The sequence below is a fragment of the Eleutherodactylus coqui genome, chromosome 5, assembly GCF_035609145.1.
Source record: "Eleutherodactylus coqui strain aEleCoq1 chromosome 5, aEleCoq1.hap1, whole genome shotgun sequence".
Taxonomy (NCBI): domain Eukaryota; kingdom Metazoa; phylum Chordata; class Amphibia; order Anura; family Eleutherodactylidae; genus Eleutherodactylus; species Eleutherodactylus coqui.
The window spans coordinates 269,741,482-269,883,801 of record NC_089841.1 but is presented as its reverse complement, the minus strand read 5'-3'; the positions used below and the strand labels follow the sequence as shown (position 1 = coordinate 269,883,801).

General features: G+C 49.5%; 1 protein-coding gene and 1 non-coding gene across 3 annotated transcripts; one reads left to right on the top strand and one right to left on the bottom strand.

The window, feature by feature from the left end:
• Positions 1-92,757: 92,757 nt before the first annotated feature.
• LOC136630961 (U6 spliceosomal RNA) lies at positions 92,758-92,864 on the bottom strand. The gene has a single exon (XR_010792965.1). It is a non-coding gene; the product is annotated as a U6 spliceosomal RNA (small nuclear RNA).
• A 267-nt stretch (positions 92,865-93,131) lies between these two features.
• TMEM259 (transmembrane protein 259) lies at positions 93,132-126,940 on the top strand. 2 transcript variants are annotated; one of them, XM_066604659.1, is made up of 12 exons: positions 93,132-93,286; positions 93,380-93,588; positions 105,036-105,305; positions 107,108-107,219; positions 108,469-108,579; positions 112,916-113,038; positions 113,141-113,241; positions 114,490-114,547; positions 114,634-114,717; positions 114,794-114,926; positions 115,672-115,771; positions 121,123-126,940. In XM_066604659.1, the coding sequence occupies exons 2-12, from the start codon at positions 93,391-93,393 to the stop codon at positions 121,717-121,719; spliced, it is 1,887 nt and encodes a 628-aa protein (XP_066460756.1). In that variant the 5' UTR covers positions 93,132-93,286; positions 93,380-93,390; the 3' UTR covers positions 121,720-126,940. The 2 variants fall into 2 exon arrangements, with proteins under 2 accessions (XP_066460756.1, XP_066460757.1); XM_066604660.1 differs by lacking the exons at positions 115,672-115,771; positions 121,123-126,940 and having other exon boundaries at positions 114,794-114,930.
• The last annotated feature ends 15,380 nt before the right edge of the window (positions 126,941-142,320 follow it).

Here is a 142,320-nt window from a genome sequence, read left to right as displayed (position 1 = left end):
TCCCTCCACATCGTTGCCGTGGGCATGCTTCGCTGCACCTTTCTCACTGGTAAGGCCCCTTGCATACTTAACCACATTATGTCATTTTGTCTGTTCGTCCCGTCCTCCCCATAAAGGTTTCCCCAGACTTTTTCTGCTTCTACATTTGTTAACAAATCAATGTCTTCTGCCTGTTCCCCTCTCTTACATATTTGTAGCACCTTCTTTTTATTTCTTAGCTCATTCTTGTTCAAGTTAAGTCATTCTGTTTCACAAACTTTTCCATCCACACATACCAAGATGGACAAGTGAACGCCACCGGCTGTGTCAGCCTCCTCTCACACCATTGTAATCTGCAGAGTAGCCGTCCCCCAATGTATTTGGTCATGAACACCACTTTAGTATCCCCTTGGATGAGTCCGAGTACTGTGATCATGAAATTCATCGCCAAATACAGATGGACATCTGGGCAACCTAAACCAACATTTGGTCTAGACTTTACCACTGTTCTTTTAACTCTCTCCATTTTGACCCCCCCATAGAAATACGAACAGGACTCTATTTATTCTCCTGAGTTCCATGTAACTTGGTGAGAATATGTTCCCTATATAAAGCAGCATTGGTAAGATGACACATTTAATGATCAGTGTTTTTCCCGTGAAAGTTAATTCTCTCAGTTTCCAGAAGTCTAATTTTCTGTTTATTTTGTCCCTTACTTCTTCCCAATCCTCATGGCCATCCAAGCGTTCTTCAAACGTAATGCCTAATACTTTTATACTGTTGACCACTTTTACTCCCACATCTGCCGCTTCACACTCCCCCCCCAAAGCACTTCATCTCACATTTGTTCCAATTCACATGGAAGACCGATGCTCCGCAGAAGATATTTGTATGCAACTTAGCTCTGGCCAACTCTGCTTTATGCTCAGTCACAATACAGACGTCATCCATGTAACCAAGAGCCTTCACAGCCTTCCCTCCAATGCCCGCTACCATCACTCCTCTCATAAATTTATCTCTCCATAACAAACAGAACAAGGACTCCATAGCGCAGATAAACACTAAAGGGGATAATGGGAATAGAGATGAGCGAGCACCAAAATGCTCGGGTGCTCGTTGCTCGAGTCGAGCTTTCCACGATGCTTGAGAGTTCGTATCGAGTAACAAACCCCATAGAAGTCAGTGGACTACTCGAGCATTTTTGTATATTGCCGATGCTCGCTAAGGTTTTCATTTGTGCAAATCTTCAAAACCTACGAAAGTGATGGAAATGACACAGATACGGATAGGGCAGGTGAGGGGCAACATGCAGGGCTGCATCTCAGGTTCCCAGGTCTCACTATTAAGCCACAAGAGCAGCAAGAGTGCCCCCCCCTAACAATTTTTACTTCGGACAAACCCTCATTAGCAAGGCACACCTTAGCTCAGTACCACACTACCTCCAACCAAGCACAAGCACTGCCTGCAGGACACACTGCTGCCTCTTCTCCTGGGTTACATGCTGCCCAACCCCCCCCTGCACGACCCTGCATCCGCAGCACGCACAAAAGTGTCCCTGCGCAGCCTTCAGTTGTCCTCATGCCACACGCTGGCTGCATAGCCACACCACCCTCATGTCTATTTATAAGTGCATCTGCCATGAGGAGGAACCGGAGGCGCACACTGCAGAGGGGTTGCAGGGCCAGGTAGCGACCATCTTTAAAAGGGGTGGGGCGATAGCCCACAATGTTGTAGAGAATCCATGAGAAATTGACGTTTGATCTTCATTCCAATCCTGTGCCACCTCTGTCAGGAGCTGCAAACGTGGGCATGAGTTAAATAGCTATGGGGAATCCCTGTGCCCACACAGTATTCATTCTGTTTAGGTGTCGCATAGCTCAATCGACACTGCAAGGGGAAAGCCATCTGCACTCTTTCCACTACCCAAGTCAGTCAATGTCTTTGTGCCAGACAGGTCAAACACTGCGATGGGAAGTCTGTGTGCACCACACAGCATAGGTGGGTCCTAGGCAACCCAAGACATGAACAATAAATAAATCAGAGCGGCCAAACATGGCAGACTGGCACCGCGTTGACGACATAGGCCTCGGCCCACAGCTTCAGCAATCGTAGGCATGAAGCGGACTTCGATGCTAGTTCATCTGCGACGGGCTCATTAAATCAGTTAGCTTTCCTTTCACCGCTCCAATGACTGGATTAGCAGGAAAAAGCTCCACAGCCCCAACCTGGCATACTTGCACTTCCCTCAGGACATAGGCCTCAGCCCACACCCTCAGCAAACGCGGGCATAAAGCGGACTTCAATGCTAGTTCATCTGTGACGGGCTCAGAAAATCAGTTACCTTTCCTTTCACCGCTCCAATGACTGGATTAGCCAGGAAAAAGTTGCACAGCCCGAACCTGGCGCAGTTACAGTTCCCCCGGGACATAGGCCTCGGCCAACAGCTTCAGCAATCGTAGGCAGGAAGCGGACTTTCACTGCACCCAGGACATAGGCCTCTGCACAAACCCTCAGCAATCGCGGGCCTAGAGCGGACTTCAATGCTAGCGTAGCTGTAAACGTCTCATTAGCGCTGTATCGCTCCTCTTGTTTGTCCCAATGCAGTGCCCCAGATAGCTGAGCTAACATGAGATAAAGTACAGGTTGTCTTCGGCCCACACTCCATGCCCTAGTCAGTCTGGCCTCTTTTTATAGTCACAGGCAGGTACAACTCCGCTCTGGGAAGTCTGTGTGGACCTACAGCATGGGTGGGTCCCAGGAAGCCACCGACGGTACATTAATAAATTCCATTGCAGTCCCCCGGATAGCTGAGCTAACGTGAGATAAAGTACAGGTGGGCTTCGGCCAACACTGCATGCCCTAGTCAGACTGGGTTTTTTTTAAATTAATAATCACAGGCAGGTACAACTCTGCTCTGGGAAGTCTGTGTGGATCTACAGCATGGGTGGCTCCCTGGAATCAACTGACAGTACATTAATAAATCCCATTGCAGTGCCCCGGACAGCTGAGCTAACGTCAGAAAAAATACAGGTGGGCTTCGGCCCACACTGCATGCCAGAGTCAGTCTGGCCTTTTTTCATAGTCACAGGCAGGTACAACTCTGCTATGGGAAGTCTGTGTGCACCCACAACATAGGTGGCTCCCTGGAACCCACCAACAGTACATTAATAAATCCCATTGCAGTGCCCCGGACAGCTGAGCAAACGTGAGATAAGTATAGGCAGAGCCCAGTAACATTTCAGTAGTAACAGTATAGACCGACCCCAGTAACATTTCAGTTGCAGCAGTATAGGCAGAGCCCAGTAACATTTCAGTAGTAACAGTATAGACAGTCCCCAGTAACATTTCCGTAGCAGCAGTATAGGCATAGCCCTGTATTAGTAACATTTCAGTAGTAACAGTATAGACAGACCCCAGTAACATTTCAGTAGCAGCAGTATAGGCAGACCCCAGTAACATTTCAGTAGTAAAAGTATAGACAGACCCCAGTAACATTTCAGTTGCAGCAGTATAGGCAGAGCCCAGTAACATTTCAGTAGTAACAGTATAGACAGTCCCCAGTAACATTTCCGTAGCAGCAGTATAGGCATAGCCCTGTATTAGTAACATTTCAGTAGTAACAGTATAGACAGACCCCAGTAACATTTCAGTAGCAGCAGTATAGACAGACCCCAGTAACATTTCAGTTGCAGCAGTATAGGCAGAGCCCAGTATTAGTAACATTTCAGTAGTAACAGTATAGACCGACCCCAGTAACATTTCCGTAGCAGCAGTATAGGCAGAGCCCAGTAACATTTTAGTAGCAGCAGTAAAGGCAGAGCCCTGTATTAGTAACATTTCAGTAGTAACAGTATAGACAGACCCCAGTAACATTTCTCTAGCAGCAGTATAGGCAGAGCCCAGTAAGATTTCAGTTTTAACAGTATAGACAGACCCCAGTAACATTTCCATAGCAGCAGTATAGGCAGAGCCCAGTATTAGTAACATTTCAGTAGTAACAGTATAGACAGACTCCAGTAACATTTCCGTAGCAGCAGTATAGCCAGAGCCCAGTAACATTTTAGTAGCAGCAGTATAGACATAGCCCAGTATTATTAACATTTCAGTAGTAACAGTATAGACAGACCACAGTAACATTTCAGGAGCAGACGTATAGGCAGACCGAAGTAACATTTCTGTTGCAGAAGTATAGGCAGATCCCTGTAGCATTACTGTGGTAGAAGTATAGGCAGGCAGACCCGAGTTACATTTCTGTAGCAAGAATGTAGGCCAACCCCTGACACATTGGAAAAATTACTTAGATTACAGTGTAGGCGAGGGCCCAAAAAATTAGTGTACCAACAGTACAAATGTACCTCAGAAAAATTGCTCAACCGAGAGGGCAGGTGAAACCCATTAATCTTTTAGCTTACGTTTGCTTAATTTGTAACAGAGCCTGGAGGTAGCACTGTTAAAAAAATGGTTCATGTTGAAGTTTCAATGCTTTAGTTAGAAAAGTAGAAATATTGTTTGAAAAAAGTTATATGAGCCTTTTGGGCCGCAGAAAAATTGGCAATTCAGCGTGATGACATGATGTTTCGGGAGGAGGAGGACTAATATCATACACAGATTGACAAAGGTAAATGTCCCTTTTTTACGGTGATAGAAAACAATACTTACATCCGCGGTTGCAGCGAAAAGAATCTTTAGGTTCCACTGCTCTCCGCTGGTGGAGAAGAGAAGTCTGTGGAAATCCAGGCTTTGTTCATCTTTATGAGTGTTAGCATGTCGGCACTGTCAGTTGACAGGCGGGTACGTTTATCCGTGATGATTCCCCCAGCTGCACTAAACACCCTCTCTGACAAGACGCTAGCGGCAGGGCAAGCAAGCACGTCCAGGGCATACAGTGCGAGTTTGTGCCACGTGTCCAGCTTTGACACCCAGTAGTTGTACAGAGCAGAGGTGTCACAGAGGACCTTGGTACGATCGGCTACGTACTCCCTCACCATCTTTTTACAGTGCTCCCTCCGACTCAGCCTTGACCGGGGAGTGGTGACACAGTCTTGCTTGGGAGCCATAAAGCTGGCAAAGGCCTTGGAGAGTGTTCCCCTGCCTGCGCTGAACATGCTGCCTAATCTCGGCACCTCTCCTGCTACTTGGCCCTCGGAACTGCACCTTCTGCCATTAGCGCTGTCAGATGGCAAGTTTACCATCAGTTTGTCCACCAGGGCCCTGTGGTATAGCATCACTCAAACCCCTTTCCTCTTCGGGAATGAGAGTCGAAAGGTTCTCCTTATACCGCTGGTCGAGCAGTGTGTACACCCAGTAATCCGTAGTGGCCAGAATGCGTCTAACGCGAGGGTCACGAGAAAGACATCCTAACATGAAGTCAGCCATGTGTGCCAGGGTACCTGTACGCAAGACATCGCTGTCCTCACTAGGAAGATTACTTTAAGGATCCTCCTCCACAGGCTATACACGCTGAACAGATGACAGGCAAGCAGCATGGGTACCCTCTGCAGTGGGCCCAGCTGTCTCTTCCCCCTCCTCCTCCTCAGGCTCCTCCCCCTCCTCCTCCGAAACACGCTGAGATATAGACAGGAGGGTGCCCTGACTATCCATACTGTCTTCCCCCGTCTCCTGTTCTGACCGCAAAGTGTCAGCCTTTATGCTTTGCAGGGAACTTCTCAACAGGCATAGCAGAGGAATGGTGACGCTAATGATTGCAGCATCGCCGCTCACCATCTGGGTAGACGCCTCAAAGTTTCCAAGGACCTGGCAGATATCTGCCATCCATGCCCACTCCTCTGTAAAGAATTGAGGAGGCTGACTCCCACTGCACCGCCAATGTTGGAGTTGGTATTCCACTATAGCTCTACGCTGCTCATACAGCCTGGCCAACATGTGCAGCATAGAGTTCCACCATGTGGGCACGTCGCAAAGCAGTCGGTGCACTGGCAGATTAAACCGATGTTGCAGGGTGGCAGCGTCTGTGTTGGACTTGCGGAAATGTGCGCTGACCCGGCGTACCTTGCCGAGGAGGTCTGACAAGTGTGGGTAGTTTTTCAGAAACCTCTGAACCACGAAATTAAAGACAGGGGCCAGGCATGGCACATGCGTGAGGCTGCCGAGCTGCAGAGCCGCCACCAGGTTATGGCCGTTGTCACACACGACCATGCCCGGTTGGAGGCTCAGCGGCGAAAGCCAGTGGTCGGTCTGCTCTGTCAGACCATGCAACAGTTCGTGGGCCATGTGCCTCTTCTCTCCTAAGCTGATTAGTTTCAGCACAGCCTACTGACGCTTGCCCACCGCTGTGCTGCCGCGATGCACGACACCGACTGCTGGCGACGTGCTGCTGACACATCTTAATTGCGAGGTAGAGGTTGCGTATGAGGAGGAGGAGGGGGAAGGTTTAGTGGAGGTGGCATACACCGCCGCAGATACCAGCACCGATCTGGGGCCCGCTATTCTGGGGGTGGGTAGGACGTGAGTGGTCCCAGGCTCTGACTCGGTCCCAGCCTCCACTAAATTCAACCAATGTGCCGTCAGGGAGATATAGTGGCCCTGCCCGCCTGTGCTTGTCCACGTGTCCGTTGTTAAGTGGAACTTCCCAGTAACCGCGTTGGTGAGGGTGCGTACAGGGCTGGGACGGCACACCGTGAAAAATAGTGGCGACTGGGGACTGAGTAGCGCGGGGCCGCCGCTGCCATCATGTTTTTGAAAGCCTCCATTTCCACAAGCCTGTATGGCAGCATCTCCAGGCTGATCAATTTGGCAATGTGCACGTTTAAAGTTTGAGCGTGCGGGTGCGTGGCGGCGTATTTGCGCTTTCGCTCCAACGCTTGTGCTAGCGACAGCTGGACGCTGCGCTGAGAGACATTGCTGGATGGGGCCGAGGACAGCGGAGGTGAGGGTGTGGGTGCAGGCCGGGAGACGCTCGTGCCTCTGTCCTGAGAGGGGGGTTAGATCTCAGTGGCAGGTTGGGGCACAGGGGGAGAGGCAGTGGTGCAACCGGGAGGCGGTGAACGGCCTTCGTCCCACCTTGTGGGGTGCTTGGCCATCATATGCCTGCGCATGCTGGTGGTGGTGAGGCTGGTAGTGGTGGCTCCCCGGCTGATTTTGGCGCGACAAAGGTTGCACACCACTATTCGTCGGTCGTCCGCGCTCTCAGTGAAAAACTGCCACACCTTTGAGCACCTTGGCCTCTGCACAGTGGCTTGGCGCGAGGGGGTGCTTTGGGAAACAGTTGGGGGATTATTCACTCTGGCCCTGCCTCTACCCCTGGCCACCCCACTGCCTCTTCCAACCTGTCCAGTTGGCTTATCAAACCAGGTGAGGTCAGTCACCTCATCATCCAGTGGCTCTTCCTCCGAATCCTCTGTGCGCTCCTCCCTCAGACTGACTGCCCTTACTACTGCCTCACTGATAGACAACTGTGTCTCATCATCATCATCTACCTCCTCTTCCACTGAAAGCTCTTGAGACAGTTGCCGGAAGTCCACAGCCTCATCACCCGGACCCCGGAACTTTCCAAAGGTTGGGCATCGGTCATGACAAACTCAGGTGGGAGAGGAACCATTTTTTCCCAATCAGCGCAGAGGGCCGAAAACAATTCCTGGGAGTCTGCCTGCTTATCGGAATGTGTCATTTTCATGGAGTGAGGAGGCTGGGAGGAAGAAGGAGCAGCAGCGAGAGGATTCAGAGTTGCAGCAGTAGACGGCGTAGAAGACAGGTTGCTGGAGACATTGCTGGATGCACTTTCTGTCATCCACGACAGGACCTGCTCACACTGCTCATTTTGTAATAAAAGTCTACCACGTGGACCCAAAAATTGTGATATGAAGCTGGGGACCCCAGAAACTTTCCTCTCTCCTAATCCCGCAGCAGCCGGCTGCGATTCATGTGGACCAGGAACTCGGCCTATGCCCACACCCTCACTTGGAACTCTGCGTCCTCGCCCGCGTCCACGTCCTCTAGCCCTACCCCTACCCCTCAGCATGGTGGATTACGAATAGAGCAGACAAAGAGCAGTGTAAAAAATTTTAGAATTATTGGCGTGTAGTTGGAGGGAGACAGCACTTATGTTACGCAAAGTGCAGCCAGAAAAAAAATTATACACAAGCCTGCAAGCAGGCCTAGCTTTGCAATATGCAATACTGATACACCTGACCTCACAGCAGCCACGCAGTGAAATGCAGACGGTCACAGCTAGCCGTAAGAAGGATTTAAAAAAAAAAATTCTTTTGGAATGCAATGCATGCTATATAGCGTGTATCTGACTTCCCTCCCCTATCAGGGGCTGTCGCCGTACGCTGTGCGTGCAGTTGAGGGCAGATACACAGCGGTGTAAAATTTTTTAGAATTATTGGCGTGCAGTTGGAGGGAGACAGCACTTATGTTACGCAAAGTGCAGCCAGAAAAAAAATTATACACAAGCCTGCAAGCAGGCCTAGCTGTGCAATATACAATAGTGAGGTACTACAACTCCCACCAGCCATGGAGTTAAATGCACACGGTCACAGCTAGCCCTAAGAAGGACCGTTGGGCTTTTTGTAGACAGGATTCCACACTACCCACTGTCCCTGCCTCACCAATACTGCCCCTATACTATGTAGTACAGACTGCAGCCTGAGAACGCTATAGCTGTAAATGGGGCTGCACGCCCGATATACAAAAACAAAATTAATGTGCAAAACTGCTCCCAGCAGCCACAACAGTAATGCACACGGTCAGATGTGGCCCTAAGAAGGACCGTTGGTGTTCTTGAAGACGCTAACAGCCTAACACTCTCCCTATTGCAGGAACAGCACCTTCCCTAATCTCTGCCAGCGTGTGTCTAAGGCGAGCAGCGGGTGGGGCTGCCTTATATATTCGGCGGTCACTTGATCTCACCAGCCACTCACTGCACGGGGGTGGGATAGGGCTGGCACGTCACAGGAGGAAGTTGTAATGCCTTCCCTGCATGTCTATTGGCCAGAAAATGGTGCTAAACTTTCAGGGAAGGAAATGAAATTGACTCGAGTAACGCGTGGTGCTCGTCTCGAGTAACGAGCATGTCGAACACCCTAATACTCGAACGAGCATCAAGCTCGGACGAGTACGCTCGCTCATCTCTAAATGGGAAGCCTTGTCTGACTCCCGAACAGACTGTAATGCTATTATTTACAAAGCCGTGGAGTAAAATGTGGCTTCCAATGCCCTCATACAGGCTTCTGATAGCTCTTAAGAACATATACGGGAAACCCATCTTATCTAACACATTAAAAAGAAAGGTATGAGAGAGAGCCAATCAAAGACTCTCTCAAAATATAGCGAGAGTACCTTAACACTCCTGTCTCTCTGTATACCATCCCATAGAGCATCTCTACGCAGACATAAAGTACCTGCAATAGAGCGCTCAGGAACACCACATACCTGTTCTTACTGAATTACCTGGGCTATCACCCTACTCGTACGACAGGCAAGCAACTTGGCGCATCCCTTGTAGACCACATTAAGTAGGGTGATAGGTTTCCAATTACATAAGTCCATTGCCAACAACAGGCCAGAAGAACAAATAAAATTCCACCAGTACACCATCCATCCCTGGAGTTTTATTCCGTGTCATGCTCTCAAATACCTTGTGATAGACATGATGATTAGTCAGCGTAAAATGTCTATTGATTTGTAATGAACTGGAAGTATTACGCAGTTGTAGTGATTTGACTCTATAGAGGCTAATGACTGCATAATTTCATTATGGTAGTTGCTGGACAATGGCATGGTGAAAGATGTGTGTTTTGTGACTTCAGCCAAATGTGGAGTTCTGCTGCATAAGGAAAGAGTTAAATCACAGTGCTATATGTATTGCTTGTGTTCATCTTGTATGTTTCCCCAGCCCTGCCCCCACACAGAAACTTCTTAAATAACAGAAACTTCTTAAACTATGACAGCCACGCACACTGAAATTACTTCAGCTTGACCGCATGCTGAGGGGACAAAGTCCACTCTACACTGGACTTGAGGGAGGTGTGGGATTCTATATGACCCAGCGAATAAGAATATGTATATGTTACTGATGTAATCTGTTGAACGCCCATAAAGGGCAGGTATCATGTGTTTCAATAAAATTAGGGCTCTGAAGATCATAACTCAGAGCTGCTGGTTGAGATTCAAGGCTGATGACTTGTGTCTGACCGGTTTCTTTATGTGTGCACACTATACAATTTGGAAGCTACAGAATACCCTGAAACCTGCTGGAGGAAAATATGATCCAGTTCACTTTCTCACCTCATCCTCTGTTATATCCCTCACTACTGGTGGTAGATCCTCCTCTGCGATCCTGTCCGTAAGGGATCCAATTACCTCCTTCTCTAGACTTGCATCTCTCATCTTTTCACTGTACAAGTTTCTATAGAAATCCTCAATTGCCTCTGTTACCTCCTCTCCCTTCAGCTCCTTCCCATCCATGTCCCTCACCACACTCACATCCATTTTACTTTTAACTAACTTTTTAAAGAAAAACCGCAAACAACATTCATCCTTCTCCATTGTGTCCAACTTGGCCTTGAATATGATTTGTTAACCTCTCTCATGCAAACACTCATTCACCGTCTTCCTCGCCTCACAAGCTCCTCATCCACATTCACACCGGCCTCCCTTAGTTTATGCAGAACATTCAGTTTAGCATTCACTCTCGCATACATCTCTCTCTTCCTCGCAGCCATCCTGTAGCCTCTTTTCCTAAAGAAAAATCCAATCTTTCCTTTCACCCACCCCACCAGGCCATGACACTCCCAAAGTCATTCTTCATTTGCTGCCGGTCCTCATACACCTTCCTAAAATCCTCATACACTCTCATCCTCCAGCAGGCTCACATTCATTTTCCATACACCTCTCCCATACCGCAAGACATCCTCCAACTCACACACACACTTCAGGCACTCATGATCTGAGAAACTAACCCTCTCCTGGCTGTAATTTTTAACATTAACCGTTTTGGAAACAAAGATATAGTCTAAATGAGCGTGAACCCCGCCCCTGTCCGCATGATATGTGTCAGGTACAGGCTTCACCTTTCTTATTACTACAACATCTAATAACTGAAGGTCAGATGTCATCTGGTTGAGCTGTTTGGCCGTCATGTCCATTTTGTTTCCTTGGAGGTGACAGTTCAAATCTCCTACCACAAAAACTGGCAATCTGCCTGGTAGGAACAACTTTAATTTCTCAAACAGCTCCTTGCATTCGTTTTTGTCTAGAGGAGAATACACATTTATAACCCTAAAATGCACATTTTGAAATTTGACATATGCCAGAAGACATCTGCCCTCCTCTATGACCACATATTTTTTTTAAACTCGTTTTATTGAACAGCATGTATTTTACATTACATGAATAAGCAGTTTCTCAAACAGTGTGCATTTACATACACTAACAAGTAATTAAACTTTACATACAGCAGAAAATTCTTTGGTAACAGTGTTCAGTACTCAAGTGTGTTACATTTCTTCTACAATTACTCAGCCTTTCTCAGTATATACATCTGCAATATTCATAGCTTTATTGCTCATTTTACCTGCCAAGTCTGGGTGTATTCTGTCTTAATAAATTTTGGAACATTTCTTGCGTGAAGTTTGTGTTTGTTGTCCCGCACCAAATCCCCCACACCTTGTCGAACTTTTCAGGGTGTTTCCTGTTTTTGTAGACTATTTTCTTGTATGGTAGGATGGTATTGATAATACTCTGCCATTTTGTAGCTGTCGGAGGGCGCCTGTCCATCCATCTCAGCGCTATGACTTTGCGGGCATAAAATAATGCTTTAGTGAGGAATATTTTATCATAATGTTGCCATTGCTCCTCATCTATGATCCCTAGCAGACACATTGCTGGATCCAGCGGTACTGGTATTCCCATCAGTTGGGTCAGGAGCTCTGTGACCTCTTCCCAATACGTGTATACCCTTGGACATCCCCATATTAGGTGGTTGAAGTTTGCGCTTGTAGCGCTGCATCGGTGGCACTGACTGGACACTGATCTGTTCATTTTATGGAGTCTAGTTGGTGTTAGATAACATTGATGTAAGATATATAGCTGGGTCAGTTTATTGTTCGCGGCTGGCGAGACCCTGGTGTAGGTGGCCATTGCGGTCTCCCAGTCCTCATCAGTCAGTGTTGGGATAAGTTCCCTCCATTTCTCCATTACCACCATTTGTGTACCAGGGATCTTAGAGTATAACAAGTGTGTATATAACTTTGAGATTAAGCCCCTAGGGCCCTGTGTGCGCAGTATGCCTATTAATGGATATGTGGAGAAGGGTCTTCTGGGTTCTGGGAATTGCGCAGTCAATGCATGTCTGAGTTGCAGATATCTAAAAAATCCTGTTCTAGGTACCTGGTATATCTGCTGCAATTGCTCAAAGGAGACTAGTGTTCCGTCAATGTATAGGTGTTCCAGTGTGGTGATTCCCAGATTTAGCCAAAATTGTCTGTCTGGGAGGTTCAACAAATGCGGCAGCGCTCTATTGTTCCATAAGGGGGTTTCCAGGGGGTGTCCTCTTGCCCCGTCAGTTTCCTACATGCCCTCCAAACACTTACCGCGAGCCTGTGAATGGGTAGCATTGGTTTCGTCAACAGCCCTGGTTTTTCCAAAATGATCCAAAGGGATGCCTCCGAGAGGAAGTACATCAAGTGGTGCTCGGAGTTCGGGAGAGGGGCGCCCGACAGCCAGTGACGTATATATCGGATCTGCCCTGCCAGGTAGTATATTTTGAAGTCCGGCAGCGCCATCCCCGCTAGCTCTTTAGGCCTCTGTAGAGTTTCCATACGGAGCTTGGCTCTAGCCTTTCCCCACACGAACGATGTTATTAATGAGTTGGTGGTTTTAAAGAATTTTTGTGGTACAGTTATTTCTGCATGTTCTAGCCGGTATAGGTATTTGGGGAGAATTATCATTTTAATAAGATTTATTCTCCCTGCCACAGATAGTGGCAGGGAGCTCCAAGCTTTTAATTTTAGTTGCAGGGTTGTTATTAGGGGTGCAATGTTTAGATTAAAACTTTGAGTGTGGTCCCTGGTAATGTAGACTCCCAGGTATTTAAATTGGGGGACAATTTGCAGGTTATGGTATACCTCTCCCACCCCTCAGTCCTCCTCTCTCAGCGGCATAAGGGTAGACTTCTGCCAGTTGATACGTAGGCCTGAGAAATTCCCGAATTCGTCTATCTGGGAGACGGCCAGGGGCAGGGTGTTTTGGGGTTCCGACATGTAGAGTATTATATCGTCCGCATACAATCCTATCTTGTCTTCTCTGGGGCCGATCTGAATCCCCCTGTATAGTGCGTGTTGTCGAATTTTAAGTGCTAGGGGTTCTATAGTGATCGCGAATAGGAGGGGGGAAAGTGGGCTACCCTGTCGGGTTCCCCTGTGAAGTGGGAAGGAGGTGGAGACCAAGCCGTTTGCCACTACTCTCGCCGTCGGTGCAGTATATAAGATGGAGACCCACCTGATGAATGGCTCCCCGAACCCAAATTTCCGCAGAACTTCCATCAAATATGGCCACTCCACTGAGTCAAATGCCTTGGCGGCATCCAATGAGGCCAGGGCCCATCCTTTTCTCCACCTCCGTCCCACCTGCGTAATTACCTGCGTTCTTCTGATATTATCGGACGTAGACATTCCCGGAATAAATCCGGATTGGTCCGGGTGTACTATATCCTTAATTGCTTCGTTCAGCCTGAGAGCCAATACCTTGGCGAGGATTTTATAGTCTGTATTTAAGAGGGAGATAGGTCTGTACGACCCACACTCCTCCGGGTTCTTTTCAGGTTTTAGTATGAGGACTATATTAGCCTCTAACATCGACTCTGGAAGACGTCCTTTCTCAAATATATCCTCATATAGTGAGAATAGTTGTGGTGTTACTTCCTCTCTGTACTGAAGATAAACTTCCACTGGTATGCCATCTGTACCCGGGGTCTTATTTTTTGCCATGCCCTCCATTGCCTCCTGTATATCTTCCATTGTAATAGGGCCATCTAGTAGGGATCTATGTGCTTCTTGTATTATTGGAAATGCTATGCTGGTTAGGTAGTTCTCTAGCTCTGCTGGGGTATAGTTAATCTGGGACTGGTATAGGTCTTGGTAGAATTGTTGAAACCTTTCTAGTATATCTTGGGGGTCTGTGAGTACTGTGTCCTCGGTTGATTTGACCCTTAGTATAGCCGGGGAAGTAGTCTCTTGTCGAGCCATATATGCTAGCAGTTTGCTGGACTGATTACCTAGCTCGAAAAAGGACTGGCGGGTGAAAAACAGCCTCCTCTGAGCCTTCTCTTTTAGATGCATCAGATACTCTCTACCTACCTGTAGCCATTTATCTCTTTTATCATTTGAGGGACGGGCTATGAATTCTTTTTCTAGTTGTTGGCATTGTTGCGCTAACTGTTCCTCCTCTTTAGCTGCGGTTCTTTTAATGAAAGTGATTGAGGACTTAAAGCATCCTCTAAGGTATGGCTTAAAGGCTTCCCATACCAGCGTCCTATCCCGGCTCTCCTCGTGCGCCTCGTAGTATATCTGAATTTGGTCTATTATTCGGTCATTTGGGCCAAGCAGTGAAAGCCAGAACGGGTGTATCCGCTGATTCCTAATTGCAGGGGGGCCTGGTTTTTTGAGGACCATGCAGAGCGGTGAGTGGTCTGAGACCCCTCTTGGTAGAAATTCTATGGACTCTATTTTTGTAAACAACAAGGGGGATCCAAATATATAATCTATGCGGCTCAGTGCATGATTATGGGCTGCATGGCAAGAAAACTCCTGCTGGTGGGGGTGAAATATTCGCCATAAATCCAGCCATCCCGCCACCGAGATCACAGAGGCCAGTCGGGTCGGGCCCCCGTCTCCCGCCCCCCGAGCACTCCCTCCAAATCTGTCCAGGTGTGGGTCCATGACCATATTCATATCCCCCATACATATAGTCGTTACATCCGGTGTGAATGAGGCAAATTGTATGCCTTCTGCCAGCTGGGCTGTTGACGTTGTTGGTGGGTTATAGTAACATAGGAGTACATATGGTTCATTGTTTATTTTGGCTCTTACAAAGATGTACCTACCCTCTGAGTCTCTTTTTAACTGTTCTACCTCCCATCTGATGGATCTCTCTATCAATAAGAGAAAAGAAGGAGGGAAAAAAAAAAAAAAGGGAGGGGGGGGGGAGGCGAACATGGGGCAGCTATTGCCAGGGGCACTCTGGGGGGAGGGGGTGCTTCCCCCCCAGGCCAACAGCCCGCAGCACAATTAGGCGGCCCTGTTGGGCCCTTTGTATGTGGTATGAAAGTCCCGTCATCTAGAGGAGGGCAAAAATAATGGTTAGGGTTTGATATACATTACAGTCTCTCTGGCCGTCGTCTGGTGGTCAACCATTCTTCTGCTTCGGATGGTGAAGAGAAGAATCGGGTGCGGTCTCCGTCAATCACTCGCAGCCGCGCTGGGTACATCATAGAATACGGAAGCTGCAGATCTCTAAGTTGCCTTTTAATATTGAAGAACGAGGCCCTTTGCTTCTGGAGGTCCGCCGAGAAGTCCGGAAAGATGGAGATTGTGGCATTATCATGGCGTAGGGGCCCTCCCTTTCTGGCAGCTTGCAGGATGTTATCCCTGTCACGGGAGTTGAGTAGCTTTGCCAGCAGCGGTCTGGGTGGGGCACCGGGTATGGGTGGCTTCATTGGCACGCGGTGCGCCCGTTCGATGACAAAGACCTGCGATAGTTCTGCGTTAGGGAGAAGTTCGCGGAGCCATTTCTCTAGGAATTCTTCCGGTCTCTGTCCTTCAGTTCTTTCTGGCAGGCCGACTATGCGCAAATTATTGCGTCATGAACGATTTTCGAGGTCGTCCGCTTTCTGTCTCCAATAGTCGGCCTTCTGCATAAGATCTCTTATTGCGGCTGACATTGGGGGCACAGTGTCGTCCAGCGTAGATATTCTATCTTCCGTAGCTGTGACTCTTTCTCTTAAGTTTTGAAGGTCTTGCCTGAGGAGACTGACATCCATCTTAACTTCATCAATTTTACTGGTGAGAGTAGTCGTGGATGTCTGGATTGCTGTCAGCAGCTGGTCGGACAGTTGTTGTAGGGTTTGGACTGTCCCTTCTGTTGGGTTTGGGTTAGTGTTCTTTGTCGGAGGAGGTGAGCTCCCCGGGGCCGACTGCGCGGAGTCGGAGCCTGCATCTCTGCGATTTTCGTTTCTGGCAAATGCCTTTAATTTATCAGCTGTAGCGTTCTGCCTGCTAGGCCCCATGCTGCTCTGTCAGAGGTATTTAGCGGCGTATTCGGTTGCTGCCTGTATTTTATAGTGCTGGATTCACCCGTATACTCGGTGCAGAGCTTACGCACGTGACGTCTGCTTTATTCTCTGTTATCAGCAATAGTGGTCTCTTGCAGGCCTTACGCCCTTGGTTTGGGGGGTGCTCTGGGGCTGTTTCTTTGGTCTTTTCTCTGGGTATTATGGGGGAGGGGGGGTCCCACTCTCTAGGGGCTTGTTTATATAAGGTACAATAACTGCTGCTCCTTTTCTCCCCTTCTCCCCTAGCACACTTATCTGGTTATTGCTGCTGGCGTTGCTTGTCTCCTTCAGGTAGGGGACCTCTGTGTGGTCTTTTCTCCTGGCCCCTCGCCGCCAGGTTCGCCTGCCCAGTCCACCAGGTACTGGTTTTGTCAGCCGCGGTAGTGTAGAGCTGTTTGTGCTGTTGTAGCTGCCGGCACTCCGGCTGTTTCGCCCGGCGCCCGCTCCCCTCTTTATATCAGTAGAGGCTCGTCGGGCCCGGGTTATTGCTGGTTGAGCCTGCCCCGCAAAATGGTGGCGGTAGCTGCGGCACCTCGTGGTCTCCCTCCGGATCTCTGCTGCCGGGGGACACTTTATAAATGCCTCAATGCCCCGTGGCGCCGCCGGTCGCCCCTCCCCTCGCCTTCCGCTATGCGGCCTCCCTATGCGGCCTTCCGCTGTTAGGCCCGTCTGCCCCGTCCTCAGGATGGCGGCCGTGTCAGCCGCGGCACTGCGAGTCCGCCGCCGGCGTCGCTATGGCTGCCGGCGCCACAGACACCTCACCCAGCGCTCGACTTTTCTCCTCTCTGTATCGGCAGGGGGGGCGACAGGCTCGAGGAGTCGCTCGCCGATCAGGAATCCTCCCCGCAAGATGGCGGCCGCAGCTTCCCGCGCTCACCCTCAGGATCTTCTGACTGCGGTGTCGGGTAGGTGCCACAGCGCTTCGCAGTCCCGCCGGTGGTCCAGGCACTCCGCTCCTCACCCTCCGCCGTGTGCAGCGCCTGGTCCAGAGCCCGCCGGTCGGCTGGTGACACACGCTCCGCAACGGCGGCGCTCCCCGCTCCACAGGCTCGCCTCTAGCTCTGGTTCCGCTGCTCCTCGCTCGCCAGGGGTAAGTGCCTCGGGGTCCAGTCTCTTCTCCCTCTCCTCCGGTGATGTTCTGTCGGGGTTGGGAGTCCTCAGGATTATTCTAGGATTAATATTGGTCAGTTTAGGCAGGAGCCCCTCTTACATGCGGCCGGTCAGGTCGGCTGCTTGGCCACGCCCCTCTATGACCACATATTTATCTACAACATAACTATTGTTTGTAAACAGAATCCCCACTCCATCATTCTTGTTTTTTGTAGATGTTGACCACAGCGACTGGCCATGCGGCCATTCCAAAGCTTTAGTCCGCCTGCACACGGGCGGAAATCCCGCGACGGGATTTCCCGAGGAATTTCCGCCACTGAAAGTCTGCATAGGAGTGCATTACAATACACACTCCTATGCAGACGGCCGCGGTTTGGCCGCGCGAAATGTCGCGCGGCAAACAAACCGCGGCATGTCCTATTTCTGTGCGGGGCTCGCAGAGCCTCGCACAGAAACGTCACTCACCCGGCTGCCGGCTCCGGTCTGCGCATGCGCCGGCTGCCTGGCAGCCGGCACATGAAAGAGCCGGGCGCGGGTGAGTACGCGCTTCTCACTGCAGGCGCTCGGGTCGGGTCCCGCGGCGAGAATTCTCGCCGCCGGATCCGACCCGCCCGTCTGCAGGCGGCCTTAGGTATAGAGGCCAAACCACACTCCTGCAGGCAGAGGATATCCCCAGACCTGGTAGCCAGGTGTTCCAAAATAGCCGCACGTCTAGCTCTGCTACAGAAAGCCCTTACATTTCGGGATAAAACTGATAAAACGAATGGTTATGGGGATAAAACTAAAACAAGAAAAAAAAGAAAAAAAATAAAAAAACCAGTACAAAACTTTCAGATTTTCGGCATTTGAAGGGCAGCAGTAAACTGCTCAACCGCGTCTGTATCCAAAAAAGGGGAGGATGCCCCACTGCTGGAGCTCAGCACGTCCTCGTTCAGATCTGCAAGCACTTCAAAAGCATTATAAAAAAAAAACACAAGAATCAGCGCCTTACTCGCACAAAACGATTTAAAAGGATGTGAGATACTTTTATGTACTCACCTGGTGCACGGCCAAAGCTCCTGTTAAGGAAATTGACCGGCACCTTATATCCGAGTTTGCTTGTAGCGTCCCTGGAGTCCCGAATCCAGATCACCGGAGAGCGTCTTTGGGGTTAACAGCCGTGACCGGCTGTTTGTGCAACAACTTGTATTTAAATAGAAAAATCTCCCCCGCGCTCATGGGTTCCAGCAGAGATGAAGGACACAATGTCCATAAATAACTTTAAATAATTTATTGGTTCCTTTGCTACGGGTTTCTGCGGGCTTACAAAAAAAAAAAAAAACAGTACAAAACTTTCAGATTTTCGGCATTTGAAGGGCAGCAGTAAACTGCTCAACCGCGTCTGTATCCAAAAAAGGGGAGGATGCCCCACTGCTCGAGCTCAGCACGTCCTCGTTCAGATCTGCAAGCACTTCAAAAGCATTGGCGTTTGTAATGACGGTACTGACTGGTCTTTGTGCAGAGGGTAAAGAAGCCCCACTGGAATCAATGGGGGTATGTGCAACCCTCTGTCGATTGGGCTTATCTCTATGCACCAACTTCCAAAGATCGTCCTCCTCATCCTTTTACCTCTTGGGGAAGAAACCTGGTATGATGCCAACTACAGAGGACTGCGCAGTCCCGGGAATCACAGTGCCAGAGGAAGATGGTGTAGTCAGATCCATACTCACACACTCGCTGATGGCAGTGCCATTCTTTGAGTCAATCTGTATTGGTAACAGAAAAACGTCCTTCCGTTCTGGGAACTTAGCCGACACTTGCAACTTTGTGACTGGAGCAGGTGGAGTGTTCACTGTCGCATCTCCGGGGTCAGCATCCAAAGGGGTCATCGGAGTCGCAGGCACAGAGTGGTCAGCCTCAGATGGTGGAATCTGTGATTCAGAAACTGGTGCTGGAACTACTGGCTCGACTGCCGGGGCATGAGCCTGATTTAGCTCTTTTGCAGGAAACAGTGGAGGCAAGCGGCAGAGTGCCTCCACCATTGGCATCTCTTTTGCAGTTTCAGGTTTTAGTTTGTCTAATACAGTCTGGAAAAAAATAGTCCCTCTTCCGGGCCGAGCAGCGTCAGCATAGCTGTGGCTGGTCATCAGACCCTTAGGACAGTCCCTTGCCAGGTAACCAGTAGATCCACACAGGTCACAGGTGTGAGGCTTCGTGCAGTGACCGGCATCATGCCTGGATTGCCCACAGGTTCTGCAGCAGCAGCCATTAGGACATGCATCCTGTGAGTGGCCAAACTTCAGGCAAAGCCTACAGTACCGCGGCTGCCCCGGGTAGGTCAGGTAACCTCTGTTTCCCTTGATGGAGAAGGAGGCAGGTGGGTGTCTCACACCTCCAATGCCATCAGCATCTGGACAAAATCGCACCCAGAAACGAAGCTTGCTGTTCAGGATACCGAAAGCTTTCTTTAGCTCAATTCCTCCACGAATGCTGCTATAATACCTGTGGGGGGTCTTCAATGGAGAACATTGCTGATGTTGCCTGAGTCCAAATTCAAAGGAAAACTATAGCACGTGCTCAAGGAGAACCATGAGAAGCCACCATACACACAGTGTAGTGAATCAAATGAGTTCTGCTTTATTTGGAGAAACACATAGCTTATATAGACCGTCGCCTGCGCAGGATGCGACGTTGAAGAATTACTTAATCAAGTGACTAGTTTGGAAAACATAATATTAGCACATTTCATTCTTGCGAAAACAATGTATCTTAGAAAGGAAACACATTTGCTGCAGTTCGGGTGCATCCGACCACAAACTGTCAGTAACGAAACTTATCCACTTTAGTTCGTTATCTGGTGCAAGGTCCGGACTAAAATAAGGAACTTCTAAATTTCTCTTCTCATATTAGGTTACTCAGAAACAAGATTAACCCTTAACAATCCCCCATTTGGACATCAGAGCCACCATTATTTCCTGGTTCTGTCACCCATTGGATCCGGCTCCAGCCGGATCCCCAGGTAGGAATGGTGTACTCTATGTCCATGTAGGGTATCAAGACATTTAAATGGGTGCAGAAAATCAGCTTTCAGTACATTTAGCTACGCAAGAAAACTAAAATTGATCAAATCGCCGGGCCCAGATGGATTACACCCAAGGATACTAAGGGAACTAAGTGACGGGATAGCTAGGCCGCTATACCTAATATTTCTAGACACTATCAAGACTGGTGTAGTACCATTGGATTGGCGCATTGCCAACGTGGTTCCAATTTACAAAAAAGGGAGCAAAAGTGAGCCTGGTAACTACAGGCCAGTAAGTTTCACTTCAGTAATGGGAAAAAATTTTGAGGGGATTCTGAGAGACGCCATCGATGAGTACCTCAAGGAGAATAAGGGAATAACTTCTCACCAGCATGGATTCATGAAGGGTCGATCATGTCAGACAAATCTGATCAGTTTCTACGATGAAGTAAGCTCTAAGCTGGACCAGGGAGAATCTATTGATCTCGTATATCTGGACTGCTCTAAAGCCTTTGACACCGTGCCACATAATAGGCTAATATACAAAATGAGGCAGCTCGGACTGGGTGAAAACATGTGTAAGTGGGTAAAAAATTGGCTCAATGACAGAAAGCAGAGGGTGGTAATAAATGGTTCGTACTCTGATTGGACCACAGTCACTAGCGGGGTGCCACAGGGTTCAGTATTAGGCCCCACTCTGTTCAACATATTTATCAATGACCTGATAGAGGGGCTGCACAGCAAAATATCAATATTTGCAGATGACACAAAATTATACAATATAATTAATTCAACGGAGGACAATGTGCGGCTACAAACGGACCTAGATAAGCTGGGGGCTTGGGCAGGAAAATGGCAAATGAAGTTCAATGTTGAAAAATGTAAGACTATGCACATGGGCAGGAGAAACGGATGTCACCAATATTCACTTAATGGGGTACCACTAGGGAAAAGTGATATGGAAAAGGATCTGGGGGTATTAGTGGATAATAGACTAAACTGGAGTAACCAATGCCAGTCAGCTGCTGCAAAGGCAAATAAAGTCTTGGGGTGCATTAAAAGAGGTATAGGGGCGAAGGATGAGAACATTATCCTTCCATTATATAAGGCACTTGTCAGGCCTCACATGGAATACTGCGTACAATTCTGGTCACCGGTGCTCAGGAAAGATGTCACAGTGCTTGAGGAGATTCAAAGAAGGGCAACTAAACTAATACATGGAATGACGGGACTGGAATACCCTGAGAGGCTGTCCAAATTGGGACTATTTACTCTAGAAAAAAGAAGGTTAAGAGGCGACCAAATAACCATGTATAAGTACATGAGGGGACAATATAAGGATCTCTCCCAAGATCTGTTTACACCCAGGACCACGACGGTAACAAGAGGACATCCGCTACGATTAGAGGAAAGTAGGTTTCATCACCAACATAGAAGGGGATTCTTTACTGTAAGAGCAGTTAGACTGTGGAACTCTCTGCCTGAGGAAGTGGTGATGGCAAAATCCATAGAGGACTTTAAAAGGGGACTTGATGTCTTTCTGGAGAAGAAGGACATTATAGGATATAAATCTTAGGTCAATTGTCAATCCGGGTATATAGGCAGGTAGGATCTATTAGGGGTTGATCCAGGGAGCAGTCTGATTTCCATTAGGGAGTCGGGAAGGATTTTTTTTCCCCAAAAGGGCTAATTGGCTTCTGGCCTTGGTTTTTTTTCCCTTCCTCTGGATCAACAAAGGAGGATAGACAGGCTGGACTAGATGGACATTGTCTTCATTCAGCCTTACATACTATGTTACTATGAAATTATTCCTTTATTGCACACATATAAACACACAAGATTATCATTACCACTTGTAATATACTTTGTAGGATTCCCATGAACCAACCTCCTAACCCCGAGAACCAATTGGCAGGGTTACGAAAGCGAAACCATCCCTGATCTTCATCTTGTTTTATGCTGGCAGCTATTTTCAATATACCTTTTGACATATGATTCTATATCCAAGTTCTATTAGCAGCTTCCGAATGTTTTCCATATTTTTCATTTCCATAATACATAACATTATACAACCAAATAACTAATGTCACATTTATTACACTGTTCCCTATATTTTCATTTGCTATCAACATAAAACCAACCTTGTCAAATCTGGGCTTGAAAAACAAAAAATTCAAAAAAAAAAAGTTAGATGTTGAATACAAATGTCTCTTCCTGTAAAATAGTTTCTTCTTCTCTTGATCTTCTTTAGATCCTAAACCTATAGGATCTCCGTTGCAGGGAAGCAAGGGGGATTATTATGCCCTCACTGCTTTCCCTGGTTAGCCAAAGAACAGACCCTAAGTAGGAATCTGTCCCTGTCCATTTAATTGGTATCAAACAATCTTCTCCATTCTCCATATCCAGAAGTATCTGCAGCTGACTATAGAGCCCCTTTATTCCAATGTTGCAGATGCCCTCTCTACACCACTTTGTTGCCCAAGGTCTTCAGGGAGAAGCTGTGAGGCTTAGCCCCCCTTTGACGTCATCAGCTGGCGGTCAGCATTCTGCAAAACATCTGAGGTTCACTCCGATGACAGTGTAGCAGTAGTCAGGCACACTTGTCAGTTCTTTAGGCTCAGTTGAATAGTCTTAGCGTATGGACAGATGCAGCATGCACTTAGAGAAGATGATATTTCAAATCACAATTGCAAAAGTCCAAATGTCCTGGTGGAAATGACTCAGTTCATAAATTTACTCAGTCCCAAATAAACGTGATGCAGAATAAATCAGTCCATGGCAAATCAAAGAAAAACAAAATCACAATCTGGGGTCTTGTGTGCTTTTCTTCACCCCTTCATAAAAATAGATGAAACAAAAATCTGTAGGTCAAATTTATCAATAAAACAATCTCTGCCCAGAGGGACCGGAGTAATTTTCTGTTGTAGCAAATGAATATTTCTAATATTCCTAATCTTTCTACATTTCAGCACAAATCCCTTCTACAAACAGTAGACATATAACTCAAGAATTTTTACTATGTAAACAAACAATATGGTATCAAACATTGCAAATCAATCAAGTTTACAATACAATAATCTTAGATTGATCAATATCATCATCAGTACAGTTACTTATTTTTCACGTTATCGAACACTGCGAACCAAGTTAAGCAAATTTTATAACACAATATTCCTAGATTTGTCATGATCCTCTTCATTAGTAGTTATGTATTTACCACATCCCATTCCTAGATTTGTAATAACACGTTTCTGTAATTAAGATTGTCATGCAATATACATTAACATAATTTTTCCACAAAACAAAACCCAAATAGATATTCTATTAGTCCAACTCATGTAAATGAATTTGTACATAGTAATATCCCAGCACACAGTCATCAATTATGTGTATCTCACACTCACACTTATTAGGGTCCCAATCAACTTCCTCCTTGGCCACTACAATATGAACCTTTTTCTTATTTACTCTATCATCTCCCTTGCTCTCCAGTGACTGCCCCTGCGTGTGTGCTTTAACCTTTATTATGGCCACCTGTTCTGGCAACATGATGGCCTGCATTAATCTACTTACTGATACACCATTATTAATGGGCTTGCCTTGTGCCGTGAGAAAGCTCCTGGACCGCCAGATGGGTCCATAATCGTGTGCAATACCAAAGGCGTACCTGGAGTCAGTGTAGATGTTAGCAGTGGTACCTTCTGCAATCGTACAGGCCTCAGTTAGAGCACGGAGCTCAGCCTCCTGCGCTGACGTGTGACGTCAGTGGTTTTTGTACAAGTATCTCATTCAGTGTGACTACTGCAAAACCTGTTACAAACCTTCCTTCGTCATTCAGGTATCTAGATCCATCCACAAACATTTCAAGGTGGGGGTTTAGGAGAGGTTTGTCAGTGACATGTGCGAACCCAGCTGTCTCCTGCTCCATGAGCGCTGCACAATCATGCTGGTGTTCTGCGTCAAAGGCCTCCTCTTCATCAGTCAGAGAATTTGCAAAAAGCTGGTCCCCTGTACTTACTCCCCCATTTGAATCAGTGTCACCTAATGGTAATAAGGTAGCCGGATTCAAAGTGGTGCAACGTTGAAATGAGACATTGGATGAAGAGTGTACTGCAAGTTCCATTTTTATCTGTTTAGCAAGGGACAGATGTCTACGGCTTACCTGTGTCAGAATTCCATGTACGTCATGTGGGGTGTAGATCACCATGGTGTGATCTAAGACAACGTCAGAACTTTTGTCCAGTAGTGCCTGAACTGCTAGAACCGCTCAGACGCATGATGGAGACCCTCTAGCCACCGCGTGAAGATAGGCACTGTAGTATGCTACAGGTCGCTTTTTGTCACCATGCATTTGTGTCTGTACAGCGGTGGCGTGTCCCGCCATCTCAGTGACGTACCCTGCCATCTCAGTGACGTACCCTGCCATCTCAGTGACGTACATTTGGGAAGGTTTGTCATAGTGTGGCAGCCCCAGTGCGGGTGCACTGGTTATCTGTACTTTCAGCTGATGGAGGGCTGACTCAGCCTGCGGGGTCAGAGCAAATGGCCGTGAACCCAAACAGTCGTACAGAGGCTGCATGGTCATTGCGTATCCATGGCCGACAGTATGAAACCAGTCCCAAGAAGGTACGCAACTGGGCATGGGAGGTGGGAAGTTGCATGTCACTTACCACCTTCGTGCGCTCCGGCGTCAGGTGTTTAGTGTCTGGACCTAGGCAGTGGCCCAGGAACACTACATGAGACTTGTAGAACTGAAGTTTGTCTTTGCTGGCTTTGCAGCCATTCTACTCTGATGGAGGAAACACAAAAGGCTTAGTGATGCATTGAGGCAACTATTTGGGTCAGGAGCACATAAAAGTAAATCATCAACATATTACAAGAGGGCGGTGCCCTCGGGAATTGGCCAGGCATCTAATTCCAGCTTCATGCATCTGGTGAACTGGTTTTGGGCTATTCTGAGCCCCTTATGGCAGCACTGTCCAACAGTACTGCTTTCCTCTGAAAGTAAATGCAAACAAATACTGACAGTCTGTCGGGGTCCGTCTGACTGGTAGCCCAAAGGCTCGAAGGAACGACACTAAGAGCTTGTTCCTCTGCGTGCGTAAGAGTGAGGACAGGGAGAGGTGTCGCTAGGTCTGCTGCCATCCGACAGAAGGTCGGGTGACTTTCAGACCCGGGGTGTATACAAGCCTCACCGGACGGGTGAAGTTCGATACAACATCCCAAGGGTCCCATCACATCGGTTCCCAATATGCTTTCAGGACCTTCTAGCACAAGGAAGCGCATGAGGCATCGCAACCCTTTAGCGTCTTTTATTTACTGGAAAAAGAGGGGTGTTTGTTGGAGAATGTATCTCACGCAAATCCCCCATCGGAACCAAGTCTCCCACTTGTTCCCCAATCAGCATTTTTCTTGTGGGAAACTAAAGGGATACTGTTTGACCCAGGGGTGTGTATCCTGGCTTCATATTTTCCATCATAGGGGGTATATTCAATTTCCCTATGTCTGTCATGCAGGTGGCTATTTGTCAGGACCTGCGGAAAGCTGAGTTTCTGCAGTAGCTGTCAAGACTAGAGATGAGCGAGCATACTCGTCCGAGCTTGATACTCGTTCGAGTATTAGGGTGTTCGAGATGCTCATTACTCGTAACGAGCACCACGCGGTGTTCGGGTTACTTTCATTTTCTTCCCTGAGAAATTTGCGCACTTTTCTGGCCAATAGAAAGACAGGGAAGGCATTACAACTTCCCCCTGCAACGTTCAAGCCCTATACCACCCCCCTGCAGTGAGTGGCTGGCGAGATTAGGTGTCACCCGAGTATTAAAATCTGCCCCTCCCGCGGCTCGCCACAGATGCATTCTGACATTAGTTCAGGGAAAGTGGTATCTTGTCGGAGCTGCTATAGGGAGAGTGTTAGGAGTGATTTTAGGTTTCAAGAACCCCAACGGTCCTTCTTAAGGCCATAAATCTTCTCTATATGCGCTCAATAGAGCTGGCGGCAGCAGCGCCGACCCCATTGAGAACATATAGAAGACAAATCCTTCTTCTCTGCCACAGCTGTAACAGCTGTGGCAGAGAAGAACGATGTTTTCTCATTGAATTCAATGGAGCCAGCAATACAGCAGGTTCCACTGAAAGCAATGGGCTGCCGGCGAGCGCGGGGATGAATTGTCGGGAAGGGCTTAAATATATAAGCCCTTCCCTGCAATTCATCCAGAAATGTGTTACAATAAAAATATATACCGGCGTATAAGGCGACGGGGCGTATAAGACGACCCCCCAACTGTCACCTTATACGCCGGCAATACAGTGGAGCAAAGAATAAAAATCATTACTTACTTCTTCTGACGTTCTGCGGCGCTGCTGCAGGCTGTCGCTCCCTCCTGGTTCCCGGCAGAGCATTGATTTCTCTACGAAGGGCTTTAAATCCCCACCTCCAGAAACACACGTGCCTTCAGCCAATCACAGCCAATGACAATGATGTCATTGAATGGCTGTGATTGGCTGTGTTTTTGGAGGCGGGGATTTCAAGCCCTGCGTCCAGAAAGCAATACTCTGCCATGGACCAGGAGGGAGCGACAGCCTGCAGGAGCGGCGCAGAACGTCAGAAGAAGTGAGTAATGATTTTTATTCTTTGCTCCACTGTATTGCCGGCCTATTAGGTGACAGTTGGGAGGTCGTCTTATACGCCCCGTCGCCTTATACGCCGGTATATATTTTTATTGTAACACATTTCTGGATGAATTGCAGGGAAGGGCTTATATATTTAACCCTTTCCCGACAATTCATCCTGCGATTGCCGGCAGCCCATTGCTTTCAGTGGAACCTGCTGTATTGCTGGCTCCATTGAATTCAATGGGCAAACATCGTTCTTCTCTGCCACAGCTGTTACAGCTATGGCAGAGGAGAACGATCTTTACGCTGACAGTGCGGGGGGGAGCCCACTCTTGCCGCTATTGTGGCTTAATAGTGGGACCTGTGAACTTGAGATACAGCCCAACATGTAGCCCCTCGCCTGCCCTATCCGTTGCTGTGTCGTTCCCATCACTTTCTTGAATTGCCCAGATTTTGACAAACGAAAACCTTAGCGAGCATCGGTGATATACAAAAATGCTCGGGTCGCCCATTGACTTCAATGGGGTTCGTTACTCGAAACGAACCCTCGAGCATTGCGAAAATTTTGTCCCGAGTAACGAGCACCCGAGCATTTTGGTGCTTGCTCATCTCTAGTCAAGACAAATACATGAGCCGGATCCACCAAGAGAGCAGTTAGTTTACAAACCTCTTCTGAACTGTCAACTGAGGTCTCAACCTGTACCGATCCATCTGGTGAGAATTTGATGGATGCAGATAAGGCTTGTAAGATATCAGTACAAATAATAGAGACATGAATTACAACAAGGCAGAATAATCCACAAACATCTATCCACATTGGAATATTATATTCTTTAAGCAAATTCATTATTAATCTGATCCTGCCTGCAATGTCTCATCAAATTTGAGAAGGAAAAAAAAACTTTTCCTAACTGCCCAAGCTCCTCACCCCTCCTTTCGGAGAAGAGGGGGATGAAATATTACGTACTTTTACATCATCTAGCTCCACCCCTTCGATACTGGCCGTTTGCGTGTTTCTCCTACAGAACATTCTCTCAGAGACAGTACAGTACTAACAGCATTTAGCAGTGATACAGACGTCCAACCAATCACAGAACTGACATTTACCCAGAAAGCAAAAACATATCTTAAAATTACTATATGTTTTCTTTTTTTAAGACCGTATAATTCACGTAATTCATTACAAGTTTCTTATTTGATCAGCGTCTGTCTTCCTTTCTATGACCCTGAATTTTATCTCTCTATGAAACAGAACAATAGCTAAAATATTAAAAAGCAGCCAGAACATTCAGACTTTAAACAGCATTAATCATTAGTAATTACAAGAGGTATATTTCTCTGAGGATACGAATAGTTAAACACATAGAAAAGACAACATGCTAAGCGCTTCTCTCGGGGGTTAGTCTGCTCAAACAGACTGGTCAGTGATGTTGTCCGTTTCCAAATTGACCTAGGTAGGAGCGCTCCTGGAGCCAAAGCATAGACCCATACACAGTATATGGTTGAAGCAATGAACTCTGTTTATTTTCTGTATGCCTTGGTTTTTATAGCCGGTCGCTCTCGCAGGATGCGACTTGTGGTTAAACAGGGAAAAACTTGTGACTCCACATATGACAAAAACTTATGACTTCACATATGACTTAGACAAGCACATTCTTTTTAGAAACTGCTAACTCTCTGTGGTTAAGCCATTTCTTGCTAAACTAAGGGACATCTGCTCTGGTGACCTTCCTGATTCCACTCAGGTCAGGTGTAGAACTCAAGACAGGAAACCACAGGCTTGTTCCTCAAAATAGTCATCAGCTCTTTTACACATAAAATATTGCAGTATATATCCATTTTTCTAAAATGGATTGCTAAGCAACATATATTAACCCTTTTAGCCCCTATCACTTCTAACAGCGCAACATTTTCTGCATTTTTAACCCTTGTATTCTTAAAAGCCCCCACAGATGTGAGTGGGGTATAACTTCCTTACACTTTCTTACACTTTGTTGTAGAAGACTAAGACGTACAACAAAGATTAGATTACATAACATTAAGACATACAAGACAAACAATAATGGTTATTTGTCACATAATTGTCCACAGATTCTGCATGAACTTGCTTTATGTCACAGAGGAACACAGACTACAAAAGGATTCCCTTTCTCTGATATCTTTCATGTGTTTTTCCCATCCCTTTTTAAGTCCTATCTGTCTATATATTTTATACGCTTGTCTGCAATCGTCTCCCCCTTCCCTCTCTTTAATTATCTATATAGGGGTCAGATAAGTCTTAGACTGTTCAGACCCCATTTTTATTTGTCCCACATACCTTATTTTTATTACTTATTTATTTTTTTATTTTTATTTCCTCAACCTTGAAGGTAATTTATTTCCCACTATTCATCACTAAGTATACAGGACCTTATTTCACACAGTATACTAAGGACCCCTGGTCCCTGGTCCTGGAATAGTTTTACGGACTCACTACAGCAGTCTCTTAGACTACTTAGGGGGGTTTAGGGGAGACCAGACCTTTCCTCTAAAGGAACTTCTGGTGATATTATAACAGATTCAGTAAAAGCAAATTATGGCTAAAATGACACAGACTATCAACGTACAGATTTCAACAATTACTACAGGCAACATGGCATGAAAATATCCCAGTAGTGAGTTCTTCCGTCTAGCACGGTTACTAAGAACACCGTAAAATTACAGGCAGAAGCACCGGTGTTTTGTAGATCTGGGGTCCCATGGCCTCTGGTCCGGCTGGTCGGCAGGTAGGGTCGTCAAGTATCGGTGGCAGATAAGGAGTTAGCTTCTGTCCCACGTTTGGCGCCAAGTAAACTGTCGGGGGGTCTTCAATGGAGACCAGTGCTGATGTTGCCTAAGTCCAAATTCAAAGGAAAACTATAGCACGTGCTCGAGGAGAACCATAAGAAGCCACCATACACACAGCGTAGTGAATCAAATGAGCAAATGAGCAAGCTCGGTGAATGGGTTGAAGAGGTGCAGGGTCACTGGCTTCTTGTCCATCAGGAACAGGGGGATCAGCATGAAGTCCCTGAGCTCAGGCGTCTCCTTCAGCTGCCTACAGCGCTTAAAAACATTCAGACAGGCTGTTTGTCTCAAAAGAGACATCAAACAAACCTTGCCCCGTGTTGTCTTGCAGGCAGAAGATGTCCTTAGCACTCAGGTGCAAAGCTCTGTAAAGAATATCCTACACAAAAGGTCCCAGATCAATCCTTCAGCGAAATTCTGGCTTATCCAGAAATCTGATAGTGTTCCTGATGCCCTGGGGCTCCTTTACACCACTCAGATGATTTTCTTCCTTAGTCAAAAGGCCGAGAAGCAATAACCCGAAACAGGTTTCGCCTGCAGCCCGGCCTTCCAACCCCGACTTCCAAGGCTTCAGGCTAGACATGAGCGAGCACACTTGTTTAAGGCGGATTCTCGAGCGAGCATCGATCTTTTTGAGTACAATTTAAAAGCATAAATGCCGGACTTGGTGGCCATGTTAGTCAGTCTCCACTGCAGCTCGGACACGGCAGATGGGTCCCCCCCTATCTTTTCCGAGAAGCCACAGAACTGGATCATTTTTATTTTTAAGGGAGTGCATTTTTAATGCAGCCCACAAGGGGGAGACAGCGGCATTGCCAGTTGGGGAATGCTTATAGGCAAGGCCTTATGCCTGGTGGTGCATGAAACATCAGACCAAGTTTTAGACATGCAGCAAGCAGCAGCGGCAGCATTTAGTCAGTCGCTCGCAAAAAAGTTCCATGCAAGTTTCCTTTAAACTGACACATTCCTTTATTCAATCCATAGCCATGACTACATTTCGAACGCCATCTGCGGTCTTTATCAAGCGGTTGAAAGGTTGCTGCGTCTATGCATTGAATAAACAAATACATCCTTTTATTGTTCAAATTATTTTTATTAAAGGGGTTGTCCCGCGGCAGCAAGTGGGTCTATACACTTCTGTATGGCCATATTAATGCACTTTGTAATGTACATTGTGCATTAATTATGAGCCATACAGAAGTTATAAGAAGTTTTTCACTTACCTGCTCTGTTGCTAGCGTCCTCGTTTCCATGGAGCCGACTAATTTTCGCCGTCTAATGGCCAAATTAGCCGCGCTTGCGCAGTCCGGGTCTTCTTCTTTTCTCAATGGGGCTCCGTATAGCTCCGTGTAGCTCCGCCCCGTCACGTGCCGATTCCAGCCAATCAGGAGGCTGGAATCGGCAATGGACCGCACAGAAGCCCTGCGGTCCACCGAGGGAGAGGATCCCGGCGGCCATCTTCAGCAGGTAAGTAAGAAGTCACCGGAGCGCGGGGATTCAGGTAAGCACTCTCCGGTGTTCTTTTTTAACCCCTGCATCGGGGTTGTCTCGCGCCGAGCGCGCGGGGGGGGGGGGGGGGTTGAAAAAAAAAAAAACCCGTTTCGGCGCGGGACAACCCCTTTAAGTTTTCAATAAATTTAGACAAAATTCAGCATCATTCCAGAGCTTATTTCGTTTATGGTCAAGAAGCCTGCACATATAGTGGAGGTTGCCGCCAGTGTCTCCTATCCCCTCTTGCCCGAAAACCCCGGGTATCCGCTACCGGGGCCAGGTGTTACTAAAGCGAGTTTACTGAGACAGGAGAGATGGCGGTGGTTTACCCCCCACTGAAGGCTAATTGATGCTTTTAAACTTAACCAACTGGGTGGGAGAAAGGAAGGGAAAAGGTAGGGTAGGGGAAGGAAAAGGGGAGGGTTGTCGCCAGCGGTCGGGCACTCATAACTATTCTTCAAGTGTTATGTAGAATAACTAAACCTGGGAAAGATAACTCCCATCTGGAGCCAAGCCGTCCAAATTGTATAATATTTTTGGGTTCTACCCTTGCCTGTTGCTGCCAGTTCCTCCATTTGGTTTATATTGTCAAGGGCTTCCAGCCACATGATCCTCGTGGGAGGGGAGGAGGACCTCCATAGTCTTGGTATAATCTGCCTCATGGCAATGAGAAAAAATGTAAGGGCAATTTTTTGATTTTCAAGAGAGGTCCCGGGATCATGGACAATATGGCCGCTTCTGGTGAGAGGACCATAGAGTCTTTGTAGATCAAGTTATGGAGATTGGTGATTTCCTGCTACAGGAGTAGGACAGAGGGCAGGACCACCAGATACGAACAAAATCTCCTCTTCCTCTGGAACATCTCCAGCAGGTGTCTGGGATCTGAGGGAACATTTTTGACAATTGTGAAGGAGTTCTGTACCATCGAGACAAGCTTTTGTAGTTTGTCTCTTGGAGTTACGATGAGATTGCAAGTGAGTGAGTCAGTGTGAAGGCCCTCTCCCACATCTCCCCCCAAAAGGTTCTCCCCAGCTCCCCCTCTCATCCCCCAATGAATCCCACCGCATCAGCCAGAGTTTCTAGTGTGAGTAGAAGACTGTATAATGTTGAAATAATCGTGACTCCCGATGTAGAGGAGACACACAGCCGTTCAAACTTGGAAAGGGGGGCAAGAAAAGAAGCCAGTGAGCCCTGGATTGGATGAAGTGTCTGATCTGCAGAGATTGGTACCATGGTCCGGTCCAGGGGCCCCTCACCCTCATAATCTCATTCATTGGGCGGACTCCCTGTGTAGATATAACATCTCTGACTGTAGGGGCAAGAGCGTCCCTCTCCATCAAGAGGGATGGGTGCTCCAAAAGTGTTGGGAATTCAGAATTACCAGCCAACGGAGTAAGGGGTCCAGGACGGGAAACCAGGCCCAGGCACGAGGCAAAGCCATTCCAGGCTTTAACCCTGGGTCTCCATGGTCTTGAATTTACAAACTCCATGGAGAGCTTACAGTGTCTGGTCAGAAATGATTTGGGGAGCTTTAGCAGAATGGTTTGGAAAAGATATAAGAATTTGGTTAAAGAGTCCATTTTTAATGCATTTATTCTCCCAAACCACAATATCATGAAGGGTTGCCATTTCTTAAGGTCCTTTCCAAAGCTATCCAACATTGGTCGGAGGTTCATGTCAAATAAATCCTTAGGGTCCCTGGTGATATTTACTCCCAAGTATTTAAGGAGGTCACTCCTCCACTTCATAGCAGAGAAGCTGCTGACCGCTGAGACTACCTCTGGCAGGATAGTTATGTTTAGAATTTCAGATTTGCTTATGTTGACTTTAAAAATTACTTACTCTGTCGAATCTCTCAAACTCCTCCAACGTAACTTGGAGCGCAAGCCAAAGATTTGTTATGTATATTAGCAGGTCATCTGCAAATAGGGCGAGTTTATGAACAGAGTTACCTATCTGAAGCCCCTTGATGTTCGAGTTGTTCCTAAGGGCATTGGCCAAGGACTTCATCCCCAGGACATATAAAAAGGGGACAACCCTGCCTTGTACTATTTATTTTAAGGGGAGCGGAGAGAGATCCGTTCACTCTAACCCGGGATGTTGGGTTGCGATAAAGGGCCATGATCCAGCTTGTGAACCTGGGGCCTAAACCGATCTTCTTTAGGGTTGACTCCAGGAATCCCCAATGCACTCTGTCAAAGGCTTTTTCAGCGTCTACCAACAGTAAACACAGGGGAGTTCCGGAAAGCCGAGCCCGAGATATCAGGGAAATTGTTCTAATAGTGTTATCCCTAGCCTCTCGGCCCGGGACAAACCCAGTCTGTTCTTGATTAATCAGGGCCAAAATGAAGGGTTTCAGATGGGAAGCCAGAATTTTCGAATACAATTTAGTGTCGATATTTAGAAGGGAAATGGGATGATTATTGGAGCAGATCCACATCTTTCCCTGGTTTTGGGATAACCGTGATTGTTGCCTGTAAGGTTTGAAGTGGAAAAGGGCATGTCGCAGATATAGAATTAAATGATTTTAATAAAAATGGGCTCAATAGGCCTCCATAAGTTTTATAAAATCAGGATGTGAAGCCGTCTGGCCCCGGACTCTTTTTTATTTTTAAATCTTTGATTATGTCCTTTATCTCTTGTTCAGAGATGTTGTTATCCAGGTTGTCGGCGACTCCCTAAGGGAGGCCCCCTGGAGCAAAGTGCTCCAGATATTTATCTGTTGCCTTTGTGTCCTGAGGTTGTCACCCCCCTTGATCATCCTGGAGGTTGTATAGGACCTAGTAGTATAGTCTGAAACACTCTAGAATATCGGAGTTGCAATGTACTATACCATTAGAGGGAGAGTTTAGGGATGTTATGTATGGGGTAGATGTTCTGGGATGGAGAGCCCTGGCCAGTCACAGCCCACATTTCTTAGCATACTCGTAGAAGCTACCACGCCACCTATCTCTAGCACAAAGGGAGTGCTGATCTAGGAGGGAGAGGGTCCTCTTCCGAGCATTAGAAATGTCCGCCTTAAGAGCCTCTGTTGGAGCCCTCTTAATAGAGGACTCAAGGTTACCCAGCTTTGTCAGCAAGTCTTTCAACCCTTGTGCGCGTTCCTTTTCCAGTCTATAGCCGTGAGAAATAAGTACCCCCCTGACCACGCACTTCAAAGTTTCCCACTGGATTGGTGGGGGAGTGGAATCATTCTTGTGGTCGGTTGTGAAATTGTATATAGTCTGTTTGACCGCCTCCCTGCATGATGGGTCGTTAAGGAGATTATCATTGAGGCGCCAAGAATGGCTCGCCCTCCTCTCAGCGAAACCCTGCAGAGCCCCAAAGACCGGAGCGTGGTCAGACCAGAGGAAAATTCCCATTGAGCTAGAAGGGGTTAAATCTAATAGGTCATGTGACACAAAAATGTAGTCTAGACAACTATAGCTATTGTGTGCTAATAAGTGGTAGCTAAAGTCCTTTGTTTGTGAGTGTAAGAGTCTCCAAAGGTCTACCAACCACAAGGAGATCAAAGCCTTTTTAAGTTTTCGTGTGAGAATGTGAGACCCCAGACCTACCCGCTGCAAAGTCCAGATCGGGATCGAGGCAGAGGTTAAAGTCTGCTCCCAGGATTATTCGTGATCCTGCGGCAAATCTTGCGACAGTGTCCATGGCCCAGAGACCAAAAGGGACCTATGCGTGGTTGGGGAAATAAACGCTAGCAACAGACGGCTTTAAGAATACGTATCTTCCCTCTGTGTCGATCTCAGAGGAGATGACGCAATGTGGGAATTGCCTCTGTAGTGCTATGGATACTCCACTAATTTCTCCGGGTGGGGGCTGTGAAACTACGTCGAGTAGTGTTTAGAGTTGCAGTTTGGTGTATTGTTGGAGGAGAAATGAGTCTCTTGAAAGAGCACAATCATAACCTTGTTTTTGTGGAGGTGTTTGAGTATCTGACCTCTTTTGGATGGCTTGTTGAAGCCCCTGACAGTAAAGGAACAAAATGACAGATTATCCATGGCCATATAGTCGGATAAGAAGCTTCCGCCGCTGGGCATCAGAAGGGGGTGGGAAGGGAAAGGGGGGGAAAGAACAATATGGTAAAAAAACTGTACAGCCGGATCCAGTCCGGAAATTTTGTAGGCTTGTCCCAGGTTAAAACCGGGAAATGGACCACACATTGTGTCATCCAGCCTAGTCGGAGAAGTGGGAAGTGACAAATAACACAATACCCCAAAAGGGGTTACAATTTAAGCAACCAAGAAACTTGAAAAATAATATTATAAGTTAGGACAGATAAACAGGCAAGAGAGACAGCTTGCCAGCAGTATCGTTAATATAAAACAAAATAAATCAAGACACATCGTTGAAGATACTATGTTAGGACAGAAAGCAATTTAGAATATGTAAATGGAAGAGGAGAAAGAAGGACAACAAAGATATAGCTAAAGCTATAAGTATAGGCTATAAGGCTGTTCCGAGCGCCAGAGCCCAATCAAGATAATAATTCCTCCGTCTAACCCATGGGTATCAATGGTGGATGGGTCATCATAAACTGATGTTCGGGTTTGTGGTGAACCGAACATTAAGATTAAGCTCCTCAGGTCGGTGGGTGTCTGGGTCTGGGATCATCCCTCCTTCGCTTCGGTTCCGCAGTGTGCCAGGTTGCTGTTGGGATATCGTCTGGAAGTGAGGACAAGGTCGGCCAATCTGGTAGGGAGATCCTAGGTGGCTCGTGAGTCCCCAGGAAATTCGGAAGATCTCCCAAAGTGTGAAAAGCAGCTAATTTGCCATTTGTCCAGGCTACTAATTGAAATGCGTAGTCCCATCGATAGGGGAAGAAACATTCCCTGAGAGCATCCAACAGGGGTTTCAGTGCCTTGCGGAGTTGTAAGGTTCTTCTGGCTAGGTCTGGCAGAAGCAAGAGAGATGTGTCGTGGTATGATAATGTCCCAGCATTCCTAGCACTTTTTAAGAGGTCTTCCTTGTCCTTAAAGAAGTGAATACGGCAAATTACGTCACATGGGCATTTTGGATCCAGGGCCTTGGGACCCAGCGCCCTGTGGATGCGATCTATTTCTATGGGTTTGCCTTGGGGCCTCTGGGTTAGGGATCCGAAGAAGTCCGGAGCCCACTGTTCTAATTGTGCGTTGGGAATTTCTTCTGGAAGACCTCTTATGTGGATACTATTAGAGATGAGCGAACACCAAAATGTTCGGGTGTTCGTTATTCGGAACGAACTTCCCGTGATGCTCGAGGGTTCGTTTCGAACAACGAACCCCATTGAAGTCAATGGGCGACCAGAACATTTTTGTATTTCGCCGGTGCTCGCTAAGGTTTTCATGTGTGAAAATCTGGGCAATTCAGGAAAGTGATGGGAATGACACAGTGACGGATAGGGCAGGCGAGGGGCTACGTGTTGGGCTGCATCTCAAGTTCACAGGTCCCACTATTAAGCCACAATACCGGCAAGAGTGCCCCCCCCCAACAACTTTTACTTCTGAAAAGCCCTCATTAGCATGGCATACCTTTGCTAAGCACCACACTACCTCCAACAAAGCACAATCACTGCCTGCATGACACTCCACTGACACTTCTCCTGGGTTACATGCTGCCCAACCGCCCCCCCTCCCCCCCCACAGCGCACACCAAAGTGTCCCTGGGCAGCCTTCAGCTGCCCTCATGCCACACCACGCTCATGTCTATTTAGAATTGCGTCTGCCATGACGAGGGACCGCAGGCACACACTGCAGAGGTTGGCACGGCTAGGCAGCGACCCTCTTTAAAAGTGGCGGAGCGATAGCCCACAATGCTGTACAGAAGCAATGAGAAATAGAATCCTGTGCCACCGCCATCAGGAGCTGCACACGTGGGCATAGCAATGGGGAACCTATGTGCCACACACTATTCATTCTGTCAAGGTGTCTGCATGCCCCAGTCAGACCGGGCTTTTTAATTCATAGACACAGGCAGGTACAACTCCCTATTGTGAAGTCCCTGTCGACCCACAGCATGGGTGGCTCCCTGGAACCCACCGGCGGTACACAGAAATATCCCATTGCATTGCCCAACACAGCTGAGGTAGTAATGTTGTGCTTAACCCTTTCCAATCCAATTTGTATATGGTTTTCCTAGGGGGCTTACTCTTTTTCTGCCGTTATACAACGGCGCTATATGCTGGCTAAAGCCAGTACTGCATGAGCTGACACGTAGGATAGGCTCCGACAGCAGAGAGGCTGGCAATATACAGTAAGAGAACCCCGACGGACGTCTACCAACAACGGAGCTGTACAGCCTTAAACCTTAATGTCTTCACAGGTCACACAGTGGACTGGAAAGGGTTAATGCAGGTGGGCTTCGGCCCACACTGCATGCCCCAGTCAGACTGGGGTTCTTTACAAGTGGACACATGTAGGTTAAACTCCCTGTGGACCCACTGCCTGGGTGGGTGCCAGGAAGCCACCGGCGGTACATAGAAATATCCCATTGCATTGCCCAACACAGCTGAGGTAGTAATGTCGTGCGTAATACAGGTGGGCTTCGGCCCACACTGCATGCCCCAGTCAGACGGGTTCTTTAGAAGTGTACAGATGTATTAAAAACTCAGTGTGCACCTACAGCATGGGTGGCTCCCTGGAACCCACCGGCGGTACACAAAAATATCCCATTGCATTGCCCAACACAGCTGAGGTAGTAATGTCGTGCTTAATGCAGGTGGGCTTCGGCCCACACTGCATGCCCCAGTCAGACTGGGGTTCTTTACAAGTGGACACATGTAGGTTAAACTCCCTGTGGACCCACTGCCTGGGTGGGTGCCAGGAAGCCACCGGCGGTACATAGAAATATCCCATTGCATTGCCCAACACAGCTGAGGTAGTAATGTCGTGCGTAATACAGGTGGGCTTCGGCCCACACTGCATGCCCCAGTCAGACGGGTTCTTTAGAAGTGTACAGATGTATTAAAAACTCAGTGTGCACCTACAGCATGGGTGGCTCCCTGGAACCCACCGGCGGTACACAGAAATATCCCATTGCATTGCCCAACACAGCTGAGGTAACGTCAGCTGTAATGCAGGTGGGCTAAAAATTAATTTGATTACACTGTAGGCGAGGGCCCACAAAAATTGCTGTATCAACAGTACTAATGTACATCCCAAAAATTGGCCATGGCCAGCCAAGAGGGCAGGTGAAACCCATTAGTCGCTTTGGTTAATGTGGCTTAAGTGGTAACTAGGCCTGGAGGCAGCCCAGTGTAACGAAAAATTGGTTCAAGTTAAAGTTCCAACGCTTTTAAGCGCATTGAAACTTATAAAAATTGTTCTGAAAAATTATTTGAGTGAGCCTTGTGGCCCTAAGAAAAATTGCCCGTTCAGCGTGATTACGTGAGGTTTCAGGAGGAGGAGCAGGAGGAGGAGGAGGAGGAATATTAGACACAGATTGATGAAGCAGAAATGTCCCCGTTTTGGATGGTGAGAGAGAATGTAGCTTCCATCCGCGGGTGCAGCCTACGTATTGCTTACGTATCGCTGCTGTCCGCTGGTGGAGAACAGAAGTCTGGGGAAATCCAGGCTTTGTTCATCTTGATGAGTGTTAGCCTGTCGGCACTGTCGGTTGACAAGCGGCTACGCTTATCTGTGATGATTCCCCCAGCCGCACTAAACACCCTCTCCGACAACACGCTAGCCGCAGGACAAGCAAGCACCTCCAGGGCATACAGCGCTAGTTCAGGCCACATGTCCAGCTTCGACACCCAGTAGTTGTAGGGGGCAGAGGCGTCACCAAGGATGGTCGTGCGATCCGCTACGTACTCCCTCACCATCCTTTTACAGTGCTCCCGCCGACTCAGCCGTGACTGGGGAGCGGTGACACAGTCTTGGTGGGGAGCCATAAAGCTGGCCAGGCCCTTAAAGACTGTTGCACTGCCTGGGATGTACATGCTGCTCGATCTACGCACATCCCCTGCTACCTTGCCCTCGGTACTGCGCCTTCTGCCACTAGCGCTGTCGGCTGGGAATTTTACCATCAGCTTGTCCGCAAGGGTCCTGTGGTATAGCAACACTCTCGAACCCCTTTCCTCTTCGGGAATCAGAGTGGGCAGGTTCTCCTTATACCGTGGATCGAGCAGTGTGTACACCCAGTAATCCGTAGTGGCCAGAATGCGTGCAACGCGAGGGTCACGAGAAAGGCATCCTAACATGAAGTCAGCCATGTGTGCCAGGGTACCTGTACGCAACACATGGCTGTCTTCACTAGGAAGATCACTTTCAGGATCCTCCTCCTCCTCCTCCTCAGGCCATACACGCTGAAAGGATGACAGGCAATCAGCCGGTGTACCGTCAGCAGCGGCCCAAGCTGTCTCTTCCCCCTCCTCCTCATCCTCCTCATGCTCCTCCTCCTCCTCCTGTACGCGCTGAGAAATAGACAGGAGGGTGCCCTGACTATCCAGCAGCATACTGTCTTCCCCCGCCCCCGTTTCCGAGCGCAAAGCAGCTGCCTTTATGGTTTGCAGGGAATTTCTCAAGATGCATAGCAGAGGAATGGTGACGCTAATGATTGTAGCATCGCCGCTCACCACCTGGGTAGACTCCTCAAAATTACCAAGGACATGGCAGATGTCTGCCAACCAGGCCCACTCTTCTGAAAGGAATTGAGGAGGCTGACTCCCACTGCGCCGCCCATGTTGGAGTTGGTATTCCACTATTGCTCTACGCTGCTCATAGAGCCTAGCCAACATGTGGAGCGTAGAGTTCCACCGTGTGGGCACGTCGCACAGCAGTCGGTGCACTGGCAGCTTAAAGTGATGTTGCAGGGTGCGCAGGGTGGCAGCGTCCGTGTGGGACTTGCGGAAATGTGCGCAGAGCCGGCGCGCCTTTACCAGCAGGTCTGACAAGCGTGGGTAGCTTTTCAGAAACCGCTGAACCACCAAATTAAAGACGTGGGCCAGGCATGGCACGTGCGTGAGGCTGCCAAGCTGCAGAGCCGCCACCAGGTTACGCCCGTTGTCACACACGACCATGCCCGGTTGGAGGCTCAGCGGCGCAAGCCAGCGGTCGGTCTGCTGTGTCAGACCCTGCAGCAGTTCGTGGGCCGTGTGCCTCTTATCGCCTAAGCTGAGTAGTTTCAGCACGGCCTGCTGACGCTTGCCCACCGCTGTGCTGCCACACCGCGCGACACCGACTGCTGGCGACATGCTGCTGCTAACACATCTTGATTGCGAGACAGAGGAGGAGGAGGAGGAGGAGGAGGGTGCTTAAGTGGAGGAAGCATACACCTCCGCAGATACCACCACCGAGCTGGGGCCCGCAATTCTGGGGGTGGGTAGGACGTGAGCGGTCCCAGGCTCTGACTCTGTCCCAGCCTCCACTAAATTCACCCAATGTGCCGTCAGGGAGATGTAGTGGCCCTGCCCGCCTGTGCTTGTCCACGTGTCCGTAGTTAAGTGGACCGTGGCAGTAACCGCGTTGGTGAGGGCGCGCACAATGTTGCGGGAGACGTGGTCGTGCAGGGCTGGGACGGCACATCGGGAAAAGTAGTGGCGACTGGGAACTGAGTAGCGCGGGGCCGCCGCCTCCATGATACTTTTGAAGGACTCAGTTTCCACAACCCTATACGGCAGCATCTCAAGGCTGATGAATTTTGCTATGCGGACGGTTAACGTTTGAGCGTGCGGGTGCGTGGCGGCGTACTTGCGCTTGCGCTCGAACACCTGCGCAAGCGACGGCTGAACGGTGCGCTGAACTACACTGCTGGATGGGGCCGAGGACAGCGGAGATGAGGGTGTGGGTGCAGGCCATGAGGCGGTAGTGCCTGTGTCCTGAGAGGGGGGTTGCATCTCAGTGGCAGGTTGGGGCACAGGGGGAGAGGCAGGGGTGCAAACCGGAGGCGGTGAACGGCCTTCGTCCCACCTTGTGGGGTGCTTGGCCATCATATGTCTGCGCATGGTGGTGGTGGTGAGGCTGTTGGTGTTGGCTCCCCGGCTGAGCTTTGCGCAACAAAGGTTGCACACCACTGTTCGTCGGTCGTCAGGCGTCTCTGTGAAAAACTGCCAGACCTTAGAGCACCTCGGCCTCTGCAGGGTGGCATGGCGCGAGGGGGCGCTTTGGGAAACACTTGGTGGATTATTCGGTCTGGCCCTGCCTCTACCCCTGGACACCGCACTGCCTCTTGCAACCTGCCCTGCTGATGCCCTTGACTCCCCCTCTGAAGACCTGTCCTCCTGAGTAAGCGTTGCACACCAGGTGGGGTCAGTCACCTCATCGTCCTGCTGCTCTTCCTCCGAATCCTCTGTGCGCTGCTCCCTTGGACTTACTGCCCTTACTACTACCTCACTGCAAGACAACTGTGTCTGATCGTCATCATCCTCCTCACCCACAGAAAGTTGTTGAGACAGTTGGCGGAAGTCCCCAGCCTCTTCCCTCGGACCACGGGAACTTTCGAATGGTTGGGCATCAGTGACGATAAACTCCTCTGGTGGGAGAGGAACCGCTGCTGCCCAATCTAAGCAGGGGCCCGAGAACAGTTCCTGGGAGTGTTCCCGCTCCTGAGCAGGTGTCATTGTAGTGGAGTGAGGAGGCTGGGAGGAAGGAGGAGCAGCAGACAGAGGATTCGGATTTCCAGCAGTGGACGGCGCAGAACTGCGTGTTGACGATAGGTTGCTCGAAGCACTTTCTGCCATCCAGGACAGGACCTGCTCACACTGCTCATTTTCTAATAACCGTCTCCCGCGTGGACCCATTAATTGGGCGATGAATGTGGGGACGCCAGAAACGTGCCTCTCTCCTAATCGCGCAGCAGTCGGCTGCGACACACCTGGATCAGGAGCTTGGCCTGTGCCCACACCCTGACTTGGCCCTCCGCGTCCTCGGCCGCGTCCACGTCCTCTAGGCCTACCCCTACCCCTCAGCATGCTGTATTACCAGTGATTTGATTTCACAGGCAGGAAATAAATTGGCGCAAGACTGCAGGCCAAATATAATTTTTGCCCTTTTGGGAAAACGAAAGGCCCCACTGCCTCTAGTGAATGAATAATCTAAGTTTAATAACTGTGCTGTGTCCCTGCTTATGTGTCACAGAACGTGAGGGTAGCAGAGTTATTATAACTCTGGCAGAGCAGGTATTTTTTTTCCCAATTAAGGAAAGCAAATGGCGAAGCCAGCAGTAAAGCGTAGCTGGCTGCGTATGATTTAGCAATGTTTTTCACGCAGCTCACACGTGTCCACAGGCGTTAGGACGGACAGAGGCTGGACAAATAGATTTGTTTTCAGTTTTTTCCCACCAAAAGGCAGCACTGCGTATATTCAATGAACATGAGAAGTGTAATAACTGTGCTGTGTCCCTGCTTATGTGTCACAGAACGTGAGGGTAGCAGAGTTATTATAACTCTGGCAGAGCAGGTATTTTTTTTCCCAATTAAGGAAAGCAAATGGCGAAGCCAGCAGTAAAGCGTAGCTGGCTGCGTATGATTTAGCAATGTTTTTCACGCAGCTCACACGTGTCCACAGGCGTTAGGACGGACAGAGGCTGGACAAATAGATTTGTTTTCAGTTTTTTCCCACCAAAAGGCAGCACTGCGTATATTCAATGAACATGAGAAGTGTAATAACTGTGCTGTGTCCCTGCTTATGTGTCACAGAACGTGAGGGTAGCAGAGTTATTATAACTCTGGCAGAGCAGGTATTTTTTTTCCCAATTAAGGAAAGCAAATGGCGAAGCCAGCAGTAAAGCGTAGCTGGGTGCGTATGATTTAGCAATGTTCTTCACGCAGCTCACACGTGTCCACCGCCCGTAAGGACGGACACAGGCTGGACAAATAGATTTGTTTTCACTTGTTTTTCCACCAAAAGGCAGCACTGCGTATATTCTATGAATAATAACTGTGTTGTGGCCCTGCCTATACAATTCTTTCCCTGCAGTATCAATGGAGGGTGGAATGCTCTGCAGAGGCGATTTTGAGAAGCCCAAAAAAAATGCAGCACAGCTAACAGCAGCCTGGACAGTACTGCACACGGATAAATATGGCCCTAGAAAGGACCGTTGAGGTTCTTGAAGGCTACACGCACTCCTAACACTCTCCCTGCCTATGCAGCACTTCTGTCCCCAATGCCAGGTGCAACGCTCTGCAGAGCCGATTTTGAGAAAAAAAAAAATTCCACTGCTAACAGCAGCCAACACACAGCTATCAGTGGCCCTAATAAGGACCTTTGGGGGGTCTTGAAGCCTACACTAACTACCAATTCTTTCCCTACAGCAGCTCCGGTATAAACAGCACTGTCCCTCATCTAACTCACACCGCATCTGAGGCGAGCCGCGGGAGGGGCCGACTTTTATATTAGGCGGACACCTGATCTCGCCAGCCACTCACAGCAGGGGGGTGGTATAGGGCTTAAACGTTGCAGGGGGAAGTTGTAATGCCTTCCCTGTCTTTCAATTGGCCAGAAAAGCGCGCTAACGTCTCAGGGAAGGAAGTGAAAGTAACCAGGACACCGCATGGTGTTCGTTACGAATAACAAACATCCCGAACACCCTAATATTCGCACGAATATCAAGCTCGGACGAACGCGTTCGCTCATCTCTAGATACTATTCCTCCTGTGTCTGTTTTTGATATCATCCATATTGGAAATCTGAGTGGAGTGATCCATTATGACTTGTCTATGTGAAGCAAGTATCGTGGTGGTTTGTTCTTGAGTTTCTTCAATAGCAAGCACTGTGTGACCCATCTGCTGAACCTCTTTCTGTATCTGCGTTGCCGCTTGTTTATGGGATTATTCAAGATGTGAGAAAGATGCATCAATTTCTGCATTAGTAGGGAGTCGCTCTCCACCGTGTGAGTGCTCAGGGAGGGAGAATATGGAGCCCATGTGCCCCTAGGGTTCTGGTGGGGGGATGAGCGTCATGAGGGAGAACTATTAGACCCCTCTCTCTGCAAGATGCTCTGTTGGAAGGCATATAGGGCTTCACATAAATTTGGGGGTTTTCCCCCTACTACGCACAGTACCTTTTGAGTGAAGTACAGGAGAGTGGTGTGGTGTGGGTTTCTCTCTATGGGCTCCATAGCTAATGCCACGTGGGTTGGAGTCCTGCTTCTCTGCCACCTTGCATTCTCCTTCAGAGGTGCCTAGTGCCACAGCCGCCAGGGGTACTGTCTCTCTGCCCCTCTCCTCTGCATCTCCCCACTGCTCCAGCAGCGCATCCCCCCGTTGTTCCGGGGACCCGCCGGCAGCGATTGCAGGAGCTGCTAGGTCTTTAAGGGGGGGCCATTGCCTCTGCAATGCAGCCGGTGTCATGTCCCCGGCGGGTGAAGCGCTCGCCTCCTCTATCCTGTCACCGGTGGTGCCGTTCTTTTCAAAGTGGTGTAAGCCCGAGACCTCTGCTCGTGAAGGTGAGGGAGCAGTTCCAGGAGCACGCACCACTTGATCCTCTGTCTCCCTGTCTGTGGATGCTGCTGGACCAAAGAAGCGGTTAATGCAGTCGGAATCTCTCTCTGGCGCCGCTGCAGAGAGAGGATGATTCCTCTTCTTCCCATGGTGTTTTGGGGGTCCTCCTGTAGAATAGGTAAGTCCCTGGTGGGGTTTGATCGGTGGTCGGAGCAGGAGCTGTGCCAAGAAGCGTCCTATCCCGCCATTAGCAAGCCACGCCCCTCAAAATATCTCCTTTTAAAGTAAACGTCCGTTGGAGTTTTTTGCTTCCCGAATGTTGCTCCATCTATAAGCGTTGGCCTGGATCTTCATGGATGAATACTGCACATCCTATGTGGAGCGTGTATCTCAGCCCAATGAGGTATTTCATGTTGCATAGCAAGCCTCAGGCCTGTGTAATTGGGGGTCAGCTGCTGTCTGCCTGCTTGCCTGTCTGCGCCTTTTCAACTAGCAGCAACTGTGGGTCACTCACACAGGCTGGTTGGAATGGCCTAGCATTATCCCAAACCAGAGGTGTAACTTGAAGTGCCGGGGCCCCAGAACGAAGTCTGGAACTGGGCCCCCAACTATAAAGCTTCATTGATAGCATTTGCTTGCAATATGGGGAAGAGAAACTTTATGGGCCCCCTAGGGCTCCTGGCCCCAGGTGCAACCGCAGCCCCTACACATACACCCATGACCCAAATACGTGGAGCACACAGACGCAGGCTCCCAGGATACGCTGTAACGGACGAGTGCTATGACGCTGTGCCTGACCAATATATCCAACTTGGATATTAGTGCAGCGGTACGAACTATAGAGTGTCGCTGGCATATTAACGGTGTGTAGTTTTGCTTCCAGTAGTACCTGTGCGCACACTCTGCCAGAAGCAGCTGGATACAATGTTGCGACCTGTGGAAAAGCCCTAGAATTATCCACGGCAGACAGGCTGAGTGTAAGCCTGGGTTCTCACACGCCGGATTCCCGGCGAAAATCGCGCGGTTTGGCCGTGCACTTAGCCGCGGGCTTTGAAGCGGCCCGGACGCTCGCTCTTCTGCCTCGGCCGGCGCTCCCATAGAGGAGAGCGCAGCCGCAGCGGAGGAAGAAAAAGAATCAGCATGCTGCGGCCGGATAATCCGTGCCGGCTTTGCCACGGCGGATTTGCCGTCGCGTGTGGACGAGATTTCTCAGAAATCTCTTCAACATGGCTGGCTAATGCCGGGATTAGCGAACGCAGGCGGATTTGCCGCGATGAAATTCCAGACGGAATTTCTGCGGCAAATCCGCCCCGTGTAAACCCAGCCTAAATAAAAGTGCTTCGTTAGCAGCCGCAGCTGCGCTGCAGCTCTTGCTTGTAGTTTCTGCTTCACCCCTCTCTCGGACATCTTTCACTCCTCAACAAGCCTCTCACACACTGAAACTCTCGCTCCGGTAACACACCATGTAAACTCTGCCATACAACCTCACTCTGCGTATTACTCATCCCGTCCATCCGTACCTTCTTCCACACTTTCTCCACATCCGCTCCCCGCACAAAATTAATGTAACACACCACATCCTTACTCTCAATCATTCTCTGAACCATCCGCTTATTCTTCAGCACACTCACCTCACACTCACTCAACTCAAACTTTACTACAAAACTCACAACCCATTCATACCACTTAGGACTCTCAACCGCCACTGGCTTACGGAGATCATACTCACACCACTTCATCCGTACACACAATCTCCCCACCAAATACCCCATCATTCACGCCCCTTTCGTATCTTACTGAATTAATGTCAACAAGAAAACTATAATGTTGCAACCAAATTAAACTTCCAGATTAGGGAAACTCACTCCCCCCTTTCTCCAACTCTTCACTACCACCTCTCTCCTCCACCGCTCCATTCTTGATCTCCAAAAAAAAGATGAAGAGGATCCTATTCAGTCCCCTAAGTATCATATAGTCTGGTGGAAATACTATTGCCACATATAAGAATATTGGCAGAATCACACTTTTTATCTACAGATTCTTACCTATGAAGGTAAGGCTTCGCAGCCTCCAAAAATTTAAGTGACTTTCCAATTTTTTCTTCGCCTCCTGCCAACTCTCCTTTCCATCTAGACTACTGTCAAAACTAATCCGTAAATTTTAATGGCCCCATCCACTCTATTTAAACCCACATCCACAGACACCAACAACTTCACCCTCCTCACTGTCACATATCATCCATGTACGCACTCACCTTCCATTCTCTTCCACTGCCGCCAAGGATATGAATCCCCCGCACTACTTTATCTCGCCTGATTATACATAACAATGGCTCCATGGTGCAAATAAACGCCACTGGCAACAGCGGACATCCCTGACGCACACCCGACCTCACATTTATTCTCATTCCAACATTCCCATTCACCAACATTCTACTATAGATACTTTCATACAAACTCCTCACTCTACACACCAACTCAGCCGGAAAACCCATTTGCAACAATACTCAAAACAAAAACCCATGCGACAACCTGTCATACGCCTTCTCAAAATCCACACTCACCACATACGCACTCTTCTTTCGCTTCTTACAGTCCCACAACACATCACTCATCAGACACAAACTCTTATTAACACGTCTACCAGGCACCGCACAATACTGGTCCTCACTCACAACACACTCCACCACGTCACGCATACGGTTAGCGGTTATCTTAATGTAGATCTTATAGTCAGTCACAGTTTAACAATGTGATAGGACGCCAGTTCTTTAAACGCCTCAGATCCCCCTTCTTCGGTATCAGCACAACCATACCCCCACGCATACTATCAGTCATCTCCACATTCACCGACATATACTTACACACCTCACATAAGTCCTTGCCCACCACATTCCACAACATCCGATAAAACTCCACAGGCAACCCATCGGCACCAGGCGTCTTATTTAAGGCCAAGCTCTGCATTACCTCAAACACCTCATTTGTGGACACCTCCCGCATAATAGATGCCTGCTCTGCATCCCCAAGCCTACCCTCTACCCCACTCAATACCTCATTCTCCAAACATTCATCCCTCCACTTATCCACATACACCTCATGCACACCCTCCCCCCTCACCTCACATTCATCCTCATTCACCACAGACTCAAAAGGTAGTTTTTTTCGCAAAAGTTTTTTTGAAGAAAAAACGCGTACATTTTTCATCATCCTCCATTCTTTTAACTTTGGCCCTATATAGGATACCTCTCCCTTTCTGTATCAGGAAATTGTTTATGTCTCTTTTGACCTGTATGATGTCCTGCTGGACCTCCATGCCATTCTCACGGAGCTTTAAAAGGAAACTTAATCACTAAGCCTTATATACGCTCTTCTTTTCTCACTTGCTCTTTTATAGCCCACAGACCTAACCCTTTCCAATCCATTTACTTTTTTCTCATCCATTCTCCCCAGCTCCAAATAAATTGGAGCTGGGGAGAATGGATGAAAAAAAAAAACATTTTCCCTACACCCTCCTGAACTGACAGAGTTCAGGAGGGTGCAAGTGCTCACTGCACCGTGGAGGGACCTGCTTACCTGTCTGGCGTCTTCCGCATTCTCCCTTCTGCCTCCCGGCTCAGCGATCATGTGACCGCTGGGGTCAGGTGGTCACATGATCCCCGGGCTGGGAGGCAGAAGGGAGAATGCGGAAGACGCCGCACAGGTAAGCAGGTCCCTCCACGGTGCAGGCTCCCAGCTCGGCGTTCATGTGACCGCTGGGTGTCAGGTAACACAGGCGGTCACATGATCGCCGGGCGGAATCTCCTGCATTACATAGCGCTAATTGAGCGCTATGTAATGTGTAAAAGAGAAGGCAGAAAGGGTTAAAAACCCTTTCTGCCTTCTCAGTGGTGCTTAATGAGGATCAGTGCAGAAGTGCATCGGAGCTGTGGAGGGAAATGATGATGTCGGGGCAGGCCCGACATTGGATTGGAAAGGGTTAAAGAAGGCTTTTGTTTTCTTTTTAACCCAATCCCACCATAACAAAATATTGGGAAACTCCCTCTTTCTTGCACTCCATTTTCTGTACTCACATTCATACTGCACTCTCACTTTCTCGCACCCCAGATGACTGACATTTAACTTCCACACCCCCTCCCACACACAGCGCTCTCCCTAATAACAAGCTCACATAACACACCTTCATGGTCAGAAAACAAAAACAGGTTTTTGCCTATAACTAATAGCATTAAAGTCATGTGACACAAAACAAAAGTCCAGGCGGGAGTGAACTCCACCCCTGTCCGCATGGTAGGTCGGCATAAATGGCGTCACCTTACATAAAGCTTGCATATCCTGCAAATGAAAATCAGAAAGAATTTCAACTAAAATTTTCCCGGGAAATGTCCAAGGAAGTCTTGCTTACATCGCAATTCATGTCGCCGACTAATATAACAGGCAACCTGCCCTGCATGAAGAACCTCATCTTCTCAAATAAGTTTTTTCTCTCACTTTTACATGTAGGTGCATAAACATTCACCACTCGGAACTTCACATTCCTGTACTGCAAGATGGCTGAGATATATCTCACCACCTCTATCACCTCGTAGCTCAGCAGCCGTATATCCCCGGAATTAATTAGGATTGCTACACCATCATTTTTATTGGATCCACTCCCAAACCATACAGCCCCTCTGTGGGGCCGCTCACCAGGGCCAACCTCACCACTGATGCCACACTCCTGCAGGCATATCACGGATGTACCTTCCTGCTTGAGCAGGTTTAATATGGCCGTTGTTCTCGCTTTATTCTATAAGACTCGTAAATTCTGGGAGTGGAAAACCAAAGACATAATATCCTATACATACACTTAATAACCTTATGAAATCAAGGCACATAAGTCCTTGTGTCAAAGCGCTTAGCATACGCCCACAGAGTCGCCAACGCCTTAAAGGAGTTACTCGTTTCCTTGTCCTCACTCTCACACTCCTCATTTCTTCTTTTTTTTGCAGCCTTTCTATTAGCCACCTTGGTAAAGTCCTCATCACTGTCACTGATTTGAAACCCACCACCCTCCCTGTGACTCAAAACAGTCTCTGGCGATGAAAAACTGTCTGTAACTCCTGATGGATGGATAGGACTTTCCACCTCCTCTAGTATTTCCTCAGGTATCGGAAGTCATCCGCCGCCGCACTCATATCCACAACAGCAGCAGCTTTCTGGCTTTCCACCTTCTTCTTGATAGTCTGTCCTTTCAGGCTAGCCACACTCTTTGCAGCAGCCGCAGCCGGCTCAGAAACACCAGCCGCACTCGCAGAAGATGGCTTAGGAGTAGCATCAGCACTTGCAGCAGCAGTATCCTATTTACTCGCAGCACGCTCTGCATAGGTTTTCCTCCAGTATTCTCTGGGGCGTGCCTTCCCCGGACAGTCTTTACACACATGGTCATCTGACCCACATAGGTCGCACCGCTTAGGTTTTGGGCAGTTACCAGCGTGGTGCCCCATGCCCTGACAATTGCAACAGACTTGCCCCTTAGTGCAAACATCTTTCAAATGTCCAAACTCACCACAGTTCCTGCAATACAGGGGCTGTCCAGGATATGTAAGGTATTCTCTGTTTCCCGCAATTGAGGAATTTGCCGGCGGGTGCATTACTCCTCCTAAACGGCTTGGGTCCATTCTAAATCTCACAAAAAAACTTATATTTGCAATTAAAGATATCCAGGATGTTCCTCTGCTTCTCGCTGCCGCCCACCTGCTCACAATACCGTCTGAGGAAACTTTCTATCAGCCCAGAATACGGATTGTACACATGAACCAGGACCGGCTTCTCCTGTATTCCAAACAGGGGGGTTATCTTCGCCCCACTAAGGAAATCATTGTCCTTATGACTCCGCAGCCATTCCAAGATGTTAAGTAGAGAGGAGCGAGCACCAAAATGCTCGGGTGCTCGTTACTCGGGACGAAATTATCGCGATGCTCAAGGGTTCGTTTCGAGTAACGAACCCCATTGAAGTCAATGGGCGACTCGAGCATTTTTGTATATCGACGATGCTCGCTAAGGTTTTCATTTGTGAAAATCTGGGCAATTCAAGAAAGTGATGGGAGCGACACAGCAACGGATAGGGCAGGCGAGGGGCTACATGTTGGGCTGCATCTCAAGTTCCCAGGTCCCACTATTAAGCCACAATACCGGCAAGAGTGCCCCCCCAACAACTTTCACTTCTGAAAAGCCCTCATTAGCAATGCATACCTTTGCTAGGCACCACACTACCTCCAACAAAGCACAATCACTGCCTGCATGACACTCCGCTGCCACTTCTCCTGGGTTACATGCTGCCCAACCCCCCCCTGCACGACCCAGTGTCCACAGCGCACACCAAAGTGTCCCTGCGCAGCCTTCAGCTGCCCTCATGCCACGCCACCCTCATGTCTATTTATAAGTGCGTCTGCCATGAGGAGGAACCGCAGGCACACACTGCAGAGGGTTGGCACGGCTAGGCAGCGACCCTCTTTAAAAGGGGCGGGGTGATAGCCCACAATGCCGTACAGAAGCAATGAGAAATATAATCCTGTGCCACCGCCATCAGGAGCTGCACACGTGGGCATAGCAATGGGGAACCTATGTGCCACACACTATTCATTCTGTCAAGGTGTCTGCATGCCCCAGTCAGACCGCAGTTTTTTATAAATAGTCACAGGCAGGTACAACTGGGAATCCCCAACTCCGCAATGGGAATTCCGTGTGCACCCACAGCATGGGTGGCTCCCTGGAACCCACCCGCTGTACATAAATGTATCCCATTGCAGTGCCCTGGACAGCAGAGCTAACGTCAGATTAAATGCAGGTGGGCTTCGGCCCAAACTGCATGCCCCAGTCAGACTGGGGTTCTTTAGAAGTGGACACATGCAGTTACAACTCCCTGTGGACCCACAGCATGGGTGGCTCCCTGGAACCCACCGGCGGTACATAAATATATTCCATTGCAGTGCCCAGCACAGCTGATGTAACGTCAGGTTTAATGCAGGTGGGCAAAAAATTAATTGGATTACACTGTAGGCGAGGGCCCAAAAAAAATTGGTGTACCAACAGTACTAATGTACCTCAGAAAAATTGCCCATGCCCAACCAAGAGGGCAGGTGAAACCCATTAATCGCTTTGGTTAATGTGGCTTAATTTGTAACTAGGCCTGGAGGCAGCCCAGCTAAAATAAAAATTGGTTCAGGTGAAAGTTTCAACGCTTTAATGAGCATTGAAACGTATAAAAATTGTTTACAAAAATTATATGACTGAGCCTTGTGGGCCTGTGTCAGAGTGTGTGTGTTCACTATTATGCTAAGGGCCGCTGTGGGATGTCACTATTACTGCTGTGGCCGCTGTGGAGGAGTCATTATTATCGCTGGGGGGGTGTCACTATTATCGCTGAGTCCACTCGGGGGGAGGAGGAGGAGGAGGAGGAGGAGGAGAAGGAGGGGGAGGGGGAGGGGGAGGGGGAGGGGGAGGAGGGGGGGTGTCACTTATCGTGGGGGTCGCTGGGGCCACTGGGAGGGGGTCACTATTACCACTGGGGTATGTTTACGTGTGGCAGAAATGGGCAGGGCTGCTTCAAAATAGATGCTCTCAAACAGCAGATTTTGACTGCTTTTTGATGCGGTAATGCTGCAGAAACATTCGCTGAGGACATTCTGCAGTAATTCCGCGTCCATTAAGCAGTTAAAATCTGCACAAAGTCTTTTTTGAAGCGACCCTGTCCTTTTAAGTATGATGGGGCTAAAATCATAAGTAGTGATAAACCCCGCCCAGTGACCTTTTGGCACTTTGCGATAAATAAGTGGGTTTTGGGTTGCAGTTTGGGCACTCGATCTCTAAAAGGTTCGCCATCACTGCTATATCAGATACATCTCTTCGCATAAACAGCATTACCATCTTACTACCACCAGGTGGAGACAGAGCACAGTTATCATACACTATATCAGATTCAGCCATCCTCATAAATAGCATTACCACCTTACTACCACCAGGTGGAGATAGATCACCCCTATCTTACACTATATCAGAATCAGCAGTCTTAATAAACAGCATTGAGACTTACTACCAACACATGGAGAAAAAGCACATTCATCTTACAGTATATCAGATTCAGCGATCCTCATAAACAGCATTGCCACCTGACTACCACCAGGTGGAGACAGAGCATAGGTATATTGCACTATATAAGATTCAGCTGTTCTCATAAACAGCATTGCCACCTTACCACCACCAGGTGGAGACAGAGCACAGTTATACACTATATCAGATTCAGGTGTACTCTTGAATAGCATTACCAACTTACAAGGTGCAGAAAGAGCACATTGATCTTATACTATATCAGATTGAGACACCCTCATAGACAGCATTGCCTACTTAATACCACCAGGTGAAGACCGGGCACAGTTATCCTACAGTATATCAGATTCAACCATCCTCATAAATAGCATTGCCAGCTGACTACCACCAGATGAAGACATAGCACAGTTATATTGCACTATATCAAATTCAGACTTCCTTATAAATAGCATTGCCACCTTAGTACCACCAGGTAGACACCGACCACCACTCTCTTACACTAGATCAGATTCAGCCGCCCTCATAATTAGCATTACCACCTCACCACCAGGTGGAGACAAAGCACAGTTATACAGGATATCAGATTCAGCTGTCCTCATTAACAGCATTACCAACGCAATACCACCAGGTGGAGACAGAGCACAGTTATCCTACAGTATATCAGATCCAGACTTCCTCATTAATAGCATTGCCACCTTCTTACCACCACACAGAGACAGAGCACATTCATCTTACACTATATCAGATTCAGCTGCCCTCATAAATAGCTCTGCCTACTTACTACCACTAAGTGGGGACAAAGCACAGTTATCATGGATAACCAACCAGTTATCCTACTTACTACCACTAGGTGGGGACAAAGCACAGTTATCTTGGATAACCACTATCTTACACTATATCAGATTTAGCTTCCCTCATAAATAGCATTACCAACTTACTACCAACACACGGAGACATAGCACATTCATCTTACAGTATATCAAATTCAGCCATCCTCATAAAATAGCATTGCCACCTAACTACCACCAGATAGAGACAGAGCACTACTATCTTACACTATATCAGATTCAGCCCTCCTCATAAATAGCATTAACACCACACTACCACCAGGTGGAGGCAGAGTACAGTTATATTGCACTATATCGGATTCAGACTTCCTCATAAACTGCATTACTACCTTACCACCACCAGGTGGAGACAGAGCACAGTTTTACACTGTATCAGATGTAGCTGTCCTCATGAACAGCGTTACCAACTTACCACAAGGTGGAGACAAAGTACATTGATCTTACACTGTATCAGTTTCAGACACCCTTATAGACAGCATTGCCTATTTACTACCACCAGGTGGAGACAGAGCACCACTATCTTACACTATATCAGATTCCGCTATCCTCCTAAATAGTATTGCCATGTTTCTACCACCAGGTGGAGACAGAGCACATTCATCTTACAGTTTATCAGATTCAGCCATCTTCATAAAATAGCACTGCCACCTAACTACCACCAGATGGAGACAGAGCACCACTATCTTACAGTGGTGGCGAACCTGTGGCACGTGTGCCGTCAGCTGCTCACTACGTTAGTGAATACCGGCAGGGGTCGCAGCTCCCCTGCCGGCATTCACTCAGCTGCCCTGGTAGCTATGCTGATCCTGGCGTACACTGACGTCAGTGTGCAGCCGGGATTCCCTCAGTTATTCTACAGTATATCCTACAGTATATCACATCCATACTTCCTCATAAATAGCATTGCCACCTTGTTACCACCACACGGAGACAGAGCACATTCATCTTACACTATATCAGATTCAGCAGCTCTCATAAATAGCTTTACCTACTTACTACCACTAGGTGGAGACAAAGCACAGTTATCTTACACTATATCAGATTCAGACTTCCTCATAAATAGCATTGCCAGCTTACTACCACCAGGTGAAGACTGACCACCACTATCTTACACTATATCAGGTTTAGCCACCCTCATAAATAGCATTACCACCTTAATACAAAGACACAAAGACATAGCACATTCATCTCACAGTATATCAAATTCAGCCATCCTCATAAAATAGCATTGCCACCTAACTACCACCGGATGATGAGACAGAGCACCACTATCTTACAGTGGTGGCGAACGTACGGCACGCGTGCCAGAGGCAGCGCGCAGAGCCCTCCCTGCTAGCACGCGTGCCGTTGGCCGCTCACCACATTAGTGAATACCGGCAGGGGCCACGGCTCCTCTGCCGGCATTCACTCAGCTGCGCTTCTAGCTGTGCTGATCCCAGCGCACACTGACCTCAGTGTGCAGCCAGGATCCTCCTCACCCTTCCCAGACGTCTCCTACTTGGTTCCGCGAGAGCAGGGGAGAAGGCGTCTGGCAGCACACGGACGTCAGTGTGCACCTGTAATCAGCACTGCTGGCAGCACGCTGGGCAGAGGAGCAGCGGTGCTTCCACAAGAAGGAGAGGATAACTATGTGGTTCTTGGGGGGTGGAATGGGGTCCGCTGTGGGATGTCACTATTACACGGGTGGGCCGCTGTGGGGTGTCACTATTACGCAGCAGGCCATTGTGGGGTCTCACTATTAGACAGGGGGCTGCGGTGGGATGTCACTATTACACTGGAGGACACTGTGGGATGTCACTATTACACTGGAGGACACTGTGGGGTGTCACTATTATACTGGGGCTGCCGTGCGTGTCACTATTGCACTGCGGGCTGCTGTGGGGTGTCACTATTACTACTGGGGACGGCTGTGGGGTGTCACTATTACTACTGGGGCCACTGTGGGGTGTAACTATTACTATTAGATGCTGCTGTGGGGTGTCAGCTTTACTACTGGGGGCCGCTGTGGGGTGTAATTATTACTATTAAAGGCCGCTGTGTTGTGTCACTATTACACTGCGGGCCGCTGTGGGATGTCACTATGATTCTGGGGTCCACTGTAGGGTGTCACTATTACTACTGGGGGCCGCTGTGGGGTGTAACTTACTATTAGAGGCTGCTGTGGGGTGTCACTGTTACTACTGGGGGCTGCTGTGGGGTGTAACTTACTATTAGAGGCTGCTGTGGGGTGTCACTGTTACTACTGGGGGCTGCTGTGGGGTGCAATTATTACTATTGAAGGCCTCTGTGGGATGTCACTATTATTCTGGGGTCCACTGTAGGGTGTCACTATAACTACTGCAGGCCACTGTGGGGTGTCACTATAACTACTGCGGGCCACTGTTGGGTGTCACTATTACTACTGGGGACCGCTGTGGGGTGTCACTATTACTACTGGAGGCCGCAGTGGCGTGTCACTATTACTACTGGAGGCCACTATGTGGTGTCACTATGATACTAGGGGCCGCTGTGTGTGTGTGTGTGTGTGTGTGTGTGTGTGTGGGGGGGGGTTCACTATCACCTCGGGGGGGGGGGGGGGGGGGGGCACTATAATGATGGGGGCCGCTGTGGAGGGGTCACTATTATCGCTGGGGCATGTTTACATGTGGCAGAAATGGGCAGGGCTGTTTCAAAATAGACAGGGTGCAGATCTTGACTGCTTTTTGGATGCGGAAATGCTGCAGAATTTTCCACAGAAAGCTCCGCGGAGGACATTTTGCATCCAAAAAGCAGTCAAAATCTGCACCCTGTCTATTTTTAAGTGGCCCTGTCCTTTTCAGAACGACAGGGGTAAAATCATATGATGTGATAAGCCCCGCCCCCTTACATGTTGGCACTTTGTGATAAATAAGTGGGTTTTGGCTTGCAGTTTGGGCATTCGGTCTCTAAAAGGTTCGCCATCATCGTTATATCAGATGCATCTCTTCACATAAACAGCATTACCATCTTACTACCACCAGGTGGAGACAGAGCACAGTTATCATACACTATATCAGATCCAGCTGCCCTCATAAATAGCATTACCACCTTACAACCACCAGGTGGAGATAGATCACCCCTATCTTACACTATATCAGAATCAGCAGTCTTCATAAACAGCTTTGAAACTTACTACCAACACATGGAGACAGAGCACATTCATCATACATATATCAGATTCAGCCATCCTCATTAATAGCAATGCCACCTAACTGCCACCAGATGGAGACCGAGCACAGTTATCGTACAATTTATCAGATTTAGCTGTCCTCATAAATAGCATTAACGGCACACTACCACCATATGGAGCCACAGCATAGTTATATTGCACTATATAAGATTCAGCTGTTATCATAAATAGCATTGCCACATTATCACCACCAGGTGGAGACAGAGCACATTCATCTTACATATATCAGATTCAGCCATCCTCATAAACCGCATTGCCACCTAACTGCCACCAGATGGAGACAGAGCACAGTTATATTGCACTATATCAGATTTAGCTGTTCTCATAAATAGCATTGCCACATTACCATCACAGGTGTAATGAAAACAAAGATCTGGTACCGTGTTAGCCAGTAGAGCAAAATGTGATTGTTCCTAGCAAGAGAACAATCAAGCCTGAAGAAGAACCCTGCGTTGGTTCGCAAGCTCACTATTATTACATCATGTAGTTTTGTTAGCCAGTAAAAGGTATCATATCTACAAGATTACGTGGTTTCTCTTGCTAGAAACAATCACACCACCAGGTGGAGACAGAGCACTGTTATACAGTATATCAGATTCAGGTGTACTCTTGAACAGCATTACCAACTTACTGCCACAAGGTGGAGACAGAGCACATTCAACTTACACTATATCAGATTCAGACACCCTCAGACAGCATTGCCTACTTACTACCACCAGGGGGGAGACAGAGCACAGTTATCCTACAGTATATCAGATTCAACTATCCTCATAAATAGCATTGCAACCTTACTACCACCAGGTGGAGACCGACCACCACTATCTTACACTAAATCAGATTTAGCCGCCCTCATAAATAGCATTACCACCTTACTACCAACACATGGAGACATAGCACATTCATCTTACACTATATCAAATTCAGCTGTCTTCATAAATAGCAATGCCACTTGACTACCACTAGATGGCGATAGAGCACAGTTATATTGCACTATATCAGATTCAGACTTCCTCATAAATAACATTGCCACATTACTACCACCAGGTAGACATCGACCACCACTATCTTACACTAGATCAGATTCAGCCGCCCTCATAATTAGCATTACCATCTCACCACCAGGTGGAGGCAAAGCATAGTTATCATACACTATATCAGATTTAGCCTTCCTCATAAATAGCATTAAGACCACACTACCACCACGTGGAGGCATAGCACAGTTATCTTGCACTACATCAGATTCAGTAGTTCTCATAAAAAGCATTACCACCTTACCACCACCAGGTGGAGACAGAGCACCGTCATTCACGATATCAGATTCAGCTGTCCTCATGAACAGCATTACCAACTCACTACCACCAGGGGGGAGACAGAGCACAGTTATCCTACAGTATATCAGATCCATACTTTCTCATAAATATCATGCCACCTTGTTACCTAACTACCACCGGATGATGAGACAGAGCACCACTATCTTACAGTGGTGGCGAACGTACGGCACGCGTACCAGAGGCAGCACGCAGAGCCCTCCCTGCTAGCACGTGTGCTGTCGGCCACTCACCACGTTAGTGAATACCGGCAGGGGCCATGGCTCCTCTGCCGGCATTCACTCAGCTGCGCTTCTAGTTACGCTGATCCGAGCGCACACTGACGTCAGTGTGCAGATGGGATCCTCCTTACCCTCCCCTGACGTCTCCCACTTGGTTCTGCGAGAGCAGGGGAGGAGGCGTCCGGCAGCACACGGACGTCAGTGTGCACCTGCAATCAGCACTGCTGGCAGCACCCTGGGCAGAGGAGCAGCGGTGCTTCCACGAGGAGGAGGGGATAAGTATGTGCTTCTTGGGGGGTAGAATGGGGTCCGCTGTGGGATGTCACTATTACACAAGGGGCCACTGTAGGGGGTCATTATTAGACAAGGGGCTGCGGTGGGATGTCACTATTGCACTGCGGGCTGCTGTGGTGTGTCACCATTACTACTGTGGACGGCTGTGGGCTGTCACTATTACTACTGGGGACGGCTGTGGAGTGTCACTATTACTACTGGGGACCACTGTGGGGTGTAGCTGTTATCGGACCACACCGGTACCGATCTGATGACCTCGTTGCCAGGTGCCAAATTGGTAGATATGGAAGCCCGTGATTAGGAGATTTTGCTAGCATTATCTATATCAATAGCATGAAATCACTCCATGTTATGTCAAGACACCTCCAGGGAGAATCAATGAATTCTACTTTATTATGAACATTGCCAACTCTTATACAGAAAGACGAGGGTGTAGACAAATGTTGCCTGGTACAAAGATTAGTGTTACGTAGCTTACTGTTACAAAGGTGAAAATACTTATTGATCACAAGACTTATTGTCATCTACCAAATAGTCTCAAAGCTCTTAAGGCCCGTCTCAGACACAGAATTACCTAAGTCAGGATATTGCTGCTGCATTAGACAATAGTTCTGCTATCGCTGTGTGTCTTCTCTGTTAACATAGCTTAGCCTTATTTAATTTGTCTGTTGACTTCTTATCTTACAATCCTAGTTCCTGACACTACAAAGCATAGGTTTTAGTCTTCTATTTAAGGGTCAATAGTCCAATACAGGGTAAGAAACATACACTTATTGCATTCTGAAACTTAACACTTTATATTCCATGACATTTCCCCCTTTTGTTTCTTATCTTGTCCCAGAACAACAGTAAACATTTGAAGTACTTCAGTCCATCCTAGTGATGTCTGCTAGCCTTTAATAACATTTCACTATTGTTCTGACCAATACAAGAATGATCATAGCCGTGTGAACATAAGAGCTGGGCATATATACCATTTTGTGCTATCATAGTGGGTATCACCTTTTTAGCAGATTTTGCTAATATGCGACACGCATCCTACCATCACCACAAATGCACCAGACATCCTGCAATGGAGGTAACATATGTTCAAATTGAACCTGTAATAGCTGAGGAAAGTATAGGCCTAGATGAGGGGCGAGACCAAACAGAATCTCATAAAGACTGAGACCTGTCTGTTTGGTGGGCGTGTGTCTTATTGACAAGAGAGACAAGGAAAGACACTCAGGCCAAGGTCTATTCAATTCGGTCATTGCTTTCACAATGTTTTTTATAGTCCCATTTAGCCTCTCTACTCCCCCACTGCTTTGAGGATGGTAGGGTGTGTGGAATGCCTGTTCTATGCCTAACATCCCTGCCATCTCACTAAAGGGAGCACCACGGTCACTCAATGGTTTCTGGGACATCAAACCTACAGACCACTTCAGAAAGAAGCTTTTTGGCTGTATTTTTGGCATTAGCTGCAGAAACGGGGTAAGTCTCCAGCCAGAGAAGAGAGCAATACGTACAAGGACATATTGAAACGGTCCAGACTTGAGGAAATTTTATGTAGTCGATCTGCAACCTCTGGAAGGGGTACAAGGGTCTAGGAGTGTGTTTAGAAGGGGTTTTCACAGTCCTACCTGGGTTGGACAGTACATAAGTCATACATCTCTGAGTATAAGAGACAGCAACTACCGAAAAACCGGGCGCATACCAATACCTGGAAACAAGATCACACATTGCAGTTTTAGAGGCATGCATGAGGTCATGTGTTATGGAGGCTAGCACTGGAAACGAGGCTCTTGGAAGACAAGGCTTCCCGTTAAGTGTCCACTGTTACGATCGTGTGGGCAACCTAAGAATGGGAGCCCACACGATTGTACCCTAAAAGGGTTTGTCAGACCCCCATCCTAACAGAGAAGATTGCCATTAAGGGCTGGGCTCAGAAGTAGCAGCGTCAATGAGTTCACATGGTTCTCGGATAAACTGCTATTCCTGCCGTTCCTGACAAAGTATAGAGGTATCCAACAGACCTGAGTCAGCCAGAGAACTACGGCTTCTGGTGTAACCGTACACGCAACTCATTGTATGTTTGGCGCCAAACTGTTAGAGACTGATAACAAGGCCTGGAGTTAGTTAGTTTAGTTAGGCATACTGTCTGTCACAGGCCGCACTACAGGGGACTGACCTGTCTGTCTAATAACCCTCAAACACAGAGAACTCTATGGAGCTGGAATTCCCAGAGTGAGAGAGAGCTTTCTACAAAGGTCTAAAAGTCACATGTTATATAACTTTACACGTCCTTGGCTTGTGAGCTATCTATATATATAAAGCTGAAAGCCCTCACCGACCGACCGACCGACCGACCGACCCGCCAAAAGTTCTCCAACTTCCTGATATCGTAGAAACATGAAATTTGGCAGAAGCCTAGATTATCTCCAAAATAGGAAAATAAATTGGGTCCAAACTCGATTATTCAATTCTATGCGCAAAAGAATTGGCGTCGAAATTTTACTTACATAATCTAAATCTGTCACTTCCCAATGCCTTAGAAACGTAAAATTTGGCACGGGCATTGGATATGTCATAAATAGGAAAAGCTAATGGGTCCCAACTCAATTATTCAATTCTATGCGCAAAAGAATTAGCGTCCAAATTTTACGTACGGAATCTAATTTTCTCACTTTCCGGTGTCATAGAAACAGGAAATTTGGCACGAGCATTGATTATGTCATAAATAGGAAAAGCTAATGGGTCCCAACTCGATTATTCAATTCTATGCGCAAAAGAATTAGCGTCCAAATTTTACGTACGGAATGTAATTCTTTCACTTTCCGGTGTCATAGAAACGTGAAATTTGGCACGAGCATTGATTATGTCATAAATAGGAAAAGTTCATGGGTCCCAACTCCATTATTCAATTCTAGCGCAAAAGAATTGGCGTCGAAATTTTACGTGCGGAATGTAATTTTCTCCCTTTCCGGTGTCATAGAAACATGAAATTTGGCACGATCATTGATTATGTCATAAATAGGAAAAGCTAATGGGTCCCAACTCGATTATTCAATTCTAGCGCAAAAGAATTGGCATCAAAATTTTACGTGCGGAATGTAATTTTTTCACTTTCCGGTGTCATAGAAACGGGAAATTTGGCACGAGCATTGATTATGTCATAAATAGGAAAAGCTAATGGGTCCCAACTCCATTATTCAATTCTATGCGCAAAAGAATTAGCGTCCAAATTTTACGCGCGGAATGTAATTTTCTCACTTTCCGGTGTCATAGAAACGTGAAATTTGGCACGAGCATTGATTATGTCATAAATAAGAAAAGGTAATGGGTCCCAACTCGATTATTCAATTCTAAGCGCAAAAGAATTAGTGTCCAAATTTTACGTACGTAATCTAATTCTCTCACTTCCTGATGTCATTTTATATGAAGGAAACATCGCATGGTTTCCTCCACGTGGTGTTTTCTGGGTAACGCAGAGAACTATGCAAAATGGTGAACATATGTTTTTTCCGGTATCTCTAAAGTAACCACGACTTCATAAGATTTTCCGTGTGAACACCAGATAAACACCAGGACCAAATTAACTCGGGCGAAGCCGGGTATATCAGCTAGTATACTATATAGCTATATTAGGAGGATAGGGGTATGTTGGTAAGATTGTAAGCTCTTGTGTTGTGCCGCCGGTACTTCCCTAGCATCCTCACTAATTGTTCCTGTTTCTAGGGTGATAGAAGGCAATAGTGGCTGGTTAGAGACAGTCCGCAGATAGGCAAAAGCTTGGAGCATATTCGAAGCACACATTTTAAAGCACCGCGCTGCATGGCATAAGGGTCTCGGCTGCCCAGCTGAGTGTATGGAAATATCTGGGGAGGTCTCTTTGGTAAAGGGTTTTACTAAACTAAGTAAAAGCTCATTTTTACTGAGTGGGTCAGAGTCGCCTCTTTTGTTCGAGACTTCGCTGTATCCTGGGGACTCTACCCCGGTACACGGCTTACATAAACATCAAAGTGTTTGAAATGCGTCTTGTTCAATTTTCCCTGCGTATGATCTTGTATGTGCGCATGCATGCTAAAAAACGCATGATGGAAAAAAACAGCCAAGAATAATGTTCTTCGGGGTTTTGTTTAAATTCATTACCATGTTTCCTAGAAACATATGTGAATAACGCATCTGCTACACCAGTACTTGCATATACATTGCAGATTATACGCACCCATACAGAACAATATGTGATAAATTAGAGCATCCATTTTGACCGGTCTCCCCTCCCCAGCATGATGCTCCACCCCAGGCTTCATTGTAGGGATGGTATTGGGCAGGTGATACGCGGCGCCTGGTTTTCCATTCCCCCCCTAACCGGTCTCCCCTCCCCAGCATGATGCTCCACCCCTAGGCTTCATTGTAGGGATGGTATTGGGCAGTTGATGAACAGCGCCTGGTTTCTATCACCCCTGACTGGTCTCCCCTCCCCTGGGATGATGCTCCACCTCTAGGCTTTATTGTAGGGATGGCATTGGGCAGGTGACGAGTGGTGCCTGGTTTCCTACGCCCTGACCGGTCTCCCATCCCCCCAGCATGATGCTGCATGACCAGGCTTCACTGTAGGGATAGTATTGGGCAGGTGACGAGCGGCACCTGGTTTCCATCCACCCTGACCGGTCTCCCCTCCCCTAGCATGACGCTCCATGACCAGGCTTCACTGTAGGGATGCTATAGGGCCGGTGATGAGCGGCATTGGTTTCCTCCAGACAGAACACTTAGAATTGAGGCCAAAAAGTTCTATCTTGGTTTCCTCCATGCAGAGAATCTTGTTTCTCATAGTCTGGGGGTCCCTTAGTTGCTTTTTAGTCTTGCTGAGGAGGCTTCTTTCTGGCCCCTCTGCCATGAAGCCCAGATTGGCGTCCTTAAGGGGTTAATTTGTACATGTACATGCCAGCCCTGTCATGCGAGTATGTTGTGCCCGCAGCTGGCAGCATGAGGCAGTGTTGAAGCTTGTACAATGCACTTTGTTATGTTGTGGCCTCCAGCCGGTTTTATATGGGTGACTAAAATCGTGCGACGCGAGAGCGCATGGAAATGCAGAATTATGAAACCCATGCTCTCCAATGGTTTCCTTCACGGGTTGCCATGTTTTCACTCATCCGATGTTGCGTGAAAAGAAATCACGGCTTCTCCGATCTTTCTGCGTTTTGCTCTTTTTTATTGCCCATGTTTTCCTATGGAGCCTTTGTTTTATCGCATCGTAACGCACGAACCTGAGATCTTCGTGTGACGCTTTTTGAACATTAGAAAGTTTTATTTTCTTTCTCATGAGAAAATTGTGCAAAAAAAGTGCAAGAAAATCACAAGCGGCAGCCATGTTTTTGCGAGACAAAGCAGCTCTGATACTCAAAAGTTGCATGAGCAAAGGTGTGATTTTGCAGCGATTTTCTTGCGGCAGTATCGCGATCGCCCATGTGAAACTACCCTCACCCTCCATGCCAGATCTGCGGTGTATTTCCACATGTGGTCTCCTTTTGTGCTTCGTCTGCACTGTCATGGCGCACTCAGCGCAACACCCTGCGGTCCCCCTCATGAACTACAGCGCTATAGTCCGCACTCGCCCTAAGGGGGCAGTCACGCGCAAACAACTCTGATGTTGGGTTTTACTGCAAATTGGTGTGGTTTTAAAACTTAGTGTTAACGCCACACGGTTCTGCGGGTAAATCTGCGGTTCACCACCGAAACCAAACACACATCAAAGTCAGTGTGAAAATTGCTGTTTTGTGATAAATCTGCATGTCGGAGCACTTTGTGGCTGCTATGTGCCATCTCACCTTTTACAGGCTAGGCCACCTCTGGATTCCTCGCCTATAGGGTTAATGGGGGCCACCAATTACCTTGCCACAGCATTCTCCATATACTTTAGTGGAGATGTAGTGGCCCAGTACATGCTTTCCTGGCCCCCTCCATAATGTCATACATGTAATGTTTTGTCTTGATGCACTATGCAAAATGTCTTGTCATTCTGTTAGGTGTATTGCACAGCTGCAGCATGTCGTGGGTTAATGTCTGTAAATGTATTAATTCCATCCTGTCATGTGGTATGAGGGAAAAGGGAAAGGAGTTCCATGTCTTCAGGAGTGTTAGGCTGCCTGTCCATGGGCGTTGCTCCGCCCGGGAGCAGGAGCGGGCATACGGATGTCCGCTATCAGCCTATTTGACAGATAGGCTGACTGCGGAGAATCGTGGCAATTCGCAGCATGCTGCAAATTGCCGCCTGCGAGCAGAGAATCGCAATCGGATTATCGATGCAGGGAACGCAATAAAAATACACCTGTGCACAGGCAGCCATAGTCGGGAGGTCCAGCTGCATGGGGGCACCTTCAGCCCGTATGTAGTGAAGCATGAAAGAGGAGGAGAGGTTTCCTGTCGTGGATGTATCTGTGAGGAGGAGAGGAGTGAGTCCCACCTGAGAGGAGTAAGAGCAAGAGCAGTTGTGAGCAAGTGCGCATCAAGGCCCAGTGCAGAGGTACCCAATAGTCTGTTTTACACACCTGTGCGTCCTGAAGTTTGGGACCGCCTAGTGGAGGTACTCTATAGTCATTGTTCACACTCCAGCATCCAGAAGTCTGAATCCCGCTGAGTGGAGGTACTCGACTTTAATTAATCATGCGCTGGTTGACCTGAAGTCTGGGTCACCGTGTGGAGGTACTATGGCAAGTTTATTGAATTGCCTGCACTGACTCTTCTTCAAAGTGTGCCTTGTATTGTTGAAGTTTTCCAGTAAAATTATTTTTAGGCCCTGACCCTTCCTGGGGTCTTAAGGAACTTAAACGGTCTGTGGCTCATTTATTTTCCCCGCCGATGGTCATGCCGGTGGGTACCACAACGGTGGTGTCACCCGTGACAAACCACTGTACACCTCTTGTCCTGTTTATTGGGCATTCCTATGCCGGGGGTGTCTGGAAGAGGCCTAGCGCCGCCCTAACCTTGGCCACGTGCGTCCCTTTGGGAGGGAGTGTGGTAAGTGCCGCTATGACAAGCCCCGTCCACAGCACATGCCATGTGTCCGGGGTCACCCTATGGGACGCTGCAGAGACACATGCGCGCACACACACACAAACACACACGTGCAGATATATGTACAAACGCGCGCGCGCGCGCGCGCACACACACACACACACACACACACACACACACACACACACACACGTAGACATGTAGACATGCACACACATATACATAGACACGCAAACGCATATACGTACACAAACATACGTACACTCACACATATATGTACACAAATTTGTAGACACGCATGCACATATACGTAGACACACATATATGTACACATATACGTACGCACAGGCACACACACACATATATGTACACATATACGTACACACACTGTAAGAAAGTCCTCCAAGGGGTGGGGGTGGCAGAGACACACTGGACCAGAAAGTGACTAAAACTTGCTTCAGTTTTATTTTAAGGTTAAGTCCAAGCAAAGAAAAATAGAGAAGTCCTCTCAAAACAGGTGCACCACGCAGGGTGCTCAGGTCCATGCAGTGAGGTGTTGCTCCCTCCTCAGCTTGACAGGCAACAAAACAGCAACGCAAAAGTCCATGCACTATAACAGGTGAAATGCTGCACCACGCAGGGTACTCAGAGGGTTTCCTCCTCAGGCTGTCAGGCCCTGACTCCTTGGGAGCTACAGCCTTTTATGCCCCAGTAACGGGGTCAGTGCCTACAGCTGAGTTTCCTGAGAACCAGGGTGAAATTGTGGACTGGACCGCCACCCTGTCCAGACTAAGAGCCTGGGAGGGAGATATATTCCATCCACCACTTCACCATTAACTGCCTACAATGAGCACACATATACACACACGCGCACACATATACGTTCACGCACATATATGTACACACGCGCACACATATACATACACGCATACACATATACATGTGCACACACACACAAACATATACATGCACGGACATATATGTACACTATGTAGGCAGTTAAAGGGTGAAGTTGTGAATAGAGTATATCTCCCTCCCAGGCTCTTAGTCTGGACAGGGTGGAGATCCAGTCCACAGCTTCACCCTGGTTCTCAGGAACCGCAGCTGCAGGCACTGACCCCGTTATGGGGGCATAAAAGGCTGCAGCTCCCAGGGATTCAGTGTCTAACAGCTTGAGGTGGGATTACCTCTTGCCTGGTGGACCTGAGCATCCTGGGTGGTGCAGATTTGAATGGACTATGTCATATGGATCTTTTGTGTGGCTGTACAGTCTGACAGCCTGAGGAGGAAGCCTCTGACCATCTTGTTTGGTGCAACTTGCATTTCAGATTCGCCGGAGCCGGAAAACTGAAAGTTGTAGGCGGGAGGCAGACATGACAGGGTTAACGGGGAGTGAAAGGGTTAAGAGAAGAAGAGAACTCTGGGTAGAGAAAGGGGGGGTTAGTGGGGGAGTAAAAAGAGCGGCAAGGAAGGTGGGGGGGGAGGAGTCAGTTTTCAAAGAAAATTAGCAGTTGGAGCACAGCCGTGGAAGTGTGAGGAGCGGGAAGACACGCAGCGACCAGACCAAGAGTGAAGACCAGGAAGAAAAGCGACCAGACCAAAAGTGAAATCCAGGAAGAAAAGCGACCAGATCAAGAGTGAAGTCCAGGAAGAAAAGCGACCAGATCAAGAGTGAAGTCCAGGAAGAAAAGCGACCAGATCAAGAGTGAAGTCCAGGAAGAAAAGCGACCAGATCAAGAGTGAAGTCCAGGAAGAAAAGCGACCAGATCAAGAGTGAAGTCCAGGAAGAAAAGCGACCAGATCAAGAGTGAAGACCAGGAAGAAAAGGCGTATAGCGAAGACCAGGAGTCGGTAAAAAAAGCAGGAAGCAAGAGAAGAGTGCAGAGAAGACAGAAGAGAAGAATCGGCGCGGAGAAGAGACAGGGCAGCGGGGCGAAGATCAGAATAGCCTGAAGACCACATTCCCGAAGTCCACTTACCGGGAGAGAAGATGGAGGCCATGCTGGGAAGAATCCGGGCGGCGGCGGAGGAGAGGGGCCTGACCTGGCTGGTAAGGATGATGGAAGTCCCCCCTGAAGACGCGGTTCCGGCCCCGGCTGCATTGGCGACGTCACCTGTGCCTGAGGAGGGAGGGAGAAGACCGCGGAGGGCACGAGCACCAGCAAGACTGAGCCCGGAGCAGGCTCCTGCCCGGCGGCGGCGCGTGCGGAGCCCCTCCCCCGCCCCACCACGCGCTGCTCCTCTGGCAACCCCTACTGGCAGGGGAAGGAGGCCGGGAGGGGCGCCCGCTCGGTGGCGCTACGGTGCGGGAGCCGAGGACCAGCTGCAGGAGAGTGCGGCTGGGAGGAGAACGGCGACGGTGACTGAGAGCAGGCAGGGAGCGGGGGGATGTGCACCCGGACATGTGCCGGTCGGGGAGCACCCCCGGAGCAGCAACAGGCCTGACAGAAGAGAGGCTGAAGATGGGGGCAGCAGGCAGCGCCCCAGCACCACAGAGGAGGCCAGGCACGTATCGGCGCCAAGAAGAGCGGCTGGGACCCAGGAGGAGCGGCTTCAGCCAAGAGGAGGACGAGCAGCAGAGAGGAGCGACGACGCAGAGGACAGCGAAAGGGATCGGCAGGACGTTGGAGCAGCGGCTGGCGGGTACACAGCCCCCTCGCAGCCAGGTGAAAGATCTATGTCGGTTTTGTCAAATGCATTTAGCCAGGTAGCGCGCGGGGGGGTTAGCACAGAGGCGCTGACAGGCGGTGGCGCAGCGATAGCGGGTGTGCCGGGCGGGGGCGATATGGGGGCGCTGCTTGGTGTGTTGTGCAGGTTGCTTATGCGTCAGGGGGGAGAGGGGACAGGGCAGGCTGCGCCGCCGGTGGTGGCGGATATTTTGCCGTTCAGAGCGTCATCCAGCATTGCGAGTGGCAGCTCGGCTGGGGGGACTCGGGTAGAACAGGCGGCGTGGGCAGCCATAGAGCAGCCCTCCCCTTCAGTGGTTTTAGCATGGAACACGGACGTAGGGTCGCAAGCGGGGGAAAGGAGGCAGGGCGTAGGCGGGGGTGCGGGTGCCACTCATGCAGTGACGGTAGCGGTGCAGACAGAGAAGGAGGGGGATGGGGTTAGATTGGACGATAGGGCGAGAGGGGAGGTGTACGTTTGCTTCGAGGGGCCCCTGGGGGCCCATCTGAAGAAAGAAGTCAGGGAAAAAATATGGAGGAATGAATATGTCGAAATATTCTCCCTCCTCCCCTTGGAGAAGTTTAATCTCGACAAGGGAAAGAGAACAGAGCTTAAGAAGGAGGAGGAGGAGAAACGGAGGTGGCGTCTGATTCCGCAGACGTTTACCAACTGGCTCCAGGCGTTTGCCATTCTGGCAAGCGTGATTGGGGAGAAAGCGCCGGAAAATTGTTCTGGCCTTTTTTGTTACTTAGACTCGATCGGCGAAGCCTATCGGGTCTATGGGGGACAGACCTGGCTGCGATATGACGAGCAGTTCAGGCAACGGAAGGCGGTTCGCCCCTCAATTCGGTGGGACCAAAAAGATATTGACCTGTGGCTGAGGGTTATGCCCCCTTCACGTTTTGGGCACCCCTTTCAGGGAGGCGCCGGGTCTTCAGGCTCGGCCTCCACTTCTGGAACGGGACAAGGGGGGCAGGCAGGAGGGAATAGACCCGGTTTCTGTTGGCAGTTCAATGAAGGCCAATGTAAATTCGGAGCGACATGCAAATTTAAACATGCATGTTCCCACTGTAGCACAGGATCGCATGGAGCAGCAAAATGCTTCAAAAAAGCTCGGGGTAGAGGAACAGGGGGTGTTCCAAAAAGGGATGACCCCAGTGAGGGTGGCAGAGATGGCGCCCTTTCTAAATAAATATCCGGATAGGGAAAAGGCGGAATTATTGTTAAAAGGTTTTAAAGAAGGTTTTGTTATCCCGCCTCTGGCCCACAGGGTCCCCTTTTCGGTTAGGAATTTACGTTCGGCGCGGGAGTACCCTTCAGTGGTGTCTGAAAAACTCAGGAAGGAAGTTAGTCTAGGACGTATGGCCGGCCCCTTCTCCGAACCACCGGTGCCGGATTTAGTGGTGTCACCACTCGGCGTGGTTCCGAAGAAAGAACCGAACAAATTTCGGTTAATTCATCACTTGTCCTATCCAAAGGGGGCGTCGGTAAATGATGGTATTGACCCTGACCTTTGTTCTGTAGTTTATACTTCATTCGACGCTGCCGTTCGGTGGGTTAAAAAATACGGAAAGGGGGCGTTGTTGGCAAAGGTCGATATCGAATCGGCTTTTTGCCTGTTGCCAGTGGCGCCTGAGAGCATCAGGTTACTTGGGTGTTTTTGGGAGGGAAAGTTTTTCGCTGATCGTTGTTTGCCTATGGGATGTTCCATCTCATGCGCATACTTCGAGGCCTTTAGTACATTTCTTGAATGGGTGCTGAGGGATACCGCTGCAGTACAGTCGGTCATCCATTATCTGGATGACTTCTTGTGCGTTGGTCCTGGGGGGTCGCCGCTTTGCGCGACCCTGTTGGGGACGGTGCAGTGGGTGACGGAGCTGTTTGGGGTGCTGCTGGCCCCCGAAAAAACTGAAGGGCCCACTAGTTGCCTTAGTTTTTTGGGCATCTCCATTGATACAGAGGCAATGGAGTGCCGACTGCCGGAAAACAAGTTACGGGATTTGCAGGAGGAGGTGGGGTTTGCGCGCACGGCCAAGAAAATCACACTGCGGCGTTTGCAGTCATTATTGGGCAAGCTGAACTTTGCTTGCAGGATAATGCCAATGGGCAGGGTTTTTTGCAGGCGAATGGCGGCAGCTATGGCAGGTGTGCGCGCTCCCCACCACTTTGTCAGGTTGGGAGTGGGACACAAGGCTGACCTGGCGGTGTGGGACGCTTTCCTAAAGCGTTACAACGGCAGGTCCGTGATGATGGCTGAGGTCAGCGAGAACGCGGACTGGGAGCTATTCACAGATGCGGCGGGGGGGCCGCAGGTTTTGGGGCCTATTTTCAGGGCAGGTGGTGCGTGGGTGAATGGCTGGAGCAGTGGAAGCGAGAGGGCCTGGTACGGAATTTGGTGCTATTGGAGCTCTTTCCAATAGTCGTAGCAGTTGCGCTTTGGGGTGCTCACTTTCGGGATCAAAAGGTGAGGTTTCACTGCGACAATTTGGGTGTCATGCAGGTCATCAATAACATGACGGCCTCGTCTCCCCCAGTTGTGAATTTGTTGCGGCATTTGGTACTTGAAGCGTTGGCCCTGAACATCTGGGTAATAGCCGTACACGTACCAGGAGTCCATAATTCAATTGCGGATGCTCTCTCTCGCTTTCAGTGGGAGCGGTTCCGGGCACTGGCGCCAAGAGCGGAGAAGACGGGGAGGAAGTGCCCTCAACAGCTCTGGAGTGTGGTAAGCGAGCAGTGGGGGAACTGATTGCGCAGTCACTGGCTCGGGGGACGAGAGCGGCGTATGGCGCTGCGTGGAAGGAGTGGGAGGATTGGGTGGACCAGTGTGGGGGGGCTAGCTCGACGGATGATAGGGTAGGGGTTTTGTTAAGTTGGTTAGGAAGGCGTTCCAGGGAAGGTTGGTCAGTTGGCCGGGTCAATAGGTTCATGGCCGGGGTAGCGTTTGGGTGTAAATTAAAAGGGGTAGCTGTCGTGACCAAAAATGTTCTCGTAAAGCAGGCATTAATGGGTTTTAGGAGAGGTAAGGGGCGGGCGGATACGAGAAGACCAGTGTCTTTTGGTATCTTAGAAAGGCTGGGGGGGGGGGGGTGATAGATATGGTTTGCAGGGATAATTTTGAACGTTTATTGTTTAAAGCGTCTTTTTCTCTGGCGTTTTTTTGGGCATTTAGGCTGGGAGAATTAGTCTCACCTAGCAGGACAGTGGGGGGAGGATTGCAGATGGAGGACATGAGGTTGGTGGAGGAGAGACTAGAAATGTTTGTGCGGCGGTCGAAGGCGGATCAGGAGGGGAGGGGTCAATTGGTTTGTTTGGGAAAGGTCTCCGGGGCCGTCATGTGCCCAGTTAGATCTTTTAGAAACTATAGTCAAGTTTCAGGGGAGGTGAGAGGCCCATTGTTGCAACATAGGAACGGGCAATGTTTGTCGCGTTTCCAGTTTACGGCGGTTTTTAAGAGAACGCTGGAGGCGGCGGGTTTTGATAGCTCGCAGTTTGGGTCCCATTTCTTCAGGGTGGGAGCGGCGACCGAGGCCACGGTTCAGGGTATGGATGAAGAGGCGGTGAGAAGGATAGGGCGTTGGGGTTCAGCACGTTTTAGGTCGTATGTGCGGCCACAACTGTTATAGACACATGCATGTAGGTATATGTAGGTTAACGTATATAGGTATATACATGTATATATCTTTGAATCGGTGTATGTGTATGGTTGTATATATTCATATATACATATATTTTATATAGATTAAAAAGAAATAAAAATTCTGTTCATTTATTTTGTCTGTTTTTCTTTCAGGTTGTCATCAGGCTTTAGTGTGGATTTTAGGCCATTCTTTTGTTTTTTGGGGGGCTGAGCGGGCAAGGGTTAGGCCTAGTGGGAGACAGTTGAGGTTTGCCAGAAGTGAGGCATTAGTTAGATGGATTGGGATTAGGGGTATGCTTTGGGGTAGGGTGATAGAGGAAGTTGAGAAAGGGATAGAATTGGACAGAGTGCCAGACATACTTGTCTTGCACGCTGGGGGTAGCGACTTGGGGCAGAGGCCGTTTAGAGATTTGTCGAGGGATATCCGGTATGACATCCTTAGGTTGATGTTGTCATACCCGGAATTAAAGATTGTGTGGTCGGAGATAGTCCCCAGGAAAGTGTGGAGAGGTGTGAGATCATTTAAAGGGCTGAATAAGGCAAGGATCAAGTTGAACAGGGAGGTTTCTCGTTTTGTAGGACAGCGTGGGGGTTTGGCCGTGCGGCATGTTGATTTGGAGGCGGGCACGGGAAATTATTGGAGGTCGGATGGGGTCCATCTTAATGAAATAGGGATAGATTTATGGATGGAAGGGATTGAGTGAGCGTTGTGGGTGTGGCGGGCTGCGCAGGCTTGAGGGGGTCAAGCCGTGCTGGCTGTGGAGGGGTCCCTTGGAGTCAGCTAAACGGGGTAGTAGGGGGGGGGTAGCAGGGAGCTGGATAGCTTCCCGTCCCTCTCCGTGAATTGTTTGGTTAGGACTGTCGCCTCGGGAGTCGCAGGGCGGTGCCTTGCAGTGCTTATGGGAGGGGTTAGCCAGGTTATGGCTAGCCGGCCTCGGGGTCAGGATGAGGCGACCTGAGGCGAGTGAGTGGCGGGCCCCCGAGTTTGTCGACTCGTGGCGGGGGCAGTTGGTAGGGAAATAGTGTTGCCCGAGTCCGAAATGCGACGGGTGACAGGCACAACTATTTCCCGTTTTTCTGGTGAGGCGACAGTCAGGTGGTAGAGCTCCATGGGATCCCTCCCAGGGTTATCTTTGGTTAAAATGGTTATTTATGTTTATGTTATCTATATATATAAAATTGAATGTATGTCTGTCTGTCTGTTTGTCTGTCTGTTTGTCCTTTATGCGCTACTACACCATTCATCCGATCGCCATGAAACTTTGGGAAGTTGTTGAGTACACTCCTGGGAAGATTATAGGCATAGTACAACTATCCTACGATAAATGGCGCGCGTGCGTGCGTCGTCAACAGTTACGACCCCCCCCACGTAGATCGTTTGATTTCCATCACTGCCACCAATTCTCTCACTTCGCGATGTCATAGAAACATGAAATTTGGCACGAGCATTGATTATATCATAAATAGGAAAAGCTAATGGGTCCCAACTCGATTATTCAATTCTAAGCGCCAAAGAATTAGCGTCCAAATTTTACGTACGGAATCTAATTTTCTCACATAGAAACATGAAATTTGGCACGGGCATTGAATATGTCATAAATAGAAAACGCTAATGGGTCCCAACTCGCTTATTCAATTCTATGCGCCAAAGAATTAGCGTCCAAATTTTACGTACGGAATCTAATTCTCCCGCTTCCTGATATATATAAATGAATGTATGTCTGTCTGTCTGTCCTTTATGCATTCCTACACCATACATCCAATCGCCATGAGACTTTGGGAAGTTGCTGAGTACACTCCTGGGAAGATTACTGGCATAGTACATCTATCCTACGATAGGTGGGGTGCGTGCGAGCATTATCGACAGTTATGCCCCCCAGACAAAGATCGTTTGATTTCCATCTCAAGCACAAAAGCAAAAGGCATTACGAGCAACGGGAGGCGTGTTCAACCAGAAAATGATGCATCCGCCGAACGTTTCGCAAGACAATTGCTGGATATTGAGAATGCTGAGGTAAAATGAAAGCTGTGCTGTGATTGGTTGTTATATATTATACCACTGAGGTAACATGAAAGCTGCGCTGTGATTGGTTGCTATATATAATACCGCAGAGGTAACATGAAAGCTGCTCTGTGATTGGTTGCTATTTTTTATATTGCTGAGGCAGAATAAAAGTTGCACTGTGATTGGTTGTTATATATTATACTGCTGAGGTAACATGAAAGCTAAGCTGTGATTGGTTGTTATATATTATACCACTGAGGTAACATGAAAGCTGCGCTGTGATTGGTTGTTATCTAGATATATAAAAACAAATGAATGTATGTCTGTCTGTCTTCGCAGCAACGCGTAAGCTAGTGTTTAAATAAATGTGGCTGCTGTGGCCATAATTTAATCCAACTTTTGGTGTTGCGTTGTTTTTTAAGGTATTGGGGAAAAGGAAAGGGGAGATATGTCACAGTAGGCAACGACTCCGTATACCGTAGTCATGTTTTGTATGGACTTGAGCACCCTGCGTGCTGCCCCTGCTACTTTGAAGGACTTTTTCTGTGCTGGAAAAATAAAACGGAAGCAAGTTTCATTCCACTTTCTCGTCCAGTGTGTCGCTGCCGCCCCTCCCCTGGAGGACACTATGTTACAATGCGGACGCACGCAGGTATACGTACACGTGCACACATATACATACACATGCACACATATATGTACACACACATATACGTACATGCACACCTCTTTTCATTGATGTGTATGGAGAATGTGCTGGCCAGGAATTTGCAATTGGGATCAGGTAATATTAGGATGTAGCTCTACAGTGGGCCCCCAGAATAAGTTTTTCTGATGGGCCCTCGGCACCCCAGTCGAACACTGGGCGAAACAACAACAGTTGTGCAACTGAAGCCTCCAAACAAATAAGATATGTTCACAACATGTTCGACAGATGTAGCAGAGATCTTTTTCATTTGTACAGCCATAGAGTCAATGTGGAGTTCCAGCCCAAAGTTGTGCCAAGCTGTTCCCAACGCCTCCCATAGTAGACCCCCTGGTGGTGTATATAGCGCCCCCTAGTATTCACTGCTGGAAGAAAGAATTTTACCATTTAGTTCTATGCTAAGTGACTGCGCCTCCTGAAGCTGCTGCTCCTGCATCCAGGGCCTACATGGACCTGAGAGCCACAGGGATCTAAGTCCCCTCACAAATCCCCCCTTGTGCACAGCGAAAACAACAAAGTTTACAATGAGATCAAAAGTGGACTTGTAATGTTGGGTGTGGAATCATTTGCTCTGCTGGCCCGGGGACTCCGTCAGACACGATGTCTGGGGAGCAGCTACTTCTGCTATGGCTGTAGTTATGGTTAGGACTAAGGCCCAATGTCCATGGCACGCACGGATTCCACTGCTAAATCCCGCCGCGGTATCCAGCTGTGCCTGCGGACAGGGGGAGAAAAAAAGGTTTTCTTATGTCTCTGGCTCTAACACAGATCTTCTCTGCGCTGGACGGATCTTCTTTTTTTTCAGCACAGTGGATGCTTCCGGACATGCCAGCAAAGTGGCGGACACATGCGCAGTGCTTTTTTTTAATGTCCTGCTTTCCTGTGGATCTGCGGCACAATGACAGCTTTGGTGTGCCATTGATATGACAGCTTCTATTGACTGAGCCGCAAACAAAAATGGAGCTGCGATTTCTTCCCGCACATGCAATCCGTACGCCCTGCAAAAATCACTTTCATATGCTTTAACCCTTTCCAGTCCAATTTGTATCCCAGTTTTCCCAGGGGGCTTACGCTTTTTCTGTTGTTATACAACGGCGCTATATGCTGGCTAAAGCCAGTACTGCATGAGGTGACACGCTGGATAGGCTCCGACAGCAGAGAGGCTGGCAATATACAGTAAGAGAACCCCGACGGATGTCTACCAACATCGGAGCTGTACAGCCTTAAATCATAATGTCTTCAGAGGTCAGACAGTGGATTGGAAAGGGTTAAGTTGAACTGCGGATGCTAATGCAGCCCTATGGGCGCAGATCTCCCGCACAGGAGATACGCGTGGACTTTATAATTAAAATCCGCATGTGGACATTGGCCCGACTGAATGCAGATATTTATTTTCACGATGATATTAAAAAGTCTTTTTCTGTGATTATTGTTAAATACACTTTTCTGCTAATGAGACAGAGATCCAATGTTATTATACAAGAAAACACAAAGGTGCATTCCAATCTCTTGGTAAGGAGATCCGTTCTGTCCGTATGTACCGGCTGGAATCCAGTCCCATTCTTGAACAGATCTCTGCTGTCAGTGTGAGCGTGGAGTAGATCCATGCTGTAAGTGTGCGCTTAGAGTAGATCCATGCTGTCAGTGTGAGCTTAGAGTAGATCTCTGCTGTCAGTGTGAGTGTGGCATAGATCCCTGCTGTCAGTGTGAGTGTGGCATAGATCCCTGCTGTCAGTGTGAGCGTGGAGTAGATCCCTGCTGTTGGTGTGAGCGTGGAGTAGATCCCTGCTGTCGGTGTGAGCGTGGAGTAGATCCCTGCTGTCAGTGTGAGCGTGGAGTAGATCCCTGCTGTCAGTGTGAGTTTGGAGTAGATCCCTGCTGTCAGTGTGAGCGGGGAGTAGATCCCTGCTGTCAGTGTGAGCGTGGAGTAGATCCCTGCTGTCAGTGTGAGTTTGGAGTAGATCCCTGCTGTCAGTGTGAGCGTGGAGTAGATCCCTGCTGTCAGTGTGAGCGGGTAGTAGATCCCTGCTGTCAGTGTGAGCGGGGAGTAGATCCCTGCTGTCGGTGTGAGTTTGGAGTAGATCCCTGCTGTCAGTGTGAGCGGGGAGTAGATCCCTGCTGTCAGTGTGAGTTTGGAGTAGATCCCTGCTGTCAGTGTGAGTTTGGAGTAGATCCCTGCTGTCAGTGTGAGTTTGGAGTAGATCCCTGCTGTCAGTGTGAGCGGGGAGTAGATCCCTGCTGTCAGTGTGAGCATGGAGTAGATCTTTGCTGTCAGTGTGAGTGTGGAGTAGATCCCTCGTGTCAGTGTGGGCGTGAAATAAATCTCTGCTGTCAGTGGGAGCATAAAGTAGATCCCTGCTGTCAGTGTGAGCGTGAAGTAGATTCCTGCTGTGAGTGGGAGCGTGGAATAGATCCCTGCGGTCAGTGGGAGCGTGGAGTAGATCCCTGCTGTCAGTGTGAGTTTGGAGTAGATCCCTGCTGTCAGTGTGAGTTTGGAGTAGATCCCTGCTGTCAGTGTGAGCGGGGAGTAGATCCCTGCTGTCAGTGTGAGCGGGGAGTAGATCCCTGCTGTCAGTGTGAGCATGGAGTAGATCTTTGCTGTCAGTGTGAGCGTGGAGTAGATCCCTCGTGTCAGTGTGGGCGTGAAATAAATCTCTGCTGTCAGTGGGAGCATAAAGTAGATCCCTGCTGTCAGTGTGAGCGTGAAGTAGATTCCTGCTGTGAGTGGGAGCGTGGAATAGATCCCTGCGGTCAGTGGGAGCGTGGAGTAGATCCCTGCTGTCAGTGTGAGTTTGGAGTAGATCCCTGCTGTCAGTGTGAGTTTGGAGTAGATCCCTGCTGTCAGTGTGAGCGGGTAGTAGATCCCTGCTGTCAGTGTGAGCGTGGAGTAGATCCCTCGTGTCAGTGTGGGCGTGAAATAAATCTCTGCTGTCAGTGGGAGCATAAAGTAGATCCCTGCTGTCAGTGTGAGCGTGAAGTAGATTCCTGCTGTGAGTGGGAGCGTGGAATAGATCCCTGCGGTCAGTAGGAGCGTGGAGTAGATCCCTGCTGTCAGTGTGAGCTTGGAGTAGATTCCTGCTGTCAGTGGGAGCGTGGAGTAGATCCCTGCTGTCAGTGGGAGCGTGGAATAGATCCCTGCTGTCAGTGTGAGCGTGGAATAGATCTCTGCTGTCAGTGTGAGCGTGGAATAGATCTCTGCTGTCAGTGTGAGCGAGGAGTAGATCTCTGCTGTCAGTGTGAGAGTGGAGTAGATCTCTGCTGTCAGTGTGAGCGTGGAGTAGATCTCTGCTGTCAGTGTGAGCGTGGAGTAGATCTCTGCTGTCAGTGTGAGCGTAGAGTAGATCTCTGCTGTCAGTGTGAGCGCAGAGTAGATCTCTGCTGTCAGTGTGAGCGTAGAGTAGATCTCTGCTGTCAGTGTGAGCGTAGAGTAGATCTCTGCTGTCAGTGTGAGCGTAGAGTAGATCTCTGCTGTCAGTGTGAGCGTAGAGTAGATCCCTGCTGTCAGTGTGAGCGTGGAGTAGATCTGTGCAGTCAGTGTGAGCGTGGAGTAGAAATCTGCTGTCAGTGTGAGCGTGCTGTCATTGTGAGCATGGAGCAGATCCTTGCCATCAGTGGGAGCGTGGAGTAGATCCCTGCTGTCAGTGTGAGCGTGGAATAGATCTCTGCTGTCAGTGTGAGCGTGGAGTAGATCCATGCTGTCAGTGTGAGCTTAGAGTAGATCCATGCTCTCAGTGTGAGCTTAGAGTAGATCCATGCTGTCAGTGTGAGCGTGGCATAGATCCCTGCTGTCAGTGTGAGCGTGGCATAGATCCCTGCTGTCAGTGTGAGCGTGGCATAGATCCCTGCTGTCAGTGTGAGCGTGGCATAGATCCCTGCTGTCAGTGTGAGCGTGGAGTAAAACCCTGGTGTCAGTGTGAGCGAGGAATAAATCTCTGCTGTCAGTGGGAGCATAGAGTAGATCCCTGCTGTCAGTGTGAGCGTGGAGTAGATCTCTGCTGTCAGTGTGAGCGTAGAGTAGATCTCTGCTGTCAGTGTGAGCGTAGAGTAAATCTCTGCTGTCAGTGTGAGCGTAGAGTAGATCTTTGCTGTCAGTGTGAGAGTAGAGTAGATCTCTGCTGTCAGTGTAAGCTTGGAGGAGATCTGTGCAGTCAGTGTGAGCATGGAGTACATATCTGCTGTCATTGTGAGCGTGCTGTCATTGTGAGCATGGAGTAGATCCCTGCTGTCAGTGGGAGCGTGGAGTAGATCCCTGCTGTCAGTGTGAGCGTGGAATAGATCTCTGCTGTCAGTGTGAGCGTGGAATAGATCTCTGCTGTCAGTGTGAGCGAGGAGTAGATCTCTGCTGTCAGTGTGAGAGTGGAGTAGATATCTGCTGTCAGTGTGAGCGAGGAGTAGATCTCTGCTGTCAGTGTGAGAGTGGAATAGATCTCTGCTCTCAGTGTGAGCGTGGAGTAGATCCCTGGTGTCAGTGTGAGCGTGAAATAAATCTCTGCTGTCAGTGGGAGCATAAAGTAGATCCCTGCTGTCAGTGTGAGCGTGGAGTAGATCCTTGCTGTCAGTGTGAGCGTAGAGTAGATCTCTGCTGTCAGTGTAAGTGTGGAGTAGATCCCTGCTGTCAGTGTGAGCATGGAATAAATCTCTGCTGTCAGTGTGAGCGTGGAATAAATCTCTGCTGTCAGTGTGAGCGTGGAGTAGATCCCTGCTGTCAGTGTGAGCTTGGAGTAGATCCCTGCTGTCAGTGTGAGCGTAGAGTAGATCTCTGCTGTCAGTGTAAGTGTGGAGTAGATCCCTGCTGTCAGTGTGAGCATGGAATAAATCTCTGCTGTCAGTGTGAGCGTGGAATAAATCTCTGCTGTCAGTGTGAGCGTAGAGTAGATCTCTGCTGTCACTGTGAGCGTAGAGTAGATCTCTGCTGTCAGTATAAGTGTGGAGTAGATCCCTGCTGTCAGTGTGAGCATGGAGTAGATCTCTGCTGTCAGTGTGAGGGTGGAGTGGATCTCTGCTGTCACTGTGAGCGTAGAGTAGATCTCTGCTGTCAGTATAAGTGTGGAGTAGATCCCTGCTGTCAGTGTGAGCATGGAGTAGATCTCTGCTGTAAGTGTGAGCATGGAGTAGAGCTCTGCTGTCAGTGAGAGCGTGGAGTAGATCCCTGGTGTCAGTGTGAGCATGTAATAAATCTCTGCTGTCAGTGGGAGCAAAGAGTAGATCCCTGCTGTCAGTGTGAGTGTAGAGTAGATCTTTGCTGTCAGTGTAAGCGTGGGGTAGATCCCTGCTGTCAGTGTGAGTGTGGAGTAGATATCTGCTGTCAGTGGGAGCGTGGAGTAGATCCCTGCTGTCAGTGTGAGCGTGGAATAGTTCTCTGCTGTCAGTGTGAGCGTGGAATAGATCTCTGCTGTCAGTGTGAGCGTGAAATAAATCTCTGCTGTCAGTGGGAGCATAAAGTAGATCCCTGCTGTCAGTGTGAGCGTGGAGTAGATCCCTGCTGTTAGTGTGAGCGTGGAGTAGATCCTTGCTGTCAGTGTGAGCGTGGAGTAGATCCTTGCTGTCAGTGTGAGCGTGGAGTAGATCCCTGCTGTCAGTGTGAGTGTAGAGTACATCTTTGCTGTCAGTGTAAGCGTGGAGTAGATCCCTGCTGTCAGTGGGAGCGTGGAATAAATCTCTGCTGTCAGTGTGAGCGAAGAGTAGATCTCTGCTGTCAGTGTGAGAGTGGAGTAGATCTCTGCTGTCAGTGTGAGCGTGGAATAGATCCCTGCTGTCAGTGTGAGCGTGGAATAGATCTCTGCTGTCAGTGTGAGCGAGGAGTAGATCTCTGCTGTCAGTGTGAGAGTGGAGTAGATCTCTGCTGTCAGTGTGAGCGAGGAGAAGATCTCTGCTGTCAGTGTGAGCGTGGAGTAGATCTCTGCTGTCAGTGTGAGCATGGAGTAGATCTCTGCTGTCAGTGTGAGCGTGGAGTAGATGCCTGGTGTCAGTGTGAGCGTGAAATAAGGCTCTGCTGTCAGTGTGAGCATAAAGTAGATCCCTGCTGTCAGTGTGAGCGTGAAGTAGATCCCTGCTGTCAGTGTGAGCGTGGAGTAGATCCTTGCTGTCAGTGTGAGCGTGGAATAAATCTCTGCTGTCAGTGTGAGTGTGGAGTAGATCTCTGCTGTCAGTCTGAGCGTAGAGTTGATCTCTGCTGTCAGTGTCAGCGTAGAGTTGATCTCTGCTGTAAGTGTGAGCCTAGAGTAGATCTCTGCTGTCAGTATAAGTGTGGAGTAGATCCCTGCTGTCAGTGTGAGCGTGGAGTAGATCTCTGCTGTCAGTGTGAGGGTGGAGTGGATCTCTGCTGTCACTGTGAGCGTGGAGTAGATCTCTGCTGTCAGTGTGAGCGTAGAGTAGATCTATGCTCTCAGTGTGAGCGTGGAGTAGATCCCTGCTGTCAGTGTGAGCGTGGAGTAGAGCTCTGCTGTCAGTGTGAGCGTGAAATAAATCTCTGCTGTCAGTGGGAGCATAGAATAGATCTCTGCTGTCAGTGTAAGTGTGGAGTAGATTCCTGCTGTCAGTGTGAGCGTGGAATAAATCTCTGCTGTCAGTGTGAGCGTGGAATAAATCTCTGCTGTCAGTGTGAGTGTGGAGTAGATCTTTGCTGTCAGTGTAAGCGTGGAGTAGATCCCTGCTGTCAGTGTGAACGTGGAGTAGATCCTTGCTGTCAGTGTGATCGTGGAGTAGATCCCTGCTGTCAGTGGGAGTGTGTCGTAGATCCCTGCTGTCAGTGTGAGCTTGGAGTAGATCCCTGCTGTCTGTGTGAGCGTGGAATAGATCTCTGCTGTCAGTATGAGCGTGGAGTAGATCTCTGCTCTGAGTGTGAGCGTGTAGTAGATATCTGCCGTCAGTGTGAGCGTAGAGTACATCCCTGCTGTCAGTGTGAGTGTAGAGTAGATCTTTGCTGTCAGTGTAAGCGTGGAGTAGATCCCTGCTGTCAGTGGGAGCGTGGAGTAGATCCCTGCTGTCAGTGGGAGCGTGGAGTAGATCCCTGCTGTCAGTGGGAGCGTGTAGTAGATCCCTGCTGTCAGTGTGAGCTTGGAGTAGATCCCTGCTGTCAGTGTGAGTGTGGAATAGATCTCTGCTGTCAGTGTGAGCGTGGAGCAGATCTCTGCTGTCAGTGTGAGCGTGGAGTAGATCTCTGCTGTCAGTGTAAGTGTGGAGTAGATCCCTGCTGTCAATGTGAGCGTGGAATAAATCTCTGCTGTCAGTGGGAGCATAGAGTAGGTCCCTGCTGTCAATGTGTGAGCGTGGAGTAGATCTCTGCTGTCAGTGTGAGCGTGGAGTAGATCCCTGCTGTCAGTGTGAGCGTGAAGTAGATCCCTGCTGTCAGTGTGAGCGTGGAGTAGATCCCTGCTGTCAGTGGGAGCGTGTAGTAGATCCCTGCTGTCAGTGGGAGCGTGTAGTAGATCCCTGCTGTCAGTGTGAGCTTGGAGTAGATCCCTGCTGTCAGTGTGAGTGTGGAATAGATCTCTGCTGTCAGTGTGAGCGTGGAGTAGATCTCTGCTGTCAGTGTGAGCGTGGAGTAGATCTCTGCTGTCAGTGTAAGTGTGGAGTAGATCCCTGCTGTCAATGTGAGCGTGGAATAAATCTCTGCTGTCAGTGGGAGCATAGAGTAGGTCCCTGCTGTCAATGTGTGAGCGTGGAGTAGATCTCTGCTGTCAGTATGAGCGTGGAGTAGATCCCTGCTGTCAGTGTGAGCGTGAAGTAGATCCCTGCTGTCAGTGTGAGCGTGGAGTAGATCCCTGCTGTCAGTGGGAGCGTGTAGTAGATCCCTGCTGTCAGTGGGAGCGTGTAGTAGATCCCTGCTGTCAGTGTGAGCTTGGAGTAGATCCCTGCTGTCAGTGTGAGTGTGGAATAGATCTCTGCTGTCAGTGTGAGCGTGGAGTAGATCTCTGCTGTCAGTGTGAGCGTGGAGTAGATCTCTGCTGTCAGTGTAAGTGTGGAGTAGATCCCTGCTGTCAATGTGAGCGTGGAATAAATCTCTGCTGTCAGTGGGAGCATAGAGTAGGTCCCTGCTGTCAATGTGTGAGCGTGGAGTAGATCTCTGCTGTCAGTATGAGCGTGGAGTAGATCCCTGCTGTCAGTGTGAGCGTGAAGTAGATCCCTGCTGTCAGTGTGAGCGTGGAGTAGATCCCTGCTGTCAGTGTGAGCATGGAGTAGATCCCTGCTGTCAGTGGGAGCATGGAGTAGATCCCTGCTGTCAGTGGGAGCGTGGAATAGATCTCTGCTGTCAGTGTGAGCGTGGAGTAGATCTCTGCTGTCAGTGTGAGCATGGAGTAGATCTCTGCTGTCATCTCTTCCAGCCACCCTGGTGCGAGCCAACAATGCTCGCTCCTGTGCAACAGCACGAGAACGAGTACATGCAGGGACGAGTGGCGGGCATCGTTTGCCCGACAGTCGTCCCGTGTAAATGGGGCTTTACCTAGCCCACTCTCTATCTTTTATACCTATCCTGTCCATCAATCCTGAGCTAGGGGTACTCTATTTAATCCCAGGCTAGCTAGGGGTGACTGACAGGTGTGAGAGCAGGTTAGGGTGTTAGGTGTGCAGTGTTAGGTAGCATAAACACATCTAATTAACACATTTTAAGTGATGTACACTTATTTCCCACATTTACAAATACATATACACACTTTACATGAGGTACTGGGGTACTGCACTAGCGCTCGGCTGAACTATTTTTTGAATGATAATTATCATTCTGTCTTAAAGCACCACAAGGGACTTCCATATTCATTCTTCTTAGGGCGCCTTCACACTGGCGATCGCAATTTTGCCAGAAGAAAATTGTGGCAAAAGTCGCAATTTCAGTCATGGGACTCACAATAGACAATACGAGTTTCTAATGTTAAAAACACATTGTACAAAAATTGCAAGTTTGTGCGCTGCAATACAATAAAAAGGAGGCTCCCCTCCACATCGCATGAATGAAAGCATCACAAATGGGAATGAAACCACTGAAAATCATTGGCTTCATAATTCTGCGTTTTCACTCGCTCTCGCATCGCTCAAAAATGGTGCTATTCTATCGCCGTGTGAAGGCCCCTTTGCCAGCAGAGTAGGGATGAGCGCCATAGCAGCGAGCCGATAATCGCGCTGTGTTATAGGCCGCAGTGATTGGCACAGATCTTGGCACACGGCCGCATTACAGGACCAAACCACTGACTGTCATTGTTTTGCTTCCACTATTGGGATTCTCACGCGTTATTTATATAATATAATCTTTATTTGTTTAGCGCCAACTTATTCCGCAGCGCTTTCAGGCACGAATAAATGCAAAACAATACAAAAATTACAATGTGAAGTACATTTGGTTTGAAGCAAATGGGTTGGGGGTGGTACAGGAGGTGCAAGGGTTGGAGGGGGGAGGAGAGGCATGGTGAACACAGGCCATCGGGGGAAATCAGTTATTAGAAGGCAAACGGGGTGGGGCGCCATAGGGAGGGGCAGGGGCTAGGTCAGGGGATTTGGTATGCTTCGATGAAGAGGTGCGTTTTTAAGGCATGTCTGAAATTTCGTGCATCGGAAATTGTCCGGATGCCTTGGGGTAGAGCGTTCCAGAGGATGGGTGCTGCTCTGCTGAAGTCCTGGAGGTGAGCATGAGAGGTTCGTATTACAGGGGTGTTTAGTCTGAGGGTGTTAGCCGATCGGAGTGAGCGGGCTGGGTGGTGTACTGACAGGAGGGAGGCGATGTATGCTGGCGCGGCGCCATGCAGAGCTTTGTGAGTGAGGTAGAGAAGTTTAAATTGAGTTCTGCAGTGGATGGGCAGCCAATGCAGCGACTGGCATAATGCAGAGGCATCTGAGTAACGGCTGGATAGAAAAATTAGCCTAGCTGCCGGATTTAGTATGGATTGGAGTGGAGCAAGTCTAGTGCGGGGGAGGCCGATGAGTACCGAGTTGCAGTAGTTAAGCCGGGAGTGGATAAGGGGCGACCATGAGTGTCTTTAGCGTATCCGTGGTTAGGAAAGGGCGTATTTTAGCAATATTTCTGAGGTGCAGGTGGCATGTTTGGGCCAGAGATTGGATATGTGGGGTAAAGGAAAGGTCAGAGTCCAGTGTAACACCAAGGCATTGGGCATGCCGTCTGGGGTTATGATGGTGCCAGACACTGGAATGGAGATGTTGAGGGAAGGTCGGTTGGAAGGTGAAAAGACAAGGAGGTCAGTTTTAAAGAGGTTTAGTTTGAGAAAAAGGGAGGACATAGTGTTAGAGACAACGGACAGACAGTCGTGATATTTTGGAGGAATGGTCCAGGAGGTGTATAGTTGGGTGTCGTCAGCGTAGAGATGGTATTGGAGGCCGAATTTGTGGATGGTTTGTCCAATTGGGGCAGTATAGATAAAGAGAAAGGGACCAAGGACCGAGCCCTGGGGTAAACCAACAGCGAGAGGAAGTGGAGGGGAGATAGAACCAGCAAAGGAGACCCTGAAAGAGCAGTCAGAGAGGTAGCAAAAGAACCAGGAGAGAGCAGTGTCCTTTAGACCAATAGAGTGGAGCATAGTGAGGAGATTATGGTCGACAGTGTCAAATGCAGCAGACAGGTGAAGGAGGATTAGTAGGGAGTAGTCACCTCTCGACTTTGCCTTCATCAGGTCATTTGTTACTTTTGTAAGGGCAGTTTCGGTCGAGTGTAGAGAGCACAAACCAGACTGGAGGGGGTCGAGGAGTGAGTTGTCAGAGAGAAAACGTGTAAGGCGGGAGTAGACCAGGCATTCTAGTAATTTGGAGATGAAGGGGAGGTTTGAGACGGGTCGGTAGTTGGCAGCATCAGTCAGGTCCAGGGTTGGTTTTTTAAGCAGAGGGGATATGATGGAGTGTTTAAATGAGGAGAGGAAAGTGCCAGAGGTCAGGGAGAGGTTGCAGATTGTGGTGAGGTGAGTAATGGGAGCTGGGGAAAGGGATCGGAGGAGGTGAGAGGGGAGAGGGTCACTAGCACAGGTGGTGGGGCGGGCTGCGGAAAGGAGCCTGGAGACTTCTTCCTCTGTCGTTGGTTCTAATATAGAAAGTGAGTAAGTTCCGGAAGCAGTGCTGATGAAACTGGGATCAGGGCTAGCCATGCAGTTTTTGGAGATTTATTTTCGGATGCTGTCAATTTTTTTCCTTTGAAATAGGCAGTTAGTTCTCCAGCAGCCAGGTCTGTCACAGGGTCCTGTTCTTTGGGGCTGAGGAGGGAGTGGAAGGTCTCAAAGGGTCGTTTGGGGTTGTGGGATAGTGAAGAGACAAGGGAGGTGAAATAAACTTGTTTGGCATAGTGAAGGGCTAGGTTATAAGTTTTAAGCATGAATTTGAAGTGGAGGAAGTCTGCTGGCAGCTTTGACTTTCTCCACAGCCGCTCGGCACACCTAGAGCACCACCGGATGAAGCGCATTTGGGACATGAGCCAAGGTTGCCGTGGTCTGCGTTTAACGGCTTGAGTCACGGGCGGTGCTGCTTCATCCAGGGCACGGCTGAGGGTGGTGTGGTAGTGTTCGGCTGCCAGGTTAGGGCAGGGGAGAAGGGAGATAGGGGATAGGGAGGATTGAATGGTCTCAGCAAACTGTTTAGTGTGGATGGACTGGAAGTTCCTAGAGGTGCGATAGGAGGGTCAGGGGAGATGCTAGGGTGCCTGATGGAGAAAGAGAGAAGGTTGTGATCTGAGAGTGAAAGGGGGAGTTAGTAAAGTGAGAGGCAGAGCAGAGACGGAGAAAAACTAAATCGAGAGTGTTACCATCTCTATGAGTGGGGGAGTCAGAGATTAGTGATAAGCCAAGGGAGGAGGTAAGCATTAAAAGCCGGGAGGCAGATGAGGAGCTGGGGTTGTTAGTAGGGATGTTGAAATCACCAAGGATGAGGGTTGGGATTTCACAGGATAGGAAGTGGGGGAGCCAGGCAGCGAAGTGGTCTAGGAACAGGCGGTTGGGACCTGGGGGCTGGTAAATAACTGCGACACGCAGGGTAAGAGGGCGGAAGAGTCGCAGGGTATGGACTTCGAAGGAGTGGAAGGTAAGTGAGGGAGCTGAGGGAATGACCTGGAAGGTACAGTTAGGTGAGAGGATGATGCCTACTCCTCCGCCGCGTCTGTCGTCCGATCTGGGTGTGTGGGAGAACTGCAGGCCATCATAGGACAATGCAGCGGGGGAGTTAGAATCAGACTGCTGTATCCAGGTTTCCGTGAGGGCGAGCAGTGTTTGGTGGTGAAGAGGTCATGGATAGTTGGGAGTTTGTTGCAAGGAGATTGAGAGTTCCATAGGGCACATTTGAATGGGGCAAGGGGGGGGGGCGGGGGCATTTTGGTAGAGAGCAGTACAGGGTTGGCCTGGGTTGGGGGATATGTCCCCTGTGGCTAGGAGTCGCAGGGTAGCAAGGGTGAGCGCATGGTTAGGGGATTTGTGTGGGTGGCTGAGGTGTTTCTTTGCAGTATGGGGGGGGTTGGAGGCGTCTTAGGAAGTTAAAAAGTGCATGGGAGCCATACATAGGTGAGGAGAGGAGGGAGGGGCTAATGTGGATGGAGTGTGTTAGGGCTAGGCTTTGGAAGAAAGTGTTAAGGAGGAGAGTGATGGAGATCAGTGCAAAGAGGAGAGTATTTTCCCCCAGACTTTGGACAGTTGTGGATGTTACCGGTCTCCTGCTCTGTCGAACTGCGCTGTATAACTGCATCATTCGACGGCACATGACACTTGTTTCTGGACACTTATGGCTGGACATGTCAGGTGAGGCATGGAGGCTATAACTGGCTTTAAAACTCTGGCTACAAGACTTAAGCTGGGAGCGGGGAGTGGGTCAACCAGCTGACCCACCTTTGGATGGCTAATGAACAAGATGGGGTGGGGGGGTTTATTACCCTCTTAAATAAACAAACTGTGTCCAGCAACACTAAGATGAGACAGGGAGAAGGCTACTTGGGGGTGATGATGAGGAAAATACATATGGTAATCAAATTCAGATGGAGTGAAGGAATGGATGAGTGGGACACACCGTACCGTTATTTCTACGTGCGAGAAAATGAGGCAGAAAATCGACCTTCGCGTTGTTTCTTTTTAAACTCATGCGGAATAGCAGGAGTCTGAAAGCTAAAAACAAGATTTTTCCCTCGTTGCTGCACACCCGGCTCCGTAGCGGCGAGCGTAGTTGCGCAGACGCCCGTGGAAGAAGCTCTGATAGTCGCTTTGTTTTTAGGTGAGCTAAAACCCAAGTGACTCCGACACATAAGCGACACTTTCTCACTTGCCCTGTTGGGACGACAGTCGCCTGCAGGGGCGTAACTATAGAGGATGCAGGGGATGCAGTTGCACCCGAGCCCAGGAGCCTTCGGTGGCCCATAAGGCCTCTCTTCTCCATATAGGCAGCCCAGTACTATGAGTAAAGCATTATAGTTGGAGGCCCCATTATGGGTTTTGCATTGGGGCCCGTGAGCGTCAAGTTACGCCTCTGGTCGCCTCTAATCTCTCCTTTAAGCGATCACGCGGGTGATTAACGATTAATGGTAATTAGTCCTTTACTTACCATCCAGCAGCAGTCAGCACAATAGGCACACACCTGGTGAACCCGCGAGCTGCGACTGATAGGAGAATACGCAGTACAGACCCCTATAGCATAGTCTAGACCCCTGTAAGAGCTTCTTCACTCGGGCGCCACTTAGTTATAAAAATCACAGCCGCCTAATGGGACGAAAAGAAACCATTGATCTCATTGGCTTGCAGTGTCGGGATCCTCGGGCGTTATCACTGCGTGCGATAAGGACGGGGCAGGGCCGAGCTGCATGCTTCTTTTTTCAAATGCACGCACGCTTGCACGGAGCTTAAGTAGTCCGAAAAACAAAAGCCCGGTTCATGCGCAACTATGCTCCGTAGCGACGAGCTTACCAGCGCCGCCCCATGTGTTATTACCCCATGTGTTATTACTAGAGATGAGCGAGCGTACTCGTCCGAGCTTGATACTCGTTCGAGTATTAGGGTGTTCGAGATGCTCGTTACTCGTGACGAGTACCACGTGATGTTCGAGTTACTTTCATTTTCTTCCCTGAGAAATTTGCGCTCTTTTCTGGCCAATAGAAAGACAGGGAAGGCATTACAACTTCCCCCTGCGACGTTCAAGCCCTATACCATCCCCCTGCAGTGAGTGGCTGGGGAGATCAGGTGTCACCCGAGTATATAAATCGGCCCCTCCCGCGGCTCGCCACAGATGCATTCTGACATAGATCAGCTACTGATGCTGCTGCTGCTATAGGGAGAGTGTTAGGAGTTATTTTAGGCTTCAAGAACCCCAAAGGTCCTTCTTCTCTATATGCGCTCAATGGGGCCGGCGGCAGCAGCGCCGACCCCATTGAGAACATATAGAAGACAAATCATTCTTCTGAGCCAATCAGGGGGCAGGTCTGACTCACACCCCCTTCACACCCACTGCAGGACGGCCGCGTGGAACTCCGGCTGCCGGTAGCAGGTCAGTATATATATATTTTTTAGTTTAACACTTTTCTGGATGAATTGCAGGGAAGGGCTTATATATTTAAGCCCTTCCCGACAATTCATCCTGTGATCGCCCGCAGCGCATTGCTTTCAATGGAGCGGGCTGTATTGCCGGCTCCATTGAATGCAATGCGCTGGATAGCTCCGCCCGATTTTCGGGCGATTTTCGGGCACCGGTCACGCGATTTGCGGATACGCATCCGTCATGCGATCCGCAAATCGCGCGAAAAAACGCCCGTCTGACTATGGCCTTAGTCAGACGGGCGTTTTTCGCGCGATTTGCGCATGCGTCCGGCCAATTTTTATCGGACACATGAGCGCTTTTTATGCGCTCGTCCGATAAATTGTAGAACAGAAATCGCAGATCGCACCTATCTGCGATCTGCGATTCCTGTTCTCTTCTCTATATGCGCTCAATGGGGCCGGCGGCAGCAGCGCCGACCCCATTGAGAACATATAGAAGACAAATCATTCTTCTCTTCCACAGCTGTAACAGCTGCGGCAGAGAAGAACGATCTTTACGCTGACAGTGCGGGGGGGGGGGGGGCATTTTTGCCGCTATTGTGGCTTAATAGTGGGACCTGGGAACTTGAGATGCAGCCCAACATGTAGCCCCTCGCCTGCCCTATCCGTTGCTGTGTCGTTCCCATCACTTTCTTGAATTTCCCAGATTTTCACAAATGGAAACCTTAGCGAGCATCGGCGAAATACAAAAATGCTCGGGTCGCCCATTGACTTCAATGGGGTTCGTTACTCGAAACGAACCCTCGAGCATCGCGATAATTTCGTCCCGAGTAACGAGCACCCGAGCATTTTGGTGTTCGCTCATCTCTAGTTATTACCCCATGTGTTATTACTAGAGATGAGCGAGCGTACTCGTCCGAGCTTAATGCTCGTTCGAGTATTAGGGTACTCGAGATGCTCGTTACTCGATACAAGCACCACGCGGTGTTCGAGTCACTTCCATTTTCTTCCCAGAAAAGTTTGCGCCGTTTTCTGGCCAATAGAAACACAGGGAAGGCATTACAACTTCCTCCTGTGAAGTTCCAGCCCTATCCCACCCCCCTGCAGCGAGTGGCTGGGGAGATCAGGTGTCACCCGAGTATATAAACTGGGGCCGGCCGCGGCTCGCCACAGATGCACGCTGAGAGACATTAGGGAAAGTGCCGTCCTGCTGTAACTGCTATAGGGAGAGTGTTAGGCTGTTATCTTCGTCTTCAAGAACCCCAACGGTCCTTCTTAGGGCCACATCTGACCGTGTGCAGTACTGTTGAGGCTGCTTTTAGCAGCTTTGCACATTTTTTTTTTTTTTTTTTGTATATTGGGCGTGCAGACCATAGCGTCCTCAGTCTGCAGTCATTTTACTGTGTATAGGGGCAGTACTGGTGAGGCAGGGACAGTGGTACAGGGAAAGAGGTATACTGGCTATATAGGCAGTGGGCTTTTTCAAAAAAATTGGGAAAAAAAATCTTTGGGCTGCCTGTGACCGTGTTCAGTTTACTATGTGTCTGCTGGGGGTAGTAGTTGCTCACTATTACCCAGCTAGGTGTTACTGCAGCCTTGCGCATAATTTTTTCTGGCTGCACTGTGCTTTCAATAACCACAGTCATCCTCCAACAGGGAAATCCATATACAGGCTATATAGGCAGTGGGCTTTTTCCCAAAAATTGGAAAAAAATACTATATTTGGGCTGCCTGTGACCGTCTTCAGTTTACTGCGTGTCTGCTGGGGGTAGTAGTCGCTCATTATTACCCAGCCAAGCCTGTGACCGTGTACAGTTTACTGCGTGTCTGCTGGGGGTAGTAGTCGCTCATTATTACCCAGCTAAGCGTTACAGCAGGCTTGCGCATAATTGTTTCCTGGCTCTGCTGTGTCCGTTACATGATCGCCGTCATCCCGCCAGAGGGAAAGAGTATACATATATACGCTGCATACGGTGTCTGTCTGGTTTTTCACCTCACCATTTTAAAAAATTGAAGCAAAATACTTAAGGCCTACCACTGGCCTTTGGCCACTTGACTGGTTCTTCGCTGTTAATTCCAGTAGCTCAGTCATACGCACCTAGGTCTCACTACAGGCCTGCGCATAATTGTTTCCTGGCTCTGCTGTGTCCGTTACTGTGGCCTGTCTTGACTGCTACTACTACTGAAATGGAACTAATACTGTGCTTCCCCTATACTGCTGCTTCGGAATTGTTACTGGGGCCTGTCTGGACTGCTACTACTACTGAAATGGGCGGTTGGGCAGCATGTAACCCAGGAGAAGTGGCAGCGGAGTGTCATGCAGGCAGTGATTGTGCTTTGTTGGAGGTAGTGTGGTGCTTAGCTAAGGTATGCATTGCTAATCAGGGTTTTTCAGAAGAAAAAATTGTTGGGAGGGGGGGGGGGGCACTCTTGCCGCTATTGTGGCTTAATAGTGGGACCTGTGAACTTGAGATGCAGCCCAACATGTAGCCCCTCGCCTGCCCTATCCGTTGCTGTGTCGTTCCCATCACTTTCTTGAATTGCCCAGATTTTCACAAATGAAAACCTTAGCGAGCATCGGCGAACTACAAAAATGCTCGGGTCGCCCATTGACTTCAATGGGGTTCGTTACTCGAAACGAACCCTCGAGCATCGCGATAATTTCATCCCGAATAACGAGCACCCGAGCATTTTGGTGCTCGCTCATCTCTAGTTATTACCCCATGTGTTACTGCCCGAGGACTGCATACAGCACTGCTGAAAAAGGCAACACAGAACGCTGGCGAACGTGCCCACACGGCGCAGGGGGCGGTTCAGGCTCTCTGCTCTGTTATTAGAGGAAAGAAACTGGAATCAAACAAATCTGTTTTTCCCATTTTCTATCAGTTTCGCCGCTCCCACATCTGCGCTCAGGACTCTGTTCTGGGAGTCGGAAAACAGATCCATCATAACAGAACCAATCTGTGCCGACCGGACCCCGCTGACTGTAATGGGGTCCGCCCGCTTCCTGCACCCATCATGCATTTATATTATGTGCTTGTGCAACTTTTTCATCCGGCATCTCACACTGGGTCTGCGCTGGAGCCGCCAAGGCGGGTGAGTAGGGCCTGAGCCGGAGCCGAGCTGCCCCCTTCGCCAAGCGCCAAACATGCCAGCTTACAGCCAGTTAGGGGTCTCAGCTTTCCATTACCGGCTAGATGAGAGTGACATAAACTGAACCGCCGCGGGGGCTTCACACGGACGGCATATTCCGCAGCAGTGTTGTGGGATTCGCTGTCCTGGCATTCCGCACATCTAAGGGCGGCTTCACGTGGGTGTAATTGGCAGCGTGCCGCCTGCAGGAGATGGTTGCCCCTCGCACAGCAAGCATGCAGTGACATCTCGTTCTCGCTGTGTGTAAGCGTGCGTAATGCCCACCAAGATAGAACATGCTGCGATCTTTATTGAGCACGTATTTGGCACAATATGTGTGAGTGGCAACATGGCCGCCCGTGGCAGACCGGTACAAAACTCGTGTAATACGCTGTAACCGCACGTTCTTGTGAGTGCTCCAGCGGAGGACGTATTCTGCCGCCCGGCTGTTAAGTATTCTGTCACGCGGGACGTTTCTGGACATCACTGAAGATCCAAAAAGGAAACAACAGGAGAACAAGTTGTAAAATATGGAACGCTTCACGAATTTGCGTGTCATCCTTGCGCAGGGGCCATGCTAATCTTCTCTGTATCGTTCCAATTTTAGTATATGTGCTGCCGAAGCGAGCACAATCCTGTAGAGGGCGCTGGTGGTATATAAGGTCCACACAGCGTCATATTTATACATTGTGGCGAGTCAGATCCCTTCGCCTCCTCCCTCCATCTCCCTTCTAGAACTCTCCTCCAGCTGGGGACAGCCTCGCTAGCAGCCGGCTCATTTATCTAATTGTCCTTGGTTATGAAGAAAAATCTTTGCTCGCACAATGCACTCTGGGTAACGTAACCTCCTTGGATATTAGCATAGCCCCGCCCCTTTTCCCATACTGCTTGGCGCAGTCCTTTTCACGGTCACTGCAATGGCTGAAGCCACAGGAAGCGGAAGAGAGGCCGGAAGTCGGCGATAAGCAGAGACTGTGCGACCCTGTAAGCTCCGAGGGGTCCCCTCCCTACAGAGCTAGGGCCTAACAGCGGGGACCCCCAGACTAAGCGCAGGTGGGCTGGGGCGCCGAGGAGTGGCGGGAGCTCCGTACTGCGCATGCTCGGCGCTGCAGGGCTCCGGCTAATCTGCTTGCTTTCTCTTCTCAGGAGCCTCCAAGATGTCTGAGAACCAGGGGAACATTCCTATAAACAACACCAATGGGAACCGCGTGCGGACCCCCAACCTCAACCAGAACCCCCTGATCAACGTGCGGGACCGCCTTTTCCACGCGCTCTTCTTCAAGATGGCGGTCACCTACGCTCGGCTCTTCCCGCCTTCCTTCCGCAGAATCTTTGAATTCTTTGTTCTTCTTAAGGTATTTATTTATTAGCCGTCTCTTCCTAGGATGAAATACCGGCGCGGTGTGGACTGCGGCGTGCGGTGTGGACTGCGGCGGACCGCGGCGTGCGGTGTGGACTGCGGCGGACCGCGGCGTGCGGTGTGGACTGCGGCGGACCGCGGCGTGCGGTGTGGACTGCGGCGGACCGCGGCGCGCGGTGTGGACCGCGGCGTACGTCTGTGTTGCGGCGTACGTCTGTGTTGCGGCGGCGGACCGCGGCGTACGTCTGTGTTGCGGCGGCGGACCGCGGCGTACGTCTGTGTTGCGGCGGCGGACCGCGGCGTACGTCTGTGTTGCGGCGGCGGACCGCGGCGGACGTCTGTGTTGCGCCGGCGGACCGCGGCGGACGTCTGTGTTGCGGCGGCGGACGTCTGTGTTGCGGCGGCGGACGTCTGTGTTGCGGCGGCGGACGTCTGTGTTGCGGCGGCGGACGTCTGTGTTGCGGCGGCGGACGTCTGTGTTGCGCCGGCGGACCGCGGCGGACGTCTGTGTTGCGCCGGCGGACGTCTGTGTTGCGCCGGCGGACGCGGATGACACGTGGTCATCCAGCACTACACGCGGGGTTCTCCATGCCTTGCAGGATCCGTTTTGTTAAAGGGGCTTGTGACAGACCGTCTCCCGTGTTGCCACCGCTTTCTACCTGGACAGGCTGTGACCGTGGATGGTCGGCGCCTGCCGGACCGTAAAGGGTGTCAGGGACTCCTACTATTGATGACGGGTCGGAAGGATTAACAGTTGATCACGGGGAGAGCTGCTCGGGATCATCGGGGGGGAAGTGGGGGGCTGCTCGGGATCACCGGGGGGGGGGGGGGGGCCGCTCGGGATTACCGGGGGGGGAAGTGGGGGGCCGCTCGGGATCATCGGGGGGAGTGGGGGGCCGCTCGGGATCACCGTTGGTACCACAGCGCTATCTGCTTCCAGTTCTGTCCGTGCTGACGCCGGCCTGGCAGGAGCTGGTCCTGAGCGGCAGACCCCTGCCGGTTATCTATTGTCCTCAGTATAAAGGCCCCCCTCTAGGGGGTCCAGGATCAGCAGCTGGTCCCAGTGATGCCGCTGCACAGGAGGGAGCACCGCTTACCGCGTGGCCACCATGGGGGCGGAGCTGACCAAGGGGCGTCTCCCCCAGCCTGCATTCACTGTAAGCAGATGGTTGTTCAGTAGTGACCGACTGCTGCGTACACTGAACGGCGCGTACCTCGGCATCTGTGTACCTGCGGGAGCCTGAATGATAGTCGTCTCATGCAGAAGGGCTATTAAAGAGACAGCGACCATCTCTCTGGCAGCGGCACATGGCTGTGTGTGTCTGTGTAGCACATGCATGGAGGACTCCAGGAAGTAGTCCTGAACATTTGCTGCAAGCCGTGCCCTCCAGTGTTCAGTTATTGGCTGGAGGGTGAGGTGGGTGTGGCTAGCCTGAAGCTCATGAATATCCAGGACTACTTCCTGAAGTCCTCTATGCATGTGCTGCTGCTGATAAAACTCCGGCAGAGCAGGCAGGCACTATCTGATGGCGCTCTCAGAGAGGGGGGCAAAAAGATGGTGGCAGAGCCCTCAAAGTGCGTTCACCAGTGAACGTACAGCCCGATCATCAGCCTGTATGAATCTCTCCGTGATAAACATAAAGGGGGAGGGGGCTGCCACCAGCTGACGGGGGAGGGTGCCGCCAGTTGGGGGTCCCATCAGTTGGTACGTGAAGGGGGTGCCACAGAGAAATGTCTGGATGGGACGCAGTTTTGTGAATGGTCATTCCTAACCAAACCGACATTTTGTGCAGACAGCGGTAGAGGCCGACTGATGGGATATTTTGTTAATTGGTAGAAAGTCTGTGAAACGGCCCCAAGAAGACCACGAGGGGGTCCGCACTTGTGTGCAGGTTGGGCTGATTGTTTCATTGATTGAAATCTGTGTCAGAATAGAACGTGACGGACCAGAACGTCCTGTAGCGGCGCTCGGGGTCGCGCTATTCCCACAGTATAGGTGAGCAGACTGGAACGTCCTGCAGCGGGGCTCGGGGTCCCGCTATTCCCACAGTATAGGTGTGCGGACTGGAACGTCCTGCAGCGGGGCTCGGGGTCGCGCTATTCCCACAGTATAGGTGTGCGGACTGGAACGTCCTGCAGCGGGGCTCGGGGTCCCGCTATTTCAACAGTATAGGTGTGCAGACTGGAACGTCCTGCAGCGGGGCTCGGGGTCGCGCTATTCCCACAGTATTGGTGTGCAGACTGGAACGTCCTGCAGCGGGGCTCGGGGTCGCGCTATTCCCACAGTATTGGTGTGCAGACTGGAACGTCCTGCAGCGGGGCTCGGGGTCCCGCTATTCCCACAGTGTATGCGTGTAGACTGGAACGTCCTGCAGCGGGGCTCAGGGTCCCGCTATTTCCACAGTATAGGTGTGCAGACTGGAACGTCCTGCAGCGGGGCTCGGGGTCGCGCTATTCCCATAGTATAGTTGTGCAGACAGGAAGGTGCTGTAGCGGCGCTCAGGGTCGCGCTATTTCCACAGTATATGCGTGCGGACTGAAACATCCTGCAGCGTCGTGCTTGGGGGGTCACACAATTTCCACAGTATAGGTGTGCAGACTGGAACATCCTGCAGCGGGGCTCGGGGTCGCGCTATTCCCACAGTATAGGTGTGCAGATTGGAACGTCCTGCAGCGGGGCTCGGGGTCGCGCTATTCCCACAGTATAGGTGTGCAGACTGGAACGTCCTGCAGCGGGGCTCGGGTCGCGCTATTCCCACAGTATATGCGTGTGGACTGAAACATCCTGCAGCGTGGTGCTTGGGGGTCACGCTATTCCCACAGTATAGGTGTGCAAACTGCAAAGTGCTGCAGAGGCGCTCAGGGTCGCGCTATTCCCACAGTATTGGTGTGCAGACTGGAATGTCCTGCAGCGGGGCTCCGGGTCGTGCTATTCCCACAATATATGCGTGTGGACTGAAACATCATGCAGCGAGGTGCTCGGGGGTCCAGCTATTACCACAGTATAGTTGTACAGAGTGGCAAGTGCTGCAGCGGGGCTCGGGGTCGCGCTATTTCCACAGTATATGCTTGTGGACTGAAACATGCAGCGGGGTGCTCGGGGGGTCCCGCTATTCCAAAAGTATAGTTGTGCAGACTGGAAAGTGCTGCAGCGGCACTCGGGGTCGTGCTATTCCCACAGTATAGTTGTGCAGACTGGAAAGTGCTGCAGCGGCACTCGGGGTCGCGCTATTCCCACAGTATAGTTGTGCAGACTGGAAAGTACTGCAGCGGCACTCGGGGTCGCGCTATTCCCACAGTATAGTTGTGCAGACTGGAAAGTGCTGCAGCGGAGCTCGGGGTCGTGCTATTCCCACAGTATATGCGTGTGGACTGAAACATCCTGCAGCGTGGTGCTTAGGGGTCGCGCTATTTCCAAAGTATAGTTGTGCAGACTGGAAAGTGCTGCAGCGGCACTCGGGGTCATGCTATTTCCACAGTATATGCGTGTGGACTGAAACATCCTGCAGCGGCACTCGGGGTCGCACTATTCCCACAGTATAGTTGTGCAGACTGGAAAGTGCTGCAGCGGCACTCGGGGTCGCGCTATTTCCAAAGTATAGTTGTGCAGACTGGAAAGTGCTGCAGCGGCACTCGGGGTCATGCTATTTCCACAGTATATGCGTGTGGACTGAAACATCCTGCAGTGTCGTGCTTGGGGGTCGCGCTATTCCCACAGTGTATGCGTGTAGACTGGAATGTCCTGCAGCGGGGCTCGGGGTCGCGCTATTTCCACAGTATTGGTGTGCAGACTGGAACGTCCTGCAGCAGGGCTCGGGGTCGCGCTATTCCCACAGTGTATGCATGTAGACTGGAACGTCCTGCAGCGGGGCTCGGGGTCGCGCTATTCCCACAGTGTATGCGTGCAGACTGGAACGTCCTGCAGCGGGGCTCGGGGTCGCGCTATTTCCACAGTATAGGTGTGCAGACTGGAACGTCCTGCAGCGGGGCTCTGGGTCGCGCTATTCCCACAGTATAGGTGTGCAGACTGGAACGTCCTGCAGCGGGGCTCGGGGTCGCGCTATACCCACAGTGTATGCGTGTAGACTGGAACGTCTTGCAGCGGGGCTCGGGGTCACGCTATTCCCACAGTGTATGCGTGTAGACTGGAACGTCCTGCAGCGGGGCTCGGGGTCGCGCTATTCCCACAGTAGAGGTGAGCAGACTGGAACGTCCTGCAGCGGGGCTCGGGGTCCCGCTATTCCCACAGTAGAGGTGAGCAGACTGGAACGTCCTGCAGCGGGGCTCGGGGTCCCGCTATTCCCACAGTATAGGTGTGCAGACTGGAACGTCCTGCAGCGGGGCTCGGGGTCCCGCTATTCCCACAGTATAGGTGTGCAGACTGGAACGTCCTGCAGCGGGGCTCGGGGTCCCGCTGTTCCCACAGTATAGGTGTGCAGACTGGAACGTCCTGCAGCGGGGCTCGGGGTCCCGCTATTCCCACAGTATAGGTGTGCGGACTGGAACGTCCTGCAGCGGGGCTCGGGGTCGCGCTATTCCCACAGTATAGGTGTGCGGACTGGAACGTCCTGCAGCGGGGTTCGGGGTCGCGCTATTCCCACAGTATAGGTGTGCAGACTGGAACGTCCTGCAGCGGGGCTCGGGGTCCTGCTATACCCACAGTATAGGTGTGCAGACTGGAACTTCCTGCAGCGGGGCTCGGGGTCCCGCTATTCCCACAGTATAGGTGTGCAGACTGGAACGTCCTGCAGCGGGGCTCGGGGTCGCGCTATTCCCACAGTATAGGTGTGCAGACTGGAACGTCCTGCAGCGGGGCTCGGGGTCGCGCTATTCCCACAGTATAGGTGTGCAGACTGGAACGTCCTGCAGCGGGGCTCGGGGTCCCGCTATTCCCACAGTATAGGTGTGCAGACTGGAACGTCCTGCAGCGGGGCTCGGGGTCGCGCTATTCCCACAGTATAGGTGTGCAGACTGGAAAGTCCTGCAGCGGGGCTCGGGGTCGCGCTATTCCCACAGTATAGGCGTGCGGACTGGAATGTCCTGCAGCGGCGCTCGGGGTCGCGCTATTCCCACAGTATAGGTGTGCAGACTGGAACGTCCTGCAGCGGGGCTCGGGGTCGCGCTATTCCCACAGTATAGGTGTGCAGACTGGAACGTCCTGCAGCGGGGCTCGGGGTCGAGCTATTCCCACAGTATAGGTGAGCAGACTGGAACGTCCTGCAGCGGGGCTCGGGGTCGCGCTATTCCCACAGTATAGGTGTGCAGACTGGAACGTCCTGCAGCGGGGCTCGGGGTCGAGCTATTCCCACAGTATAGGTGAGCAGACTGGAACGTCCTGCAGCGGGGCTCGGGGTCGCGCTATTCCCATAGTATAGTTGTGCAGACAGGAAGGTGCTGTAGCGGCGCTCAGGGTCGCGCTATTTCCACAGTATATGCGTGCGGACTGAAACATCCTGCAGCGTCGTGCTTGGGGGGTCACACAATTTCCACAGTATAGGTGTGCAGACTGGAACATCCTGCAGCGGGGCTCGGGGTCGCGCTATTCCCACAGTATAGGTGTGCAGATTGGAACGTCCTGCAGCGGGGCTCGGGGTCGCGCTATTCCCACAGTATAGGTGTGCAGACTGGAACGTCCTGCAGCGGGGCTCGGGTCGCGCTATTCCCACAGTATATGCGTGTGGACTGAAACATCCTGCAGCGTGGTGCTTGGGGGTCACGCTATTCCCACAGTATAGGTGTGCAAACTGCAAAGTGCTGCAGAGGCGCTCAGGGTCGCGCTATTCCCACAGTATTGGTGTGCAGACTGGAATGTCCTGCAGCGGGGCTCCGGGTCGTGCTATTCCCACAATATATGCGTGTGGACTGAAACATCATGCAGCGAGGTGCTCGGGGGTCCAGCTATTACCACAGTATAGTTGTACAGAGTGGCAAGTGCTGCAGCGGGGCTCGGGGTCGCGCTATTTCCACAGTATATGCTTGTGGACTGAAACATGCAGCGGGGTGCTCGGGGGGTCCCGCTATTCCAAAAGTATAGTTGTGCAGACTGGAAAGTGCTGCAGCGGCACTCGGGGTCGTGCTATTCCCACAGTATAGTTGTGCAGACTGGAAAGTGCTGCAGCGGCACTCGGGGTCGCGCTATTCCCACAGTATAGTTGTGCAGACTGGAAAGTACTGCAGCGGCACTCGGGGTCGCGCTATTCCCACAGTATAGTTGTGCAGACTGGAAAGTGCTGCAGCGGAGCTCGGGGTCGTGCTATTCCCACAGTATATGCGTGTGGACTGAAACATCCTGCAGCGTGGTGCTTAGGGGTCGCGCTATTTCCAAAGTATAGTTGTGCAGACTGGAAAGTGCTGCAGCGGCACTCGGGGTCATGCTATTTCCACAGTATATGCGTGTGGACTGAAACATCCTGCAGCGGCACTCGGGGTCGCACTATTCCCACAGTATAGTTGTGCAGACTGGAAAGTGCTGCAGCGGCACTCGGGGTCGCGCTATTTCCAAAGTATAGTTGTGCAGACTGGAAAGTGCTGCAGCGGCACTCGGGGTCATGCTATTTCCACAGTATATGCGTGTGGACTGAAACATCCTGCAGTGTCGTGCTTGGGGGTCGCGCTATTCCCACAGTGTATGCGTGTAGACTGGAATGTCCTGCAGCGGGGCTCGGGGTCGCGCTATTTCCACAGTATTGGTGTGCAGACTGGAACGTCCTGCAGCAGGGCTCGGGGTCGCGCTATTCCCACAGTGTATGCATGTAGACTGGAACGTCCTGCAGCGGGGCTCGGGGTCGCGCTATTCCCACAGTGTATGCGTGCAGACTGGAACGTCCTGCAGCGGGGCTCGGGGTCGCGCTATTTCCACAGTATAGGTGTGCAGACTGGAACGTCCTGCAGCGGGGCTCTGGGTCGCGCTATTCCCACAGTATAGGTGTGCAGACTGGAACGTCCTGCAGCGGGGCTCGGGGTCGCGCTATACCCACAGTGTATGCGTGTAGACTGGAACGTCTTGCAGCGGGGCTCGGGGTCACGCTATTCCCACAGTGTATGCGTGTAGACTGGAACGTCCTGCAGCGGGGCTCGGGGTCGCGCTATTCCCACAGTAGAGGTGAGCAGACTGGAACGTCCTGCAGCGGGGCTCGGGGTCCCGCTATTCCCACAGTAGAGGTGAGCAGACTGGAACGTCCTGCAGCGGGGCTCGGGGTCCCGCTATTCCCACAGTATAGGTGTGCAGACTGGAACGTCCTGCAGCGGGGCTCGGGGTCCCGCTATTCCCACAGTATAGGTGTGCAGACTGGAACGTCCTGCAGCGGGGCTCGGGGTCCCGCTGTTCCCACAGTATAGGTGTGCAGACTGGAACGTCCTGCAGCGGGGCTCGGGGTCCCGCTATTCCCACAGTATAGGTGTGCGGACTGGAACGTCCTGCAGCGGGGCTCGGGGTCGCGCTATTCCCACAGTATAGGTGTGCGGACTGGAACGTCCTGCAGCGGGGTTCGGGGTCGCGCTATTCCCACAGTATAGGTGTGCAGACTGGAACGTCCTGCAGCGGGGCTCGGGGTCCTGCTATACCCACAGTATAGGTGTGCAGACTGGAACTTCCTGCAGCGGGGCTCGGGGTCCCGCTATTCCCACAGTATAGGTGTGCAGACTGGAACGTCCTGCAGCGGGGCTCGGGGTCGCGCTATTCCCACAGTATAGGTGTGCAGACTGGAACGTCCTGCAGCGGGGCTCGGGGTCGCGCTATTCCCACAGTATAGGTGTGCAGACTGGAACGTCCTGCAGCGGGGCTCGGGGTCCCGCTATTCCCACAGTATAGGTGTGCAGACTGGAACGTCCTGCAGCGGGGCTCTGGGTCGCGCTATTCCCACAGTATAGGTGTGCAGACTGGAACGTCCTGCAGCGGGGCTCGGGGTCGCGCTATACCCACAGTGTATGCGTGTAGACTGGAACGTCTTGCAGCGGGGCTCGGGGTCACGCTATTCCCACAGTGTATGCGTGTAGACTGGAACGTCCTGCAGCGGGGCTCGGGGTCGCGCTATTCCCACAGTAGAGGTGAGCAGACTGGAACGTCCTGCAGCGGGGCTCGGGGTCCCGCTATTCCCACAGTAGAGGTGAGCAGACTGGAACGTCCTGCAGCGGGGCTCGGGGTCCCGCTATTCCCACAGTATAGGTGTGCAGACTGGAACGTCCTGCAGCGGGGCTCGGGGTCCCGCTATTCCCACAGTATAGGTGTGCAGACTGGAACGTCCTGCAGCGGGGCTCGGGGTCCCGCTGTTCCCACAGTATAGGTGTGCAGACTGGAACGTCCTGCAGCGGGGCTCGGGGTCCCGCTATTCCCACAGTATAGGTGTGCGGACTGGAACGTCCTGCAGCGGGGCTCGGGGTCGCGCTATTCCCACAGTATAGGTGTGCGGACTGGAACGTCCTGCAGCGGGGTTCGGGGTCGCGCTATTCCCACAGTATAGGTGTGCAGACTGGAACGTCCTGCAGCGGGGCTCGGGGTCCTGCTATACCCACAGTATAGGTGTGCAGACTGGAACTTCCTGCAGCGGGGCTCGGGGTCCCGCTATTCCCACAGTATAGGTGTGCAGACTGGAACGTCCTGCAGCGGGGCTCGGGGTCGCGCTATTCCCACAGTATAGGTGTGCAGACTGGAACGTCCTGCAGCGGGGCTCGGGGTCGCGCTATTCCCACAGTATAGGTGTGCAGACTGGAACGTCCTGCAGCGGGGCTCGGGGTCCCGCTATTCCCACAGTATAGGTGTGCAGACTGGAACGTCCTGCAGCGGGGCTCGGGGTCGCGCTATTCCCACAGTATAGGTGTGCAGACTGGAAAGTCCTGCAGCGGGGCTCGGGGTCGCGCTATTCCCACAGTATAGGCGTGCGGACTGGAATGTCCTGCAGCGGCGCTCGGGGTCGCGCTATTCCCACAGTATAGGTGTGCAGACTGGAACGTCCTGCAGCGGGGCTCGGGGTCGCGCTATTCCCACAGTATAGGTGTGCAGACTGGAACGTCCTGCAGCGGGGCTCGGGGTCGAGCTATTCCCACAGTATAGGTGAGCAGACTGGAACGTCCTGCAGCGGGGCTCGGGGTCGCGCTATTCCCACAGTATAGGTGTGCAGACTGGAACGTCCTGCAGCGGGGCTCGGGGTCGCGCTATTCCCACAGTATAGGTGTGCAGACTGGAACGTCCTACAGCGGGGCTCGGGGTCGCGCTATTCCCACAGTATAGGTGAGCAGACTGGAACGTCCTGCAGCGGGGCTACATGGGTGTAAAGAACGCACGGGATCGCACTGATTGTGTAGATGTGCAGACTGCGTATTTCCCGTGTATTTACGCATGCCCATTGATTTCGGGGGGACTTCTATGTTGTGTAATGCGCCCTGAGGCGGACCTGCTGCGAGTCTCTTCATGCAATCTCACATCGCATGAAAAAATCCGCTCGACTGAACGAACCCAATGAAATCCTTCGGTTCTATTCTGTATGACATGTGTGATCCGCTGGTCTACGTGAGCCCTAATAGTGGGCGTGCGCCGGCCGCCTCGTGGCAGACAGCTCAGATGCTCATTAGGGAGACGGAAGGAGTGATTACAGTGTAACGCGCAGTGTAACCGCCTGCTTGGTGCTGGTACCCCCTGGCGCGCTCCTTCTAGATGCTTCTGCCGGTACAGCAGGTCATGGGTCGCCTTTGGAGTTGTATAATGTAATATTATTGAATAGTCTAGTTTACCGTCTACTGATGAGGCGCGCTGCCTGCCTAGAGAGCCTTCCGGAACATTCTGCCTGCTGTTAACCATTAGTTGTTTAGTTACACAGTGGCGGCTCGCACTACCAAGTATTACAGCGAGCGATGGACGTCCGTGGGTTGCTGCCGCGACCGCAACCTGATCATCCAGCGGGTTTCGGCATCTTGCGCGCCGCAGCGTTGGCCTCCATTGCTTCATGATGTTGAATGGCTACACTGCGATTGTTCGTATTGTGGCCGCCGTCGCCGTGTAGCCCCTCTGAGATCGAGGCCTTGGATAAGCCTTATGTTCATGCTGAGTTTACCAGGTAGACGTGTGCGATGACGTGTATACGGGCCTGCAGATTACCGTCTCCTTCGCAGCATTAGGCCGGGCTCGCACGAGCGTATGTGGATTGCGTCTTACGTGTGTGTAACGCACGGTATCGCAGCAGTTCACATGCATTGATTTTCGCTGTTATACCCATAGCGCCCTATTCTCTATGGAGCGGAGCTGGCGACGATCTGCTACTTGTCACTATTTACAGACTGGGGAAAAGAGAAACTTTTTTAATTGCTAGGCAGCAGAAAGGGTGGGGGGGGAGGGCACCTGGGAAATGTTACTATTGGCAACAGGAATTAATAGGATTTGAAACCGTTAAAAGCAAGGTGTCATCAGAGAATGACCGATTATATAAATCCCATTTTTTGGGTTATTCGTATTTTTTAAGAATTTTTGGACATTTTTTTTTTTTTTTTTTTTAAATTCCACAATTTATACTAGTCTGATACTGCCTGATCTGTGGAGGAAGCTTTGCTGCAGTCATCTCACTGCCATCACAGGCAGGATTACACTGAGAGGTGACACCTGTGTGTAGATAATACAGGACCCACCATTCAGGATAGTCACAGCTCACCTCCTCTTCTCCCTGCACACTGACCACTAATCCTAATAATAGTCTTATACTTCCTGAGCTGTACAGAAAGCTTTGCAGCCGTCATCTCACTGACATCACAGGCAGGATTACACTGAGAGGTGACCCCTATATGTAGATAACACAGGACCCACCATTCATTATAGTCACAGCTCACCTCCTCCCCTCCCTGTACAGGCAGGATTACACTGAGAGGTGACCCCTATATGTAGATAACACAGGACCCACCATTCACAGTAGTGAATGGGGGATTTACTTGCTGATGCAGCTCATTTAGTAGCGTCTGCTGCTTCAGGCAGCTGAATCTTCTTACCGGCTGCTCCGGACCCCCGTTATCCCCTGTGGCTGGTACTGCGACCAGCCGAACCCTACAACGGACCGTAAGTCCTCCGCCTGTTCCTATGTGGTGGACATTGTGGGAATGAAGGGAGAAAGTGCCTTGTGGTCCACTGCAGAGCTTCGCTGGTCTCAGTACGGGGGTCCGAAGCCGTTCTCTCATGAATAAGGCAGCTGGTGAGAGTATTTGGCTTAATACCCTGTTTATTGGCCCCCTGAGGAGCTGATAAAGTTGCCCGGAGTGCTTTAATCTCCATTGCATGAGACTGGTGAGATCTGCTGGAGGTTCCCCGGATCAGCCGTGGTCCACAGATGCGTATCTCCGTCTGCGGCCATGTGGGAAGACGCTGACCAACAGCATTCAGGTGGCACATTATGGTCTTCAGAGCACTTTGACCAACTCTTCTTGAAATGCTACTTGTTTACAGCTTGTCTTCTTCTTTTCCTCCAGGCCCTTTTGGTGCTGTTCATTCTTGCGTACATCCACATCGCATTCTCTCGGTCTCCTATCAACTGCTTGGAGCACGTGCGAGACAAGTGGCCCCGAGACGGGATCCTGCGGGTGGAGATCCAGCTGAACTCGAGCCGGGCCCCCATCTTCCTGCAGTTCTATGATGGTGACACCTTCCCTGGCCTGGTGAAAGAACCCCTGGGGGAGGAAGATGGAGAAGAGGATGAGGAGGAGATGAATGTGGACATGTACCACAATAGCTCCATCAAGGTATGAGATCAGCAGGAGACGTGGAGCTTGTAGTGAGGATTCAAGGATTCCGAACATAGGCTTTCTCTTTAGCCTTATATACTTTGTCCATCCGGTTCAGCCTATTACTCTCCAATGTTGATCCAGAGGAAGGAAAACAAACCTCAGTGAGGTAGAAGCCAATTGTCCTCATTTAGGGGAAAGAAATTCCATCCTGACTCCAATCTGGCAACCGGAATAATCCCCGGATCACTGACCCTTCAGAGTAATCAGTGATACAACATGTAATATAATAATAATCTGTATTTGTATAGCGCCAACATATTCCGCAGCGCTTACATAGACAGGGGGGATACAGAAAGACAAAAGTACAAACATTACAGAACCGCGGTTACATAGTAATCAGCTGATGGAAACAATAGGGGTGCGGGTCCTGCTCCAACGAGCTTACACACTACAAGTAATGGGGGGATACAGAAGGTAAAGGGCTGGAGATGTGCACGGTATGGCGGGCTGGAGATGTGCACGGTATGGCGGGCTGGAGATGTGCACGGTATGGCGGGCTGGAGATGTGCACGGTATGGCGGGCTGGAGATGTGCACGGTATGGCGGGCTGGAGATGTGCACGGTATGGCGGGCTGGAGATGTGCACGGTATGGCGGGCTGGAGATGTGCACGGTATGGCGGGGTGGACAGTGAGGGATGCTATACACATAGACAATGGTCAGCCGTTCAGCCGTGTGACGACAGGGGCAGTTGATTATGGCTAGTAGGGATTGCAGTCAGTAGGTCGGGGAGCATGTTATCAGGCGGAGTACAGGGGGGTTTGTTTAGGGAATGCGGTATGCCTCCCTGAAGAGGTGCGTTTTTAGAGCACGCCTGGAGTCCTGGATTGCCCGGGTAACCTTTGGTAGTGCGTTCCAGAGGACCGGTGCTGCTCTGGAGACGTCTTGGAGGCGGGAATGAGAAGTTCGAATAAGAGGGGTGTGCAGTCTAGTTTCGTTAGCAGAACGGAGAGCCCGGGCTGGGTGATGGATTGAGATGAGGGAGGCGATATAGGGGGGCGCTGCACTGTGGAGGGCTTTGTGGATGAAGGTAGTGAGTTTAAATTGAATTCTGTATTTAACGGGCAGCCAGTGCAGTGACTGGCACAGGGCAGAGGCGTCCGAGTAGCGGCTGGACAGGAAGATGAGCCTGGCTGCTGCATTCAGGATGGATTGGAGAGGGTAGAGTCTGGTGCGGGGAGGCCGATCAGCAGCGAGTTGTAGTAATCGAGGCGGGAGTGGATGAGGGTAGCAGTAAGCGTTTTTAGCGAGTCCACAGTGAGAAAACATAGTTATTAGAGCGCCCCCTTGTTACAGTCCTTGGTACCATAGATGATGGGAGAGATCTCTATACTGACCCCTGATTATAGCTATATATCTTGAGTCCTGGGGCACAAAACTGTCCCAAATATTCCATGTGTGGTCTGACCAGTGACTTGTCAAGAGGAAGAACAATGTTCTTGTCATGTGCCCCCAGACCTCTTCTGATGGCCCCCCCCCCCCACATGATCCTATTTGCCTTGGCAGCAGCTGCCTGACACTGGTTGCTCCAGTTCAGTTTACAGCTTCCTACAATCCCCAGGTCCTTCTCCCTGTCAGTGTTCCCATTTAGTGTGTAAGACTAATTTCCAACAGGCGAGCGTAATATCGTGTTTCAGTGTGCGACTTGAGGTGTTTTTGTTTCAATCAACTTAAACTTCAGTGAAAAAGAGTTAACAAGTGAGCGGTGAAGGGGAAGGCCGAGGAGTTTTTCACTATTGGGATTTTCTTCCCTTGTAGTTTGAGCTGGACATTGAGCCCAAGATGTTCCTGAAGCCGTCGCTGGAGAGCGTGACCCAGCCCTCTGACAACCAGAGTCAGGGACTCTCCTTCAGCGATGCCACTAGTAAAGGTAAGTGAACAAGCCGTTTATTAAAGGAGTATTTTAAATTGCGAGCAAAAACTTAAGTCCTTGTATAGTTTCTATGAATCTTGGCGCATTTTGCCCCCCAGCAGCAGAACTGCAACTCCTCCTCTTCATCAAGAGAGATGATGCCAACGGCGCTGGCACTGACACCTGAATCCTCATTGCTATATAAACTTCTCATGTTAAAGCCGCAGTTGTAGCATCTGCTGGAAGAGACTCGGGGGAAGGGAAGTTGTCCCTTTAAGCCGAGATCTTCTGATATTACACTAAAGGGAATCTGCTGCTCTCAGCCCCAGAAGCTGCATCCAGGGATGTGAGGAAGAACCAATATAATCCCTACACCTCCCTCTGTCCGAGCCGCTGCTGGAGAGACTCGGCAGAGCAGATGGTGTATATAGTATGGGGAACCAGTCTTGTCGTTCTATGCCATGCACAAGTAGTCTTCTGCATGCGTTTAGCGAGGGAACGGCTGGGCAGGGAGGTATAAGCCTCGAATTCAGTGTGGCGCCTCCTATGGGTCTGTGAGGCTCAGAGGCGCTGACTTATTCCCTTGTAGTCTGGCCTCAGACCACCATTGGCTTCTAGGCTCTGCAGTGTGCCTGCGCATATGTTGTCCTTTGCGTAGAATGCTGCATTAAATTGTCGTTAACAGGAATTTCAGGAAAAAGGGGAAAACGGTGACATATATGTAGGTGGGCGGCGCTATGGCTATATCGCAGGAGAAATATGGGGTAAACAGCAGGTTAAAAGGGCCAAAAAAATAGAACAGCGGCGACCAAATTCTAAGAGGCCATCTCCCCTAGTTCCATGCAGGACACGTGCGTATGGCGGTGTGGGCTGAGACAGCGCCAATGTGTACGGCGGCACTTAGAACAGATTACCTGGGATGATCATGCCGGTCCACAGCGCCATTCTTGGTGAGTTGCGCTGGTTCTCACTATGCGAAAGTCTGAGAAGTGATAAATGGAGTCATTTTAAGTCCCTCTCACACGGGCGCTTGTAAAAACACGCATGTGTGAGAGCGGCCATAATGTTAGGAAGTCGCTCATGTTCTGCGTCGTCGTATACGAGGCTCGTTGTCCTGCAGTCAGACGGCGTTGTTGATGGAAGTGAATTAGAATGTTGACTTTTAGACTTTTTAGGGGCCTTTAGAAACCTTGTTTAATAGAATAGATAATGCCCTAATGTACATAAATGTGATCTGTATAGATAATATATATGTATTTTTTGCTAGTCTGGCCACAAGAAGAGTACATAGTGGAATATTCCCTTGAATACGGATTTCTCCGCCTATCTCAGAGCACGCGCCAGAGACTCAACATCCCCGTGATGGTGGTGACGCTTGGTGAGTGCGCAGAATGTGACGGCTGAAGGCTACATGTACATGAGCGATATCAGGCTGGGGGACTCTCCCCAATATCGTGCTTGTCATTAAAAAACACCTGGCATCACTTCTATGAAGTTGCGATCCTCAGGCGCACGTTTTATGCGTATCGGAGTATCACAAATGTTTCCATTGATTTCAATGGGAAACCTCACAGTGCCCAACATAAAAGTGCCATGCGATGTCTTTAACCCCTTAATGACACGGCCTATTTTGGCGTTGAGGACCAAGCGATTTTTTTTTTTTTGGTATTTTTCCATCTCCATTTTTCAAAAGCCATAACTTTTTTATTTTTCCGTCGCTGCGGCCGTATAAGGGCTTGTTTTTTGCGTGGCGATCTGTAGTTTTTATCGGTGCCACTTTTGGGTATGTAGACAATATCGTAAAATTTTTAAATTTTTTTTTTTTATGATAACATGGAGATAAACCGCATCAATTCTGCCATAGATTTCTTTTTCTTTTTTTTACAGCGTTAATCATGCAGCATAAATGACACACACAATTTTTTCTGCGGGTCGGTATGGTAACAACGATACCAAAATTGTTATATTTTTTTTTTTTAGGTTTTTACATTTTTTTTGCAATAAAACCCCCTTTTTTTTTTTGGAAGTCTTTTTTTTTTTTTTTCTCTATGGCTGCATTCAAAGTCCTGTCATTTTTTTTATTTTTCTATGTACGGAGCTCTATGAGGGCTTATTTTTTGCGAGACGAGCTGTAGTTTTTATTGGTACCATTTTGGTGAATGTACGGCTTTTTTGATCACTTTTATTGCACTTTTTGGGAGGCAAAATGCTAAAAATTAGCATTTTGCCTCTGTCTTTTAGCTTTTTTTTTACGCTTTTTGTCGTACAAAATGAAAAGTGTGTTCAACTTTTTGTACACGTCGTTACGGACACGTCAATACCCAATATGTGGGGTTTTAATTTTTTTCCCCTTTTTTTATGCTAATATTAGAAAAAGCACAAAAAAAGGGTTGTTTTTTTTTTTTACATTTTTCTTTTTTTTACATTTTTCTTTTCTTTTTTTTACACTATTTGAGTCCCTCTGAGGGACTTTAATCACTGCCCTGATGATCGCTGTCATAAGGCATGGCAGAGCTACTGCTCTGCCATGCCTTATCGCTTGTACAGCGATTATAGGCACAGGCAATACAGGACGCCGTCTTGTTGCCATGGTGACAGGCCGGGCTCTCGTGATGACATCGCGAGAGCCGGCCGGAGACACAGAGGGAGCGCGATCCCTCTGTGAACTTTCCCTGCCGCGATCTACTTAGATCGCGGCAGGGAAGGGGTTAACAGCGGGGGCGCGGATCTCCCATGTCCCCCCGCTGTTGCAGCGGGACGCCGGCTGTGAGTGACAGCCGGCTCCCGCTGCGGGATAGCGCGGGATCTTATGTGATCCCGCGCTATCCCCAGGACGTACCGGTACGTCCTGTTGCGGGAAGGGGTTAAAGGTCCCATTGAAAACAATTGGCGAGGCGTTCCAGGGAAGACCCAAAGATAGAACATCGATGCAAAGAAAAGAATCGCTCATGTGACTAAGTCCATTCACAACCACAGACTTCATAGTCCTGCTTCTCACAACGCACAAAGCTCGCGCGAGATTTTCATCCATGTGAATGTAGCCGTAGTCAGTGGTGTGCAATCTGGCAGAATCCGGGAGAGAACGAGGTTTCCTCTCCATCTGTACATTTTGCTCATGTATGCCCTTTTTGGAAGCCCCTTTGCAATGGAACATATGGATAATGCAGACGGGCATAAGTTCTGCCAAGTGCTGTTCTGCCCCGGAGGGATGGAAACGAGAGCTCTGGGCAACTGTTGAGGAAGTATAAGTAGCCGGTTACCATCAGCTGCACTTGTACTGAGGACCTTCTCTCAGTCACTGTAGATTGTCAATTGGCAAGAAGTCTATCCCGCCATTACCTTGTACCTTATGCGGGGTGACGACCTTTATCATTTCCGCATACCTTCACCCAGTCTTGAATGATCTGTCTAGTGGTGCCACAAGCTGGGTACAACCAGAGTGCTCTCCTGCCAGCCGTATGGGTCGTCCCTCCTCCCAGGAGCCGATGGAATTAAAGAACTTTTAACAACCAGTAACTTGAAGAATGAATTTACTGTTGATTGTTAAGACGTGGCACAAGTTCACTGAGGGCTTCCGGTGCCAGCTAATGCCTAAAGTAGCTTTTAGTAGGGCTGTAATTCCTAATAGTTGCTACCTCATAGCTGGCTTAAAGGCTGTGGACACGTTTAGGGGGGGGGGGGGGGGGCAAATAGTTTTTCACCTAAATGCATGTATTTTGGGATGCAATGGGATTTAATGAAGCAATTTGCAGTGTTTGTCTTCTGCAGCTTCTGCTTATCGCTGTATGCGCAGACTGCAGGCTAAGGGTACTTTTAAACAGACTGATATTTGCTTGAGTGACTGCTCCAAAGGGCAATGACAAGCAACTCGTCCCGTGTAAACCTGAGGCCTGACGGGGCAAGTGAGCGGGAGTCTCTTTCGAACGAATGCCGGTTTGCTGTGATTGGAGGCGGACGACCACAAGAGATCTCCGGAGCTCCGCCTCCATATAGTGAGGGATTATTGCCCCTGTGTATAAGCGCAGGAGTGATGATTCTCAGACCACCGGATTTGAATTGCAGATTCGGCGATCGCTGTCCGTGAGGACCATCCACGGTGAAACACGAGCATTGAAAGCATGCATTTTTGAGTTCGCCTTCACACTCGCAGATATGAATTGCATTTTCTGCGAGCAGAAGAAAACTCGCAGCATGCTCTATATTACCGCGGAAGCTGCGAGGTCGGCCCCCATTGAAGATAATGGAAGCATGTGACCCGCAGCCCATAAATGCAATTAACATTGTGTATGGGCTGCAGGTACGTGTCATCGCTAAGCGACGGCGCAGGAGATGCATGAAGACCCTGTACTGCACATGACTGCCTGCGGGCCGCTGCAGTCATCTGCAATGCAGTAAAGTGTCTTATGCAGGCTCACAGCCGGGATCCGTTGCGAGCCTCCCCTATGCGGAACCCGACCCACTCGAGTGAGACCGGCCTCAGGCTGCGGTTTCCATATACAGTGATATGTAGAAGGCGCAGAAGACAAATGGTGCAAAGTTTTTAACTAAATGCCGATGCAAGGATGATGGTCTGCTCAAAACACATGAATTTAAGGGAAAAAAATGTTGCCTCCCAGAAGTGTCGCCGGTCTTTTTATGTGGTGGAGTTAATTGATCGGGAATTGCACATTTGTTATAAACCTTGTCTTCCATAATTAACTTGTCCTTTAGATTGAGATGAAGCGTAACGGGCGCCATCATGCGGCAGTTTTTGTGTTCAGTTTTTTGTGAGCCAAAACCTGGAGTGGAGAGAAAGTGTGATGGAAAGATTTGAAGTTCTTCCATATTTCAGACCCACTTCTGGTTTTGGCTCTTTCACACAAACGTTTGTATGACGGCGCCCTCGGGCCTCTTTCACACAAACGGCATTTTGATGGTTAAACTCCCTCCACCTCCCGGCCGCCAGAACAATGAAGGGGCTCCCGTCGCATCCCCGGCGGCGGACGCGGGCTCCCGTCGCATCCCCGGCGGCGGACGCGGGCTCCCGTCGCATCCCCGGCGGCGGACGCGGGCTCCCGTCGCATCCCCGGCGGCGGACGCGGGCTCTCTTCATTCCCCCGGGGATGCCTTTCATTGCTCTGGTGGCTCAGGGATTTCAGGGCTGCGGCGTCGGTTCACTGCAAGACGCCGTAGCCAGCCGTGTAAACTTGCGGAGAATAGACACCTTTTCACATGATTTAGAGCTCTGATAGCCACAACTTCTTTTTTAGTGCCGCTATCGGAGCGCCAATATGACGTTTGTGCGAACGAGGCTTAAGGGTGATTTTAGACAGACCGATTATCATTCAAGCAAGCTAAAGCGAATGATCATTTGATCTAAACGTGGACCACATGACGATTGTTCACTTTTAATTGGATTATTCTATGCAGGCATGACAAGTGTCGCGGGCTCATTCGCGAATCGTTCGGTTTACATATCGCTAGTTTTGTCCATCTGATTCACTCATACAGCGAATGTGAAAGGCTAAACCATTCTGAACAATATCTCGTCTGAGCGAGCCAACGATGTATCTACTGGTATAAACGAGTAGCCCGATAGCGAATGCGCCTGTAACGATCGCCCGCACTCCTCCAAATGACACATCTTGTCTTCAGGATTGGAGTCGGCACGTAATACAAAGTAACCGACTTGTAAATGAAGACCCCCTAACGCACCCTTTGTCTTCCCGCCTCAGACCCGACCCGTGACTTGTGCTTTGGAGACCGCTTCAGCCGTTTTCTGTTGGATGAGTTTCTTGGCTATGATGATATCCTCATGTCGAGCGTCAAGGCTTTAGCAGAAAACGAGGAGAACAAAGGTTTGTGTGAAGGCGGCGGGTGCGCGGAGTTCTGCCTTTACTTGCCGACTTATTTTTTGCAGAGTTCAACTTCTGTAATTGTAATTGTGATTTTGTTTTTAGGGTTTCTGCGAAATGTTGTTTCAGGGGAACATTACCGCTTTGTCAGCATGTGGATGGCGCGCACCTCCTACCTCGCTGCCTTCGTCATCATGGTGATTTTTGTGAGTTTACATTTTTTTAAAATATTGATTTGTGTTTTTTTTTTTCCCTTTTGGCCTTCTTAGTGTCGAGAGACTAACGGTTGTTTCCTGACTACGGAAAGATCTTTCATACAATCTGGATTTAGTTTGTATTGAATTCATGTCCTTCTATGAAGATGATCATTTTTTTTGCCGTATAAGGCCGCTTGTCCACGGGCATTGCAATATCCAGCGGCGGATCCACCTGGAAGCCGGAGCCAGCAGACTGATCTACGCTGTCAGCCTATCTGACAGATAGGCTGACTGCTGCGAATCGGGGCAAATCGCAGCATGCTGTCCACGAGCAGAAAATCGCAATGATTCTCTGCTCGTGGATGGGGGAAGCGCTCTCCATAGCGGGACAGGCAGCCTAACACAGCTGCTCTCCAGCCTCACGTAGCATGCAGTCAGAGAAGTCTCTATTTAACCACAGAGGGACTGCCTAGAGGCCTAGCTTACCTATAAACATATACTGTATAGTGGGGCCATCCCTAAACCTAATCTAAAAAACATATAACACATGCCCTCCCAACATGTTTCGCCACAAGGCTTTATCAAGGGAGCTTGTGTGTGTACTAGAGACCACTCTGACACTGCTAAGCTCTATCACAACTGTGTTCAATGCACAATCAACCTAGCAGTGTACTGGGTAACATAGCAGCACAGCAGCTCATATGCTAAATGAACGTACAGAGATCTCTCTGATATTTCCAGCCTATGTCACAACTGTGATTAAGACATGATTAGCACAGCAATGTACTGCATCTTATATCTTGACTGCTTCTTATAGCACCTCTATCAACTAACACCCTGCGCGTCCCGGTATTGGCTGCTTGCAGTTATATCATTTGCCATATGATGGCTATAAATGACCGCCCTTTCAGCTTACCTAGGAAACTTATAATCAGGCTGCTTACATAGCACCTCTATTAACTTGCACTCTTGTATTATACCCTTTCAGCTTGCCTAGCTAACATACACTTAGTACCTCTATGGACTGACTCCAGATCTAGTTCAGCCACCTACGCCTTCATTTTTAGGCCTCATGTCCACAGGGAAAATCAGGCCTGCGCACATTTCTACTGCCGATGCACTATAATTGTCTTTCTTTTTCATGTGGGAGCTCCATTGAGATGGAGCTCCCGCACGCGTGATCAGTGTTTTTGTTTTTGTTTTTTCTCCCCCGTTTTTCATCTACTTCCTCTGTTGACCCTGTTTTGCCTCCTGCAGACTCTCTCCGTCTCGATGCTCCTGCGGTATTCTCACCATCAGATATTTGTTTTTATCGGTAAGTGAGCCTGTATTTGGAATGACGGGATCTTCTGTTGTCTTGGAAGGCGAGTTCTTTCATGTTGTCTTCTCTCTCCTCTCCAGTGGATTTGCTGCAGATGTTGGAGATGAATATGAGTATTGCTTTCCCGGCTGCCCCGCTGCTCACTGTGATTCTTGCCCTCGTAGGTAGGTTCGCTGTCCAACAGCAGAAAGACTGGCTTGATGGTGCATCTATATGGCTTTAGTATCTCTGCCGTTACAGGAATGGAAGCCATTATGTCGGAGTTCTTCAATGATACGACGACTGCCTTCTACATCATCCTCATCGTATGGCTGGCCGATCAGTATGATGCCATCTGCTGCCACACAAACACCAGCAAGAGGCACTGGTTGAGGTGAGCTGCAGTTCAAAGCCTTTAGTTTTGGGAGGGGGATTCTTTGTATTGTGTGTTTTGTCCTGTAAAACCTACGTCATAGTGCATCCAGTCTGCAGTCGTCTAGTACTAGTCTATAATACTGGACGTAATTCTTCATGTAAGCTTAAAAGGGTTAACGTAGGGTCTATGTAGTATTTTACCGAGCTGGTAGAAACCTACCAATATGCATTTCCCCCCCCCCCCCCCCCCCCCGCACCCCTCACCAGCTCCCCCTGCCGCTTCTGGCCCACCCGGACTCGGTCTCCACTGCTCTTCACTTCTGGGTGCAAAGGCGTCCTGACACCGGGGTCATGTGGCTGCTGCAGCTGAGGGGGTCCAGTCATTGGCTGCAGCAGTCACATGGCTCTGGTGTCGATGACGTCCTTGCTGGATCCCCCGTGACAAGTTCCGGTGGACCAGAACCTGCGGGGGGTTGCCGGGTGGGGAGTATGGTGTATTTTTTTTTTTTTTTGCAGTACAGTATATTAGGCAGCTTAGAAAAATAATCTAGTCCCCGGATAACCCCTTTAATACAAAACATTGAGGATTAAATGGAAACTATTTAACTTTAACTATGTAAGCTATAAGTGTGTTGGGACGGTGTAACGGGCTTTTTATGAAAGGGCTGTTTTTTTCCTCAGATCTTCCTTTTTAGTGCAGAAAAGCCCCAACCGTCGTCAGGTGATTTATTGTAATCTTCTATCATTGCCCTTTTTCTCTCTAGATTCTTCTATCTCTATCACTTTGCATTCTATGCCTACCATTACCGCTTCAACGGGCAGTACAGCAGCCTGGCTCTGGTCACCTCCTGGCTCTTCATCCAGGTAATTACTTTTTTTTTCCATGAGAGCTATTCACACAATTTATAGAAAGTTTCATTTTTCATGCGATATCTCAGAAATGATATGTTAAAGGGGTTGTCCCGCGCCGAAACCGGTTTTTATTTTTTTTTTCAACCCCCCCCCCCCCCCCCGTTCGGCGCGAGACAAACCCGATGCAGGGGTTAAAAAAGATCACCGGAGAGTGCTTACCTGAATCCCCGCGCTCCGGTGACTTCTTACTTACCTGATGAAGATGGCCGCGGGGATCTTCTCACTCGGTGGACTGCAGGGCTTCTGTGCGGTCCATTGCCGATTCCAGCCTCCTGATTGGCTGGAATCGGCACGTGACGGGGCGGAGCTACACGGAGCCGGCATCCAGCACGAGCAGCCCCATTGAAAAAGGAAGAAGACCGGGACTGCGCAAGCGCGGCTAATTTGGCCATTAGACGGCGAAAATTAGTCGGCTCCATGGAAACGAGGACGCTAGCAACGCAGCAGGTAAGTGAAAAACTTCTTATAACTTCTGTATGGCTCATAATTAATGCACAATGTACATTACAAAGTGCATTAATATGGCCATACAGAAGTGTATAGACCCACTTGCTGCCGCGGGACAACCCCTTTAATATCAGTAAGGCTTAGTTCACATTTACGTTGGAGGTCACATTGGTTGTCAGATGTGATGGTGAGAAGAGCACAGCATGCGGGTCAGTGTGGCCTTGCGGGAGCCACAGGGATCCGTCTTGTGTTGGTTTCACCACAGGGGTGTGGCTACTAGTCCGGGGTTCATGGCTAAGGGGAATTGAGGTCCTGCACTTGTGTCAAAGTAGCAAGTTGATAGCAAAAAAAGGGGCACTATAACATAGTTATTGCACTGCATAAAGTATAAACAAAACTTAGTTAATGAACAACACTGAAAAAAAAAACAATTAAAATAATAGAAAAAAAAGATGAGCCGGAAACCAGCAGGAATAAGCAGTAGATCACTGAACGATAATTAGCAAACGCACAAACAACCATATAATGAATCCATATAAAGTGATCCTCTGGACCTCTTGGTGACACCATGTGTTTTCACATCCTGGGTATCTGGGCTTCATTCTTCAGGGCCCAGATACCCAGGATGCTGCAGATATTCGTAAAAACACACCAGCCCTGTAGACTAACGCCGCAGGGTTTTGGAGTGTGGCAGCTCCCTGAGGTGCCAGAGGTAGCCGATAGCCTGGAGCTGTCATGGGGGGCAGCTGTGTGTGGACACCCTTTGCCCCCTCCAAAGTCACGCGATCGCCATTATCCATTGGATAATGGCGATCGCATAAAGGTAAAAAAAAAAAGTTGAAGTCAAAGTTTCATCTCCCCTCACAGATCGGATCCATGAGGGGAGCTTAAACTGCTCAACTCCGTCTTCTGTGATGCCTTCCGACGTTCTGGTCCTGCGAGGACCTGACGCAGTCTTCTGCGCATGCGTGCCAGTCGTAAAATGTCAGGTGCATGTGCAGAAGGCTGGGAAGCCCGGGAAATTTAGTATCTCTCTGCTCCCAGCTCACAAAAATAGCCGAGAGTAACGAGATGCCGCCATGGGCTGGGGTATGCAGCACCCGGTCACGTGATCGCTGTTATCCAATCGATGACATCAATCATGTAAAAGTTTGTTTTATCTTCCTCTACGAATCGTATCTGTGAGGAGAGATGAAATTACTTACCGAAGGCCCCTGGATTTATCCATGGACTTTACCCCGGCTTCTGCTCATGCGCCCGTCAGCACAATTTAAAATCTCCCTCCTCCTGGCTACCAAACGTAGCCGAGAGCCTGGAGATTTCACTAGGGGTCGCAGTACGCAGTCCCTGGTACCGTGATAAAAAGGTAGCTACCCTGTTTCCCCGAAAATAAGACGCGTCTTATGTTAATTTTTGCTCCCAAATATGCGCTACGTCTTATTTCGCCGCGGCAAATCCGTCTGTGGCCGCTAATCCCTCAATTGGCCAGCTTTGTGGACGAAATTTCTCAGAAATCTCCACATGGTACAGCAAATCTGTCACGGCAAAGCTGGGAGAAGCCGGTGTTGTGGTGCGGATTCACCAACCACAGAAACGGAAAAGCGTGCAGCCAGGTCGCTTCAAAACAAGCGGCTGAGTGCCGTGGGTCTTGAAGCAGCGCTTTCCCGGCGGAAATCTCGCTGTTTATCCCTGTGGCCAAACTGCGAGATTTCCGCTGAAAATACGCTCTGTGAGAACCCAGCCTTAGGAATCACACACAGGTTGCCTGACTCACACACAGAGCCATAAAAAATAAGGGCTGTAAAGTAACGTACCTGTCTGCAGACAGAAGTTCCTGTACCACTTGTAAGCAGGGATGGTATTGCAGCTTCCGGCCACCAGGGGGAGCTCATCACAGCAGACATGTACAGCAGGAACAGAACGTACAGTATGGACTTTTCCAGCCAGCAAGGGGAGCTCACAACAGCACACTCGTACAGCACAGCAGGGACAGGTTAACAGCAGACTGTCTGCAGATCTACCTATACATCTGGAGGTAGGAGACAACGGGGATGGCAGCAGGGGACAGGCCTCTTGACTTGCCTGCACACTTGACTATGCCTTACTATCGGGGGATGCCTTATATTTGGGGCTTCTGCAAATTTCAGGGGGTGTCTGATTTTCGGGGAAACACGGCTGCCTTAGGCTGCTCTCATACGACCGGATAGGAATTGCGGATTCTGCGTGCGGTTGATTCGTGGTAAAACGTGGATCAATCAAATCCACTGGATTACACAATGTTGAGCTGGCCGGAATTACGTATTCTACTTGCAGAAAACAGAAGGCAGCAGGTTCTATTTTACCGCAGATCTCGGCAACATAAAGCCCATTGTGCTCCATGATTGTGGATATACCCGCAGGCCATACGCAACTACATTGTATACGGGCTGCGAGTAACGGCGTCACCACTGAGCGCCGGCAGAGGAAATGTGAACAAAAACAGGAGTACTGCGCATGACCGCCTGTGTGAGGACGCAACTACGTGCAGTACATTATGCAGCCGTACGCAGGGTCACAGCCGGGATCCCCTGCAGGCCTCCGCAAGCGGATTCCACATCCGGCCGGGTGAGCCCGGAGCTACTCAGACCGCTGCCTGTAATACGTAATCTACAAGAAGCCCCGGGAACGCTCGCCTTCCTGCAGCTCCAGAAGCGCCTCCTGTGTGAGACCGCCGCACCCCAGCTAGATTACGAAGACTCACAGAGCGCCACTTCTTACACCCCATTCCTGCCGCTGAGGTCACGAAATACCTTTGGGGGGGGGGGGGGGAAACAAGCATGGGAGGAGTAGGGATACCTGATTTTATTGCCCCATGTGCCCGTCCCAACCAGGCCTCAGTAATTACCCCTGTCTTCGGACATGCCACACAGTTTACATTATTACTTTTATCTAAGGTTTAGGTGTGGGGGGGGGGGGGGGGGGGATTGTTATTTTTAGGGAGTCAATTTTTTTTCTGCACAAGTGAACAATAGGGCCTGGAAGTCCTACGAGTAGATTACAGACACTATGGGTATGTTTTTGAACACGGGACAAACGGGGATCCCTTTTGGGGTGAAAGTCTTCATTTTTATGTGCACTATAGAAAAAAAATAGGAAATTTTATTTTTTTCTCCTCTAAATTGCATTATCTCCTGAAAAGAAACTGTGGGGTTAAAATCCTCCTGACCCCCTCAGTGAATATACTAAGGGGTGTATTTTTTAAATGGGGTCATTTGTGGGGTATCCATCATTCTGACACCCATGAGCCTTTGCACTCTTGGCTCGGTGCCGGAAAACAAAGTGTTCTTTAAAATGTTGATAATCAATGTTAAATTTGTACGTCTCCTAAATGGTTAAAAAAAACTAAACAGATGGAAATCTAGATCTTACTAAAACTTGTACAGTGGTGTTTGCACATATCTGAGATATTGCAGTTGAAAATGTGGAAAAAAAATGTTTTCAATTTTGGCGCTTTTACTAAATATACACAAACTTAATCGGTCTTTTTTTACCACCTAAATGAAGTACAATATGTGACAAAAAACATGTCCGACTCGCTTGGATATGCAAAACCTTGACGGAGTTATGATATGTTAAGTGGCACATGTCAGAGACCCAAAATTTGGCTTCTTCACTAAGGCGCAAACAGGCTTGGTCACTAAGGGGTTAAGTGAAACATACAAAGGGGGGAGGAGCTTGTAAATTCCAGTATCCTATAGGTCTAATATTGCAAAGATCATTCCCAATCCTCTGTGGATAAAAAGTCAGCAAGTAGGTAAGGCTGCATGGCGCTGCTGGCAGAGAGGCCCGCGCATATCACGGACAGCAGTTTACTGCTTCTGTTAAAAAGGGAACACACAACATGTAAACAGAGCCTTAACCCCTTAAGGACCAAGCACAGTAAATGTATGTTGCTTAGTCCTTGATTTAAATCCCAGTCAATAGTAAAAATTCGTTGTGGGATTAAAGCTCCTGCGATGTAACGAGCAGCTCGAGTCCTTGGCTGTTAGTGACAGCCGAGGACCTAGAGGAGAAGGCGGAAGCGTTTTTTTTTTCTGCCTTCTCCTTTACAGGATATATAGTCCCCACTGAGATCAGTGTAGTAAAGGGAGAAAGTGGAAGTGTTACTTCCATGATTTGACCTGGTGATCATGTGGCTACCGGGTGCCCCCTGCCGAGGCAGCGCTGTAGGGTCCCAGCAGACCCAGGTCAGCTCTAGCGACTACTGTCACTACAGGGGATGTTTTTCGTGTAACTGAGGCTCTTTTGGATGCCGCAGGGGTCTTATATGATGTCATGGGGTCAGAGATGAGCCGCTGCTGATGCCAACCAGCACCGTCCCCATATGCACCCCGTAATCGGAGACTACACAAATTATATATCACAATGAGGAACCCAATCCTGTATTTTATCTTACACATGCGGATCTGTTTTCTGGATTCCACATGTGGAAAACAAATCGCAGCACGCTCCATTGCAGCGCAGATTCCGTGCGGACGGCTTTCATTGAAGTCAATAGAAGCCGTCTGATCCGCGGCAAAGCAGGAATTTGGGCAGAAAAAAAACAGGACTGCGCATGTGCGCCGACGCTTCTGCACACATCCGCAGTACAGAAAAAAACAGAAGGGTCAAATTCCGCTGCGGGCACGAGGCCGGTCAGCGATCTTCATGTACAATAATAGGAATCGCAGATTCTTTAGTAAAAGGTGTTTATCTGCTTTTGGACCGATCAGATGTGTGTGAGCTGAAGACCGGAGCAGGGAGCCGCCACGGGTTCTGCAGGTAGACACGTATTCCTGGCCACCTCTGACTGCATGCTTTGCTCTCTGTTCTTCTAGCACTCGATGATCTACTTCTTCCATCACTATGAACTTCCCGCCATCCTCCAGCAGATCCGCATCCAGGAGATGCTCCTTCAGAACCAGCAGGCCGGGCAGAATCAAACCAGCCTTCAGGACAACCTGAACAACAACACTACATCAGAGCCATCTATTGTGACGCCACCACCGGCCCCGGGGTTTACTGTCCAGCCGCCACCCTCTAGCTTAGTGGCCGCCGCTGTTCTGTCAGCTGCTACACATTCAGACGGTGGTGGAACAGCAGCACAACCCGTAGAAGATGTTCTAGAGCTTCTGTCAACTCTCTCTGAAGAACCAACTCACGAAGCCGCTAGCAGCCAACCCGTTGACGCTGGCACTACAGAAGTCACGCAGACTGGGGACCCACCTCCTATTCTGCAAACGGCTACTCCCGATAACCGTCCCAAAAAACTGACTGACCCCCAAGTGCAAGTAACCACGCTTCCCACAAACTGTAACCCAGTCAGATTGTCTGTTACCAGCATTGATCTAGAGCAAAACAATCTCTCGGCATCGGTGCCGTCAGAAGCCGGTGCGCCACAGCCGGAGGCCGAGCGCGGGGCTGCTGAATTGTGAGCTCGGTCTGTGTTGGAAACCTTCTGCCCTCATTGCATCGGGGAGGAGTGCGTTCTCCTAAGGAGGAGCTGCACCGACCATTTATCTCTGACTGGTCTGCAGAGGACCGTGCATGCGTGTGTTGTGGACACGCACAGACCCGCTGCAGTCGCTTTCCTTTTTCAAATAAATGCCACGTATTGGCCTAGGAAAATGTAAGATGGGGAACGGGACTTTCTTAGATGGAGTTGTGCGGGCGTCTGTGTTGTGTGCACAGACGCGCCCGCTGGCATCCTTACCAGTTGATGCCATGTCTGATTTAACAGCCATATTTCGGAGAAGATATTTAAGCTAGTCTGCTAGGGGTTCCAGAGCGTTTATTACAGAGTCCCTATGGGCACTATAGCTTTTCATTATTTCAACCCACAACCGCTGGACCAAGAACGAGCGACCGAATAATGCCTGTCAGCGAACACCAATATTGGCAGACTGAAGTTGTCTGCTTGTGCCCAGTGTACTCTCCCGTTGGGCGGACGTGGTTGGCGGTCCCGTGGCTTCCGCTTTGGTTGTGGCAGGAGGTATTTGTGTTTGTGCCTTTCTACCTGTGACTCTGCACGAATGTGGGAAACCTGTTTTACTATTATATGGCACTTTTGTTCTTTTTAGCAGTAGGAGTGGCGGCTCCATGCAGATACACGTCCGTACTTGTATGTGTGCGTGTATTTGGAGATACACCTACATATATAATAAGTGGCCATCCAATAAGATGCATTCCTGAAGGCTGTGCTCATGAATAAAACTGGATCACTTCCGGCAAAATCTTCATACCGAAAGCAATGGAGTCTGGTCTTAAATCTAGTGAATGTCCATTCTTTCTTATCTACTTAGTTTCTATGCAAATTAAAGGGGTTTTCCATAGGAATACTATTGATGACCTGTCCTCAGGATGGGTCCGCCATGGTAGATTGGCTGGGGCCCGCCGTTCGGGACGCTTTTAATTGCAGGCATTGATTTTCCACTGGCCGGAGCCAGCTGCTTCCGCTCCGACCCTTGTGTATTGCGGTGCTGGTAGTGGGTAGCCAACTAGCTGGTGTCCCACCCGGCGGACCCCAGCCAAACCACTATTGATGACCGATCCTGGAGATACATCATCTGTGGTGTTATCCCTGGAAAAGCCCTTTAATGTATCTTTCTAACGGTTGGAGCCTTGTGTGTCTGATACCAATACTGAGCTTAAAGGGAATGTGTTACCAGAAAATAACCTATTTTATAATTACGTTTTTAGGCTCAACATATTTTTAAAGAATTTTTGGTGACTTTAAAACCATTTTTTTGTTACGCTATAAAAAATCCTGCAGCTTTCCCACTGATCACGAAGTGTAATGATAGTCTGACACCACTTGCTCTGTACAGCAGTCTTTTCACCAGTCATCTCATTACCACAGACAGAAATACAATGAAAGATAGTACCTCTATATAGATGACATTAGGATCCACCATTCACAATAGATGATGGTCACAGCTCACCTCCTACCCCTTCCTGCATAATTGCCTCTTTACATGTCACAGAAGATGCTTAGAAAAGTCTCCCATAGAAGTCCATGGGTCTCTTTTTGTACATTGTTGACACTGTTGTAAAGTATCTCTCTGCAGCAAAGGTGAGATTGCCGCCCTGGTAGTCGTCGTGTGCAGACTATGGAAGGAAAGACATCTACAATTGGAAAATAAAAACAAATTTGGAAAAAGTGAAAAATGTTTCACGATCTGCTTGTAATTAGTAACGAATACGGGTGATACATTCCCTTTAAATCTCCTGTGTTGGTCATAGATTTCAGAGAGAATTTGCTGGATGCTTGTAGCTGCCACTAGGGGGAGCTTGTGAGCTTGTTGCATACTGATAATCCCATAGGCTGCTGTAAGCCTCTACGCTCCCCCATTCATGGTTAAGGCGGCCTACAAGTCTTGCAGCTCTGAATCAGAATAATGGGCTCCAATGAGAATATATATTACTAAAGCGGGAGAGAAGTGTGAACCCCATAAAGGACCGAGAGAAGCCCTTTGTGCAGGCTGCCCCCTTGTACTCTGAGCCTCTTCTATGGGGCATCGCACAAGGATGGGATCTTCTCTGGGATGCTCAGTAGGCCGAAGGAGACCCTATAGATTCTCCAGTTGCCCCTTCTAGCTCTTTGCTTTAACCAGCCAGGCATAGTGCAATATTCCTGTTCTCACAGGCTCCATGTGTCCAGCAGAGGTTCTGTTCTAGATGGACCCATCGCTCTGCGGTCCGCCCCTTGGAAAGTGCCAATAGTTTGGGGTTTTTACATGTGTGATACAAATCTACACCGCTCGCCGCCTCCTTCATGAAGTGTCTCCTTAATGGATTAGGACATAATAAGCTTCCCTAGACCTTGATGACTGACAGTGCGTCGCTGGTGCGTGGAACCGATACAGGCGGCGTTGCCGTACTGAATGTAATCGCTCACACGTTTCGGTCTCTGCAGAGACCGCGGTTTGTTTCTTAAGAGTATCCAACGTGGGGTGAGATTGAAGGTTTAATCACTTTAGGTCCTTCCTCGTGTGTTGTGTTGTTTTTACGTCAAACGGGTAAAACACATTGAAGGCTTCTTAAGAGCGCCCCCCTCGCTGGTGGCCAGAGGAGGGAAGCATTGTCGTAGCAGAGCTAGTATATGGCAAAGAGCAGCTTGTGTGTAATACGCCTTGTCGCCGACTCACAGATGGGCGTTAAACCTGCGCATAACTCTAATAGCACAGCGACGAGCGTATCTGGCCATAGATCTCTGCCCTCCATCGAACTGTGCATCGCTTCAGGGAAGTAGGATCAGGCACTGTTTTCAATGGGAAGCCACATGCACCTCGCACGCCCTGTGATGCTTTTCCTCGGCCCGCTTTGTGCGGTAACGTCTAAATTTTTTTTCCCCTGCTCTGCGATTCTGGAAAAAAATATCTGTCCTGTAGGACCCCGTCCAAAATAATGGGGTTCATAGTTGTCAGATTTGTGCGTCTTGCAACGCACAAATCTCACCTATTTTCTTGGCCGTGTGAAAGTGGCCTAACGTATTGGCTTGGCTGACTGGCAGCCAGGAGTGGAGAAACCTCACATTCTGGCAGTTTAACCCTCATATATGCCACAATGCCAACTGCAGCATTTAAGTAGATGATGGGGAGGGGGCTCCTTATGTCACCCATCAGCACCCCGCAATGCGATCGCAAAGTACCAATGGGTTCCCCTGGCAGCTGGAAGTCTGACAAAGGTCTACCGTGTCACCCGGCCTCCTACCGACTCTTATACGCTGCTGTCATAGGCTTAGTAGAATGCGCTACATAAGTAATGCAGTGTACTATCCTGGTCACGAAGGGGTTAATAAGATGGAGTCACTGTTCCCATGTAGGAGACCTGTAGGCTCGTCACTAATGCATTATGGGAGCCCAGGATATTTCGCTGTTGGTGACGTGCGTCGGGAACGGTTCTGAGCGACTACAGCTCCGGTGCCTCTAATGTAACCAGTTGGGCACTGGGAGCGCTAGTGGTCTGCATCGTCCCCCCCATAAAGGTGCGAGGTGGGAAGGTTGGAACCACAAATGTGGGAAGCCGGCAAGCCGCTGCAGCTGAAGTTTTGCTACTGATGCTTAAAAGGGTTTCCCAACTCTAAAACTTTGGGCGCCCCATCCTGAAGGTAAGTCCTGCGTTGGGCCGCCCGCGCACAGCCATATTCGCATTGTGGAAACAGGAGTGAGCGGCCGCCTCCGGATTCTGCGGCAAATACCACTCACGCTGTTGAAAACCGCTTTTTCCTGCACACAAGCGGAAATTGATCAAATTTTCCGCTCGTAGAGGGAAAATCGGCACGTTCCAGCTTTGTGCGGGCGGCTTCCATTAGCCGTCCGATCCGCGGCCCTTCTGCTATTGACATTGCGGAAAGGTCGCGGATTCTGCTTCATCACTAAAAGGAAAAATCTTTACTGTGCATGTCCGACAGCGAGCCGTGCGGATAGTCCGCAGAACAGGAAAGCGGAGAAAAAGACAGGTGTGCGCGGATGCTGGTCAGACACGGCGTTGGACTCTGCCGCGGGCTCCGACCGCTCGTCTGCAGTCGGCCCCACTCACATCTGGGAAACTCCTTTGCATGCAGATTGTATGGCGTGTGATGTGATTGTATTTTTCTTTAACCGTGCCGCAGGAAGTAATGCGCAATTCCTCGCGAGGGACGGCCCACAAGCAGGATATGCTGCAAGTTTTCAGTACGAAGAGAAAAAAAATGGCTGGTGTAATAAATATGTTGCCCTCCTCGTGGTGTTTTTATCCGTGCGTTCTGTCCATATCTCTAACGGGCTGCCACTCGCCCTTGTGAACGCTCCCTTCCTGAGCTTCACTGCCGCCAACACCTGCGCTGCCCACCGCTGTAACTGCAGAAACACTCCAGCGGCTCCGTAGTGCCCCATATACACGGGCCGACTGCAGGAGCGCTGAAGTCACCGCTAAGGTCGTCGGCACTCGTACAGAGTGTTTACACTGACAGACTTTACCGCGGGCATCTCGCTCAGCGCTCCACCTATGTGTAACACTGAGTGGGTAGCGTTGGCATAAACACCACCGCTGGCTCACCGTTGTATGTAAACGGTTCTATATTTTTCTTCATTTACGCGGGACGATTTCTTAAGGTCGTTCGTTTGTACGCATTTTTAGTAACTGTCCCGCGTAAATGGCCCTTCTGCCTTCGTGCTGGCCATGGATTCCTGAGGCGGGGCGACGGGCATTGTTTGCTGCTGTAGCCATTCTTCCCACAGCTGTATGTGGCACGGGAATCCGAGAGGGGACCCTATAGCAGCACCGGCCTTAACATGGTTGTTCTGGGATAAAGGTGCCCACCCAAATAACCGCTGGAAACGGGGAGTTTGGCCAATAGTCATGCGGCCACCAACGGGCGCTGGGCGACATCTCTATACAGTCGGTTGAACCTTGACAGTTTGCTTTCTAATGGACCAGAGCCGCCCTGCTTCCTCCCACACACGGACATGAATGGAGTCGGATTCGCAGCAGCCTTCCCTATGCACAGACTAGTGAGGGCTTATTATTTTTAATGACGTGAAATGGAAAAATGATTGGGGCGCCGCTGATCTGTGCCTGGCACCCCAACGTCTGGTTAATTGTACCTCAGCAAATTGATGGAATTGATGATAAATTGTTTGTATATATGTTAATAAATATTATATCTTAAATACATGGAGTGCAGAAGTATATTGGGAGGTGGGCGTAGTGAGCGGTGTGGCCACTGGGGGCGCTGGCATTGCACTTTTACTTTTTCAACAGGAAACAAGCAGAATTTGGTAAAGGCAATAATTCAGAAAAATGTAGGGTAAGCGGGCCGCTGTATGCCCAGCGCCTCAGGTTGGCTTACACCCTTAGGCTGGAGCTGCCCCACCACTTGTGGCTCCTCAGGTATGCCCAGCGCCTCAGGTTGGCTTACACCCTTAGGCTGGAGCTGCCCCACCACTTGTGGCTCCTCAGCCTGTGCTGCGATCTGCTGACTGTCGGGATCATGAGAACGCGCCGACCTGTCATGCTGCGGCTCCATATTACATGTCCTGCAGCCACGGGTCAGTTTGTAGCTCTCGGCTTATATATTACTCAAGGGCAGCCACCTCCAGGGGCCCCAACAGGTCATGTCTCCAGAATATCCTCTCCCCCCGCGCCTGCCTGCGAACAACCTCACGAGTCCCAGAGAACACTTCACCATATAATGCTGGTGGACATTGTAGAAGGCTGTATGGAGTGCGGACCACGCCTGTGCTGTGACGTGGAGAATGCTACTTCAATCCCCATGTCTGAACCCTTAGAAGAAGGACGCCCAAGAGTGGCTACTACTTGCACAAACTCTCCTCTGGGGTAACGGAAGGGTCTTCACCTCTCGTCCCCCCGACATTCATAAACTCGAGGGATTTGTATGCCTTTTATATTGCCGACAAGGCTAATATTCTAGTTTTCTATTGGCTGAATGTATTAATTCCTACCCTGCCGAGGTCACTGAACGGATGTCGAGGGGCAGCCGGGGTGCTGATGGGTTTTTCATTGAGATGGGTCAAGAGGGGTGTTGTCTCTTATTAAGGAGAGCACCTTAAAAAGCGTGTTGAGACACCTAGATAGTGGGGGGGCCTCATTACTTCATATGTAGAGTACGCAGAAGGGGTGTGAGAAGACACCTTAAGGCCTCAAGTCCACGAGGAAAATCAGGCCCGCTGCGGATTCTTCATGTAGAATCCGTAGCGAGTCCCTCCTGCCCCGCGGACATGAGGCCTAAAAAGAAGAATAAACTCACCTGTCCGGGACGATGCGGTTCTTCCCTTCTTCACGGCCGGATCTTCTTTCTTTGGCCCAGCGGATGTGCTCGAATGGCGCTGTTTCTGGTCACATGACTGGAGTTGCTGAGAAGAGACTCCCTGCTGTCCTCTTCTATACGGAGTGCGGAGAGGATTTTACACTTGGGGTACATGATTGGCGCTCCTAAAATAAAGTGTAGATTGGATAGAAACTTAGATTTGATACAGAAAAGCACAAAAAAGATACAAAATGAGGCCGCAATTAATGTTACACAGGGGAAATGAAACTAGGGATTAATTAGATATCAGATTCACCGGTGCTCACATGACTTTAAGGACTCATTCACACGAGCGTATGCATTTTAATGGTCGCCCGCACGCACCGTTAAGTTAGTGTGAATAAAGAAAAACCACGAACGAGTCCCAATCTTAGCGTTTTCTTGTCCATTCACTTGGGCGATCGTGGCGTCCTGACACAAATATGCAGCTGCATGGAAATCCCTTGGTTGGCAGAAATCCTTGAAATGACTGTTAATTAGAGATGAGCGAGCATACTAGCTAAGGGCAATTACTCGATCGAGCATTGCCCTTAGCGAGTACCTTCCCGCTCGGAAGAAAAGGTTCAGCTGCCAGCGGGGAGCGGGGAGGAACGGAGGGGAGATCTCTCTCTCCCTCTCTTCCCTCCACTCCCCCCTGCTCACTGCCGCAACTCACCTCTCACCCGCGCCGGCACCTGAACCTTTTCCGAGCGGGCAGATACTCGCTAAGGACAATGCTTGATTGAGCAATTGTCCTTAGCGAGTATGCTCGCTCATCTCTACTGCTAATCCTTAAAGGGGTTGTCCCGCGCCGAAACGTTTTTTTTTTTTTTTTTTCAACAGCCCCCCCGTTGTGCGCGAAACATAACCCAATGCAGGGACTTTTAAAAAAAAACGCACAGCGCTTACCTGAATCCTCGCGCTCCGGTGACTTCTTACTTACCCGGTGAAGATGGCCGCCGGGATCTTCTCCCTCGGTGGACCGCAGGGCTTCTGTGCGGTCCATTGCCGATTCCAGCCTCCTGATTGGCTGGAATCGGCACGGGGCGGAGCTACACGGAGCTGCTCTCTGGCACGAGCGGCCCCATTGAGAAAAGCAGAAGACCTGGACTGCGCAAGCGCGTCTAATCTGGAGATTAGACGCCGAAAATTAGACGGCACCATGGCGACGAGGACGCTAGCAACGGAACAGGTAAGTGAATAACTTCTGTATGGCTCATAATTAATGCACAATGTACATTACAAAGTGCATTAATATGGCCATACAGAAGTGTATAGACCCACTTGCTGCCGCGGGACAACCCCTTTAAATAAGGATACTTAAAGGGATAGTCCCATCTCAACATTTCCCGACTCGGATGAGAAACCTACAGCTGGCTGTCCTACCACCCCACCAAATGTTCCGGAAACAACCGAGCTGCAGCCATATGAACCGAGCACCATCGCGGGACACAGCGAGAGAGGAGAGTATATGACAATCTGTTCCTCAGTGGGGATGGGGTTGCACCGCGGGGCCACAACTCACAACCCATCTAATATTTAGTTGTAATGTTTCTCATTCAGAAGAAACGGCACGTTACAGACAAAAGGAAATGGAATTGTCTGTTGTATACAGTTAGCTTGTCTCAGCTTATGTCTTTTGCCTAGGCTACTTAAAGGGACAGTCCCATCTCAACATTTCCCGCCTCGGGTGAGGAACCCACAGCTGGCTTTCCTACCACCCCACCAAATGTTCCGGAACAACCGAGAGGCAGCCATATGCTGTTTCCTTAGCTTCCATCCACTTTTAAAGGGAGCTATGGAAACTGCATAAAGCTGCGTTTCGGCTATTTCTATAACCCCTAGTAAGGTGGTCAGGAAGTCAGCCATGGGTTTCTCGTCTTAACCAGGAAGCGCTCAAATGGGACTATCTCTTAAAGCAAGGACAAAAGGCAATGTACATACAAAGTGTTCTGTTTAAACCTCTGACAATCAATATGATAAAGTTATGAGGAATGATGGGTTGTACTTGGCACTAGATGAAATGGAATTGGGCCTAATTTATCAAACCTGTCCAATGGTAAAACTATCTTTGTTGCCCATAGCAACTGATCACAGCTCCGCTTTCACTTTACCAGAGTAGTATAAGAGAGCTGTGTAACAAGTGGGTAACAAAGAGCGTTTTACCGCTCGATCGTCTTGATAAATGAGGCCTTTTGTCGTATGCAGTTAGGGCTCATGTCCACGGGCAAAAGAAGAATTAAAATCCGCAGCAGATTTTAACTCTTCTCCTGCCCGCGGATCCGCACCCCATAGGGATGCATTGACCACCCGCGGGGTAGATAAATACCCGCGGATCGTCAATTAAAGTGATTTAAAAAAAATGGAGCATGAAAAAATCTGGACCATGCTCCATTTTCATGCGGGTCTCCCGCGGGCTTCTATTGAAGCCTATGGAAGCCGTCCGGATCCGCGGGAGACCTAAAATAGGAATTTAAAAGAATTTACCCATCCGGAGCGGACCGGGAAGGTCTTCTCTTCCTCACGGCCGCATCTCCCTTGCTTCGGCTCGGCGGATGTGCCCGGCGCATGCGCGCAGCACGTCGGCGACGTGCCGCAGCCGTGACGAGTTCATCCGCCGGCCGAAAAAGAAGATCCGGCCGTGAGGAAGAGAAGACTTTCCCCGCCCGCTCCGGATGAGTAAATTCTTTTAAATTCCTATTTTCAGCGCTCATGTCCGCGGGGCAGGAGGGACCCGCTGCAGATTCTACATGTAGAATCCGTAGCGGGCCTGATTTTCCCCGTGGACATGAGGCCTTAGTCTCTTTTTGAAGTTTTGCTCGCTGTGCAGCACTGCGGTTGCAAGGAGCAAAATTGTGACTCCACAACAGACCAAGTGCGCTATGCCGAAACAAGACCGATCATTTCAGTGCGAACACATTGGACGAGTCTAGAGAGGAGATGCGACTGGAAGTGTTCTAAAACACTCCATTGTATTAACGCGAGGCTACATTTCAACTGGCAGGATATATCAATCGAGATCATTTACAGATATGCAGAACAGGAAGTCCGGATGTCTAAAGCGAACAGGTCTGAGAGCCCAAAGTTGTATGTTTGGTGTAATAAAGGACAGAATTATCGTTCCCCCCCCCCCCCCCCCTTTTTTTGGTGACTCTACAGTAACTGGCCCTGTGTACTATCTAGCTAATGTCCTCCTCCAGCCAGATCGGCCTCCCCACAGTGGGGTATGGATTTTCGGAGTTCCCTCAATAACCTTACCAGATCGCTGCTCTGAATGTGGTGAACCAATCCGGTGATCAGCCCATTCACAGATCTTACTCCACTGGATTTCTTCCTCTGAGTTCCATGAAGGACTGTGTACTCGCAGCTATAGGAAATGATCTCAAGCCCAAATGTGTGATCTGATTGCTACAGTAACAGCAGACATGTTGGAGGGAACGCGGACAATAATTGAGTACAGACTGGAGGTTGCTTGTGCTACCGGCACATATAGAGCTTTGAGTTCTTACAGTTCCTGTTTCATTTTTCCGCTATTCATACATTTTGCTCTGTGAATTCATGTAATAGAGGAGGTTCTACGGACCCCTGTACTTCACTAGATCAGTACTTGATACAGCAGTCATCGGTTGGTAATGGAGTGTCTTCAGTAATGCAATGTCTTATGGCTGTAGCTGTCTTGCAATAGTGACAACAGAAAATGTATCCATATTGATTGTCGCCTTCTGAACTGCTGGTGAAATGTTTGATAGGATGAACAACCTGCGAAGTGACTGACGTTTGGTCAATAGTTACTGAAACAGATTAACAAGGATATCCACTATGGCGGCACTTTTTTTTGCCTCCACCACTATCCAGAAAATAGGCAATTTCTCTGTAAGTGGAAAGATAATTACACAATTCAGCAGCCGTGCAACTCAAAGGGATTGTCTAGTGATCCCTAAATAAGGCAAATGCAAACCCTGTACCGTCCAGACTGCTAAATTAACTGGGGTTTGTTCTCCATTCAAGCCGCCCATAGGGAGATCTGGGTGTGTGCAGCTTAACTAAAGCATGCAGATTAGTTTTACAGACCTTCTGGTCCGGAAAACAAATTGTACCATGTTCCATTTCGCTGCGGCTCTGCACGGGCGACTTCCATTGAAGTCAATGGAAGCCATCTGATCCGCCGCCCATCCGTAATTGAATTGCAGATGGGCCGCGGATTCCACAGAAAAGCAGGACATTAAAAAAATAACACTACCACGTATGTGCGCCGGCCTGCTCTTCCGCGAGCATCCACAGTGAAGACCCGGACAGGTAGACACTGTACTCAGCCGGGGGCAGGGTCAGATTCCACTGCGGAATCCGACCCGCTCATGGACATGGGGCTTAAGCTCCATATTGAGGTGTGGATTGCTGCCTCCGGCCTACTGGGACCATCTCAGCCTGTGCTATTCTTGGAATTTTGATTGAATGGACTGATTTGGAACTGTTGAAGTATGTATTTGCCCCTCACTGTAAGGAGATCCATTTCTAGGATTTACAAAGGATATAAAAGTCTACACACCCCTGTTAGGAGGCCAGGTTTTTATGTTAAATCCAACAAAGATGAATATTTTCAGATTTCTTTCCCCTCCGTGTGACCCGTTAGCTGGACAATTCTGTTGCAAAACAAACTTAAATCATTTAGGGCGTAAAAAAATAAAAATGACAAAACTAAAATCATGCGGTTGCATAAGTGTTCACACCCTCTTATATTGGGGCATAGGGTTGTGTTCAGAATTACCAACCACATGTAAACTAATCTTAGATAGTAGTCAGCACTCCGCTGACCGTATTCACAGGGATTCTGGTTCCCCATATAAAGTTCGGCTCCTCTAGAAGGATTTTCCTGACATTTTCTTAGTTGGTCTATAAAAATCTTACAGCTCATCAAAGGGATTGTTGGAAGGGATAAGTCAGGAGAAAGGCGCCAAGACATCTCCAAGACATAGCATATACAATGGGGCACAGTGAAGACGTCCGCAAGAAGGGAATTCCATTTGGCACAATAGTGACATCACCAAGAACTGGACGTCCCTCAAAAATTAATGATAAGATCAGAAGAAAATTGGCCTGGAAGGCCAAGAGGCCGACAGCAACATTAAAGGAGCTGCAGGGGTTTCTGGTTGTGTAGCACATGTGACAACCATCTTCCGGACCTGAAGAGGGCACTACACATGAGATGCCCTCCCAATCTTATGGATTTGGAGCATTTTTGCAAGGAAGAGCAAGCAAAGATTGCCAAGTCAAGCTGCGCCATGCTGATGGACATCTACCCAAAAAGACTGAATGCTGTCATAAAGTCAAAGGGTGCATCAACAAAGGATTAGTTTTAGGTTGTGCAGATTGATGTGTTAGGGGGGTCTAAACAGACCATTCAGCTGATGCTGTCTGCCTCCCAATCAGCTTTAGGTATGAGTACTCATAGACGACGCAAATGGACAGCCACATGCGACATGTGATGCCAAGCGAAGTGAAGTTTATTCAGCAGAGTTACAGAAGTTATAGAGGAAATCTGTTTACGTAATGATTTAATTACTGCGCATGTCCAAGGTCGCTGGACATCTGGAGGAACAATTAATAATACTTCTTTCAAAAGACATCTCCTACATGAACAACATATCAACACTCGGTGACAACTGTATCAAAGCAAAATATATCTTTGAATAAGTTTCTCAGAACAGGATGACATGGGAAAGTACAGATAAGACATGTGAGAACAAGATTCAGGGTCATATAGAGAGAGAAAGTTAGATAAAGTAAAAGTTGAAGGAGAAATTAAACGTATTTTTCTTTTATTTATTTGAGACAGGAGAAAATCTAGAATTAACCCCTCACATTCCCCCATTTGGACATAGGGTCCACCATCATGCTAGGTACGTTCACCCGAGTGGTGCCAGCTCCTGCCAGATTCCCTAGAGTCATGTGGTGGTCCCAAAGTCCATCTGGGTTAAAGTTTAGCAAAAGCCTTTTCACTACAACATGTGATACAAGACATGATTAACTTTAAAGCAACATATATGACGAGCAAAATCATCACTACTTGAAATATACTTTGTAGGATTCCCATAAACCATCCTCCTGGACCAGAGAACCAATTGGCAGGGTTCAAAGAACTAAATGTGTTACCCCACCAGCTATCCCGGGTTTCTGAGTTTTCATTGTCCATGTAAACAATTCTTTCGGTGGAACAGGAACAGCCAGGAAAGAAGACTAGTGGCACCAGGTGCGTGTGCGCAGGTCCAACAGTCTTTCACCTGTGAGGTGTTTAATCCATCTATCAGTATTTGGTGGTGTCTAACAAAGTGGTTCTGGGCATTGTCATTTTGCACCCTCTCATAGGGGCGAAGCATGGAGTGAGGAGTCCAAAAAGTCTAACAATAAACAAAATGTCCTTCATTTTCCTTCTCATAGGGGGGGCAAAGCAGGGCGTGAAAAGTCCCATTAGTCCCAAAACAAGTAACAGTTCCTTCAACTTTCACCGAAGTAGGTGTGGTCAGCAGGACTTGATAGGGCCCCTCGAATCTGGGCCCTAGGGATTTCCGGACACGCCTCTTTACGACCACCCAGTCTCCAGGTTGCAGAGAGTGTTCTTTTATTTATTTGAGACAGGAGAAAATCTAGAATTAACCCCTCACAGATGTAACCACATTATTTTAGTGCTTTTATTTGCTTTATTCTAATTTTTCCACCCTAGGGCTGGGCTCACACAGGGCGGATTTGCCGTGGAATTTCCCAGCGGAATTTTGCAAATCCCGGGATTAGCCAACCATGCGGACGCGTTCTGTCAAAAATCTCGTCCACACGGGGCAGACAATCCGTCGCAGCAAAGCCGGCATTAGCCGGTACTGCAGAGCGGATTCCCAGATCGCAGCGTGTCAATTCTTTTTTTTTCGTTCCAACGAAAAACATGCGGCGAAGCCACTCCAGGACCTAAGTGCCACGGGTTTTGAAGCTGCGCTTATCCCATGGAAATCTCAAGTTTTTTCGCTGCGGCAAAACCGCGAGATTTCCACAGTGAAACAGTCCCGTGGGAACCCAGCAGCAATGATTTTAGGTCACCTCTAGGGTGAAAATAAATCTGAAATCATTCATCTTGATCGGATTTTTCAACATGACAAAAGGAAAGCAATTTAACGGGTTTGTAGACTTTTTATATCTACTAGATATCAACTACATTATATTAACCCCTTCCCGCTGCAGGGCGTAAGTTTACGTCCTGGCAGCCTGGTACTTCCCGCAACAGGGCGTAAACTTACAGCCTGGAGATAGCGCGGGATCACATAAGATCCCACGCTATCCCGCAGCGGGAGCCGGCTGTCACTCACAGCCGGCGTCCTGCTGCAACAGCGGGGGGACATCGGAGATGCTCCCCCCGCTGTTAACCCATTCCCTGCCGCGATCTAAGTAGATCGCGGCAGGGAAAGAGTTCACAGAGGGAGCGCGGCTCCCTCTGTGTCTCCGGCCGGAACTCACGATGTCATCGCGAGAGGCAGGCCTGTCACCATGGCAACAGGACGCCAGACACTGGCGTCCTGTATTGCCTATGCCTATAATCGCTGTACAAGCGATAAGGCATGGCAGAGCAGTAGCTCTGCCATGCCTTATACCAGCGATCATCAGGGCAGTGATTAAAGTCCCTCAGAGGGACACAAACAGTGTAAAAAAAACAAAGATTAAAAAAAGAATTTAAAAAAATATAAAAAAAAGAGTAAAAAAAAACATTTTTTAATGCTTTTTCTCAGATTAGCATAAAAAAAGGTAAAAAAAAAAAAATTCCACATATTTGGTATTGTCGCGTCCGTAACGACACGTACAATAAGTTGCACATGCTTTTGACTGTGCACGGAAAAAAACGCTAAAAAAATGCTAAAAAACTGAGGCAAAATGCTAATTTTTAGCATTTTGCCTCACTAAAAACACAATAAAAGTGATCAAAAAAGCCGTATGTACCCCAAAATGGTACCAATAAAATCTACAGCTCGTCTCGCAAAAAATAAGCCCTCATAGAGTGCCGTACATCAAAAAATAAAAAAGTTACAGGACTTTGAATGCAGCAATTTAGAAAAAAAAAAGATTACCCAGAAAAAGGGTTTTTATTGCAGAAAAGTGGGAAAACCCCCAAAAAATGTAAGAATTTTGGTATCGTTGTAACCGTACCGGTCCGCAGAAAAAATGGAAAGTCTCATTTATGCTGCATGAGTACCGTTGTTAAAAAAAAAAAAAATCTATGGCAGAATTGATGCGTTTTCTCTCCCTGCTATCATTAAAAAAAAATAAAAAGTTTTACAATATAGTCTATGTACCCAAAAGTGGCACCGATAAAAACTACAGTTCGCCACGCAAAAAACAAGCCCTCATACGGCCGCGTCGACGGAAAAATAAAAAAGTTATGACTTTTGATAAACGGAGAAGAAAATCCGCCAAAAATTGTTGCGTCCTTAAGCCCAAAATAGGCCATGTCATGAAGGGGTTAAAGTTCAGAGCAAGATGGCATACTCCAATGTGTGGCAAATCTGCAAACCTCTAAGTGCTGTACTGCAACCCAACATTACACGTTAAGGCCTCCAGCGGCTCTATTGGGACAGATCCCAAATGATGAGACAACTCTCTTAGTGCCGTACCCCCCCACAGACCCCTATGGTAGCCTCTTCCTGTACTATCAAGTGTTCTCAGAAGCCCTTTTTATGTCTACTACACTGACACAGGGGCACTTTAAAAACCTGGCGTCACGAACAGGATAGAGGCCCCTGCCGAGGGCACCCTACCTGCACGTGTTGATCTAACGCAGGAATTGGGTACAACGAACCCTCAGGAAAGGTGGCTTATTTCTCCTGCTCTCCCAAGAACGGTAGAGAATTTTCTAGATGATGAATGTGCTATATATCTATGGCAGCCGGCAGCCCCTTCCTGTACTATTAAGTGTCCCTGAAGGCCCTTATTATATCTGCTCCACCAATATAGCGGCCATTCACCAGGACTAGCAATCTGTCTGAGTGGGAATATTTTTAGTATACCATGCTGTAGTGGCCCGCTGATCCCAGACCATAGCCACTATCAACTATCGACATTTACTAGACGCCAATGCAAAAGTATGCTACAGTAGAGTCATAAGCCCCCTGTAATGTGCGGCTCCAGTCAGAGGACCCTGTGTGTTGTGTTACGTCGCTCTGCAAAGGCCTTAAAGGAGAACCGCTTCCGTATCCCGCTGGTTATCAGCCCTGTTTTTCCTGTCTGCATTTCTGTGGACCTTCTGTTTGATGCAGCTTGCCTAACTTTCCTTGTTATTGGATAATCTGTCTGCCGACTCTCTTCAGGTACAGAAGTTGGGCCTGATGTTACCTGCCTTCTACCTACACAGACCTAGTTATGATTACATCTCTAACCCAGTCTGCAGACAGCTACCTGACTGTCTATTGGGAACTATCCTGAGGACCACAAACTGGGCATCCAAGCAGTTAAGTTCAATAACCATCTTGTCTGCACATGACTATGGGGACAGCCATCTTGTCTGTACATCACTATGGAGGCGGACATCTTGTCTATATAGGACTATGTGGGTGGCCATCTTGTCTGTACATGACTATGGGGGCAGCCATCTCATCTGTACATGACTATAGGGACAGCCATCTTGCCTGTACATCACTATAGAGGCGGACATCTTGTCTGTACATGACTATAGGGGCGACTATCTTGTCTGTACATGACTATGGGGACGGCCATCTTGTTTGTACATCACTATGGGGGCAGCCATCTTGTCTGCACATCACTATGGGGCCAGCCATCTTGGGTATACATCACTATGGGCGCGGTCATCTTGTCTGTACATCACTGTGGGGGCAGACATCTTGTTTGTACATCACTATGGGGGCAGCCATCTTGTCTGTACATCACTGTGGGGGCAGACATCTTGTCTGTATATGACTATGGGGGCGACCATCTTGTTTGTACATCACTATGGGGTGGCCATCTTCTCTGTAGATGACTTAAGGGGGCGGCAATCTTGTCTGTACAGGACTAAGGGGGAGGCTGTCTCGCCTGCACAGGACTATGGGGTTGGCCATCTTGTTTGTACATCTATACGGGGGCGGCCGTCTCGCCTGCACAGGATTATGGGTCAGCCATCTTGTTTATACATCACTATGGGGGCAGCCGTCTCGTCTGCACAGGGCTGTGGGGGTGACCGTCTCGTCTATGCAGAACTATTGGGGCGGCCGTCTCGTCTGCACAAGACTATGGGGCGGCCGTCTCGTCTGCACAAGACTATGGGGGCGGCCGTGTCGTCTGCACAGGGCTATGGGGGTGGCTGACTAATCACAGGACTATGTGGGCGGCAGTCTCGTCTGCACAGGGCTATGGGGGCGGCCGTGTCGTCTGCACAGGGCTCTGGGGGTGGCTGACTAATCTCCACAGGACTATGTGGGCGGCCGTCTTGTCTGCACAGGGCTATGGGGGCGGCCATCTCGTCTGCACAGGACTATAGGGGCGGCCAACTAATCTCCACAGGACTATGGGGGTGGCCGTCTCGTCTGCACAGGGCTATGGGGGCGGCCGTCTGGTCGGCACAGGACTATGTGGGCGGCCGTCTCGTCTGCACAGGGCTATGGGGGTGGCCGTGTCGTCTGCACAGGGCTCTGGGGGTGGCTGACTAATCTCCACAGGACTATGTGGGCGGCCATCTCGTCTGCACAGGGCTATGGGGCGGCCAACTAATCTCCACAGGACTATGGGGCGGCCAACTAATCTCCACAGGACTATGGGGGTGGCTGTCTCGTCTCCACAGGACTATGGGGGCGGCCGTCTGGTCTGCACAGGACTATGGGGGCAGTTGTCTAATCTGCACAGGACTAAGGGGGTGGCCAACTAATCTCCACAGGACTATGAGGGTGGCCAACTAATCTCCACAGGACCATGAGGGTGGCCATCTCGTCTGCACAGGGCTATGGGAGTGGCCGTCTCGTCTGCACAGGGCTATGGGGGCGGCCGTCTTGTCTGCACAGGGCTATGGGGGCGGTTGTCTAATCTGCACAGAACAATGGGGGCGGCTGTCTCGTCTGCACAGGACTATGGAGGCGGCCGTCTCGTCTGCACAGGGATATGAGAGCATCCGTCTCGCCTGCACAGGGCTATAGGGGCAGCCATCTTGTTTATACATTACTTTGGGGGTGCCGTCTCATCTGTACAGGACTATGGGGGCGGCAGTTAATGTTTAACAGTATTTAGAGAGATACTTTAAAACAACCTCATGGGTCATCCAGATGATGATGGGGGGGGGGGGGGGGGAGAGACCAGTGACTTATATGGAGACTGTTCTAGACATGGTCTGTGACCTGTGGGGGTTATTGTGTAGGGAGGAGAGGAGGTGAGCTGTGACTACTGTGAATGGTGGATCCTGTGTTATCTACATATAGGTGTCATCTCTCAGTGTAATCCTGCCTGTGATGTCAGTGAGATGACTGCTGCAAAGCTTTCTCTACAGATCAGTCAGTATCAGACTAGTATTAGGATTAGTGGTCAGTGTGCAAGGAGAGGAGAAGGTGAGCTGTGATATCACTTATTGTGAATGGTGGCTCTTGTGTTATCTACATATAGGTGTCACCTCTCAGTGTAATCCTGCCTGTGATGGCAGTGAGATGACCGCTGCAAAGCTTCCTCTACAGATAAGGGAGTATCAGACTAATATTAGGATTAGTGGTCAGTGTGCAGGGAGAGGAGGAGGTGAGCTATGACTATTGTGAATGGTGGGTCCTGTGTTATCTACATATAGGTGTCACCTCTCAGTGTAGTCCTCCCTGTGATGTTAGTGAGATGATGGCTGCAAAGCTTTCTTTAAAGATCAGGCAGTATCAGACTAGTATTAGGATTAGTGGTCAGTGTGCAGGAAGGAGGAGGAGGTGAGCTGTGACTATTGTGAATGGTAGGTCCTGTGTTATCTACATATAGGTTTCCCCTCTCAGTGTAATTCTGTCTGTGATGTCAGTGAGATGACGGCTGCAAAGTTTTTTCTACACTACTTTAAGGGTTCACACCCACTTGTGTTTTTTTTTAATGCTGCGGTATCGCTGCGTTTTTTCCATGCGATTGTCATGGGGACTTTCTAATGTTAAGTTGGTGCTTTGCTATTTTTGTGCGATGCGTTTTTAACATTATAAAGTCCCATTGACAATCGCGTAAAAAAAAAAAAAAAAGGGCAAGAAAAACGCAAGTGTGCAAGAGCCCTAAAGTGGATATGACTTCCTCAAGTCTTTGTTTCAGGAGTGCTAAGTAAAGCAGTTTTTGGTTTTCACATCCATGACTGATTGGTAACTTGACTTATAGTAACTTTAGTGCTGAATTCAGATATGATGTCCGTTTTTTTCTGCCACGTAAGGTTTTCCAATTATAGGGAATAATGTAATCCAATCGCCGTTGTTGGAAATCTGCCGCTACAATGTATCCAGTCGGCTCGCCAAAACCCTGCTTAATAAAAAGAACAACCTAAGTGACTGCGCAACTATTTCACAGTCACTGTTACACACTGCGCTGACTGAACATTATAAGGGTGGGTTTATGTAACATATAGGGATGTCTCCACTTGATGTAAACACTGCGGATCATCCACCAGTAAGCTGTAATTAATGAGCTGTGTTTTTACAGGTCGTTGGTCAGACTAAATAACAGAATCAAACTCATAAAACAAATACATGTTTAATATCGCTGCGTCTGTAAAAGTCAGATCTATCAAAGTAGTACAGCAAAAAAAAAAGGTACATCAGTTTGGTATCGTAGTAATCGTACCGACCGATAAAATAAAGTTATCATGTCATTTTGGTTGCAACTTGTGGGCCGTAGAAACAAGACGCACCGAAAGATGGCGGAATGTCGTTTTTTTTTTAAATTCATTTTACTTCACTTGGAACTTTTTAGTAGTTGTTCAGTACATTAAATAGCACCACAGAAAACTACAAACCCTCATACAGCGAGGTCGATGGATAAATGAAAGAGAAAATGCATGGTCACTAAGGGGTTAAATAACTTGACAATGAGAGGTGCTGCTGTTATTCAGTGTCACCCATGGAATCAGCAGGTTTTAAAGGGGTTGTCTCGCGAAAGCAAGTGGGGTTATACACTTCTGTATGGCCATATTAATGCACTTTGTAATGTACATCGTGCATTAAATATGAGCCATACAGAAGTTATTCACTTACCTTCCCTGCACTGGCGTCCCCGTCGCCATGGCTCCGTCTAACTTCAGCGTCTAATCGCCCGATTAGACGCGCTTGCGCAGAAGGGTCTCCTGCCTTCGGGTCTGCCCGGCAGCAGCGGCGTTCAGGCTCCACCCCCTTCTACGTGTCATCGCGTAGCTCCGCCCCTCACGTGTGCCGGTTCCAGCCAATCCATCGCTCAGCAGACATCCTCGGAATGACCGCTAACGCTTAAATAAAGCCAGCGGTTTTCTTTTGCCAGCGTTGGATGCAGCTAAACTGCCTCCCCCTACCTTTTTTTCCTGCCTCCTGGAAAATCTGTGGGAGCTTACTGCGTATCTCAGCAAAAGATAGGGCAAGACCTATCTTTTGACGCCACTTATAAAATCGGTGACCGTTTATGGGCTATTTTCCCAGCGCATTTTTTTACACACCCACAAATCGCTTATCTGAATGAATACAATGGAATCCAATGCTGCAGATGGTCACAATTTTTGTGCGATTTTTTTTTTCTTCTTTTACGCGGTCAAATAGCTGTGTGTATACGGTCGAGTGAATAAGGCCGTAATATCTCTTTGAAGGCTTATTCACACAAGCGTATATCGGACACAGTTTTCACAGCCGGCCAATATCTGATGCATTAGATTCCAATGCATCAGATCACACAGTATTCCCGCGGCGTTAAAGCGCCCGGCCGGCAAATATAGCGCCAGGCAGCAAAGATAGTCCTGGAACTATCTTTGTGCCCAGAATATGTCGGCTGCTACATGGGCTCCTATGGGAGCCAATAACAGCGGCCGGAGAAGGGAGGTGACAGGGGGATTAGCAGTCTAACTGCTAAACTCACTCCCCCTTCTCTCCTCCTTTCTCCTCCCCTCCAGCTATTTGCAATTGGAGGGGGCGGAGCTAAGCTCCACCCCTCAATCCTGGCTGTGGACAAGGGGGCAGGTGCTTAGCTCCACCCCCATCCCGCCCAGTCCCATTGCAAAAAGCCAGAGGAAAGGAAAGAGGAGGGGTAGGGAAGGGGAGGTAAGGGCATTGCG

What these genes read in the sequence shown, in the direction of transcription:
- TMEM259 (XM_066604659.1), top strand. Translation starts at nt 93,391, where the DNA reads ATGTCTGAGAACCAGGGGAACATTCCTATAAACAACACCAATGGGAAC. An exon ending in ACCACAATAGCTCCATCAAG is followed by an intron (nt 105,306 to 107,107) that starts GTATGAGATCAG and finishes CTTCCCTTGTAG; the next exon opens with TTTGAGCTGGACATTGAGCC. An exon ending in CGTGATGGTGGTGACGCTTG is followed by an intron (nt 108,580 to 112,915) that starts GTGAGTGCGCAG and finishes TTCCCGCCTCAG; the next exon opens with ACCCGACCCGTGACTTGTGC.